This window comes from Drosophila subpulchrella, chromosome 2L (genome assembly GCF_014743375.2).
Source record: "Drosophila subpulchrella strain 33 F10 #4 breed RU33 chromosome 2L, RU_Dsub_v1.1 Primary Assembly, whole genome shotgun sequence".
NCBI classification, from domain to species: Eukaryota; Metazoa; Arthropoda; class Insecta; order Diptera; family Drosophilidae; genus Drosophila; species Drosophila subpulchrella.
Window position 1 is genome coordinate 11,035,167 of NC_050610.1, and position 137,590 is coordinate 11,172,756.

Here is a 137,590-nt window from a genome sequence, read left to right on the forward strand (position 1 = left end):
TAGGATTCCCATTCAACAAAGTAAACAAGAAAGGAAATGAATAACAATAAATATGTTTAAAAAAATTACAAAGAATTGAACATCATGACTTGTTTTCAGTTATATATTGTTTAGAATGTGCTGCTTACTTTTCACTTATTTTTATTATTTTATTTTATTTGCTCAATATGAATATGTATATATATATGAATATAAAAAAGTATCAATAAAAATTGGGAATGCGAAGCTAAATGCAAAAAGAATAGCTACCTAGGTATTATAAATTTAATATAAATACCAATTAAAATGTTTAAACAAGTGTTTGGTTTTCGTGCAAGATGATTAACTCAAATACAATATGCCGTTGAACTCTGTGAATACAGCCTATAATGAGTAGACTTATGATAGGAATGGACACAAAAGAATGCTTAAGGCGAAGACATTTTATAAACATTAAAGTCAAATCGTTCAGGTGTCTTCTCATTTAGTCATTCCAAGTCAGTCAAACGCAACAGGTTAAAATTTCCTATAATGCAACTTTTTTCCTTTATCTTCCAAACTGTTTGCCTATTTGGTTGCATTTTGGCTTTAAGTAACGGTGAGTATATATACTAAAACCCTTTTAGTATAACTTAATTATTGATTATTAAATATTTTAATAATTTAGCAAACTGTGGCGCTAAATACCGTGGCGTCGGTCTGTGCAAAATGTTAATTACAAAAGTTGTTTATATACCAAGTGAAAACATATGTAAAAGGGTACACATTACAGGATGTTCAGCCGATGGAACTTTCTTCAAGAGCATTAAAGCATGTGAAACCAAGTGCATGGGATAGTACTACAAATTATAAGGACGTCATTGAAATACTCTAAACAAGTCTTATAATTTTTCTAAAAAATATAAAAATAAATGTTTTGTATTAATTTTGTTTGACATGTATTTTATTTATAAGTCAAGGTATATTTTCTACCTTAAACTCTTTTGAATTTTAATTTTTAGTTAGGATCAATTTGTACTTTGTACTTTAATAACTCGAATTGGTTATGAACGTTGGGAGAACGAATACACACCGATAAACTTTATTGCATGCGAAGTCCTTGGAACTTCTTACGGTAGTATAATTTAGATATAAATAGCATTTAAAAACTGTCAAAATTTATTGGCCTTTATAAGGAAAAAGATTCTAAATATTAATCATAGAAATCCGAGGTATTCATGGTTAGAAAAATATTTTCCTATAATAATAATAATAATTATAATAATATAATAATAATAATAAGAGGAATGGGTAAATACCACTATACAACAAATGTGAAGCGAAGCAACTTTTTGGTTTTGTACGTTTCCTGTCTTGAAAATATCCTAAAATGTTTATTATTTCAAGCTACTTGTTTTTAGATTTAATTTAAAGTAATTTCTTTCAATTTATTTTCTAGTTTAGCAATAAGGGAAAAGCGATTTAAAGAGTTGGGCAGAACTTTTCCTATTTGCCAGAAAGTCGTTAAGACATCAACAGCTTCGCTCCTGTTGGCTTCTTCCCACCGCTCCATACACCCCTTAACCATTTTTGTATTCATATTTCGTTTTTTTAAAAAACTTACGCCCTGGGCAAAACTAAAGCCATGAAAGCATAATGACAACCCCGACGACAAGTGCGCGTAATGGCTGAATAACAACAAAGTTGAGGAGTGCAAGAAATGAAAGCAGGACGAAGCACGGAAAAACAAGGAACAAAACTTGGTAGACAATTAGCAATGGGACCCAAATGTGAATTTTTCGAATTTCAGTCGTGTTTTTTCTGGGAACAGAGAAAAAAAATTGTATACAAATACAAATTGTAATATTTTTAGATTTTAAACAAATCCGTTAAAAACTGCGTTTAAAAATTATACCTACATATACTTTATTATTACTATAACATATTATTATAATAATATACATATACTTATTTCGTACGAATAGATGGGTTAAATAATGTTCAAAATTGCAAATTATTTTAAACATACATTGAAACAAAAACATGAAAATGTTTAATGACCATTCAATTTTATAAATGTTTAATACATTTTTTATACCAATTTATATCACTGATGTTAACTAAAAAATTGAATATTAACCATAAAAAGTTTTCTAAAAATTCTATATAGATAAAAAATAATTCCTAAACAATTTAGCTCATATTGAATATTTCTACAGATTATTATTCTTCCAGTGCAGCTATTTTGAAGCCTCCATCGCGACAACATTAATTAGATTAAAATGCCTACAAATCATTTTGGAACGGCACCCGAGTGGCACTCTTTGGATTTCGCAGCGAGTGAGCTCGGTAAGCTCACACATTATTCACACGCTTCGGAGCGCGCAATTTCCCGCCATTTCACAAAATGCAAATTGCGCACAGCCAAAACAAGATGGAAAAATACGGAATAAAAATCGGTACTGGCCCCAAGCAATTTAAAGCAGTGCCGGCCAGAGATAACGCAATCGAAATCAGTCCGAAAATGGCAACAAAAAACACCAGTGGGGGTCCACCCCGAAACAATTACAAAACTATAAGCCTCCAAAGGGTTCGCGTAGCAAATAAACAAAAAATGCAAATCGCCCAGGAGGAAATCAGGATGATATTGTGGCAGGGGGAATCCCCCAGAGAAGGCCACACAAATTGTACGCTATCATCTAAGGGATCGACTTTGGTGCTGCCCTGCAATAAGCGGATCTTAATTGGTTTCTCACACCCTGGAAAGTAAAAGACCTTGTTACATGGAGTAATTTCGAAGCTGTGGGAGCCAAATCTCTGGCCAGCATAATTAAAGAGCGCCATGAGTAATGGCCCTTGGCGAAGATGTGAGCTCACAAAGCTCATGTTAATTACAAAATAAGTCCTTTTTAGTAGGGGAACAATGAGTGGATTTACTGGAATTTCAAGGCCCAGCTAAGTCGTGTGGCTAATCCTTAAGAATGAAAATACTCTGATTCGTAATTTACAGAGTTTTTAGTTGTTGTTTAGTTGTTTTGTTAATATTTTCCTAATTTTATAAGGGAAAATTGAGACCAAACCGTGAATTACTTGCTCAAGATGCCGAAAAGTATGCAACAATATATTTTTTCGCGGGTTTTGTTTCAAAAGTCGAGCAATGTTTGTTTATAGCATACTTTTGGGCCACTATAATTTTTTTTTTAAAACCCACTGAATTTTTTGCTTTATTTCCTTACTTCGTAAAAATAAAAAATAAGTATGTCATCTTTTTCAATAGGCGTATACTTAATTTCACACCCCATTTGACTTCTTATAATAGAAGGCTACATTGGTGTTTTCAACTGACTTAAAAACTTAATCGATCAAATATAATATAAATGTTAAAGAAGAAAAGAAAATAAAAATACTGAAATCTTTTATTTTCTTTACATTTACCAACCCTCAATTAAAACGAAACAATTACTCACAGCGAACTGGATGGCATAGCACTTCCCCCAACTGACAGCCTGAAAAGCATGGTTCCCTTGCCATATAAAGTCGCCAACTTCTTCCCCCATCGCTTAACACATTCAATAAATAAAAGGGGGAATTTCACTTTCAGCTCAACACTTTAGCCAGAGAAACACTTGCACTCCTTTCGCCAGGACGAAAGGCATGTTGAGGCATCCTTTTAGCCAAAGCCGTGCTTTCCGGCCTTTGTTTTTGCCGCTTTTGTTGTTAGGGTGCCGCAAAATGCCTTAATCATGGCTCGTAAATCTTTGATGTTTCATTTGTGCCAAAACGCTAAGCGATTTTTAAAATGGTTGTGGGCCGGTTAATCCGCAATGCCATAAATTATGGGATCAGAATGCGGCAAAATCTCCTCTTGCATTACATTAGCGATACAGCAACCGAGTTAAACTCGCTGAAAGTCTATCTAAAACTGGCTTTTGCAGTTCCCCAATCGAATTCGATTCAATTTGGCACAAAACAAAAAATCAAAATGCACAAGTTTTGCTTGATTTCATCTCCCCCTTTTTTTTGGCAAAGGCCAAAAAGCGCAAGCCAAGCCAAGGCAAAGCAAAGCAAATCGATGTGGAAAATGCTGCATAGAGCAGCAAATATCTAGAATAAATTGAATATAAATACGAAATCAAATGGAATTTGATTCGAGCGAGTTCCAGGACTCACTCTCTATGATTCACCATAGTTGATTGAAAGGGATTATGGCAAGTGGTTTTTCCCCCAGAACTTCATCTTTTACGTTGGCAACTTGGCCAACTGCTGGAATTGTGGTAATTCCGATCTTTAGTAATTGGCCCAGTGGGGAAAAAGAGGAAATAAAATCGGTAGCCAATTCGCTGGCGAGTGCTTCAAATTCCTGTGCATCGGTCTCTGTTTCAGCTGCTGGAGCTCTTCAAGTGCATTCCAATTAAGTGCGCTGGGTAACAGTAAAAGCTTTCTAGCCCCACTAATTTTCCCCGCTTTTCTCGCGCTTTTCTCCCGCTTTTCCCGGCTGCCTGCGCTTAATGGGCCACCCGCAAGTGTCGCCAGCGCTTTTGGGGTTTTCCCTTTTCGCGTATAGGCGTACCGATTGAAGTGCGGTCAGCTTTATTTCGAGTGCCTCAATCGGTTTACTAAGGGCGACCACTAGTTTTAATGGGACTTCAATTTCAGGAGATCGTTAAACTTACCAGTAAATAGATAGCTTACGAAAAAATTTAACTTAAAGTAAGTTTGCTAACAAACTTGTAAGAAGATCTTAAGGAAATTAAGTATACGACTCAATGGAAACATTTAACATTTTACTATGAGGAAAAATAAGAAAGTTATTCTTATTTCATCATTATGTCTAAGTTCCAATGTTATATACTACTGCATTAAAATATAATGTTGCATACTTCTAGACACCTTTGTAAATTATGCCTAAGTTCTTATGACATATTTTTTTTCGTCTTTTGGAATAAGCCCTCGGTCCGCTGAATTTAAAACATGGTGTTGCATACTTTTATACACCTTTATGAATGCTCCAAAACACCAGTGATTTCTAAGTCATCTTGACTTTGTTTTTATAACATATACATATATATAAATACGCGAACAAATACATGGTATACTTGTATAAAACCTTTTGTTACAAATGTCAAAATTAGGCTTTACATTAAATGGGAAAACTGAATATAATATTTTGAGTTAAGATTTTCTTTTTAGATCCTGGGCCTAGAAAAAATTCCTTTAAATAGCAGCTGTAACCAGCAGATGGGTAATTAAAACTAGGCCATGAACTTGGTGTGCATTTTTCGAAAAGTTTAAGACCATTCATGATTTTGAAGGCTCAGTTCCGCCCGCTGGAAAGTTGACCCTTCAAAGTCATATAGCTCCAATCACGATTTCCTCCCCAGCCAGTGGGAAAGCTCCTTTTTGCCTTTTTGACCAGGACAAATGTGAAAATTGTTTGCCGGCCTCGGCCTTTCAGCCTCGAACGACTGTCAAACGCACTTGCAAGTCGAGTTGGAAAGCCGCCAGTTGTATGGGTTTGCTTTTTTTAACAGCCTTGTAAAGTTACGCAATCGGAGAAAACTCCGGGCACAAAGTTACAATTGCAGGCGGCGACTGTGTGGGTGCAGTGGACCAAAGTTGGTCCAACTCTTTGACTGATTAGATGTCCAGCGAGGGAGCAGTTTAAACTTTAAAGTCGTCCCGATAGCAAAAACAATGAAAAATTCATTCCACTGCTCTTTGATTTGTTGCTGTTCGGAGCGAACCATTTTGTAAAAGTGGCCAATAAAGTTGAGCGGAAAAATGTGGTTACTAGTCCGAATCTCTTTTTACCTGTGAAACCAGCGAAATTAAAAGTGCACATGGTCGCAGCTATTTGAAATTTAGATGAACAGATGACAAGGACTTTTTTCGATTAAAGAATTCCAGTTCAGTTATCCATGTGTCGTCAAAAGTTTTGATTATTTTTTTCAAGCTCTAAAACGTTACCTTCACTGCACATAACTTAATTAAACTAGAAATCACTAGGGATTTTAAATCATTTATAAGAATGTCCGAAAGTATGCAACATTTTTTTAAATCCCAAAGACGACGTTGCTTAGTTTACTGCATACTTTTAGACACCTTAACAAATGATTTCAGAATCCTTTATATGCCTCCCTTCCTTTGTAAAAAGTCTAGACCTGAAAGTAATACCCTACCAACAGTGTTGCCTTCTGAAAGTAATGCCCAACATTATAGTAACCATCTAGTAAAAAATAAGAAGAACAACAATGCCAACAATTTATGCCCATACATAAAAATATCAGTAAAAACGTAAGTCCGAAACAACAAAAATGGCTGTAAAAGCCAGTCAGTAGTAAAAAGTAGTTTATTTAAGTAGCAAAGCGCGAAAAATGTATTTTTTTAAGAGGGAGGTCATAAAGGATCCCTCCTTCATGCGCGGTGTATTTGCATGTGTGGGAGTGTGTCAACTTCTGCGTGCATGTGTGTGTGAGCTTTTCGCTTCTGTTTGCTTATTTAAGTCGTTTGCAATTTCTGCACTTTTCTTTGCACAGCCAACGCATAAAAAATAACACACAAATGCAACTTCAGGCACTGGAAAATATTACTTTTTAAAAAAATATTTTTAAACAAGAAAAGAAAAGTAAATAAAATATGTTCTTAAATCGTAATGAAACTTAAAGTTTATAGAATGTACCTTGTATATATGTATAAAAATATATTTTATAGTTAATATTATTTTATAACCCACATTTGTAATACAATATTCATCATTAGAGGTTATTATTAACTAGCATAATTTAAAAGGTTTTATTTTCTTGTAGTGCCTATTTTTCCTCAGTGTATAATGCGTTTATGTTTGTTCCTACGAATTCCCTTTATAACTGACAAACTTCGCTGGCAACTTTTGCAATTACCAAACTCACACACACTCATCCACTCAGACTCATGGTAAATTGTACTATTTAATTTGGTTAGAGCAAGATGGCTGGCGAGCCTTTAACAACTGACAGCTGAGATCAAGATGGCTGCCGTTTTGGGAGAGAGTTCTCCTTTTTTTCTATCTCTGGCACCCTTTCTCCGCTTCCACTTCCACTTCCACTTCCGGTGTGTATGTGTACTGTCAATCTGCGAAAGGGACAAGAGAAGCGGAAGGAAGCTCGAGCAGGTTGGCCCCTGGCGAATTGTGCCCACTAAAATGCTATTTTTCACTCTATTCGAGCGGAAGTTGAGCGACAGCAGAACGCCCAAAAAGCGGCGACAGCAGGAGCATCAAGCAGCTCAAGAGGAGAAAGTAGTGAGCAGAAGGGAGAAAGTACACACTGCGGAATCAGAAGCAACCGGATGTTTAGCATGCACTCGGATAAAAAAACTGGGATCAATACATAAAAATCACGTATACGCAGTGTGGGGTTCACTGGTATTTTCTAAATGCACTATTAATATCTGCTTGTAACATAGAATAATATTCATTCTCAGTTGTAAGGTAAGGTAATTAAAATTCTAGCCTAAAAATAATTTATTGCTTGTTATAAAAACCAAAATCAATATACATTTTCAATCCAAACTTTTATAGTTAGGTCATCAAAATCGCAATATCATTTTAATTCATTTATCCATTGGAGTGTGGGCGTCGTTTTACCTATATGTATCTTAAGCTTTTGCTATATATCTCGAATCCCACTTGATTTTAGAACCAAAGACTGTATTCTTTCCGAGTATAGCCAACGCACACCCACAGTCATCGCCGAAAAACAAGCACAACAAAGTGCACACACAAGCTGTTGAGGCGGCAGGATCAGGAAAATGGAAAATGGAAAACGGCAGTCGGGAGCCAGGACGAAAAGGAAGTCCAAACGCCGTCGAGGCGACAACAATTGTGCATTTGAATGCCGTTTGGGGCCCTCGTGCAAGACAGCATATTTCGCTGGGGGCAAAAAACAAAACTATGCCAAAACAAAAAACAATCCAAGAAAACGGAGGCACACATAAAAATGTCAACACATTCAGATCCACCGAAGGGAAAGCTGTGGTTTCTCGAATTTTTAGAGTTCGCTGCTGCCAAAACTTGTGGAAAATGTGGTCTTAAATGGGATATATTTCACAAAATACAGATATAGGAAATAAACTCGAATTTTCTAAGGAGATTCGATAGATTTTTTTATTAGCTAAAACATACCTTCAAAAACTGGATATTATATGACAAATGTTTATTATAAAAAAAACTAAATATTTATTTTTAAGAATCTGCGCCTAAACTTATGGAGCCTTCCACAACTTAAAACAATAACATTGAAAAATTCTAAATTAACATATGTTAAAGTAGATCCTGCTTATCCAGGATAGGCCCAATTTCAGTCATTTCCTTTTTGTTTTTTTCTTGCTCACTCTAATTGCTCTTGCTTTCGAGTGCTGCCATTTCGGATCAACCTTAGCCAACATTGTTGGGCTCGTTTCGGGACACTTTGTGGCCTAATTAATAAGGCAGGCACCTGGCCAGGTCCTGAGGACGAGGCCCTAAGGGCACGCACGTAAAGCACATAAAGAAATTGCTAAAGTTATTAAAAACAAACACTCGGGAGGTAGAACAAAGGAAAAAAACTACGCACACGCGCACTTTTTATGGCCAGCCATTTGGAGGAGAATAAAACGAAGGACGCAGGACGCAGGACTTGGGAGCATTCTGCCCACATTTTGGCCAACGGCCAAACACACACATCAATGGGCCGTAATCTCTTAGAGCCACGGTAGGATCCAGCGGATTGACAAGGGTTAAGAGGGACTTTGGTGGTATCAAATGGCGTAAGCAGATTAAGGTTGGGAAGGGCGTTTAAGGTTTTGAAATTTTTTTTTATGTATTGTTTAATAAGTGAGAAAAGGGTTACCAATATAATAATTATTAATTATAAATGTTTTTATGGTGTGGTGTTATATGTATTTTAAAACACGGTTCCAATTACCTCATCCAGGTGGTGATTTATAATGTTTATCAGGGGTTAAACAGAAATCTATTTCAATAAAAAAATTAAGTCTTGCTTTATAACTATGCGGACATTTATGTGACACCCATGTATATTTTTTCCTTCAATGAATCTGGTGACTACCATTTCGTTAATAAAATAGGGACACCTGTTAAAACTACACATACCAAGAACTTTATTTAAATAAGTTAATAAAATAGCTGTTCTTTTTAAGACAATCAAGTTCTTTGTTTAACTTAATTAAGATAAGATAAAAATAAGCTAAATATTTTATATGCAGTATATTGGCTCAAAATCTTTCCCAAATATTCACTTAAATATTTTGGCAAGTGGGAAAGTGTGTCCACATAGGAAACCCCATAACTGGACAGATTTAAAAGGGGGAATTTAACCCGACTGTGGCCGGATTGCATAGCAGCTGTCTATTCCCAAAACAGGAAGCCTGCAACAGCAAGAAAAGCATCTGAAATAAAAAGCCCCAAGGTGGAAGAAGAAGCTGCAATTTCAGCGCACATTTCAGATGCGTTCGCATCCGCCGCTCTTGAATTTCCCACAGCGACCACCCACTCCCCCTAAACCCCCATCCGCCCAACCACCCCCTCTAATGCCCAAAAGCCTGCCAAGTCATGTTTGCATGACGAAGTTTTCCTCAAACCATTTGGGCTAATATTTTAAGTTGGGTGAAGCTGGCAGTGATTTGTAACCTTTGATGACTTGGCGGGTTAAGCGAATGGCGGGGGAAAAACAGGGGTTAAGGGAGCCCGAGAGCCGCAGTTGGTAGTCGGAAATTAGCGCTAATCTTTGTAATTCCGACAGTATTAGGGATGGCTCTCAAGTGGTTGGATAAAGGGGAAGAACCAGTGGAATAAGTGTTCAAGTGGCTGAGCTGCCAATTTCAGGCGCTTAAAGTTCACTCAATCGCTGCTTGACCCTCAGCGAATATACTTAAATTCACTAGATTTATTTTTGGTATTTTAACTTCTTACCCATTAGCTCTTAGCTGTTCTTTTAAAGAAATGTTTTCCCATATTTTTCCAATAGCAAGTTATCAATGTTTAAGCAACCTTTACCAATAGCCTTACTTAAGCATCAGCAGCCCAAACATAATTCACAGATCTGTTTTCCAATCGCCTTCTGTTGGTGTTTCTCGATGAAAAACTGGCATATGTCACACCACCACCCCCAATTTCCCATTTTCCTGGAGATTTTTCCCTGGCACATGGGACCACACAATAGGCTCCTAACTTGGAATCCCTATCCCATCTCCTCTGGTCACTTCTGCACCAACAATGCGTTCGGCTCAGGGACGTTTAACTCTTTTGTTATCCGTTTTAACACAAGGGGTATTTCTGGTCTGCAAGGGTATGTATGATGAGCTCTATAAGGATTAAAAATTGTAAAACATTATATATATTATATTATGTTATTATATATTATCTTAGAACAATCAACTGGCTTGTTGGTTTTCTGAAAATGTTTTTAAATTTATATTATCTCATCTTATGACCCTAAAGAGAAATTAATATCTTTTGATTTAACATTTTTTAATATATCTTTTATCCTTTAGAGGGTACCAACAACACCGAATATTTAAAGTTGTTTCGAAAACTTGTTGGTATTCATTATTTTGGGCTTGTACTCGTTTTGGGGATGGGTCCTTGTTCTTGCCAAGGAAAGCTGAAGTGGGAGTGAATGGGTGTTTTTTGGCGTCAGCTGGTTAAACACACAAATGGTGAATGGAGTCGCAAAACAGAAGGAAAACATTGTGCAACCCGAAGAACCAGAAACAGAGAACCCAATAGCCAGTCGCATATTTTGACTCAAGTTAATTTGGGAGTGGGTAAATCTTGGGACTGCAGGACGTGATGGAAAGCCGGGAAAGTCAGGGGTGGACTCTGGTCAATGTCGCACACAAAGTTGCCAAGTTGAACTTCGCCCGCTTATGGCCAAAAAAACACGAAAGTTGATCAAGAACTAAGTTTACCTCATCGATGAGGTGCAACAAAGAATTTTTGCCGCCCACTAATGGACACTGAGAAAAATACAATATACTAAAAATTATTTAAGCACATAAAATGGATGGATAAAAATTAATATGTAAATATTTGTTAATCAAAAAAATAAAAATAGCACATTTAAAAGCTTAAGATTTTTTAGGAAGTAATATATGTATGTGAATAAATGTATACTTTTTTTTTAGTGCTTAGGTCACTATTTTGCCAAAGACAATAACTAATTTCCACCCATCACACGTCAAAGTTGCGCCACCTCCGGTTTTAGTTTCCGTTGGAGTAACTCCAAGTTTTTGCGACAACTTTGTACCAGTTATGTGTATTGGCTCCGGTTTGAAAGACACTTCGCAGACTTCTTTTGATCCTTTGTGGCTCCCATTGCCACTTCTCGACTTCCTTGGAAAATCTTAAACTTTCGCAAATTCTTTGTAGGAAGTCAAGATGCCGACGGGTTTTATTCGTAATTAGTTGGGAGAAGTTGCGTAAATTGAACTGAGGGCAAGTCACGAGGTTATTTACGGGATATCGGATACTATTGATCGAAAAAGAATCTAAACACTAAGCAAATTTTGAAATTCTTATAAGTATTTAATATTGATGTTACTTATTTTATAAAAATAGTTTAAAAATATAAAATAACCATATTTTTAAAATAAAGCTCCCAATCATTTCGCTCACTGGTAAACATAAAGTTTCCCTACATACCTATATGACTATAGAAGTAATAAACCATCATTTAGTTCCAAATTTATCCCTGATTTCTCAAAATTCCCATGACAACTGTCTTGAGCCAAAGGTCAGAGACACCGAAATCTCGTTTTGAACCTTGTCAGTCCCCCTGCTAGCCACATTTCACAGAGGTCCAGAGGTCCATCATCCCACCCACTCCATCATAGCCATCATAAAACCACCCTTCAATCATGTTTTGGTCCATGTTCGAACGCCTGCTGACAGTTCGCCCGCAAATTTCATTCAATTTGCGAAAACACAAAACCGACACCGAAACAGAGACTGAAAATGAAACTGAACCCAAGAACGGTCTCAGTTTCGAAAATGGGGCGTATGGGCGGTGTCAAATTGATGAACATGACCGAAGTTGGCCGCTCTTTGCTACTTTTTGCACCGAAACAAAGGAGGAAAAGCAAACATTTTCATGTTTTTCAAAGTCTTCAATCAAAATGCGTCGGCAAAGTTTTAATGCATGCGCTGCCTACCCTCCATTTACTCTAAAATCAAGAAAAAACTATACCGGAGGAAGTTTTTAAGTGACGAAATGTGGAGGCGTGGCAAGCTGGCTCCCGCCGCACAGTTTGATAAATGATGTGTCGAAAATAAATGATTATGCTTTCAGGGGGGCTCTCCACAAAAGTTTTTTGTTTTACATTTTGCCACTTTCCTGCTTCCTTCACTTTTTGTTATAATTTCCTCTCATTTTAAGCTGTTCGCTCCGCAAAACTTGATGTACTATAAGTTCATCTATTTGCATGCCTCATTTGCCATATTGATTTTGTTTTGCTTTGCTTCCTCGATTTGTTTTTTCTGCCTAAAATGAAAAAAGGTGGTGGTACATTTGTTTCCATTAAATTCGGCTTAAGATTTACATTTTTGTTTTGGTAATATGGGGATGAAAAATTAGAATTAAATGGAGTGAATTAGATTTGCCAAGAGGGTTTCAAGAGGGTTTTTTTTAAGTTTTGACCACTAAGGATGTAAACTATACACTCCGGAACCCAGAATAAATTACATTTTTACTTGTGTAAACAGTTTTACTGGACCGAGGGTCAACGCTATTAATAAGAAATTTGTAACACAGGTTAGATCATCGCCATTCTCCTCTACTCTGCCGCCTGTTCCTTGGTGGCTTCTCCCTGGGCCGCTTGGACGTTGGGCTTATCCCCTGATCCCTCGGCGGCCGCCACCAGAGAAGCCGACGATGTCGATGGACGCAGTACCACGCTGCTGTCGCTGCTCTCGCTACTAGAATCGCCCACATTTAGATCGTTGCTCAGAGATTCGGCGGGAGGAGGAGGAGCAGGAGCCGCGGACACCGGAACTGGTGGCACCAAGTTCGGAGTCCCAATGCAGATGCGTTTGGACGGCGGCGGAGCCACATGACCCAGTCGGGCATTGGTGATGGTTGTGCCAGGTGACACTGGCTCAAAGGCCATCAGTTCTCCGAAGTAGACGTGCTGGATCACGGGAAACTTGGAGAGTATCTGTGGGATGTTCAGAAAGTAAGTTGGGGTTGTAAACTAAATATTTCAATACAGATTTTTCTCTTATATTCCATCCAATACAATATTTCATTGTATACCATAAAATAATCATTAATAAACCCTCTAATTTGTTTACTCTAGCAAGAACTGTCCCTTAAAGACCTTACCTCCTTTTGGTACATTTTCACCAGACCTGCGTTGATCTTGACCCACGAGGGCACATCCGTGATGCTCCACAGCTGGTTGGAGTGCTCGCCAAAGTGACCAGTCTTGACCTTGCAGATGTAGTCGATGCAGCTGATGAACATGAAGTGATCCTTGAAGTCACTGATGATCTGCTCGTCCACGAACTTAGAGGGATCGAAGGGGCTTTTGACTGAAAGTGACTTAATTAGAATTGAAATCTGTGGAGGATCTTATCCAAAGACCCACCTGCTAGCTGCGCACTGCCCCAGATGAAGGGCACGAACTGGAAGTCGTCCAGGGACCAGACCCCTTGACTTCCAGCTGGTTCCATGTTGTAGGTGCGCTGCAGCTGTCTAACGAACTCCAGATAGCGATTGAAGAGCCTCAGGGCGGCGCTGACAATGTCTTGTTCCTGCAGAATTTCGGCCTTGAAAAGGGAGCACAAGAAGAATAGGAAGGAGAGCTCATGCCCGGTTCCGTAGTCAATCCTGGTGGCATTGCCAAAAGACTCCATAAGGTACTGTTCCAGTTCGCTCTGGTATCTCTTCTTGGCGGCGGGGAGCAGCTGCTCCAGCAGTTCCGGCATCTGTTCCCGCATCTCTTGGGCCCAATCCCTGTAGGCCTTGTTGCCAAACCGCTGGGGCTGCTCCAAAGGAGGATGTTGCTCCACCAATTTCTCCAAGGAATCGAAGAGACGCAGTAGCTTCCTTAGCATTTCCGACTCGAGCACCTCGTCCGTGGTCTTGATCCCCTGAATGGCCGAACTGGTGCCATTGATATAGCCTATCAAATCGTGGTAGGCGCGGGATCTTTGCCAAATGGCAAGGTCTCCTAGATTTTGCACTCTCTTCGCAATTGCCGGCAGTTTACCTGGAATACAATTCGTTAACACGGTTTGATTTTATTGGGATTACAATCTGCGCACCTTCCCCTTGGATATTGGCATCCGCCATTCTCGAAAACTAGTTGTTTAACCTCGATTTAAAGTTATTTTGTTCGGGAGTTACGTTTTGTTTGTTATTTTAAGGGCATGGTCTTCTTCTTACTCTGTTGCAAGGAGTTGAGTGCAACGGTGTCATCTCTAAGTATGACCGTTTCCCTATGCAGTCAATGGATTAAGGGCGTTTACACTGTGAAAGCAGAATGTTGGAATGTAAAAAATATATATTATGGCGACCATAAAACATGTACAACAAAATCCAGTATCAATGGTTGTTGCTTAAACTCAGTTGGAACTGCAAAAAACGTAAATATAAATAATTATAAACGTTAATCTAGTAAATATATTTCTGAGAAATACATCTAAGATATATAAAGGTGCTGAAGATACAGCTGCAGATGCAACATAGTGTGAACCGCATTACAGGTGCATTGCGATAGTTTTCGTTTATCGTATATGGTATAATTGACCATCCCTATCCGATAGATAACAACAAACTCCGCCTACGCCGGCAGACCGCCACGAAATCTTAAAAAAAACGAAATATCTTTGATCTTAAAGCTATTAAAACCTATTTAAACCATGATCGAGACACTTTATAACCTGCCCTTCCACATCCTCGTGCCGCCCAACATCAAGGTCCGGAAATTCAGCATTCCAATGCCTTCGCCAATGGCTGTTTTCAGTGTGATACTGTTTTCCTATTTTCTGGTGACAGGCGGTGAGTTATTATACTATTACTATTAAGATCAATTATGTAGTTATTGTGGATATTATTCCACAGGCATTATCTACGACGTGATCGTGGAGCCGCCCAGTGTGGGAGCCACTGTGGATGAGCATGGGCACTCCCGTCCCGTGGCCTTTATGCCTTATCGGGTGAATGGGCAGTATATCATGGAGGGCCTGGCCAGCAGCTTCCTGTTCACCGTCGGCGGACTGGGATTCATCATCATGGACCAAACCCACTCCCCGGGAAAGACAAACCTCAATCGTCTGCTGCTGACCGCCATGGGATTCATCTTCATCCTGGTCTCTTTCTTCACCACCTGGCTTTTCATGCGCATGAAGCTGCCCAGCTACCTGCAGCCCTAGAATCTCAACTTGAAACGGAAGGATCAACGCTCTCTTAGTATTCTCTTACAGTCCAAAATCTCTAAGTCGGGGATGCCTCCGAAATCTCTTTCAACTTGATTTTAATCGAATTTCTATGTAATTTAGTATAGAATTTAACGAAAGAGATTAAAGGGACATCACCGTATAAGAAATTCCAGTTTAAAGGCTTTAAGCTTCTGAAAATACAATAAGGGGCATTTCTAAAACTGATTTTATTATTGGCTGTGTGGAACAATCAATGAAATGAATTGAAATCAGTTTCAGAATACCCTTTCATTTCTTTATTTTTCAAAGATGTCGAATAAATAATATAGTTATGCCACAAATTACTACTTTAATATTGAAAGCTCTTTACACTTAAACATTATTGCAATTGCATATAAAATTTTTACTTCCTTTATAAGTTCTTAAAATGTTCTGATTAAAGCACTTTAATTGCATATTTTATAGACCCTGAAACATGTCGCCTATGTGAGCATATAAAATCGGGTAAAAACAAACTGTTTGGCGTCCCATGACTCTCAGTTCAGTTCGCGCTGTTGGCTTGATTGGCTCGCTAGTTTGTCCGCAGCGTGCAAAAACGCTATCCATCGCCTATATAAATTTAGAATCTATTTTTGTTTATAAATATTCAGTACCTACATATATGTATGTGCAACCAAAGTGGAAATTAGCTAAATAGTTACCAGGAAAAGTGGAGAAAACTCGATTGTTAGCCAAAGGAACCAAAAACCAAACAATCTTTTTTCGTTCTCCAAGTGATGTAACCTCGGGGAATACGAATCCTCTCCTGCTCATCTCTCCCAGCGGTTTCTGCGTCGCATTTTGTTTACTTCTTGGGCGAAAACCAAAACAGAGACATGTCGAAAAAGTGCACTGTGCGCTCGCTGAGCGATAGTGCTTTGGCGGAACTGGCCAACTTGTTGGTGTCCACCATCAGCTATGTGCAATATGCTCCGGATGTCCATCTGGACATTAACATCGTGATGGTGGAGCTAAACGAATACCTTTCCCAGTTGGGAGCCACCCCGAATATATATCAGGATTTGCTCAGGGTCATCCTAAGCTCGGATTACCTGGACGCCAACATGAGGTTCACCTGCCTGCAGATGCTGCTCAACTGCGGGGTCACTTTTCTAATGACCGAGGTGTTTCCCTTCAGCTATTACGAGAAAATCTTACAGGTAATTGAAGTATATTAACATTTTATAAACCAATATTGATGGCCTTTCTTATTCCAGGTGATTGCAGCCCAAGGAGCCGGTTTACGGGTGTTAAATATCAAAGGAATCTGGGTTAAGGAGGAGCATATGCACTACATGTATGACATAGTCAGAAAATGCAACCAGTTGGTCAAGCTGTATGTGCCCTATATAGCCAACGATCGGTTGCTGGAGGAGATCGGAAAGTGCTGTACACGCCTGCAGATTTTGGACATTTCCGGCGAGACTGATATTACGGAAATCGGCATTGATTTTCTGGCCAAAGGAGTCTGCTCACAATCCCTGACTGTTGTGGATGTGGGAATGCCGGGAGAGGAGAATATCTGCTACTCGGATATTGCCCTGATCCTAGAACATTGCCCCCAAGTGGAGACACTCTCTACGTACTCCTTCGTGGGGGCATCCTTGAAATTTATTCACGATAATATCGACGATCGGTTCAAGTGCCGCTTGAAATACATCCATGACACGGGCACGGATGAAGCCACCTTGCAGGTGATCATGCAAACGTGTCCTAGGCTGGAGACCCTTTATCTCGACTCACCGAAGACCGGAAGCCTGAGAGCTTTACACACGCGAAATTTAAGGAAACTGAAGATCTATAAATTCGTTGTGGCTGAGTTACTTCCGCTATTGGAGCGACCAATTGGCAGGAACCTGCGTCATCTCACGATGATCAAGGGCTTGGGAAACCTTGATCTAGGGAAGTTGGCACGTCTCTGTCCTTCCCTGATCGATCTCGACTGCTACATGATTGATAGTCTATCCTACGCACAAGGACATGCCAAGTTCCAACAGCTTGAGGGTCTGGAGATCCTAAGTAGCGCTATTATGAACAGCTCTTTAAAAGCCTTCCTTTGTAACTCCACGGATCTGAAGAGATTGGCGGTGGACACTGTGGATTTTACGGATGAGGACATAGTGAGGTAGGAATATATATGATTTATTTTTTAAAATCCAACTTAATTAATAAATCTTAAATAAACAGCATGTTTATGCAGCATGACTTTAATGTTCTGGAGGATGTTTGGTTTACTTTGGCGCCAGATCTTACAGTGCAGTCTGTGGAGGTAAGCTTCTAGTTAATAAAACTATTTTCCTTATGAACAACTAATGTATTTCCAGTTACTAATGGACAGTTGTCCAGAACTGCAGTCCGTGGGTCAGCTAACCGGCTGGTCCCTAACACCCGATGATTTGGCGCTGATTAGAGGACTTTTAAAAAGCGGCAATTCGAGCATTGTACTGACACCAAACGGTTTTCTAGCTTGAGTATTATTTATAATTGCTCTTTTAGCCATTAACATTATTTTAATTTACCTAAACTATTTATTTATTTCTAAAATATAGTTATAATATTTTTTAAATCTTTCTAGCGCCTTCAGTAGCCCTGTTGCTGATGTCTCTTTCCCGCCCAGAGGAGCAATCTTTGTTGTGAACGAATCAAATGTTGTGTATTCTAATTTTCTTGTGATATTATAAAAATAAAAATGTTTAAATTTTAAAATTAACTGAAGTCAGTGTGACCAGACCTGTTGTTTCAGTGCAGCTTCTAGAGGTGGGAGTACATTGACTGTAACATCGATATACATAGATATAATATTTTTAAGCCTAGAAGAGATAGTCGAGATGAAAATTAACAAAGGAAATTTCGTAAAGGACTTCTTCTTTTTCGACTTCAGCTCCTAGCAGTATATATTGTTGGGTGATTTCTAGCATTTCCTTATCCATATTTATCGATGTTTAACCACCTCTAGCAGTTTCCACACAGCTGTTTTCTGATATGTTCGCATTTATCGTATATCGATGTTTTTCGGGTTACCATGGTGCCGAGCATTACGCATAATTTATGTACACATTTTATTCACTGAAAAAGACCAAGTGGAAGTGAATAAAGTTGGGAGTCTGCTAAACAAGATATTTTTCTGTAGTTAGATGGTACAGCGGAGTGAAATCACCTGGATTTATAGAGCGGCGTCTGGTCATTGGCACACCTAGCAACCCTTAGTCCGCGACGTATACCTTTTATGAGCAAAATTTCTCGGTGGGCAGACGAAACGGAACTCCTGAATTTAACCCTTTAATCTCATCTAAAATAAACTAAATCCCCATTTAACGGCGTGGTAACTGAACAATCGTTAATGTTCCAACGTGTCAGTGATTTTTCCAAATTATGCGACTCCGAAAACCCAAGTAAAAATCAACTTCCGCAGACGTCAGCAAGTGCGGCAGAGTGAGCCGTGGTGTCATGAATTTTGTCACACAGCAGCGGGCACAACAGCAGCACCACAAGTCCTCCGCCTCCTCGTCGAGTTCCTCGCTGGCCTCCAGTTCCTCGTGTTCCGGCTCGGGATCAGGATCGGGATCGGGATCTGGCCTGGGATTGGGATCCGGCTCCCGCTTCGTGGCCCTGCGCAAGTCCTCCAGCCAGGGGGCCCTGCCCAAGTCCTTGTCCACCGCGCACAGCTTCTTCCATCGTCCTTCGTCCTCGCACGGCAAGCACAAACGCACCGCCAGCCTAAATGCGCCGCCCATGTGAGTTGCCACGCCCCACTGTCCAATAAACTAATCAAAAATCTAAAGTTTATGCTTTTACACGGAAAGAAATTGGGCGAAAAGAAGGTCTATTTTATGTAGTAGAGCTATAAAAGTCTTTTACAGTAATTGCTCAAGAAGATTGAATTGATAAATGAAATGATAAATATAATTTTAAATGATCTAAAGTTTATAGATTAAAAGACTAAGTAAAGTTTACTGATAATAATAAGTTAAAATGTATTTCCAATTCCTTAAAACAAAAGTAGAGCACAAGTGGGACTTAGGATTGATTAAAACATTATAATAATTACATTTACTATATTCCAAGTTAACAAAATTTCATGATTGGTTATTTATTACCAATATACCAAATATCGTACCAAATAGGTTTAACATGATATTATGTATATGAACCAAACTCATATGTATTGAAGTTTAGAGTAAAGTTCAACCTTTATAAAAATGCCTTCTACAATATCTTAGCCATTCTTGGTCCAAATTCTTTCTGTGTAAACGAAACCTAAGAGTTAAGCGTGTTAATTTGTGGTGTAGGATTGCCCGCTGGTTTGCATGTTTAGCCCGTCGCTAGTCATATTGCATGTCGTTTATAAGCCCCTCTTTGTTCCTTTCAGTTTGGTTTATCTGCCACCCCGATAACCCCTTCCTAAATCAGTGATAATGCGCTTGCCCCATTCTAATTGCCCCACACCTCTTACACTCCTTGCATTTTGATAGCATTTGCGTTTATTGCGCAACAGTTGCCTCACAGGAAGGAGAGGTACATTGCGTCTCGTCGCTGTAAGGCGCTTTAAAATATCGATTTTGTGGCCACTGAGGGTTCGAGCAAAAAGAACAGAGCCACTAGACAAACAATAACTCTCTTGTCTTTAGTACGACGGCAAATGTGTTTGGGTTATCATCGCACTGTGTTGGCTATCAGTTAATTTAGTGAATGAACTCAAACTAGGCAGCATTTTTGTACTTAAATTAATAGATAGCAAAATAAACAAAAGCTTTATTTAAAAAGGAAATGAAAGGTTTGGCGTTTTAAAAATTGATCGACTTTAGGTTATAAGGAAGATAAAAGGGAAAGAAATAAATTTATTTTGAGACTAGCAAAATCCATTAAAGTTCATCCAAATGTTTATTGTCGATTTAAAAAGCGTTTTTATTTACAATCACTTGAGCAAAAGTTCACAGGTTCGTGGAAATTCCTAGTTTAACTACTGCACTAAAAATACGCTGTAGTAACCAGCTCTTTGAGCTAGTTTCTATTTAGTGTTACATTTTATCTTCATTTAAGAGTCTCATTAAACTAGTAATTGGCCAGTTCTCAAGGACTTCTACATTTTGCTAACATTTTATAGTCTTGCACACCCACTGTATTTACATATAGCCAACAAAATGTACAAATGGTGTTTTGTGCACTGAAGCGTTTTCCACGTAGGCCAAAAAATAAAAAGCATTTTCGATTAGCCTTGGCTGGTACATATACATACGTGGTGAAATATTCGTAGGAGGTTATCTATCTGCTGTAAATATGCATTTGCATAGCCACCCACCTAAAGGAAGTTGGTTTGTCTGCTAGGGAGTTATATGGACTATACGTACATATCCGTACAGAAACCTGAAAAATGATACAATTTAGATACCTTAAAAAAGTTTAAATATTTTATAAACAAACAATTACAAATTAAGACAATACGAGTATGCTTATAATATTTTAATATTACTTTTATCTTGAGTAATACGTCTATTGTATTCAAAGGTCTTCTATATGTGCGACTCCCTTCAAAAATATTTCAAAAATAAAAACAAGAGTGTTATATTCAATAATATTTTTTATCAGTATAGTAATACGTCTAGCGTATTCAATGGTCTCCTATATCACGGTCCGATTTTCCAACCCCGAGCAAAACAAAACCGGGGGATTGCCATTATTCTCTCGGCGGCTGCTCTCGAGTGCAAATCGGAACGTCGAGCTGGGATGACGTGCCCGGCACGAGCTCCCGCTTTTCGATACTCAGTGCTCTGTTCTCTATTCTACCTTCTAAAATTCCTATATCTCGCCGTCGCGTGCCTTAAACAACAACCAACAAACAAACAAACAAAAAACAAATGACAATCAACAACGAGGAATAACAAAACGACAAAGCGACACTGAACACGGAAAATTAATTAAATAATTAACAGCAAAACGGTGGACTGTCTGTGGGATAGTTCATAAATTAATGACATTTCGCCGAGCAGTGCTAAAAATACGAATAATTTTTGCTGTATTTACGTTTTTGCGTTTCGTCATCACTTTTTTTTTCCGCTGGCAAAGACCGGACTCGGCCACTTTTGGCCACTTTTTTCGGCTGTTCCTCAGCGATGACATAGATTCTCGGTTGGACAATACAGACCAAAGCAGCTAGCCAATGCCGGAGGAGGAAATAAAGAAGCCGCCGAGGAAAACACTGAATGTGGAACCAAAGAAAGCCAAGCGAAAGAAAATGTAATACTTTTTCGCTCTTCACTATTGATTTTTCTCCGGGCTTAAGTGGTTTAGAGGTCTCAATTCGATGTCGGTAATATAGCAATTACTGCCCGTAGTTGAAGTAGTTTTCTTGGGCCGGCTACTTAGTTTTATGGCCAGTGGCCTTTCATGTCGGAAATGCATTCGTAATCCGGCTTCCCTGACGAATGGAGCACTTTTCGAACCCGAAGGACAAAGTTCAAGGGGGAGAAATATCTATTATTCAGGTCTACAGCCGGTGCAATTTTATTCGTAATGATAACTTGCAGTCTGTTGAAATAATTGATATACAGTATATCAGTAATTGCCATGAATTCTGAATGATATTTCCCATTGATAAGTTTCTATTCAAATAAGCACGTAGAAAACATTCGCTAAAGTTTAGTCACACAATTTACCCCCAAAGATTTATTCGTATATAAAAAAACAACATCATATAGTCACCAAAAATTTCGCAAATTCATTTTAGTTAATTCAAAATATTATTGTTTTGTGCTTAGAACAAATAAAAACCATACGACTTACCCGCCCCCAAATATAATGCCTAGTAAATTATCTTCTAAATTATCTAAAATGACGTTTGTTTAGGCTATAAATAGCTTTGAATCACGAGAATTTTATCTCGAATGTATTCTACATTCGCAGAATTTTCTCCACAAACAAGTGCTACGTCAATTAAGGTTGTTTGTTGGTGCAAATTATTTTCTAGGGCATGTGTTTTCATCAGAATTTCTGAAAAGTATTTAAAGATTAATCAATGGAACCCAAGTATTTCGAGCCTTATCTCGAAAAGTCGTCACAACCCCCGAACTCCCCTAAGCACATGATATAATTTCTATATACACATTATAATCCATTACATTATCTCTGATCTTTCACACATTTGAGTTGACTTTTTGCAATTACAAGTACGTACTCATTTAATGATGTTCGTCATTAAATGGTTTTCACTCCTCTCAATTTTGTTTACTCGATTCGCAATGTGCTTCGAATGCCCTGTGTTCCAGTAAATATGTATATTGAACTTGAACTGTTCTAGTGATAAGAATAATTAAGTCGAGTCCCTTGGGGGTCGATCTCTATATGAACGTTGAGTGAGAAAAACGGAAACTCGTATTTGTATTTATAAAGACTTCTGTAAATAGGGGAAGTACTTATATTTACCAGACACAAAGACTTTTTGTCCCTGATGTAAAGTTCATTGATAAGGCCGATTATCTTTAGGGCGGTTATTAAGGTAGAGTTGTATATTACAGTACCTGACCGAGTGCTTGGGAACTGAAAAAGCTTAAAAAATCATTAAATTTGGTTGTGTCATGGCTTAATTCGCATATATAGCATTTTATGCGTTCTAAGTGCAGTCGCTCTTTAATAAACAGATGTTTCACAGAAAATGTTGCAAAAATTCATTGAATAAACGGTTTCCAGGCTCAACAAAGATTGGGGAACTGGGTTAAATCGTTTTAGCCTTTATTGTTTGAACAAATACAGACAAAAAGTGACTTACCCTGACCAATAAACGCTTTGCCAAAGCTCAATGCTGGGAGTATCTTATCGTTCTTATCAGTGCCAAACAGTGCGGCTGCTAGTATACGAATATAGGAGTATATATGTATATATATATATGGAAATATGTATTAAGAAAATAATAACAATTGTGGGGCACAACACATACACGCCCACACCGAGTAGAAGAGTAGTGCACAATAGAATTGATTACAATCGTTTAATGGCAATTGGTACACCATTCCGTCGCAGCCCACTGAGGCGAGAGCACGTCTAATTGAAAACAACATATATATAGTATAAAAACGCGTCGAAAATGTTGCGGCGAACGTTGCGAAAAAGTCGGAAACACCGGGTTCTTTGGTATGGAAAGATCTATGCCCTCTCCAGTTCCAGCGGAACTATCAATTCATTTATTGTGTGTGTGCTATCGACGGGGCAAACAATTATAGGAAATTAATTTAGAGCGAAACTGCTAAGACCACCGATCAGTTAGGCGGCGACAATGTATTCCTAACAAGCCAATTGACAGTTGCCGATAGGACCTCACATTAACCATCTGGGGCTTCCTTATCGAGGGCAGTGACTAATGGATAGATTGTGCTGCGGAAACATTAATGGTTCTTTGTTAATTGGTCGGATTAGCCGTTGAACTTTAGAAAATGGTTTATAATTGCAGCAATAACTTAAAACGATGACTTCCCATCGAGTTCCTAGGAAGTGCTCAGAAATTGTGATAATATACAATGTATTGATTAATAGATTTCTTGTAACTTTCCGTAAAAATAAATATATCTGTTCTTTTCTTCAGCTATGAAAAGCACCTAATAATTACTGGAACTTAGGAAAGTAATTGAATAATTATTCAAAATTGGTGTTTATCCTTTTGAAAGGTTTTCACTATTCCTTCTATATTTTTGCACCCTATTTTTGAATTGTTCCGACTTGGAAACAATATTTACCTTAATCGACTTAAAATAATTATGATTGATTATAAAATTGAAATGGATCCACCTGTTGTCGTTTCTTAACCAGACTTACTTGCAAATAATTTCTTCAATAAACTGCAATCTAGTGTCAATGATTTGTAGCATTTTAGCATTGGTATAGGTAAGGTCTTAAAGGAACTTTTATTGTATTAGAACTTATCTCTTTTTTAAAGTTAATCCAAAAACAAAAATCTTTCCAATAGAAATATTGGTCTTAATTGGTACTCTTGAATAGTTTCGAATTTCATTGTCCTCAATTGTTGTGTGAAGTGGAGGTCTACTTATGTTAACCAATTTAAAATGTAAACTTTGTAGCACTGTAGATTTTAATGTTATCAGATCTGTCCTTTTCCACTGCCTCTTCCTGTGGTTCTAATGCCCCCAAGTATTTTGCTAGATGTACCTGATTTAGTTGCTCCTGTTGTTCCATTGTCTTGGGCATGATTTTTAATTTGGCATTTGCTATTTTGATTTGTTTATATATGCATTTTATTGTAGGATTAAAGATAGTGATATAACCAACCCAACAACATCAAGTGTAACCATAACCGCTACGACTGCCGAAAGTTCGAGCAGTAGTAATGCCAACATGATACCCGAGACCACCCAGCCCGATCAGCTCCAGTCACAGTCACAGATACAGACACAATCCCAGCTCCAGCTCCAATCCCAGTCACAATCGCAATCGCAATCGCCGCAGGCACAGGATAATCCCGAGACCAATCCCCAGCAGCAATCGCAGCCGGAGGAGGAGGCGAAGCAGGCGGATGCGGCTGGTAGCAATGGTGGCGACAGGTAGGTGGGATCACTGCTCCGGAAACTCTCCAGCCAGGCTTGGGTCCAATTCCGTAAGAGAATTCATCATACCTTCCAAATTTGCATGCCTAGTTCAAGAGTTTTTCCATTTAATCGAAGTAGCTGTAGTTGGAGTGTCCAGTTGAGCCGCTAATAATATTTATTCCACTTGACAATTACAGGCGCGATTCGATCACCGAGGAGATCACCATACCGAGCACCACAAACAGCAGTTTGAGCAACAAACTCCTGACCATTCAGGAAGCTGCCGGCAGCCTCGAGCAGAGCAGCGTCTCCATATCGACGTCCTCCAACCAGAACGCTTCCACAACAGCCGGCGGATCGCCGCCGACAGCTGGTGCAGCTCCAGGTGCCAATGAGTCCAACGGCAGCAGCAACCTCAGCTTAAACCAGGCCGCCACTTCCACAAGTCCTGGCTCCAGTGCGAGTGCCGCCAACACCGCTGCGTCGGGTGCCACGCCCAGCATTACCATCGTGTCCAGCGATTTGAGTCGGGATCAGCAACCACAACAGTCGCAGAGCGTCGAATCCAACGGATTCACTGCTCCTGGGGACAGTCCCTCCAGCCGGAAGAGCTCCACCAGCTCCAAGGGCAAGGCCAGCCAGGCGAAGCTATCCACATCCAGCAGCGGTCGCGATGAGGTGAGTGGAGAACCGCCCGGGGGATGGGATCAAAATTACTTTTTCAACCATATACCTACACATGTATTGAGACCGTCAGTTTGGTAGTAACTAATAAGGTATATACGATTTTTAATTTGCAAACTATTTGTTTTTCCTAAATTATAAATATACCTACACATATATTTACATAAGTTGTATTATAAATCGTGTTAAAGTAAATATAGCTAGTAACCAATTCCTAGTAACTATTTACGATTTTATAAATGAATTTTGTGTTTCTCAAATTTTAAATGGATTCTAAATACGTTGAACAATTTCTAGAACATATTGAGGTTCAAAGGTGTGTAGAACACCTTATAATGGTGACGGCATTTTTGATTGTTACTTGTGAGCATGATAATTCAAAATATGTTCAACCAATGAAGTTCCATGCCAAATTAAATGAATCCATTCTTTAGCACTATTTTGTCATATCCAGCCTTATTGCGCTCTTCACTTAACGTAATATTTTATCAATTGTATAAATTTAAATATTCACGTCACTGGCACTTTATTTTTTAATTTGTTTTTTTGCATGAACCCTTTTTTTATGGTCTCATAAATGATTTGCCTGGGTTAGGCATCATAAAGAGGTTTGAACAAAATAGGGAGTGACCTTTGAATATATATTTTTAATTTTTACATTGATAAGACAATAACAATAACAATAACAAGTTGTGTTCTCAATACAATTTTAAGGGGCTCTAAAATTTAATTATAGTTTTTCAAACGCAATTGACATGAACTTTGTTAGTGTCTTTTAGTATTTTTGGTATTCCAAAGCTTAAGATTCCATGCTTCTGAATAGATAACCCTAGAATAACCCCTAGATTGTTTGTTTTTACGATGAACTAATTGTTAATCACCATAAATACATTTTTTTAAGAAGTTCCTAATGCTAAGTCTTGTTCTTTCCAAAATATTTTCAAGTTCAAACCCGTATCATATCTTTATGACTATGAAGGGATAGTCAAGAAAACCCCAACTATTTCCGATTTTTATTTGTGTTCTGAGGAAAAGCTTGACAAGCTTTCAAAACTATCAGTTGTTGATTTTAACTATTAGCCCAACACAACGCACACCCCAAAAAAGGTGTGAAATTGCCGCAGCTGAGTGTTCAAATCAAATTAAATACACTCGAACGTATAGACGATCAATAGATCAATCGATCAGGCGATTGACAGATAGAAAGCTGGATAGATAGCCAGTTGGGCCGACAGATAGACGTGGGGTATTGGGATTAATAGCTGCATATTGGCTATCTAACACCTAGCAGCTCAATCTAATCTAGCTGAGTGATAAGGAGCATATGTGGTAGATACCCTCTCACCCCAGCTGATAAGGTTCACCCTTCGGTGCGAAAGCTCGCCACATAAATTTTGTTTTAGGCCCCAAGCTTTTTTCCGGCCATCCAGTAATGATAACGCTTCGTGTCCCCGGAGCTCCTCCATTGACGTTGGCCCGGCTGGCAATGGCAAATTAGAATTCAATGAGCGACGAAGCGTCTCAGCGACCAAAAGCGAATAAAAAAAAAAAAACAAACTAGCATTGCAGCGAACTTTGTGTAAATAATTAGGGGTCGTAAACGAACGACAAGCGTGTGGTGTGATAAGAACTAGAACCAAACACCTGGCCCAAAGAGACTTTCCTACGATAGGGCGTGACTCACCGGCGAGAAAAAGAGTTAACAAACAGAGTGCTGGTAGGAACAGGTGGCCAAAAAGCCAAAGGCAACCGATATCGAACTGAATTTAGAGCCAAAATGTTTGCTCACGCCACTGCAGACGGAATTATATGGATATCCTCATGGTATTTAATCAGCTCTCCCTCTCGCTTGTCTCCCAGCAGGACATCTCGCACCACCGCCTGAGCGATCTCACCCAGCACGAGCTGAGCCTGCTGCGCGTCGACCGGGACCAGCAGTTGACCAGCAGCAGCTCCACCTCCAACGAGAAGCCGGCCAAGCCGTCGAGGCTCTCGGAACGGGCCAAGAAGAAGTCCTGGTACAACGTCATCTATCCCAACTACAAGTCGCGGGCCGAGGACTTCAAGAAGCTCTTCAAGGACGTGCCCAACGATGAGCGCCTGATAGTGGGTGAGTCTGGGGGGATTGGCCAGGAAACAGCCCATTGCCTTTGTTTATCGTTTAATCAATTGAGTCACATGCAAATTCTGTCTGATAAGGATGATTGTGCATATCAGTCTCCATTTAAATGTTAAATGAATTCAAAAAATATGATTCTTAATGAATAACCCATTAAAAATACCAAAGGGTTGTGAGTCACGAAACAATTCAGGAAATAATGAGCAATAAAATAAAATTAAAATAAAATGTTGGACTGCATTACTATATTTATTTGATATTTATAAGAAATTCAGTCATAACAATAGTAAATGTAATATGATTAATACAAAAAATTAAAATTGTTTTTAAAATTCCTAATGGTTATAATACAAGAAAAAGCGATCTACTAAACAATTTATGAAATAATGAGCCTTAAAATATGATAAAAAATTGTATATTTATTTAAAATTCAGTCATGAGATATCTGATTGAGGTTAATGATTGGGTAATTGTAATAAATTAATACATTTTTTAAAAATACCTAGAGTTGCGTTAGCTAAATTCATTAAGAAGTGTTATTAACGATGAGTTCCGGTTAATGTAATAAACCCTAATTGAAGCAATTAACTCAAACGACCATCTTCTTCCGCAGACTACTCGTGTGCCCTGCAACGCGACATTCTCGTCCAGGGGCGACTGTATGTGTCACAGAACTACGTCTGCTTCCATGCGAACATCTTCAGCTGGGAGACCTATGTGAGCATCAAGTGGAAGGATGTGACGGCCATCACCAAGGAGAAGACGGCCCTGGTGATACCCAATGCCATATCGATAACCAGCGGCAAGGACAAGTACTTCTTTGCCACGTTCACCTCGCGCGACAAGAGCTTTTTGATGCTCTTCCGCGTCTGGCAGAACACGCTGATGAACAAGCCGTTTTCGGCGCAGGAGATTTGGAAGCATGTGCACACCTGCTACGGCGAGGAGCTGGGCCTGACCACCGACGACGAGGACTACATCGATCCCACGCTGGACAACGACAACGAGACGGACTTCGACTTCCACACGGCCATCGATGAGGATTGCCAGTCGCAGCGCCAGTCACAGCAGTCGAATCAATCCAACCAGTCGAATACACAGCTTCCCCAGAGCGGCAACAGCAGCGCCAGCAGCGGCGGCGGTGTCCGGGCCTCTGCCCCCCGCAAGTCCAAGACGAAATACTTCTTCAACTCCTCCAAATCCTCGGCCAACGCCTCGGCCAGCGGTTCTGATAACAATAAGACCAGGGAGAGCTCTCGCAAACAGAACAAGAAAATGAAGCAAAATGCCAAGGAGCTGACCCTCAGCTCCGTGAAGCCAACGGAGCTCTCGGTGAGCGTCACCATGAACGCTCCCAGCGCCAGCAGCAGCAGCACTGCCGGCTCCACCACAGCCTCCTCCTCCACCATTGCCAACCACACGGGCTCTGGCTCCGGATCGGGATCTGTATCGGGCTCAAACACCGCTGCGGCCAGTGGCAGTGGCAGCGACAAGAAGGCGCTGGAGAAGAAGGTCAGCACGGTCTCGACTGCCGCCGCCATAGCAGCTGCTACATCCCTGGCCACTGCCGGGCCACCAGCCATGGAGTCCAAGCCGGAAATAAAGCGAAAGATGGGAAAGAACCATCGAAGCCAGCGGGAAGAGGTCAAAAATGCTGCCGAAAGTGTGCCCACAGATGTCTCTGATTCTTCTGACTCCGAGGAGAACAATTTGCCGTAGGTTTTACCAAATTAGCTAACCCTAAATATCTAATTTTATTATATTTATATTACCTACCTAGATTTGTGCCCACCACGGAGTGCACCTCGACGCACGAGGGCCGCCAGATCGTCCACACCATTCTGCCCATCAATGTGGACACCTTGTTCAATTTGCTGTTCAGTAAGTCGAAATTCATAACCGACTTCCATGCCATGCGAAAGTCAACGGACCTTTCAATGGGCGAGTGGACCAAGAACGAGGAGGGTCTCCAAGTGCGCACCGTGAACGTCACCGTTCAATTGGCCGCCTCTGTGGGACCCAAGACCTCAAAGGTGAGTGTGCATCGCCCCCTAAAAATGGAATAGAACAAGTGGACTGACTGTCAAATGCATATCTATTGATTCCCCTTAGGTAACCGAGTACCAGACGCAGCGGGAGTGCAGCAAACCGGGCGAACTGTATTCCATAGACGTAAACAGTGTTAATGCAGGCATTCCATACGCGGACAGTTTCAGTGTGCTCATACACTTCTGCCTGGCTAGGTGAGTCAGCCAACGCGCTTCTTGATTAGCAGTGCATAGGTGTCAGTTTGTCATCACTCTTGAACTTTTCTAATTGGCCACTTTATTCCCTTTCCTAGAACCATTGATGATCACACTATGCTGTCGATTCACACCCAGATCAAGTACAAAAAGTCGATTTGGGGCGTTGTCAAGGGCTTCATCGAGAAGAACACGTGGGCGGGAGTGGAGGACTTCTTTGGCGCCCAGTTGCATGCGCTCCAGAGCGAGACCTGCATTCCACCTGCCAAGGGAAAGGGACGCAGGCCCAGGAGAGGTAAGCATCGCGAGTTGAGTCACTGTAACCAATTAACTACAATGCAACAACCACAACAACAAGAACAACAGAAAATACAGCAACAAAGCAAAGCAATTTTCTCTCTAATATTGTAATGAAAATACTACTCAATCAGAACTAAAATTCGATAACTGCCAATGCCAATTGCCATTGCTTCTTCTAACCACACCAAAAACGCACGCATGTCCACAACTAAACATCCAAACAACATGTTAAGAACCAAAAGAACCAACAACCAGCTACAACCAACATACATCTCAGGCATGAATCAGCAATCCGCCACCTCGACCACATCGACCAACACCATTGCAACAGGTGCTATCCACACAGCGACCAGTACGGACAATGACAGCATCCAAAAGTCGCGTCATCGTCATCCCCATCAGCAGCAGCAGCAGAACGAGCATCACCAGCATCAGCACCTGCACATGCACCATCACCACCACCATCACCACGGTAGCCAGCATCATCACCACGATCCCAGGCACTCCCACCACCACCACCATCATCAGCCATCGCCTCCGCTTCCCCATCATCACCAGCATCCCCATTGGCATCAACGTAAGGCTATACTTCAGTCCAGCAGAGGTACAGCTTGAGTAATTGGATCCCTTAGACTAGCAATTGCCACAGGGAACTTATACTGATATATATAAAATTTAAGAAAATAATCTATTAGCTTTAGGATCTGTTAATCTTATCAGGGCTCTCACCTGTAGACTCCGAATGTTCTTTATGAATTAATCTAAATTTATTTTTGGCGTCATAAAGTTATAAAGGTTGTCAGCTTATCAGTTAAAGACATTAGGTAGCAGATTATTTGGTTTCTTATCTAACAAGCGAATGCAGACAAGAAAAAATGGCACCTGCAGGGAAACCTAAAGAGTTAGGAGATATCTCTTTTAAATGTATATTTTTGTGATAGAGAAAAATATAGGTGAAGTGATGTTTATATATTTATTTCAGGTACTTCCATTTGCAGAGCTAGTATTAGTATAGTATTAGTAGTGGTAGGAGTTTAGTACAGGCATTGTCGAAGATTTATGAGCTGTTAGTTGGTAATAACCAAGTCGCCCATCATAAAACATATTCACGAATTTCAACCTTCCTTGGGAATGCTTCCTTCTATTAATCAAATTATTTTTTCGACTTGTAATGATTATTTTTGATTGTTTTATCAAGCTTCGATAAGGATTCGTCGTGTTTTCTTAATTAAACTTTTGCTCTCTTTCATAAATGTTTGGTAATTCCTAGGGGAAGTTTAAGCTTATTCGAATAAAAATGCTTACATATTAATTTTTCAAAATGTTTAGAATTGTTTAGAATGTTTTTGTAAAAATTTGTTCCCTGGAAAGAAGTTTTCCTTTTTTAAAAGTTTATTTACTGGCAATGCTAAGTTTTTGACCTTGTGACAATTGCTAGCCCATCATGAACATAACCCATTTGCTTTTTTATTTCAGTTTATTTTGATTACTAGCTATATTTTGTTGTATTCTTAATGTTGTGTTTCTGTTGCCAGCACAAAATCTTGCTTATGTTTATTTCGATTTTTTCGTTCGAATGGTTTGATTTCTAACCGTGCCATTTGCCATTCCTCTCGACGCTCGTCCCCGTCTCTCCGCAGGTACCGCCACCCAGATTCGTCCACTGGAGGAGGCAGTCGGTGCGGCCCCAGCCGGTGACTCCCTAGAGGCGCAAATGCTTTCCCCTGGAGGCGTTCCAACGGCGGCAGTCGGCGCCGCCTCGGGGCATCCGCTGCTGCTCGAGGGCGGCAAGCAGCAGCAGCTCCACCACCAGCAGCAGATGCACCACCACCACCTGCAGCCGCACAAGCAGCAGCACCACCACCACCAACAGCAGCAGCAGTTGCACCTGGGCGGCGGCGACGGTCAGGCCTTGGCGACGGGTCACCTCGGGTCACAGGGTCACAGACTCAGACACAAGGGCTTGTGGTTGTTGGTTATACTGTTGCTCTGCTTGATGCTGGCATTAAATGTGATATTATTACTTAAGCTCTGGAAGCTGGAGGACCGCATCGACGTGGATCTCAGTCGGCGGGCTCGCCTGCCCAGTTTGGGGGCCCTGAGGTAAATAGCATATTGATGGAAAGCATGTTATAACGCCCAGTGTAAATATTACTTGTAAATGTATACCATTTTTATAAGTTTAGGGCGTTATGACACTTTCAAAAGTGCTTGGGGTGCATTTCATAATTCCCAGTACCAAAACGTCCGTGGGCTTTATAGCACTTTTGAAAGTGTCATACTGGGCGTTATGACATGCACTCCTTTTTGAAGTCAAATCTGATATAATAGTATGCAAATTGACCTTCCCATTTCAGTGAGCTACCGAGCACGAACCAGGAATGGCTGGAACTGCTGCGCGACCAGGAGATGGCGCACGAGGACGAGCTGCACAAGTGGCAGCAGGTGCTCCAGACCGCCATCGAGCTGCTGAAAAAGGTGAGCATTGTCTGCGAAAAGATCTACAACGATGGCCAGCTGCGTCAGAGCATTGAGGCGATGTCGATGGCGGTGCACACTGAATTCTAAGCATCTCATTACCACGGTGATTAACAGCAGCGAACAGTGACTTCGGCGAACAGCAAGAGCGACCACTAATTGTAATCCTAACACTCACAACCACACACATGTATACTGGCAGTGCGTTTCTTAACTGTAGGGAGGTTTTAGGGAAATATGGACAAGGTCAAAATTGTACCATTTGTTCTGATAACTGAATGATTTAGTAGATATTTTTATAGTAGAATTTGTATAATTGTTCCATTCATTATGATAACTGAATTGTTTGGAAGATTTTTTAGTTCTATATAATGTAAATTAAGAAGTTTTATTATTGTTCCATTCATTCTAATAACTGAATGATTTAGTAAACATTTTTGGTTTGTAAACTGTTTATGAGATAATGTTTATTTACCATTTGGTTGTGCTTTAGTTATTGTTTTAGTTGTTTGCTTAAAAACGAATTTGTTTCCTAAGACCTTTTTTATGAGAATCTTAAATGTTCTGAAAGTTTTGAAACGCACTGCGCTAGCGGGCATTTGTTACTGATCTCTTAGTTAGCAATACACAAAACTCCGAATTGTTGCATGTTCTTTTGCCTCGGTTGAGATTCGTTTTCTCTGGCACTGACTGAAGAGATAAATGTTGAAAATTCGTGTAGCCAAATGCAAGCTTTAACCTATGTTTTCCAACATCTATCTCAACCAGAGTTGACAATTGTTTAGAGATAAGTTTTGTATTCCGTAGAGCAAACTCCAGGCCAACACATTTTGTATTGAAAATCATTTCGGTCCATCCGCAAACCAAATTTAAATGTTTAGATACAGAAAAAGAGGAATATTGAAACGAATTCCGGAGGCACCATACAAAACTCACTGTTAAAACTTTGTATTTTTGTAAGTAATTTTTATTTTTTATTTACATTTGCAAAAAGTACTCACTCACTCTGAACTAACCCCTTTTATGTTCCACTAATTTGTATCTTAGTTGCTTCCTTGTAGAATGCTTTTCATATGGAGAACCTTTTGTTTGCATTTAACCCGTTTACTCAATTATTTCTTCGTTTTTCAGACTGAAAGAACTTTGGCTGAAATCATTGTACGCTAGCAGTAAAATAATTAAAACAAAATGTTGTGCAAGTTAAATTAATCCAATCCAATTGTCTTCGACAAGCTAGGAAATACCCAATGCAATGTTTTGGGGCAAGAGCAAAGCCACCAAAAAAATCTGAAATTGAATTTAAAATTCAACTAAAGTTTAGTCACAAACCCAACACACACATAAGAGAATCGGAGGACACAAGCCAATATGTCATTTATACACATTTATGATTATGTTTTAACCTTAAGAAAAGCGCAGTGTAATTTATGTCATAAGTAGCTGCATTTTAGTTAGTTTAGAGGCAATTGTTTTGTTTTTACCACGGCATTTACGTGTAGCACCTGTTTGCTTGGCTTTGCTTTAGACAAATGTATCTACAAATTCCTCAAGTATTTCATATCTCACAACATACCAAAAACCGATACAAATCACGAGAGAGCGCCCTGAATTTTTGTTTTAGAAAATTCATTTAAATGTCGAGCAAGCGCAAAACTGGCAAACTGGAGAGTATATTAATTATAACTAATAATAATAATATAATTGCCAGTATATGGCTAGAGAAAATTTGATAAAAACGATTATACAAAATGTTTATTGTGTACAATATTTTTGTAATACCAATCGAAACAATTGTGAGCAATGTTTTCGTTCTTTTGTATAACTCCTCCTAACTCTTTACCTTTACCCATTTTTGGCGCCCGTTTACAGACTATACCGATACCAATACAAATACAAGAATCAGATACCAGATACTTCAAACTATTCAATCTAAAACGCAAGGCAAGATTAAAACCCATTATGGCATACTCTATATTCACTATAAATATGTACCATGTATATGGGCCAAGTATTGTTAGTCCGTAGTAGTTGCATTTTAAATTAACAGAGCGAAAATAAACAAAACAAGAGCTAAGAGAAAAACAAGAACGAGAAGAAAGTGAGGAGAGGGAAAACAGAAAGTAAACAAGGATATTTAAGCAAATTACATTTAGGTCTAAGCTAAAGCAAATTTAAATGTTGGTTTATCCCACACTAAAAACTAATTCTTGTCAAATTAATTTGGCCCGTAGCAAAATTGGCTTAAAATTTGTGTCACAAGTTAGGCTTAGTAAACAGAACATACAAGAATAAGAAACCGAATGTTAAGCTGCAGTAATGAGAATTCTAATTTATTATAAAAACAAATAAATAAAAGTGAAAAACAAATGTTTGATTTAATGAATGGATACTAAAGTTACAAGGGTGTTTAAGAGAATCTTAAAATTATTTAGATCAAATCCGCACTGTTTGTGTGGCGGCAGAGACTACAGCTTAATGGAAAGCTGCCGATTTAGTCTTAAACCAAAGATACTATTTTACATTTTTTATAATTTTTATGCAGGTATATAAACTAGATAAAACCATATATTGAAGTACATTTCGAATTTTGATCGCCATCATGTGGGATTTAGGTACATCATCATCTGAGAGATCTGTGATAAATTCTTCTGCCTACTAAGCAACAATTTATATAACAAAGGAGCATTGACTATGTGTCATATGCTTAACGATCGATCTGTTTTTAAATACGCCAGCGTTTTCGGATATGAACCTCTGCATTACCAGTGGTAGTGTTCTCTAATAACTTGGGGTTGCGCTTTGGTGCAATCAACTTCTCGGCCGGAATCTTCGTGTTCTTCACTTTCACCGGCTTAGGCGGCGGTGCTGGTGCTTCTTTCTTCTGTCCAGGTTCTACCTTTCTTGGAGAAAGGGGCAAGCGCTTCATCTCAGTGGAATTGGATTTGCTAAGCTTTTGTTTGCCACGATACAATCCTGGGGCTCCGGTCATGTTCCTTTTGCGATGAGGAGTGAGCACCAGCTTGGGACTGGTCTTCTTGCCCGACTTGCAATCTTTTGGGGTCATGGGCCTTGACTTGCCACGACCCTTGACCATCTTCTCGACCAGCTTCTTGATCACCTCCTTCTCCGTTGGCGGTTGGACTTTCCAGAAGGTCTGCTTTTTGGTCAGGTGTGCAGCAGTTATCGCATTTGCCGGCGGCGGAGATGGTGACCCGAGTTCCGGAGTATGAGGGAAGTTCATCGGTAAGGGCTTAGATTTTATGATTGGTTTCTTTACATCGGCAACTCCATATTTTTCTTTAGCCGCACCTTTGACAGCATCCTTTAGATCTTGGCGCATCTTCAGGTGACGTTCCACCATCATGTCGTAGATGGATACTATCGGCGTATCCAGCATGGAGGTCGCCATGTTCGAGCAGAGTAAAAGATTGGAAATATACAATTCCTTGAAATATGTTTTGATAAAAGTGTGATGGAAATGTGTGTGCTGAAACGGGGAGCGTTTGAAATGCTACGAGCTAGCTGGGTAACTGGGAAATGATTTTCTATGACTATATGATCCAGTAAATATGTTGTAAATATATTACCTTGGAAAAATAAACCTAGGTACATTCAAAATTAATATTCAACTGAAAATTGATTTAATTTATTAATAAAAATAGATAAGCATACTTTTAGGCATATACTATTTATATCATAGCTGACCGCTTCATATTGTCTCCATGGTAAATAATAGGTAGTAATATAAAAATGTAAGGTAAAGTTTCAAAGAGGGTATAATTGGGATGTGCACTAATAATAGTATTCCTGTTTTAAGCAGATTTATCTATCTGTTTCTTAAGTCCAACAGCGACGCAGTATGTCAGGAAGTGAGTTATAAATGGCTTCGACCCACTTTCGATTGCCCTGTTTTATTTCCCAACCAAGTTCAAAAGCCTATAAGAAATTCACATGACGCCGAATGAGTAAGATCACCGACTTTTTTTGTGTCGCTTCTTTTGTTGCATTACAGCTCCCCCCATGAGCTATATCAAGAAATCCCAACCTGACTGACTGATAAGAGTTCAAGTTCATTAAACCTCATAAAAATCAGGAACAATTTGTGAAATACAGAATGCCATTCAACGGTTCTTCGATGTAGGTGGTGAGTCCTTTTGTTATAATCAGGCATTTTAATAATTAAATATATTTTTTTAATAAAACAAATTTTTACAATAATATATAATATTAAACCTTTAAATTTCCCTTAGAAATAATAACTATTTGCTATTATTTTGCCCCCCGCTGTTCACTAAATTTGTAGATATATATCAATATTTGACTGACAAACTAAATTAAAAGAATTTTAGCTAAAAACAAGAGAAACTAAATTGGAATACCAACAAATTATGCATATTCTCGGCAATTTGCTTAATAAAATTGGTCTAGAACCTCAATATTTGCTGTTCGCACACGCATACACTGAACGAAAAAGGCCAACAACACGCACTTACGCACTCCACAAAAAAAAAGAGCAAAATAAGGAGAAAAATAAGAATCTTATCAGCGGTGGGACAAAAACAAAGTTTAGTAAAAAATGGAAACAAGAACAAAAAGAAAGCTGTCAGAAATCAACGGGAGCAACAACAAATTGGCTGTGTTATTTTTCAAGGTTAAGAGCAAGTGCGTGTGCGTGAATTTGCTGCCAGTGTATGCGTGTCTCGCACATTTTGCACATATATAAAAAACAACAATAAAAAATCCACCATCACAGCAACAGGAAAAAATATTTTTTTTTATAGAGAGCCGAGAGCTACGCACCGAAAAAAAAAGAGCACAGACTGCAACAACAAACCGGCGCAACTTGGCGACTTTTTTCGCTTCAAGTTTATGGCAACACAATAAACTTAATAATTTCGCTACAAACTGAACAATCATCATTATTTAGGCCTAATATGCAATTGTGCGTTATTTTCCATGTGATTTGGTCAACGACCCAAAAGCTGACACATTTTAAAATTTTATTATTTTATTATCGTTTCAAGTGCCTAGTGTAATCTCCACCCTCTCTGTCACTCTCTCTCTTCCTCTCTCCATCTCTCTCTAGCTCTTTTCCCTTTTTTGCCCACCCACACAGTCGCACACATACATGTACACGCGAATTGCACGCACACACGGTTCGTATACGCATTCAAATTGCGTATACGCAGCGTTTACCCTCGCCGAGTTTAATGACTGATAAGATTGGAAAGCTGGCATTTGCCTAACAGAATTAAAAAGAAATTATAAAGTGAGTGGACTAAAGAGAATTTTCTAGAGATATATAAACTATGAGTACATACATATATGTAGGTTAAGAAATCCCCTTTAAGGTTTCTTAATAAGAAACTATACAGAAATGATTTTAAAAATGTAAAACTCCATTATAATTCTTAAGAACCTAAATAATTTTTGGTTGATGAAGGTTTCTGTGGCCTTCTCAACGGATTTTCCCAACTTAAAGAACTTAAGTGGTTTTTAAAACAATCTTTTTAAATAAATAACCACTAAGAAAACGGAACAAAAATCTAGAATTACCCACTCACAAGTGAGTCAAAGGCGAGACATTAAATCGACGAAAAGCTGTTCGCTACTCTAAAAACGTCTTGAAACTTGTTGAATGACTTCTGGGTTGCCAATCAAGACCTTAAATTTCTATCGTCAAGTCGAAATTCGAGATCAGCCGAACCAACACACCAACTTTTTTATTAACTTGTATTATTTATCAACGAGAATTATCAGTGTTCTACAGGAAATGTAAGACGATAACATGGAACTAACAGGGCATGTTAGGGAAAAGCAGGTGAAATTGTATCGCTGTAAGCCCATAACATTTGTAATAATGTTAACCAAGGCAACTTAACATTCATGTAATGAATGAAGAGCGAGAGAGAGAAGATGCAGTGGGAATACACTGAAAGAAAAAACATAGTGAGCACGGAAAGTTAAATAACAATACCTTATTTCCATGACGTTAAAAAAAATATATTTAACTAGGATCGTGGCTTTCATATTTTTTATTATTATTTCTTCTTTCTTCTTCTTCTTCTTCTTCTTTTTAAGTTATTTTCGATATTAAAAAAAAGTTGTTTGCATTTTTTTTAGTTTCTAATATATCTATGCTTAATAGGTTTCGGGAGTATTATCACGAATTCTTTATTTTAAAAATTTATTTTACTAAATATATTTTGGAAGGCTCTCACTTTTTTTTATAAGTTCCATACGTATTCTTTCTTTACTTCGGGAGTATTGCCAAAGCGTGGATTATTAAAAAGAACGAATTCTTTATTTTGAATATTTATCTTACTAAATATATTTTTGAAGGTTCTCAATGTTTTTTTATAAGCTTCATACGCATTCTTTCTTTATTTCGGGAGTATTGCCAAAACGTGGATAATTAAAAAAAAACGAATTCTATATTTTGAATATTTATCTTACCAAATATATTTTTGAAGGTTCTCAACTTTTTTCATAAGCTCCATTCGCACGTGCGGATGGATCGTAGGTGGCGAGTACGGGAGAGATAGAGAGTTCGACGAGCGCCGGAGAGAACGAGAATGAATGTCATTCATGAGATGGGCAGCGACGTCGACGGCGGCAGCGGTCTTTGGAGCGGGAGCGCGAGCGTTTAGCTTTAACGGTCCCCACGATCGGTTCAGTACGAGATCGAAATCGGGCAGCGTTGGATGTTTTCTTCAATGCTCAAGCGCGCCGAACTCGCGTTGTGTGGAAAAGCGGTATAGCTCTCTGGTTTTCGTCGTGTTGTTCCAACGTCTTACGTTTCTACGTTCCCCCATTATTCGCTCGATCTGTCCGTCTTTTTCGGTTCGGCATTACAAGTCCCCCCCCCCCAAAAAAAAAAACCACCTCCCTAAAACAAAAAATTAACACGCGTGTTATCAAAAATGTTTACAAGAAACCTACATATGTTTAATGAATAAAACAAAACAGCAAAATCGTTTAAATTGCTCGAAAAAAAAGTGCTGACGATTTTTAATATCACATTCGGAAAAAGAGAAAAGAAGAATTTTTATTACGTTCCTTCGCTTTTTGGGTGCGTTGTTTTTGTTACTTTACCTTGTATTTTATTCAAACACACATCGAAATTGCACAAAATGAAAACTGACGTTTTGCTCTGGCGCTTTGTTTCGCGCGGGCTAATTGGCAAATATAACAAAATTCGCAAAGCGTCTCCACTTCTCCCTGATTCTCCTCGGTTCTGTTTCATTATCTTTTGCTTTTTCGTTGGCATTGCATATAGGAAATTGTCGGAAAAGTTGTCCAGCCAAAAAGCTAAGGGGAAAGCAAATTTTCTAGGAACATTTGAACATTTTTGAAGTTTAATTACATTTGAGCTTTTGAATTGGAGAATATTTTTGAGATTTAAATGAAACCAAAATTGAAGTGAAAAGTTTGAAGCGGAACAAATAACATCTGATTCCAGTTATTTTATACATTTTCGCTTGGTAAACATTGCAAGTAACAGGGGATTTTACATATGTGAATATCAAATACACCTTTTCTGGGAACAATTTAATTCCGACTTAATGTTTAATGAAAGTATACAAACTAAAAACCCATTCCATGAGGTCCACAGGAGCTTAAACCCGATTAAAAACATTGAAATATGTCTGTTCTAGGTAAATTTGTGAATATCTAAGCCAGCATTAAATCTGAGTTTTCCATGAACTTGTTCGTTTGTGTTAAATAGAATTTGATAGCAAAAATAATAATAATCTAGTGAAATTCTAAATTTTTAAAAAAGGTCATCAATAGTAAGGATTTATTTCATGGTTTTATAGTTATGTGCAATTTCTCATTGTGTCTTTTAAATTATATCACAACTTATTCAACTCGTAAGTTATGAGAAACAGGCCATCATATTAATTATCCCTCTACTTTTACTGTATTACAGTCTGCCATAAATTCGAGAAAATAAAAGAAAAAGGAGCCAGACAAAGCCAGGGAATTATGAAATTTTAAAGAAATCCCCAAAAACCCAAGACCCAAAGGCAACGAAATATGTTTAATGCATTAAAGTAAAGGAAACGTGTTTAAGGCGAGTGCAGGCAGCAGGCGAACAAAAAGTCGTACCAATATATATATATACACCTATATATATATTTAAACAAGATTTACATTTAAAATCAAGCAATACAAACGTACGTATATTTAAACTGTGGCGGCAAAACCAGCAACAACAGCGAGCTAAAGCGTTCACAAAAAGGTGATAATGATTATTTCCAAGGATCTTTTCATATTTGGCGAACAAATTTTTGCAACAATCATACCAGAAGGTGGAGCCGCAGCTTTAGCAACACAGCAGCAACATCAGCAGCAGCAGCAGCAACAGCAGCAGCAACATCAGCAGCAGCAACAACAGCCGGCAATTATAAATTCAACAGCAACAACGACGACGGCAACTTCGTTGGTAATAAACTCGACAGCAGGAGCAGCTGAACAAGTTGTAGAGGAGTCATTAAAAGTAGCAACAGCAACAGCAACAGCAGCAACACCAGCAGCAGCAGCAACACTACCAGCTAAACAGGAAACAGTTGAAGTTGCTCCTCGCAAGTTGGCAAAAATTCAAAAAATTCCAAAGGAACCCGAGGAACTGAAAGCCAAGAAAAAGGCAAAGTGTGAAGTAGCAGCAGTAAAAGCAGCAGCAGCACCGGCAACTCATTACGAAAAAATGCCAATGAATTTGATGATCGTGGAAAGTGTTGAGACAGTCGATATGGGATCATCGGACAATGACAACGAGGCAACGGAGCAGGTACCGTTGGTGAGTGCCAGCCATCGCAATCTGGCCAAAATAGTGGCCGATTGTCGCCTCCAAATCGAAGTGGAGCCCCCACCAGCAGCAGCAGCAGCAGCAGCAACAGTTGTCGCCGCCCCGCCAGCAACATCGGATGCTACGGCAGCAACATCGGTGGCAGCCAGCGACTCTTCTGCATCATCATCATCATCTTCGTCGTCGTCGTCATCTTCCAGCTCCACATCCTCAGAATTTACGCACACATCACAGACCACGATACCAAGTACGGATAATCTAACGTCATCCAATGGCCTGGCCAATATGGGCAAAAGCATTTTAGTTGATGCCAAAAGGTGAGTGTTCAATCAGCGTTGACCCAATTTCAGAGCAAAACTCGTACCTACATAAATCCATGGTTCTTTTTTTTTGTCTTTTTTTCTCGATGATTGCATGCAGAGTTAGTTCCTCTCTATAAGGCGGGGAAAGTGGTGGCCAACCAAGGGTAGATCTGGCCTCATCTAAGCCCACTGTTCTCGCAACTGGCAACTTTGTAGAGTTTTTACTCAACCGGTTGCATTCGGTTGACAGTGAGTTGGGGCCCGATTTATACAGTTTGAGCGGGAACAAATTACTCCTACTCTTTAAGGCTCAATTAAGAATTCATTTTCTATCGCACAGTAGTTGCGGGCAATTCTCCATCATTGAATTGAACTGTTGCTCCATTGAATTTAGGTTAGATATTTGCTATTAAAGCTGATTGATAATAGATTATACTACTATACCATTTATTTAAATTATTTATATTTGTTTGAGTGCAGTGTAATCATCTTTTTTTTATCTTAATCTCTTTAAAACTTGTTCTTAAGCTCCAACTTCTTGGGCTTAACTAGATAACCATTCGACTTGTTAGGGGATATCCCCTTCATTGACTTTGACAGCCTGCAGTATCTGGTTAATTGGATCTCCCCCCTGTGGAAAGGATACCCAACCCCTTCTCCCTTAGGCCGGTAAACGAAAAAAAACAGGTCAAAACTGCAGTTTCGCCTCAAAAATTGGGTTACATTTTGCACGGATGACCAAAAAAAAAATGTTCGAATAACAGAAAAATGCCTGCAGTTCGGCAGTGAAAAAAAAAATATATCTTACAAAGAGAACCGAGTGAGAACTCCGCCAGGATCAGGTTTTTGTCAAGAGCTGCTCGTTATTGCAGTTTTGTAGCTACTTCCCTCAAGATTGTTGCGTTTAAAGGGGGATTATATGTGTGTGCTCACTTACAAAACTCGGTGTATGGGTGCATCCTGCATTTTTTATTGTGACTTACAAGTTTCCCAGCAACGCCAGCAGCTGTTGTATTTAGTTTATTTATATTTCACTTTGGGAATTTGGCCTTTCGACTTTTGCATGACTTTTGCATTATTAAGGGACTCAAAGGTCGGATTTATCTTGCGCATGTTAAAGCAAAAGTTGGTTTAAGCTAGGCTTAAGGCCCACGTTTAGCAAAAAGTTGTCTTAAAACTAAACCTTCTTTTAAATAAACATGCGACCCCTAATAAATTTACTTTACCGATAAAGCTATTTAGTTATTTAGCCAAAAGGAACAATATACCTTGTTAAGGTAATCCGTAGAGAATTTAATTTCTATAGAAAGTTTACTATGTATGTTAGAAAAGTTGGATTTTTCGTAAGCCAAAATACCTTTTTCGTTTTAATTACATTTTTAGAAATAGCAAAATATACTGTTTGCTTTACCAAAATAACTAGTTTCCCCTTTGTTTTGTTTTGTAAAGTGCAATTAACAAAAAAGTCCGTGGGCCAATTGTTTTTCGCCTGCCCTTTGAAAGTGGCCAAATTAAAGTTTGGCTTTAAAGCAAATACGCCGTGAAAATGAACGTAATTATTGCCATTTGCCAGAGTTTTTCAAGCTGTTGCAATTCTCAAAAAAAAAAAAAAAAGAAATAATACCAAGAGGGTGGTGTTTTATTTCTGGGCTCTGACTAAAGCTAAATTAGCCAGCGGATTCAATTATTTATTTTAATTCGTTTGTCACTCCGAATGGCTGACTTGGTTTAATGCCGAGATCGGATCGGATCGAGTTCGCACAGGGCTCAATTATGTGTTGGCAAATTAAGTAAATTAAATTACAATGAGAACATTGTTGGGTCGAGTGCAGGCTTCATTATGTGCATTTAACATGAATTTTTCAATTATTATGCGATTCAGAGTGCACTCCAAGTAGTATTCTGGTCTTTTATTTGTGTTTCTTACCCTCACTGTTTGGGAATGCAAATGCAAGTTCGCCGTTCGCTTCTTTTGGCCAAAGAGCAATTTAAATGCATTTTATTTTCTGCATCTTTTTTCGCCGTTTGCCTTTTTCTGGTGGCACGTTTTATTTTCGCCATGGCTCTTGTGATTATTACTGTGTGTCGGCTGTGCTGTTGTCGCAATTTTGCCTGAAATTGGTTCACAGTTGACCCAGTTTTTGTTGCGGCTGCAGCGGCAGCATCAGCATCGATGCTCGATTTGGCAGCAAAAGAAACAACACACTGAAATAAGAGCATCCACGGCAGCAGCAACATGTGGCATATTGAATTATTTAAGCCTTACATTGAGCCAGTCATTCAAATTAGTTCTCTGTAAGCCTAATGGTGCTTTTATCACTGAAACCAGCGGGCAGAATAATGAAATTTACAAACTTTTCCGGGGAATGGAACTCATAAAGCAGCTTAAATATTTTACATTTAAATAATATAACATTTTTCTTTATTTTTGATACGTGATATTCTGGTATTTTAGTTGTTTGCTATAGTAATTGATTTTGCTGCATATCAAATAATTCGAATTTTGCGCTGGAAAAACCATAATTTATTTTTTGTTACTCTCCTTGTTTATTATCTGCACTGAATTTGCTGCATCAAAAAATTCGAATTCCTTGTTGGCAAACAATATTATTATTTTCCGTTTCACTATCTAATTTCTATTTTTGTTTTACATTAGGTTTACAGATTTATTTTACTGCATGAAATAATTAGAATTTCCTGCTTGCCAAATTATGAGCTTTTTATTTCACTATCTAATTTGTATTCTTGTTGATTTTGCTGCTCCAAATAATGCACTTTTTTGCTGACATCGTTAATAAACCATCTGTGGGTGAAACGAAAAATTTCTTTAGCTTTGTTTAGAACATTTAACCATTTTGTTGTGGCTTCTTGGATTCTCAAAATTCAAAACCCATTGATGTGGTTCAGACTTTAAGAGCTTAATGTTCCATTGCAGTTTGTTGAACTTTGTTGTACACAAACAATAGAACTCGATCCGAAATCTGTTTTCAAACCATGTATTTATTTTGCTTATAATGCTTGCGGCGAGTTTTATTGGAAATGCATTTGGATGTGGAGTAGAACAAAACATAAGGAGGCCGATCATTATAATACAAACAAATTCGAGATGAAGAGTTTTTGAACATTTGATAAAGGCATAGCAGAGCCATAATAATATGAAGTGAAAGGAGTGTGGAATCAAGTTTACATCAGAAAACAAATATTCAAAATTTGTTTAAAACCGTTTTGAAAGAAAATACGAATCTTAAAAAATTATAATGGGAAGTATATAGTTCATACTCCGAACACCAAGGTTCTAAACTTCCCTTTTAAACTGGTATATACATACCTTTCAGGATCAAATTTATTGCATAGTTGGCTAACTTTTGGCAATCCCACGAACATTTTTATTAGTTGGCTAAACCGGTTATTGAACTCGTAAGTAGGTCAAGTTTTAATATGATAACACACACATAAATAGCGAGAGAAATCTTAAGGCGCGTCAGATGCAGGCAAACTCCAAATGGCGCAGTTGCTAAATTTGGGTTGGGTTTCATTTCTTTTGGAAGAACGTTAGATGCGAACCCGAATCTCAGCTCGGTAGGTAGCTAAAAAGGATTGAGGGCTAGATCATAATAGTTTTTTTTTGGGGGGGCAGGTAAAAAGGGTGCAGCTGCCCGTCAAAATGGGCTTCACAAAAGCTTTTCCTCGAAATTTTGGCGTCCCCTTTGCTTCCTGCTCCTTCAGCTATTTTGAATCTATTGTGCCAAATTTTTCTATTCTACTCATTTGCATGTGAAAGGCTTTTGTGTCCATGGTTTTTGTTATACGGATCAAAACTTGGGTAGTGAGTTTAAATTTTGGATTAGAAACTACAAAATTTCGCAGGGTTGCTAAATAGAAGGGTACAATAGAAAAGTTTTATTTTTTTTTGAGAGCATAGCTGGGAAATAAGGGAATATTTAAGATATATACAATACATGCAATCGTGGGTATACAATTTTTTTATTTATTTATAATTACTTCATTAGTTCCTGCAAATTTCCTTGGTGCATAGATTCATTTTCCTCGCGTGGGCGCCCAGATGCATCTGGTTCCGAGCTGTGATCTAGAAAATCTCCCATCTAGACATCACAAAACAAATTGCCAGACGACCGAAACAGGAAAGCGCATTGCGCAATGCAGGGCAAAAAAATCAGACGTGAAAAAGCAAAAAAATAAAAGATCAAATAAGGCTGAAAAAGTGCAATTTATTATAATTTAATCTAGAATAGAAAATTAAATAGAGTCGCAGCTGGGTGCCTCCGTTTTTCCCCGTCTAAGTTCAGTTCTGTTCGGTATGGTTGCATACATTGTGGGCTGTTCGCCCTGTTTGGGTTTTATCTACCGTTAGGCTTGCAGTGTCAATAACACGGTGCGTGAAAGAGACGGAGCAACCCGGCCAGAAAGAGACGGGGCGACGTGGGGGCGTTGATGACTGACAGGGAAATGGAGAAAGGGGAAAGGGGAAAGGAGAGGGGCTTTATGGGATCAAGAATGGCAATGGGAATCGGAATCGGCAGTGGGTGGGAGAAAGAGCGAGAGGATCGGGCCTGGGGGGTGAGCAGAAAGAGAGCGGAGATAGGTGGGCAGAAAGAGAGGGGTGCAGCCGCTGCAATGGAGGCCAACGTCGCTCTTTGACAACTGTCACTGTCACAGTCACAGTCACTGAAACCGAAGACCAACGGCGGCGACAGTTCTGCACAGTGGGCTAGGCAATGCTAGGAAGTTCTTAAAAAATCCTAGCATAATGTTAACCGATTTAGGGAACTATCTTAGAGAACCCTCTCAATGGTTCATCTTAAATAATATTCAATGAAAAAATATAATATTTTTATGAAAAATGTCGAGTATAAAGAAGATAAAACATTATAAGTCATTGGGATACGAACCCAGATCATAGTGGTTACAAGAGTAAATATGACATATTTTTAAAGTTCTCAAAATAGTTTTATTTATTCAAATTCCATAGTGTTATGTATATAATTATTATTTGTTTTGAAGAAACTATATTTTTTCAGTTTCAAAAACTATTTTAGAACTTTTTTATAGTACTTTTGAGTAGGTTACCTGCCTATTTTTAATAGCACTTCAAGCCACTGTTCCGCTGACAATGTCTGCGGTTGGAAGTTGCATATGTTGTGGCTTTTATTGTTGTTGTCGCCGCTGCTGTTCCTTAGCAAACGAATAAAAATTAATTCAAAAATAAATTATTGTCATTGCCATTGTGCCCGATGTTGTTGTTATTGTTGTTGTTGTAAATTAGTTTAAATTGCGGTTGCAGCGGTCTTTTTATCTGACGTTATTTTATTATTGCCGGCTTTCAAGAGCTCAAATTATAGTTGCTGTCGAGTGCATTCACTTCTATGGCAAAGATTTGATGACCTTTACAAGTTCATGTCGTATGAACGTTCTTGAACCCACAGTCCCATGAATACTGCATATTTCGTTAGTTTATTTATTTGTTTGTCTGTTTCTGTGGCTGCCCCACCTGGCGTATGAGTATTTGGTTGATGTAATTTTCCGTGGCTCGTGTGAAAAACTTTATTAGTTATGCATTTGAAATGAGACCGGAAAAATTTCCGTATTAAATTATTTACTGGAATTGGTTTTCCTATGAAAAAAGTCAATTTATTTAAATAAATCATACCTGTGTATTGCGTATGGAATAATATTTATTTTACTTTCTCACTTCATTTTTTGAATAAATATCAACGGTTTTTTAATTATATTTTTCTTTTTAATACAAATAATTTATTTATTTTCATAAATTATTTACATAAGCTGTAGAGTAGCGCATTGATTAATTTTTGAATTTTATTAAATTTTACAAACCGAAATAAATTGTACAACCCGCTCATAAAATTTGGCGCTTCAGACATTTGATAATTGCCGCACCAAACTGCAAACTGTTGCATAACACGCACATAAAACATTTCGTCTAACTATCCTTTTGGCCCGGCTGACCAGACATAGCAATAAAATGCCAAATGCATTTAGCCAGACGCCAAGCCATAAAACAAATTGCTATGGTTCACTTTTTCGCTGGCTCGCTTTGAATTCGTTTTGTGTAATGACATTAGGCCAGAATAAATAACTAAAAATAAGCAAAACAAAACGAAACTCTGGCAAAATAAAGAAACTTTTAAGGCGCTTCAACATCAAATCTCCAAGTTTATGAGTTGCATTTTTGCTTTTGCTTAGTTGTCCAATTCGACGTCGTTTGTTTTCGCACCAATACAAAAGTAGGCAAACTTTGGTAAAAAATAACACAATTCCTTAAATGTTTTTATTTGTTTGCTTATCGTTGCTTTGCTCACTACAGAATTCGAGAAACATGTTCCAAAATTTGTGACTTAAGTTTAAGTATTCCAAAGTCTTTCGATACTTTTTAGGCAAAGAAAATATATTAACATGCATTCATTCAAGAGGAAAACAAATTAGAGAATAATTTTAAGGATTGAAACAAAAATGATTATGTTTAAGAATGATTTTTAAACAAGTTCACCTTTTCTTTTATTAAATATTTGAATGTTTAAAACAATATAATATTGAAAAAGAATAATTTCTAATAAAATTCGTTTGGTCTTACCAATTTTTCTGAGTACTATTGCGTGCTGGAACCAGCACCCAACTTTTGGCCAAATAATGGAAGAAAAGCCAATAACCACTCCAACCCTCTCTTTTCTTATTCTTTTTCTCGTTCTGGGCTGCCATCTGTGATCTGTTGCCAAGGGGCCCCGGTGCCCCATAGAGGATTTCGTGAAACCCATAGACCTACATTTTAAACAAATTGCCCCCCGATTGCCCGTCTCTTTCGCTCGCACGTTGCGTGTGCGCGATGCGATCAAGAATTTCAGAATTTCTCGGGTTCTTTCGCTTTTCAGCCGTTTCGAGTCGAGTCTTTCTTTTATTTTCGGTGGTCGTGTTGACTTCCAAGAAGCGCCTGCATTAAAGCCGACCCAATGATAATCAACTTAATGATGATGAAGCAGAAGATGCCCAGATCTCCGGATTCAGTCAGTCAGTCAGCCACTCAGTTAGTCAGTCAGTGTGTCTCTTTCGCACCTCTGCCCCTTCTTCTCCCTCTCGAATTCTTCTGAAGCCTCTTCTTGCGGCATCAGCAGGCTTCCATTGCCAGCCGCTTCTTCTAATCGCGTCTTCTTGTTTCTGCAGCATCATCAGATATTGTTTGAATACTCTTGCTGGGGGTATTGTAAGTTATTTATTCGGAACTCTTTATTTTTATGGTGGTTTTACTTACTTTTATTTTATAATTAAAGTATTACTTAAAAGTAGCTTTCTTAAATCTTATATTACCTTTCTTCTTTCAAGAAAGAAAGCATTGCACTGTTACATATCTTCCGGTTCAAAATTATTATGATGTTAAGGTTCAAAGATAACTTAGTGTTACCAACCTTTTTTCAACAATTATTTGAAGTATTTAAAATTTTATAGTACCTAATGTTCAAGTCTATAGGGTACTTAAGCCTTCATTATTATATGTATGTATATTAAACCTCGTTTCTTTCATTGTTATTTTTGTTGCTATCTGACGACTGCGTCATCGCAGCAGCAGTGAAGATCGTGAATCGTCCATCTCGCTCTCTCTCTCTCTCTTCTGCATCTGTCTCGCTTCCGCTTGCGGCAGTGGGTCTTCACTTTCGCCAATTCTGAGCTCCATTTGCAGGTTCAATGGCCTCTGCCTTTGCTTCTGCTTGCGCCGACGTTGGGCGCCATTCGCACGTTTTATTCGTGCTGCTTCTTCCTTTACGATGTTGTTGTTGTCTTACGCTTCTCTCTCGCCGCTTCTCTCTATTTTCCCTTCTTTCTTCTGCCCCTTGCCCCATCATTCGTATGTTTGCTTGTTTGTTTGTTTGTCTTTCGCCTTCGCTTTGCCCTGCAATTTGTGGTTTTGTGTTTACGTTGTTGCATTTCATTTCGCATCGTTTCATTCTATTTCACTTATCCTCTTCCCCGCTCCTTCTCATCTTCCTCCTCCTCCTTTACCATTTTTTCGCTTACTCATCGCTCTTGCCATTTTGTTATTGTTCTTCTTATAGCCAGGCTATTTGCAATTATTCAGGGATTTTTATTGACATCAGACAAAGATCGGAGATATTGTATATAATGGATCCAGGATCTCTGATAATATTATTCCCCTATTGATTAGTCACTGTTTATCTGAAGAAAATAAAAACTATATTGATATGGTATTATATTACCTAAATATATTTGTTTAATGTATGAAATGATCTCTAAATTAAAAAATCTAAGGACCCAAATAACTAAATCTATCATATTTTCAAAAATATGTATTCATCGCTCTTGCCATTTCATTATTATTCTTCTTATAACCAGGCTATTTGCAATTATTCAGGGATTTTTATTGACATCAGACAACGATCGGAGATATTGTATATAATGGATCCAGGATCTCTGATAATATTATTCCCCTATTGATTGGTCAATGTTTATCTGAAGAAGAAAAAACTACATTAATATGGTATTATCATATTACATAAATATTTTTGTATAATATATGAAATTGTATTTAAATTAAAAAAAATCTAAAGATCCAAATAACTAAATCTAAAAATCATCCAAATATGGTACTATAATATTTTCAAAAATATTTATTCATCGCTCTTACCATTTTGTTATTATTCTTCTTATAGCCAGGCTATTTGCAATTATTCAGGGATTTTCATTGACATCAGACAACGATAGGAGATATTGTATATAATGGATCCAGGATCCCTGATAATATTATTCCCCTATTAATTAGTCACGGTTTATCTGAAGAAAATAATAATTATATTAATATGATATTACCACATGAATGAAAATATATTTAAATTAAAAAATCTAAAGATCCAAATAACTAAATCTAAAAATCATCCAAATATGGTACTATAATATTTTCAAAAATATTTATTCATCGCTCTTACCATTTTGTTATTGTTCTTCCTATAGCCAGGCTATTTGCAATTATTCAGGGATTTTTATCAACATCAGACAACGATCGGAGAGTTTGTATATAATGGATTCAGGATCTCTGATAATATTATTCCCGTATTGATTAGTCACTGTTTATCTGAAGAAAATAAAAACTATATTAATATGGTATTATCACATGTAAGAAATTATCTTTAAATTAAAAAAAATCTAAAGACCCAAATAACTAAATCTAAAAATCATCCTAATATGGTACCATCATATTATTAAAAAATTATTTTTAATGTATAAGTCTAAAAATAAATACCAAGAGACCCAAATAACTAATGATGTACATTTTTAAAATTATTTACATTTACATTTAATATTTACAAAATCAACTTGCATTTACCTTCATGCGGTTTCCTATCATCACACAAATTTCGCAAACTATTAACACTGATCCAGGATCTCTGATAATATTATTCTCCTATTGATTAGTCACTGTTTATCTGAAGAAGAAAAAACTATATTAATATGGTATTATCACATGTATGAAATTATCCTTAAGTTAAAAAAAAATCTAAAGACCCAAATAACTAAATCTAAAAATCATCCTAATGTGGTACTATCAATTTTATTAAAAATTCTTTTTAAATGTATAAATGTACAAGTCTAAAAATAAATACTAAAAAACCCAAATAAGTAATGATGTACATTTTTTGAATTATTTAAAATTTAATATTTACAAAATCAACTTGCATTTACCCTCACGCGGTTTCCTATCATCACACAAATTTCGCAAACTATTAAAACTGAGTTAACCAATTTCCCCGTGCACCAGCGAGGCCAATTTAATCACACACTTCCGCCAAGGTTTAAAGGCATATGCTCACATATTGCACTGAACTTTCCCACAATTGGGTGAAGTCATTAAGTCTGCCTGTACTGTGTAATTTTAACAACTACGCCCAAAAATTACGAAAACTGGATGGCGAGGGCGGGGCCTTAACTAGATGGCACTGTAATTAGGCTATTTACAGTAAATGGGCGAGCGAAACCAGCTCAACGAGTGTAATAACAGGCATTAAAATCATATTTGGAACGTAATAAAACACATCACTCCTACAGTGCCAGTTCAAGCCCATATTTGGGGGCTATAGGTTACACAAAAAAGAAAATTATATTTTTAAAGAGCTTTTAAAATTAATTTCCAAGTGAAGTGCGTACAAAATCTTTGGCTTTTAAAAACATTTTGAGGGTAAGCAATTTACTGCAAAAACTTTTATTCAGGCACATAAATATTTCCTTATAGAAAGCTATCTGCCGAATATGGGTTAACGAATCTAAACAAGATGAAATGGAATGTTATGCACTTGTCATAAATGATTGAATGAAAGTTAGACATGCCAATTTCAGCCCAACAAAGTTCAATGCTCACTTAATTGTCTTGTCTGGCTGCCGAAAATTGGCTCAAATTGGATTGCGATGCTCAGCTGTCAGATGCAGATACTTTATATATGTAGTATGTGTCTGTGGGATACGTTTTTGACAGCTGCAAGGCCACCGAAAATGTATAATATTTATCGGGGTACCAGCTGAATTTACACATGGTGTGTACAAACTTGCAGATACTTTAGACTTTTCTCCGCCTTTCGCCGAGTGCATTGTTTACGACATTTCGCTGCCTCATTTTCCGCAGTCACAAACATTTTTGTGTCGACTTTTCCCCCAGTTTCACTCGGTTTTCTTTTCTCAAATTATCTCTAGTGTGGGTTGTGTCGTCAGGTGACGGCATTGTAAGACCTCTCTCTGCGAATTTCCGTAGTTAAATTGTATGGAAAAAGCTTATTGAAAAACCTTCAATCAATATTTAATTCCATTACTGGTAGCCTATTAATAAGTGCTTATTTATTGCATGTCCTACACTTTTTAAAATCACATTGAATCCTTTTTTTTAATTGCAGTTTTTTAATAAAGCCGTTTCACATGAAACCAATGAGCCTATAAATATTTAATAAATTTAATATTGCAATTCCTTATCAAGTTTTTTCTCCCCAACTGTCAGACGGGCTCTATTTTTTTTAAATGTAATGAAAAAATGTAACAAAAAAAGGAAATAAGATAATTAAATTGATGGTGTGCCTTTAAGTACTATTACGCTTTTTAATAGATTGTTCAATAAGCGGATTAAAATGTATTTAACACTGATTTAACAGTTAGTGTTTGGCTTTTTATGCTCTTTTATTGCACAAAGTGTTTATGTGGAAAATCTGTCATCATTTAAAATGTAAAACCTTTAAATCGCTTAGGCTTTTCCGCTGTTTATTTCCGTTTTAGCAAAGGCAACAAAAATCGCACTCAACTGCAGGTCCAATATTTGGCCAACTAATTCACAACACCATATGTTTTTGTGCCTTGTTTTATCTACGTCTATATAGTGGGGTTTTAACTGTTAAATGGGGTGATGCAATTGCCACTTTGAGTCCGCTGAAAAGACAGGTGTGGATTGGAATTCTCAGGTGATTGCGATGACCCAATTGCAGTCACACTTTCAGCTAATAAATTGCATCTAGTATTTTCTTTCACTTTGCGGCTGCTTTCTTGTGACATTTTTTTTTTTGTTTTTTTCGCCATGCAATTTCAACAGCATTTTTATAATTTTTACATAGTTCATAAAGTTTCCTGAAGCATCGAGAGAAAGTGCGTGAGACAGAGCTGCAGAAAAACAAAAAAAAAACAAGGCAAAGAAAGAAACACTAGAAACTGTGTCAATTAATATGCTAAATTATACACATACCCAGATCTCTCGATGGGTGGGAGGGGGTGTTGCTGAGATGGCGGAGAGACGCCCCAGATGGATGCCAATCAATTGCCAACTAGGAAGCATAATTCCCAGCTCAGCTAATTACCACACAATGACGTGAAAGTTCGTGAAACCGCAGTGGATGTGGATGTGGATGAGGCCATGGAGAGGCAGTGGCAGTGGCGGCCCAAGCCCAATCCCAATCCCAAGCCGAAGCCAAAGCCGAAGCCGAAAGAAGAAAGCGCTTTCTTGTTTCATTTGCCATATATCTCTCGCTTGAAGAGTCACGACACACAGCCAGCATTTCATCTGCGTTTTGAATCTTTATTGCAACTTGAACCAACGACTGGCTGCGATGCTCGAAAACACTCATACATTCATACACTCATTCCCTGGCTGGCCGATGAATGCCTCTGTGGCTCTTGTGGCAAACAAAAAGCGAACACATGTCGTATGCGCGATATTTGCTTCCTGCCCCCCAAGTGGCATCAGATAAACCACCCCCACCCCCTCTCCCTTCCGAACTGCCGAGTGGCATGCAACAAGTGCCACTTGACTCGACTTGGCTTCGTCTTCCATACAAAAAAAAAAACCCCTTTGACACAAGCCCCTTTCTTTGGGACCGTTTTGACCCCCCACATTTCAATTACGGCGCCCGCAAAGTTACGTAACTTGGGTGGGGTCACAAAAGGTTGAGTTAGCGGGTGGGTTGTCTTTTTTATGTAAGTCAACTAGGTTTTTCACGGTATTTGGTTATAACATATTTTGAGCCCCTTAGGCGGTTATGGCTTAATACACTTTTTATAATCCTTTATTGGCAGCGGAAAAGGAATTACTTTGAAACTCATTTACTCTATTTTCGAATTTTTAGAAGCAGAAAATTGGGATTAACTAAGATTTGAACCTGTATTACTTTAAAATGCACTTACTCTATTTTCAAATGTTTAGAAATAAAGGGCTAACAAACATTTAACAATTATTTTAAAATTGATCAATAATAAATGGTAGCATACTTTCGGGAGTGTTTGCCATCCAGGTCCTTTTGAATTATAGGATATGGTTTTAGTCCAAATGTCAAAATTCAGGTTGGCCCCCCTGGCAAAAGTTGGTCAACTCTGAAAGTAGTTTGGTTTAGTTGGGGTTCTGCTTTCTATCCCAATCACCGTACGTATCTCCTCCCCCTCCAGCCACCTTTCCAATTCAATTAAACGAGAAGAAAAATAAATAAATAACCAAGAAGTCAAAACACCCACACGGAAAGGCTGACGACAACAAAAAAAAAAAGAGAGAACTTTGCGCAAAAACTGGTATTCGCGCGGATACTTGATATCAATATGCATGATATGCATGCATAAATTACGTAGCCGACATGTTGTTCTGCCGGCAGTCGCCGATCTTGCCACTCTCTTTCTGGCCTGACCTGCATTTCCCCGACTCGCGACTCCAGGCCCGACTTAAAAAACATAGATCCAAAAAGCCTTGGCACATTTGTCAAAAGTGCAAAACAAACCAATGGCTAACCAATTTGAATAGTTCCTCGTTCAAAGTAGAAGGCCACAAATTAAGCCAGCAATAAATAACAAATCAAATAGAAATGACCAAGGCAAAAATCAAATGAAATTCAGTCAAAGAAGACCCACGGCCAGAAGTAAGAAAAAAAATACTGCCAAAAGAATTGGGTCAGTAACACGCAAAACAAAAAAAAAGAAAATAAAAAACAAGTCAAAGAAGAGGAAGGAGCAGGCACGCGAAGAATGAAGCAGATCCCAAAAAGCACAGCACGCAAATAAAAATTCAATTGAGCGTGGTCATAGCTACAGCGCAAAACCCATATAAAACGGGCAAAAAATGAAAATAAAAATGAAATAAAAACATTGACAATGACGCGACAATCAGGAATTTCTGTCAAATGTTTTAGGAAGTTCAATGAAAGCAGAGCGACGCAAAAAAAGCACGACAGATATTCATTAAAAGCAGAACATCAAATAAATTGCACAAATTCTGTGACCCAATTTTTTTAAATCACTTTGTTTTCTATTCATCTATTTATGTTTAAATTACCAAGGCACAAAGGCACAAAAACTAAAAAAACAAAGGAAAAGTCAATGAACTCTTCAAGCCCTTGTACAGTTGCGTTCGAAATATTAGGACTGAAAAGAGAATTTGTAATTTTATTTTATTGATATTATAAAAGTATTTTAATTATGAAAAATCTTTTTATATCTAAACATTTTAAACAATTTAAAGAAATTGAAAGTATTTCAAATCGTGTTTTTTAACTCAGGGAAATTTCTTTTAAAATCCTGCATTTCGAGTCAAGAACTTGTAAAACAACCAAGCCATCTATTGTATGTTTTGTTAGGCACAGAGTTACTATTTTTATTTGGTCATAAGATCTTTAAGATACCAACAATATTAGCTTATACTAAAATTACTTTATATGGCACTATGTATCTAGTATTGTTTTTATATCGTTGAATATTGTTTTTTTCTCGATATACAATAAATATACCAACGAACGATACCAGCGATCATATGTTTTATTTGCCAACTTGTTTAATATCGGTCAATGAATTCAAAAACACAATAGGCAACAAAACCCATATTAAATGCGGCAAAAAACGAGATAAGAATTTCAAAAATATTTTCTTTTGATTGCGTGCTACACACACACACTCACACAGATACACACACCTACAAAGTGAGATCTGTATGCAATGCCAAACTTTCACGTAATTTTTGCGCTATCTCCATCCTGCTCTCTCTCTCCACCTTTCTCTCTCTTTCTTTGCGTGTGTGTGAATTATATTATTTTGTTTTGTTGCTGCTGTTGTTGCTTTATTTTGGCGTCTGTTTTGCTTGTTGTAAAAGTCAATAACCTTTTCGCGTATTCAAGAAGCCAGTTCCAGTTCCTCGAGGAGAGTTCCCCAAGAAAGCGACGCCAAAAAAAGCCAAGATTTAGTTTTTTTGGTCCGTTGTGTTGGTGGCCTTAATCAAGAGCCAAAAAAAAGAAAAGAAACATGAAATGGCATCATAGCCGAGGGTTAGGTAAATTGTTAGACGGTTACTTGGTCAGTAAGTTAGCTTTCTTGACCGCAAAGAGGAGGTCACAGCGGGCTAATTACGTAAATTATGAGGTCTGGGGAAACTTTTTGAGGAAGTTGCCGCCGGGCTAATGGCTTCGCCATATTTTGAGGGATTTTGGGAAGAGGGCGTTTGCAAGTTTCCTAAACAAATAGTTTTCTATGAGCTTAAGATACTTTATCTAACTTCCCTTAAAACGAGCTATGTATGCAATAAGAAGTAAATAAGTATAAAAGTTAGGGAACGTGACTTTGCTTGGAGTATTTCCTAAGTATTAAAAAAATATATAATAAAAACATATATTATATATAAATAAAACTTTTTAGTCGTAACTTTTTGTTCCCAAAATATTATACATATATAAAAAAATGTGTATTGAATACTTTCTAAGTATTACAATAATATATAATACACACATATATTTGTTTAATACTTAGGAAATTTTCAATGGCATTTTGTCACACATGTATATTATTTTAATTTGTATAGATTTACTTTTGCTTCATAGAGCAAATTATCACTTTATTGTCATGCAAATTTAGGTGGGAATTAAAAAGAAATTAATTAGTAATTTCGGTTTTTATTTACTTGACATTTCCATTTAAAAAGTTTCCCTAAGAACTAAATAAATTTCCCAGGCACTTTATAACTTTGAGGATTACTTTTAGCCGTGGTCTACGTGATCTTAGGCACACGGCTGAACTTCCCAACTCAAACGCCGCTTATAAAGAAAGTTTACTAGAGGTAGGGGGATACAAGAAGGCAGCAAACTTAATATACTTTTCCCATACGCATCAAAAGTTTCTCCCCCGCAAAGCCAACAATTAAAATAAAGAAAAAACCATTTGGCTCGTGTGAAATGACACCGATGTTAAGGTCACGTGTGAGGCCAGCTGAGCCACAAAATCGTTGTTCTGTGCATAATTTGCATTTCGGTGAAAATTGTGCCATGCGAAAACTGCATCCACAAAGAGGTTAGTAGTTCGAGGAAGCTAATAATTAGCTAGTCTTCGGGTAAATTTTCAGTTTGGAAAGTTTCGTTCACGGAGCGAAAGTAATTGCTTGTCCAGAAAAGAAAACCACCACCACCACCACCACTATACAACCTAGGGATCGATTATTAAGCTTTTAATATAATATTGAGATTGGGGATTAGGTATGTGGGGATTATGGACAAAATCACAATTGCTGATATGCTTATCCCCTGAAATACTCCTTCTTAGTAACAAATCGATTTTTAACCGCTCAATAGAAATCGAGATTGAGGATTATTGCGGCTGGGCTTGACTATCCGACCCGGACATTGGCTATTGTTGAGAATAAAGAGCCAGGGAACTTGGGACTACTGATGGGCAGGCAGAGAAGGCACATAAAAATAAAATGTATTCATCAGATACTTTGCATGCAGCCTGTGCGAGTGCGTGTGGCCGCCATTGGTGTGTGTGCGTATCTGTGTGCGCTGGGCTTTGTTTGTCGTTGTTGTCTGCTGACTGCATTGACCCCCACTCGGGCCCCCCCATTCGCCGTCCCTTTCCCCCGCACCGCCCTACCGTCACCCATCCCGCTCGCACTCACGCACCGAGTGCGGTTCAATGCACTCGACCGGACTCTCTATTTACTTTCGGCGCCTACCGGAGTCGATCGGCGGAAATTTACATTTCTGTATAATTTGTAAATGAGTTTTTCTGCTCTTGGTCGAATAACTTGATGGGATGGTTTCGGATGATATAGATCCCGAAATAGATGTTATAACCATAACGGCGTTATCTACGCTCTATTCATAAGGTTGAGGGGCCCATCTGGCTGGTGAAATATTTAAATAAATTTGATAGGTACACAAGAACAGAGTAGACTCCACACAATTCTACATGCAAGAGGCTATTGACTCCGTCTCTCCCTTCGCAGTATCTGTGTGTGTTCTTCTTGTCGTTGTGTGCGTGTATCTGTGTGCGTAGTGGGAGTAAAGTCGAAGCATTGACCGAGAGTCGGGAGACAGAAGAAAGCAAGTGAGAAGGCCGCCAGCGGCTTTTCCGACTCCCAGATACCCGGCGTTACAGGGAAACCACTTAGAGACCATTAAAATTAAAAACTGAGAAATGCACTGAGAAATATCAATCAGAATATAAATTGTATAAAGAATCTATAAGATTTTTAAACTAGTCAAAGCAAGAAATATTACCATATCGCTGACTCTATATAATAATCTAATTAAAAACATTGAGTGGTATCAAACGTTTTTCCTATATTTTTAAATACACATTTTTATTTATTTTTACACTCTTCCAAATATAAGTATTGGAAATATAGCACTTTTTCCATCAAAAATTAAATAAGTTTTAATGGGAGATCTAAACTTCATAGCTATATCATTTCTATAAGATAAAGATGGATATGTAAGGATGATAAGGAAGTTGCATTTTTAAGCAAATAAATTTAGAACCATTTATGTAAAAGATCCCAAACCATATATGCCTGCGGAACTCTCCGAATACTGGGTATCTGCAGAGAATTACGAGCACGCACAGCTCCAGAATTCTCAGTTCCATATTTCCATGCCGAACATATCGCTCTCTTAAAGCCCGTGTGCGTGTGCTTTAGCCTTTTCAATGTTTGGGTGAGTGATAATGCGACCGCCACACATGATATCGGCGATAACAGAGTGACAGTGGGAACAGACCCGGGCCTGAGTAACTGTATTGCTGCATTGTATTGTATTGCCGTATCCCCCGACTTTTGTCGAACTGATTTTACTTTTGCCTGCCCCTTGGGGACATTGACTTTTGTTTTGTTTTGTTTTGCACGAACATCAACAAAAGATTTGTGGCGTTCCGTTGTATGAGAATACAAACAAAATCATATAAAAATTGTAGTAATAAGTTGGGGATATATTGATGCCTGCAAGGAGCATTTTAAATAAAAGCTTTAAGGGAAAACGATTTTTATTTGTGCGCAAACTTTTTATTGATTATATCTCCATTCAAACTAGAAGTACTGAGATAGATTAAAATGGTTAATACTAAATTAAATCAGCTTAATACATAAATATTCATATAATACTAAATACTATGTTGTATCCAACTGAACTTTTAGAACTAAAATGGTTTTAAAGGGATATTCTTTGGTTGTATTATGATCTATTCTAGCATTGTAAAACACACTTGCGGACCCTTTTAATTGACACTAATACGATTTTCGAACTGTCTTCTTATATACTTTGCAGTAACTCACCGGCATCTTTAGCTTACCACTATGACAAGTCTCCGGTCATCCCGCAAAAGCAACATCACAACATAAACATCTGCAACAGCCACCACCCACATCACCACCCCCAGAATCACACACAGCACAGTCTGCAGTTGACCTTTCAGAACCTCAATGTCTTGCACAACGAGCGCCAAATACTTTCCGATGTGAGTGGATTTGTCAGGTAACAAAAGCACTAAGAACCCTCAAGAATTAAACGAAGCTGTGCTGTCAACTTAACTTGTTCACTTGAAAATTGATAATGCAATTTCACAAGAAACAAAGTCTTCATGCCCTTTGATTGAATTGAATAAGTTTATTATTTTAAATCATTTTAGTGCTTTAAATTTGAAAATACAATTTCACAAGCAACAAAATCTTCTTACTCTTTAATTGGATTAAATAAGTTTACTATTGTAAGTCATTAAAATGCATTGAAAGTTTTTCCTCAGAGCATAGGGACCAAAGTATTTCATTTTAATTGCTAAAGTGCAAATAACTTAAGTCCTTTAACACGTACAAATAAAACCGATTTAAATTGCATTTTGCATCTGAGCTATTTTTAAAACAAGCACAAGAGTTTACAGCATTGGCAGTAACCACACAAGCCTACAACGAATAATCTAGCAAAATCCTGTGACCTTTCTCGCCCACTTCCATGCAGTCCCTGCGAGGTCCTGGCCATCATGGGTCCTTCGGGCAGTGGGAAGACCACTCTGCTGGACTGCCTCAGTGGCCAGAGGCATATAGATGGCGGCAGTGTCTTCCTCAACCGTGAGCCCCTGTCCAAAAAGTGGCGCCGAAGGATCGGCTATGTCCTGCAGGAGGAGATCTTCTTTCCCCAACTGACACTCCGCGAAACGGTGGTCTATACGGCACTACTGCGTCTGCCGGAATCGATGCCGCGGGCGGAGAAGATGCGCCAGGTGGACCATATTCTGGAGGCCCTGGAACTGGGGTGCTGTCAGCAGACCAAGTTCGGGGACTACCTCAACCGGGGACTTTCTGGTGGCGAGAAGAAAAGGGCGAATATTGCCTGCGAACTGCTTACCAATCCTCTGCTCATGCTCCTCGATGTAAGTGGTTGATAATTTTATAGTTATAATAATTTAATGATATCAATTTTGGATTTAGGAACCCACCTCCGGACTGGACAGTCACTCGGCCATCTCCCTGATGAAGGTCCTGAAGAGATATGCCCAGCTGGAGCAGAAGACCATCGTGATTAGTGTGCACCAGCCCTCGTCGCAGATGTTCCACATGTTCGACAAGCTGCTCCTGCTCCACCAGGGACGCACCGCCTACTTTGGGGACGTGCAGAATATCTACCGCCATTTCGAGGACATCGGGGTCACCATCAAGCCGCACTACAATCCCGCCGATTTTGTGCGTAAGTCGAGATTTTAACAGAATGCGTTTCGGTGTAGTGGTTTGGGTACAACATTTTCATACAGTACACTGATAAAAGAAAACGTAGTAAATCCAAAGATTTCATATTCAATTAAAATATTTTTCGCTATATTTTTCATCCTTTGCGGTTTTTATTAATTTTAGACATGGAAATAATACATTTAAAAAGGGTTGTTAATTTAAAGATTTTTAAATTTGATATAAAAAAAAAATTTTTTTTATGACAAAAATTAAAATTGTTCACCTTTACAAAGAAATTTTTAAAAATAAATTATGCTATTTCAAATATTTTTAATTAAATATTAGGTTTTATCAACTACGAAACCAACATGCCAATATTTTGTATGACTTAAACATTTTTTCAGTGTAGGAACTTAAAAATACTTTTTTAAATGCACATAAAAGTATGTTATACAATTCTATATTAATTCCAAATACGTAGGCCCTTAGTAATAAGTTTTCTGCGTTATCTAGTATTGTATTCATGGAAATAATTTTGTAAAATACAGTACCTATGCTTAAAATCCTTTCCTTCATTTTTTTCCAGTGGAACAACTGAAATCACATCCGGATATCCGCGAGAAGCTCTTCATAGCCGCGAAGGAGTCGCACGGAAACTACCTGAACCGTAACTGCATCACGAATAGCCACAATAACCAGGTCAGCGATTCGGAAGCGAAAGGCAAGAAGCAGCCAGACAGCATCCTCATAGACGATATTATAAACAACTACTATAACCACCGATCCAAACGGCACCACCATCAGTACGAGAACCTGCACCACACGGGTAATGGTTGCCAGGTGGAGGAGGATGAGGAGGCGGCCCAGCACTTGGTCTGGTGTGCGGCTGACTCGCAGTCCAACTTCAGTTCCTGTGCCTCCAGCGATTGCCATTCCTATAGTGCTGGCAGTGGGCCAGGTCATTCGGGAGATGACGACTGGCTGTCGTATCCCACCAGCTTCCACACCCAGTTCTGCGTTCTCTCCAGCCGCAATTTCAAGGAGGCCAAGCCGCGAATGCTGTCCAAACTCAACTGGTTCCAGACCATCGGACTGGCCCTGATGGCCGGCGCCATTTGGTTCCAGCTGCCGCGAACCGAGGAGTTTCTCCACGACCTTCAGGGATGGATGTTCTTTTCGCAGACCTACTGGATGCTCTTCGCCCTCTTTGGGGCCCTCAATTCATGTAGGTTTTTTTTAGCTTAGATTAGAAAGGAATCGTTATCCTAAACTGATCCTGGTTTATTTTACAGTCCCCTCGGAGCGAGAGGTGGTGAGCAAGGAACGCCGCTCCGGGGCCTATAGACTATCCGCCTATTATCTGGCCAAAATGTGTGCCGAGCTGCCCTTGGTCATCACTCTGCCCACGGTCTACCTCATGATAAGCTATCCCATGCTGGGCTGCACTAGGTGAGTATGATAAAATCGTTAGTAGGGGACCTTATAACTTATATCTAATATATTTCCCAGCTTAAAGCTCTTCTTCCTAATGCTCATCTTCCTGCTGATCAACACGATTGTGGCCCAGAGCGTGGGCTTCTTCATCGGAGCCTGCTGCATGGACATGAATGTGAGCATCACCCTGAGCGCCCTGTACACGCTGGCCACCCAGCTATTCGGGGGATATCTGTCCTCCCGCATTCCGGAGGGCCTCAGCTGGATCCGCTACACCTCCATGATCCACTATGCCTACCAGAACATGCAGATTCTCGAGTTCCGAGAGGGTGCGGCTATAGGGTGAGCTATATCTTAACCTTTAAAAGACAAAACATTTTGAACTGTTTTACATCTATTAGACCGTCTTTATGTAATGTTTCAAAATTTTAAAACTCATTTTTAAAATTTTACTATTTACAACTGTATTTATATCAGATGGATAGTACAATCAGCGAAAAATAATTTTTCCAAAAATATGTATTCCTCTTAGGATTTCTTTTCCAAAGTAATTCTTACATATCTTAACGATTGAGATGTTAGTAACCGATCAAATATTATCCAAGAAAAATGTTAGACTTATGTTTTTTTATCAAAGCAAATAGGGGATAGATTTAGCTACGCAAGAAAAACGTTACAACTATTTCTTTATAATCTTTCAATTATCATGTTACTTTATTATAATCTCTGTTATAATCCTTCATTATACACTATATTTTATTATTATCTTTATTATAATCCTTCTATAATAATTGTACTTAATTTTTCAATTATTTATTTTTTAGCTGTGGATCGCCCAGCAGCTACGAGATCTGCAAACAGCAGTCAACCGAATTCATTCCATACGAGGAAATACTAAAAGCCCAAAACTCGACATCACCGCTCTGGCTGAATACGCTGATCCTGATGATGTTCTTCCTGGTATTCAGGTGCCTGGGATACGCGGTGTTGCGCTTCCTGCGATGCCCAAAAAAGACGTGATATCTATCTATCCATCTATATCTATGTATATCTATCTGAGCAGACATCGAACCAGTGATACGTAATTAGTTAATGCTTACCATTGCTATACCTACATATACCGCTAAAAAACAGAACAAACTTGCTAAATTGCGCCAATTTTGTGATTCAATTTACTTTCAAGCCACACCATTTATGTTTAGCAATTACTACGAGTATAACTACAATTATCCTTACACCTACTATTATAGTTTAGATGTGGTTTGCGGTAGGGCAGTGCGAAGGAACTGTTTAGTAAACGTTTATCATTGTTTTGTTTTATGCATTTTAATTGTTAGCCGTTTATGTTATTATTCGCTATTTTGCCGCTGAAACACGAGAGAGAGAATGAGTTAGAGGAATGCCCCCAACTATTTGTTTTAATGTACGTTTTAAAATACCCAAAAAATAATTACTGCTGTCTGCCCTATTCCCGTACCAACCCGCACACACACATATGTTTAAATTGAAAAACGCTAGTAATTTTGTAGAATATTGCAAATTTTTTTCGCTTGGGAAAAAACACTGTGATTTAGTATGCTAGTTTTTTAATTAGTTTTAAATGGACAGCATCAGTGAATTGTGCTTGTCCGAAAAATTGTAAAGCCAATTAGCAAATTAAACATGAAAAAGGATCACCATCAAAATGTATGAGCTTATGGCATTATTTGTATTTTGTTTATATTATCTAATTATATGTAATTAATCTTATTTAAATATACATGAAAATGTAAACTGAAAATCCGCTTTTTATTATCTAGGTAAACCGAAAATTAATTCCCTAAACAATCTTCTGGGTAAGACAATAAAACCAATTAAAATGGTTTTATTGATTGAAGTCAGACGATGGTAGATGACTTCCAATTATAATTTACAAGGCATTTGTTGATTTGATGTTATCGCTTTATTGAAATCCCAATTTCACACTCTTCGTCAGTCATCCAACATAGATTTTCCCTTGGTTTCCTTCATGAAATATGTAAAGTAAACGAAACTCAATGCTGTGACACCTGCACACGACCACATAGTGGCAGAAATACCCCACTGTTTCATGCAAATGGGGAAAATGTTTAGCATGACGAAGACAAAGCTGCTGCAGACCACAATTGCCATTGAGGCGGCCTTGGCACGAATCTGTAAAATGTCATTTATTTACTAATGAAAATCAATTACTAACATTAAAATCCAGTTGAGCACATACCTTCACAGGAAACATTTCCACGAGGGTGACAAAGAAGCAGCCCACAAGTCCAATGTTGCCCAGGAAAATGTCCATTGACATGAAGAGCAGGGGTATCCAACTATATTCGCTAACGTCATGAGTTTCGGCATATTTGGTGAAAAAACCAAAGGCTGTTAGGCTAATAGCCACGCCCCCCGTGGATACCAACATAAGGAGCTTGCGCCCACAAATGTCACAAAGCAAAGTGGTCACATAAGTGCCCAGAATTTGGACAGCTCCTATGATGATGGTGCAGGTATTGGGATCCATTGTGCTGCCCGACCTGGCGAATATATCCGACATGTAGTTGACCATGGTAAAGAGTCCGCTGAACTGATTGGCAATCAGCAGAACCAAGGCGGGACCATAGGCTCTGAGAGCGGGTCTTGAGCCTACCAATATTATAACCATTATAATGTAATGTAACTAGGTTTTCACAGTAGATACTAGTAAACTCACAAAAGTCCTTAAAAGTGATGGCATCCTGCAAAGGATCTCCTTTCGTCAAAGCAATTTTCATGATCTCAAACTCCTCCATAGCTTTGTTCTGGTCGTGAATATTATCAGAGTCCTTGATGTTCTTATAGTACCTAAATGATCTTTCAGCTGCTGAGTACTTGCCAATTCTTATCAGATGCATGGGTGACTCCTTAATGAACAGCAATACGGAAATGAGGTAGCACAGCGGCAATATCAGCACTATCCAGGGTATAGAGTAGTACGACATGTGGGTGCCCATTATATAGCCCACTAGTATGCCCACATTGACCGATAACATCACCATGGCGGAGAATGTTCCTCGGATGCTGTTGGTGAAATACAAACATATGAGTAAGAGTTAATGGTTTGTTTTTGAGACGTTAGAGTTCAGTCTTATCTTTTGATAATCATCTTGCGACAAGCCATAAATTATCCACTTACTTGGCATCTGATATTTCACTGAGGAAAATGGGATGAACAATGTACATGCCTCCGCCACAGATGCCAGCTAGAAGTCTTCCCACATACAGGTACTCAACACTCTGGGCAAAGTAGACCAGGATCCACAGGCACTAAAAGCATAAATGGTATTTGAACTCGATTCACATTGTTTGCTATTGATGACAAATTACCGAGTGAGGAATGGCAATGAACAGCAGACACCTTTTGCTTCCCAGGCGCTCGAGCAGGGACCCTATCAGAATATTGCCCGTCACCGAACCCATTCCCAACATGGAGCCCACCCATGAGATCTCGAACTCGGACCTGACCTCAAAACCCACTGGGGAGTCGGATTGCAGATTCCTCAATGTGGGCGACAGCCATCCAATGCCAATGCCATGGGATATGGATATGACATTAACTGCACAAAATCATTAGAAATATTCATATAGATAGATATAATCACTCACTCAACAGCGTAGTCAGCAGCTGGTATCGATTCCTGCGATTAAGCAGGCAATTGGGCCTTTTAAATAACTGCATCAACATTTTGTCCCCTATAAATGAAACTTATACTCTTTTCATGTACAGAAAACAACACACCGATCTTTATTCAGTCTTGCATTGGCCAGATATCTCAGATCACTGAAAGGGCTTTCCACTGAGGAGTCGCTTTAATTTTCAGACTTGTAACCTCTGGCCGTAAAGATAGCTACCGGGCTTAGGCTAATCACCCAGGTGCGACATAATTTGATAAACCATTATCTCCCTCAGTAAACAAACTAAGCCTCCAGTAGCGATTTGCCGTTGGTCTCCTCCAGAAAGAAGAAAAAGTAGAGGAATCCGGCAAAAGTAATGCCACTACAGCACCACATGGTTATCGAGATGCCCCAAACCGCCATGCAAATGGGGAAGATTTTCAGGGTGAGGAAGACGGTGCTGCTCAGGATGACCACAAAGGTGGAGACGCATACAGATCGTATCTACAAAGAGATATAATAGAGATAGAGAAGATTTTTTGGGGGAAATAATAAAAACCCACCTTGGCCGGAAAGAGCTCCACTAGGACTACAAAGAGACATCCCACCATGCCGACATTGCAGAATAATACGAAAAGGGATAGGATCACGAGGGGTAACCATCCCACCATGGTGAGATCAGTCAGAGCGGCAAAGTAGGTGAAGGTTCCAAAGGCCAGCAGGCAAGCAGAAGCCCCAGAAGTGGAGATCAGCATGAGGATCCTCCTTCCGTATTTATCGCACAGCAGGGTGGTCACATAGTTCCCCACGATCTGGAGAGCTCCAATGATGATGGTGCACATGCTCAGGTTCAGAGTGGTGTGGGATGCCGCAAAGACGTCGGATAGATAGGTGGTCACACAGAAACTGGCGCTGAATTGATTGGACATCAGCAGAACACCCGCAGAAGCATAGGCCTTAAAAGCTGGTTTCGTAACTGAAAAGGGATAGGGTTATATTTTAAATTTACCCTGAGACTACTGTCCCTATCTACTCACTGAAATCCTTGTAGTTAAATGACTTTGCCTTCTCGTTCTGTTCTTTGGTTAGCAGATACTTTAGTTCCTCGAACTCACTCTCAGCCTTGATGTCATCCTTTGTGATGTTCTTGTAGAACATAAACGACTTTTTGGCCGCCTCAACTTTGCCCTTGCGAATAAGATGGTGTGGGGTCTCAGGAAATAGGAAGATACAGATGAAATAACAAACTGGAAGGGCGATTATAAACGGGGGAGATGTAAAGTAATCAAAACTTGTGGACACAATATAACCCGCCAAAACACCCGTGTTCACCGATAGTAAGATTATGGACCCGAGCCGACCGCGTACGCTGCGAAGATATATAATAAGATAGTTAATCAGAGCCTAATCCAGCACGCTCCATTAGACAGACTTACTTGGAATCGGCTATCTCGCTAATGAAGGTCGGAAGGACAACGTAACAGGTGCCACCAGTAATGCCAGCCATCAGACGACCGATGTAAAGGAACTCCACGCTCTGAACGAAATAGACCAGGAACCAGAAGACCTAGATGATAATACCACAGTGGTGAAATAGTTTCGCACAAAGTTGCCGACTCATCTCACCGTGTAGGGAAGTGCAATAAAGAGCAAGACCAGCTTGCGACCAATGCGATCTTGCAGAAATCCCGCCAGCAGATTGCCCATTACACTGCCAATACCGACGACGGATCCTATCCAGGAAACCTGGTCCACAAGAACGGGGAAACCCAGGGGTGAGTCTTCGGTCTGGAGATCCCTCATCACCGGCGACATCCAACCCACTCCCAGTCCATGCGAGAATGTGGCTATGTTCACTGGGGAAATAAGTAATCTATAAGGGAGGTTTCTTCCACTATATAATATGGTAATCCTTACCCAGCAGGGTTACCAGGAACTGATTTCGATTCCTCCGGCCCAGCAGGCAGTTGGGATTGTCGAAGACCGAGGCTAGGTGCAACTTCACCGTCATGATGCTTTCTCCAGACTGAATCAGTTTCATCTATGCTCTGAACTTCCCCTTAAATATTTCGCAACCGGTTTATCTAAGACCGATAAGCCAAAGTCTTTTATGGCGCCTATCATCTGGGAATACACTTGAAAAGACTTTCTATAGGAAACCGCAAGCGATGTTGTTTATATTTTTTTATTTGTGACTTATTCTTATTTCGTTACACAATTGATTGGTTTTCAAAATTCTCAAATTTTGTAGTGACGTCACGACGGAGAAACTCAAAATTGTTGTTTTCTATTCGCGGTGACTTGCCAGGCCACCGGGTTGATATTGACCTCTGCAACTTGGCAGATGGCTGTGTAGCTCCTTTTGTTATCTCACTCCCTCTATTGAGTAATCAAATTAACCCTCCAATAGTGACTTCCCTTTGGTCTCTTCCAGGAAGAAATAAAAGTAGAAAAAACAGAGAATTGTACTGAAACTGCAGCAACTCATGGTCGCCGAGATACCCCATTCAGCCACGGAAATGGGAAAGATTTTCAGAGCCAGAAAGACCATGCCACTTAGGATCACTGTGAATGTGGAAACACAAATGGTTCGTATCTGTAAATATAAAGGGTAATTTAAATATTTATAATATAGAATTTATTTTCAGTAACCCACCTTAGCTGGGAATAGTTCCAGGAGGAGCACGAAGACACAACCCACCAGGCCAATGTTGACCAGGCATATGTAGCAGGACAGGATCACCAGGGGCAGCCAACCCACAGCAGATAGATCGTAATTCTGGGCGAAATACGTGAAGCAACCAAAGGCAGCCAGGCAAACGGATGATCCCAAGGACGACACCAACATGAGAAGCCTGCGTCCGTACTTGTCGCACAACAAGGTGGTCACATAGGTGCCTACTATCTGAACAGATCCTATGATAATGGTACACATGGTAAGATTCAGGGTGGTGTGAGACGCAGCGAAGATGGTCGACAAATAGGATGAAACACTGAAACTGGCACTAAACTGATTGGCGATCAGCAGGACTATCGCCGAGGTATAGGCCCTAAAAGCGGGCTTGGTAACTAAAAAAAAATACACTATATAATTAGAACTCTTTGATCATATTTTCTACTCACTAAAATCCCTGTAGTCAAAGGAACTTTCCTTCTCTTTCTCTGCTTTGATCAAACGGATCTTTAAGTCCTCGAACTCGCTTTCCGCCTTGATATCATCCCTTTTGATGTTTTTGTAAAACCTAAAAGATTTTTCGGCTTCCGAGAACTTTCCCTTACGTATAAGATGATGAGGCGTCTCCGGAAACAGAAAATTACCCATAATGTAGCACAAAGGGAGGATGATAATAAACGGGGGTGTTGAAAAGTAGTTAAAATTGGAGGAGACTATGTATCCTGTGAGTACTCCAGTGTTAACCGTGAGCAGAATCATGGAGCCAAGACGACCTCGAATGCTGGATAGGATTTAAAGCAATAAGTTTAAGTTTTCATATTTCCCTAAACTGACTTACTTGTCGTCAGCAATCTCGCTGAGAAATGTGGGAAGGACGACATATGATGCACCACCAGTCATTCCGGCCAACAGACGACCCACATAAAGGAACTCCACTCTCTGAACAAAGTATATCATGCACCAAAACATCTGAAAATTTTATTTATTATAACGAAACAGTATATATTGACTTATCTCACCATATAGGGAAATGCCACACCAAACATGACCAGCTTGCGTCCTATGCGATTCATCAAAGTGCCGGCCAGAATATTCCCCAGCATACTTCCAATGCCCACTAAGGATCCTATCCAGGAGACGTCCTCTACCAGGACGGAAAAATCGAGGGGCGATTGATCGGTAGGGAGATCCCTCATCACCGGTGACATCCAACCCACGCCCAGGCCATGGCAAAAGGTTACGATGTTCACTGGTTATAGGAAAGTTCTTGAGAGGATTGGTTCATGAGATTGAAGTGTATTCCTTACCTAGCAGGGTCACCAAGAACTGATGGCGATTCCTGCGGTTCAGCAGACAGTTGGGACTGTCGAAAAGTGAGGACAGGTGCATTTTCAATGTCATATCTATTCAACGATGTCTGGAAGAAACAAGTAACGTCTGCCGCTTTCACTTCCGCTTATATACTTTTCAACGGGTTATCTAAGTCAGATAACCCCAAAGCCCCCTGGAGGGTTTACATATTTAATTAAGAATTCAGGCTTTTGCAAAATAGTTTTTATGTTAATGAAAAGAATTCTTATTATTATTTAAGAATTTTCATTTCTATAAATCTTTAACAATATTTAATTCATAAAAAACCTATATAAATGTAGCGGTAAGTTGCCCCATTGCCCTCATTATTTCGTCAGACGAACTAAACATCCGGACCGAAATAAAAAATACAATTAGTACGACAATCAACATCTGCATTGTTTACTCAGCCTTTAAATGGATTACATTTGCCAATCGTTACAACAACAACAAACGCAAATAAAGGTTTGTTTAACAAAGATTTAAATAAACAGTTTTTTTTATTCAACAAAGCCATTAACATAAGTTAATCACTAAATTTAGTAAATATTACCAAGTTGTAATAAAAGATTGACCTAGGACTGTCTTCTGGTAGCCCAAGGTCACATCTAATAACTTTACTTCTTACAAATAAAATAAAGGCAGCTAGTTGATCTTTTGCCAGTACCAAGTTTACTTTAATGACCCAGAAATAAACAATAAAATTCCTAGATTTTGTCATTCTACTTATTTATTTCTATATTTGATTTTATTTTAATAATAATCAAGTAATAATAAATAATAATAATAATCCAAACAATCATTTCTTAAGGGCAGCTCGTTAATAGTTCCCATTCTCCAAAACCATGAAAATAGCATATATTTTTACTTAAACATTTTTTTAATTGTCTTGAGTTATCTTTATTTCATAAAAAATATATAACACATAATTTCAGTTTGTTTTAACTTTCCTATTATTTCTTCCTAGCAACAAAAAAGCGAGCTATTTAATTCTTCAGTAATGCAAGGCCGTTAATCTTCAATCATGGACTTTCCCTTGGTTTCCTGCAAGAACAGCCAGAAGTAAAGGAAGGTGAGTAGTGCCGAGGCGGCGGAGAACCACATGGTTATCGATATGCCCCAATAGTGCAGCATCAGGGGAAATAACTTCAAGGTGCCAAAGACGAGGACACTCAAGAAAATCACAGAAAGCGAAGTGGCCAGGGAGCGAATCTGCAGGAAGTCAATATTTTTTATCTTTACAAATTTTTTGAAGATCCAAAAATATATACCTTAACAGGAAAAAGTTCCACCAGCACAAGGAAAAAGATTCCGATCAGTCCAATATTGGCCACATAACAGATGATGATCATCAGCACCAAAGGAAGCCAATTGAAATCGGTGAGATCGTAGTTTTCGGCAAAGTACGTAAAGCATCCAAAGGCAATACATCCGATTCCCACGCCCATTGTGGAGATCAACATCAGAACCCGTCTGCCCACAATATCCACTAGTACGGTGGATGTGTAGACCCCAACGATCTGAACCACTCCTATGATAATGGTGGCCGTGTTAACATCCACAATCGAACCCGAGGCCTTGAAAATATCGGACATATAGTTGATGAAGCTGAAAACGCCGCTGAACTGGTAGCCCAAACTGAGGACAATGGAAGCCGCAAATCCCTTAAGAGCGGGTTTGGTCACTGCAATAGAAAAATATATTATAGGTATATGTATTTAAGGCTATAATCCCCACTTACTGAGATCCTTGTAGCTCAGAGGTGTGGCATTCCTGTTCTGCTGGGCAAGTACGGCTGTGCGAAGTTCCTCAAAATGGACCTTTGATGTTTGTTCGCAGATTGCAGCCCTCTGATTTCTATAGTATCTAAACGAGCATTCGGCTTTAGAAAGTTGGCTCTTCCTAAGTAGATACGGTGCCGTTTCGGGTAACATTATATTGGCCATAAAGTAGGCAACGGGCAATATAATGGCCAGGAAGGGTACGACATGATAGGCCAGATAAGTGCTAAGTATATAGCCAGCCAGTATACCCAAATCGACGGATAGCATCACCATGGAAGTCAGGGCCCCCCGAATGCTGTAAGTTTGGGAATATTTTTGTGAATTATTTTTTAAAAGGGAAGAAAAACTCACTTGCTGTCGGCAACTTCGCTGATGAAAATGGGAACCACCACATAGCCTGCTCCACCGGTAAAACCGCACAGAAATCGCGCTGCATATAGAAAGTACACATTGGAGGCACAGTATATCAAAATCCAAATGCACTGAAAGAGGAAACTTTATCTGGTGTCTAATTTTTGACAAATTGAAAGGGCCACCAACCGCATACGGTCCCGCCAGCAAGTAGATGCAGAATTTCCTGCCAGCTCTTTCAATTAGCAGAGCTATGGTTAAATTTCCGCACAGGCTTCCCAGTCCCAACATGGAACCCAGCCAGGATATCTCAGCCAGATTGACTTCAAAATCCAGGGGAGAGTCTGGCGTTTGGATTTTGGTTAGGGTCGGTGAGAGCCAACCCACTCCCACGCCATGGCCAAAGGTAATGATGTTCACTGCATAGATGTATCTTTAGGAGTGGAAAATTCGATGGAAAATTTCGCTGGCTTCTCACCAATAACCGTGGCCAAAAGCTGATAACGTGTTTTGTGCTTCAGCAAGGAATTTTCGAAAATCCTAACCATTTTGGCCTTCTGAATGTCAGTCGCACTCCAGAGTTTTCCCACAAATGCGATAGCTTGTAGTTTAAAAATCCCAGCAAAGGCAAAAGCTCGCCCCGCTAAATCGCTTTATAAACTTTATATCCGCAATTCAGGAGATCATTGGGTATAGTATATCTTTGTGTTTTCTCTTTGGCAAATTGGCGTACCTAAGGTAACGTCACAAATTACTTTGTAAAGATAAGTGGCAAAGCTTTACAAACAGATTAAGTTAGACTAGATTGTTTTTTGGCCAGCACAAATTTCACAAGGCAAACACATAATTGCTACCACAACACGATGAGACCACAAAAAAGGGGCCTGTCCGTCTCGCCGGTTCGTAAGCTGTAACGTTTACGATATTGGTCCAGACTCAACCGGCAATTTAGTAGATAAGGCCCGGGACACGAAACTTCTGGTAAAAAAAGTTGCGAAAGTTGCGAAGCACCTGGATGGCAAAAGAATGAAATTCTATGAAGTTTGGAAAAGGAAATGTGGGCCAAGGATATGCGGACATGGCAGTTTTACGGCTCCCACAACTTTCTCTTGCAGAAGTGAAAACAAGTTTTGCATAAAAGTATACCCGGAATTACAATTTGTAGTTCAGCTGAAAGGGAACGTTTCTTACGAAGTAAAATTCATGTTTAATCGCAACAGTGGATCGAAAAAAGATGTGTGTTATTTCAAAAAGTACATTTTAAATCCTTAAAATTGCTGGTAAATGTTGAGTACTCTTCTGAAGAATTCGCGGAACCATTTTATGCATGGATCAATTTGTAGCTCTATATAATGATGTCTGAAAAAATCGGGCTCTCATTTTGTTGAAAAATATGTGTCTTAAAGGGCTTAAAGTGTCAAGTAGGTTTCGAATATATTTGTATTTCCTCGCTCAAGACTCTGTATGTAGCATACTTTTTAACACAACATTTGTATAAGATTTCTTATCCAAGGGTGAAAAAATATTCTGTTTTTTCAGCTTTTGTCAGAAACTTCTAGTAATATATTTATGTTATTCATTTAGTTAAAAAACTTAAGATTTTATATTTTCCAAATGGAAAACTCGTTTATTTTTATTTAATTCAGTTTAACTTGTCTGATTGAAATGAAATGCAAATAAAGAAAGTTTTTATACTTCAACCAACGATGTTCTGGCAAGATAAAGGTAAAGAGAAGCAAACAGTACTCGGAACTATGTTTATTTTATTTTTCTAAACGAATTGCAAGGTAATACACATGCAGAAATTGTTTAATCATCGAACATCGATTTTCCCTTACTTTCGGGCAAGGAAAAGAGAAAGTAGATGAAGGTAAGCAAACTTAATGTTGCTGGAAACGACATCGTCAAGGATATGCCCCAAAAGTGCAGCATCAGAGGAAATAACTTCAGTTTGCAGAGCACCAGGATGCTCATCCAAATGGTGGATACCGAAGTGCCAAGAAAAGGTATCTGCAAAATGCCAGGATAAGTGAACTATTTTTTTAATTTTAAAGCATTTATCTCACCTTAGCTGGATAGACATCCACAATATCCAGAAAGACGAGGCCAACCATTCCCATATTGGCCAGGTATAATGTGAAAACCATCAGCACCAATGGAAGCCAACTATAAATAGAAAGCATAAGATTGTGCAAAGTTACCCAAGAGATCTTTCAGAGAAGTTCCAGGATATTAGATAATATAAATAGTCTTACCCATGACTGCTGATGCAAAACACTAGTTCGAAGATCTTCAAAGTCCACTTGTGTATTGTTGCATCGTCCCTTCTCATTTTTGTATTTTCTAAAGTACTTCTCAGCCGATCCGAGTTGGTTTCCTTTCATTTCGGGCAATATTAAGCTGACAACAAAGTAGGCCACGGGCACTATGAGGCCCAAGAAAGGCACCACAAAGTCAACAGGTACATAATACAAAGCCAGCCAGAACTCCAAAGTCCACAGACAACATCAGAGCAATGCTGGGGATTCAATGACAACAGACTTTAATTACATTTTAAACTGCTGACATAAAAAAACCACCTGGCGGCTGCCACTTCACTGATAAAAACGGGTACAACCACACAGGCTGAAACCACACAAAAATCATGCTGCATATAGAAATTAAATATTGGAGGCACAGTAAATCAAAATCCAGAGGCACTGAGAGAAAAGGTGTCGATACTATAACGCATTACCCGTCTATCAGACATCCCACTCACTGCATAAGGTACTGTCAGCAGATAAATGCAGAATTTCCTGTCAGCTCTCTCCAACAAAAAGGCTATGAATGATTTCCGCACAGGCTGCCCAGTCCCAACATGGAACCCATCCAGGATGTTTCATCGATGTTAACTTTAAAGGCCAGGGGCGATTTTGGTCAGTGTGGGTGACAGCCAGCCCACTCCCACGCCATGGCCAAAGGTTATGAAGTTTACTGCACAAAGAAACCGAGTTTGAATAGCAATTTTAATTGGCTCTACATCCGACTCACCTATTTGGTGTGGAGTGGCCAAATGTTGATATCGTGTGTGGGCCTGCAGCAGTGAGTTGTTAATGATTTTAACCATTACTCTACAGATATCATCCACTTCACATTGTCGCCCAGCAAATGCAAAGCTCTCTTACTTTGGGAATCAGGAAAATTATTGTAGCGAAATCTCATTAGGAAACTGTAAGCTTTATCACCGCGCTATCGGCATTTGTTTGCCATCTGTTTGCCCATAAAGATTAATCTCGAGCTGACAAACACTTTAAACTAAGATGAGGAGGATTGTCTAGTTAACTACACAAAAGGTGTTTGATGAAGATAATATGGAGGAGACACAATCAACTTTTTAGTGAGATATTACGGAGATAAAGAGATAATGATATTGAGATTGATAGTCCTGAAAATATTTTAGAATGATATTACGCTTATCCTAGAAGTAGGCAACATCTTTTCATTTTTTAGTCTGAACACCCACCTTCAAGCTTTTGCTGTTTCGAGATGTTTTAAAGTACGTTGGAAGATTACTAATAAGTTTAGCTGAATCAGGAACACTTAATAGTTTCCACAGTTAAGTACTTCAAACACTCAGAAAAAATTAACTTTACTTTTGTCTATTGACCTTAATTAAAGGAATCATAAAATTGAAATAGCTAAACTTGGTCTTAAAAATGTGCCTTCCGTCTATATTTAAGGACTAAATTGACTATAAAGTGAAAGAATTTTTTTTGGGTTGACAATATATTATATTTTTAATAATATAATACATTTAAAAACCACTTAAAACCAATTCACTAGGATTTTCAAAGATTTTAGGAAACTTAACAAGGGTTCAAACCACATATCAAAATTCTTGAACAAACCTCTCCTAGGTAGATGATCATTATCTAATCAAAGATTTTGGCTTGTAAAGACAATCTTTTGTAAAGCGACAGCTGAGAAAGTTCAAGGTGGACGGATAGACAACAGATTGTTGTATATTCCATACAACAATCATGCCAACTGTGCTTACTTTTTAAACCTAAGGTTCAAATACTTTTAACACATCAGACAGAGAGTGTATTTCTTTTTGAGATTTTATTCAAAACAATAACAATTCATTTATAATAAATTTATTAATATTAAAGGCTGGCCAGGATGGCTTCGACTGTCTTGCCCTTGGTTTCGGGCAGGAAAATGGCAATGAAAATAGCCGCTGAGAAAGATAAGATGGCAAACATGAAGACGGTTCCGTGCATTCCCAGTGTTTCAGTGAAAACGGGCATCAACTATTAAGAGGCAATAAATTTAGTTAATTTTCGAAATCTACCAGATATCCTAAAAGTCCCACCTTGATGGTGCAGGTGGAAATCAACCAGAGCACCGACATGAGAATCATTATCGCAGTGCTCCTAATTTTCTGCGGCATTATCTCCGATACGACCAGGAAAGGCAGGGATAGCAACCCGACAGCTGCCAGGAGCATCATGAATGAGAACCCGCTAATGGGAACCCAACTGAAGGCGGATACCTCATATCCGGACACCTGCAAGTAGCTATATGTGCCCATGGCAATTTGGCCGAATCCAATTCCAACTGCCGATACCAGTAGCAGTATCTTCCTGCCCAATCGGTCCACCAGAACGGTGGATGCATAGGTGCCCACTAGTTGGATGAGACCCACCACAATGGCTGCCATCGTGGGTGGCAAACTGGATCCCGACTGCTCAAATATCACTGCCGTATAGTTCAGCATGGCAAAGCAGCCGCACAGTTGATTGAAGCTTATGAGTCCCAATCCAATTAGGAAGGCCTTGCGTGTCTTGCCCTCAGCTGGTTAAGAAATATAAACATAATAAGGATGTAAATAGATAAAACATAAGCTTCTATAGAGGTTAGTTGGGATGTTTTCAATAACACTTTAAGAATATTACCCATACGCACCGTTACTATCATCTTAACAGCTTAATCCTTAGCCCATAATAAATATCTTAGCTTTGCCAAACTATTTGTGTTCATTCCATTTCATGGTCCCAAGGTATTGTATACTTCTTTTCATAGATTATTAATTAATATCCTTAGCATCATTTACTAATTAAGTATACGCAACGTGGTGTTTTTTGGTTTCTTTAAATTTAAATGAGTCCGAGTTCGCTTGTAAAAATCTTCATTCATAGATAAAGAACTTTGCTTCTATTTTATATTTCTGCGTAATTTATAAGACCCCCTTTACTAATACTCTTGATTTTTATGATATTTTATGCGTTTCCTTAGCATCATTGTAAATTAAGTAAGCTTAATGTGAAACCAAGGCCTGCAATTATTTGGATTATTTAAATTTAAATCAGTCAAAATAGTTTAAGTTAAAATTACCGGCTAAAGCCCTTTAGATATTTTTCCTTCCTATCTTCTATTTCTGCGTAATTTATAAGACCCCTTTACTAATACTCAAAACAGCATTTACGGCACCCCTTACACCCTCTACATGTTTACCAAAGTCAGCCCAGGTGACACCGCTGGCTTCATTAACCTCGGCATCGGCATCCCCCGAAGGTTTCTCCGTGGTTTTCAGTTTCTGCAGCTCCAGCTGCAGCTCCTCACTCAGCTCCTTGGCCGGATTCGCCTTTATATTGCGATAATACCGCAGCGAGTGCTCTGCCTCATCAATCTTGTTTACCCTGGCCAGATGCTGCGGTGTCTCAGGCATAAACCAAAAGCAGCCCACAAACACGAAGGATAATGAGGATACTATCCAGGACACCTGGGCATAGTTGAAGTAATATCCCAGAACGAAGGCCAGTACGATCCCAAAATTGCAGGTCAGCACCAAAAACACACCCAAAATGCCGCGAATGCTACAACAAGGATATATATTCAATAATATTTTCATTAATTATCTTTTAGGCGTTACATACTTGTCTGATGCGAGTTCAGAAATATATATAGGGATAACCGTAAAACATCCGCCTCCCGCCGCGCCCCCAATAAATCGGGCGATTATTAGGTGCATTGGATTGCGGGCAAAGGGTATAATAACCCAACCGAGCTGTAATTAAAATATTGTTTAATTCCATGCATTCTTTGAATATTTCAATTAATAAATACCAAATTCGGCAATGCCATCCACATGAGGCTCCATTTCCGGCCAATTTTGTCCGCCAGCCAGGTAAACAAAAAGGTTCCGAATAGGCCACCCAAACAAATATTCGAGGCTACCCATCCCTGATCTTTGGGGCTCAAAGGACCCGTTTCCAAGGGACTATCCTCTGATGACAATTCCAGAAAACTGGATGATGGCCAACCACAAAATGCGCCATACGATATAGAAATTATATTTACTGAGAGGGAAAGTGGGAAAATAATTTTAATCAGATAAAGGCATAGTTGCATTTACTTTTGGAGGCAACTACACAACAGTAAACTCTTTTAAAAATAAATATTTGTAAATTTCAAGTTGCCGTAATACTAATAACTTAAAAATTTTTTTAAAGGCTTTTAGTAAATTGATTTTATTTATGTTTATATTTATATTAAAGTCACTTTATTTCGGTGCAACATTTAGAATATGGATTCAACGTTCCGGAAAATTTCGTAATTTCATAAACATTTTGTATAGTTTTTCAGAATTTTTAACTAACCACTTATAGCAGCTAAGTACTGGTATTTATCACTACCGGCGGAACTCATATTGGCGAAACTTTTTAATTAAAAGACTATTTCTCCGAAATTCATAGCCCGACGAGTCCTCCGTTTTGGATAGGTATTCCTCCGAATCCCGTAAGTGTTCGCGTTTAACTAAGCGAATCCAGTGGCTGGATGATAATATTTATATATTGCATTAGATCGTAAACGAGCTTAGTTGAACTGGGGAGCACAACGCGAGTGGCGTAGATTATAGACCGTTATCACTGCTTCATTATGCTCTGGCGAAATGAGAGCAGAAGCGAATCCACTGTCACAGAAAAATAGTTAATTATGGCCCGCGGTGTTAAAGCAAATTTGTTGTTGCTCACCCTCAGCCGATTATAATAGTACACAATTATTTTTACGACTTTCTGTTTGTTTTTTCCTGATTTGATATGCGTTCGATGAGAGGAGAACCCTCTCTTTACAACAGCTGTATATACTACTACCACTTTCCTACCGAGAAGAGAAGTATATTGTAAATTAAACGTGCGCCTTAATCGCGGCAAATATTTGCCCAGTCGAGATACTCAGCACAAACATTAGACGCGCATTTAACATTTTTGGCAATCCCTTTGGGCCATCTCATCAGTATACACGTAAATTAGGATTAGACGGTAGCACGACTTAATTAAATCGGATTTTATACCATGCGAAAATTATGCGTGTTCCAGTCATTTAAAGCACATGAAAAAGGTGTATTTCGTGCTTCAGGTTTAGTAAATAACGCGTGAAAATAATTAAATATATATAATGAAAGCATAGCCCAAAAAATGGATCCAATCTAAAATTATAATAATAATAATAACAGCTATCGTTCATCTTTTAAAAAACAAAAACAGGAGTGACTTTTAGCTGACTTACCTTGGTCAATACTTGTATTTGACTTAAAAATAACGCGTGAAAATAATTAAATATATATAATGAAAGCATAGCCCAAAAAATGGATCCAATCTAAAATTATAAGAATAATAATAACAGCTATCGTTCATCTTTTAAAAAACAAAAACAGGAGTGACTTTTAGCTGACTTACCTTGGTCAATACTTGTATTTGACTTAAAAATACTGCCTACTCATCTATGTTTATTATGATAGAATCCCCAGTTTCTTAACCGAATTAAAATTCATCTGATTAGATTGCATAAAAAATAAAAAATCTAAAGTGGTAATGTCAGATAGGCATTCATTCCGAATAACTAGATAGACATTTCCTGTCTGCAAGTTTAAGATGAATGTTGAGAAATTAACACATGTACCAAGTGGCTGGTACAATATCATTCCAGACTTCTGTACATTACCGCAAGTAAAAACCCACTAACCGTAAGTTTTATCACAAATTATTATATAGTTTTACGACGAAAGGTTCTTTGCAGACCGTAAACCAGATAAGAACCGTAACCAAATAACAAGATTCGGGGTAAAAGATAAAGCTGGGACTCCAGAACTCAAGGTGACGAGCGGGACATGTTGCTCTATTGGATTCCATTCCGATTCTTGCGGTTGCCATCCGTATGAGTAATCGGTAGTCAAGTACCAAGTTACCTGTCCGTATTTTATTGCATACTTTTGTGAGTTTATTGGGGTGAACTATAAGTAGACTCCTCAACAATATCGAGTAATATCCTTTAATTTCATTTTACATTATAATAATATTTTACCACGTATTATTCTTTTTTTTTAAATTTATTAAAATTGATTTTAAAATCTCTATTTAATTTCATACTTTTCTTAGCTCTCTAGGGCATATTTAAACAACATTTGTTATCGTAGGAAAAGCTAAACCGAAAACATCCTTGAAATATAGTTCATTTCACATTATAATAATATTTAACAGTGTATTATTATTTTTTAAGGTTTTTTCATAATTCTTTTCTAAGCGCTCCATTGCAAATTAAAACTAAATTCGTTATAATAGCGTAGGTAAAGCTAAAGGGAGTTGTTACTAGCATCTAGCATCGTTAAAACACCGTTCATTTCACATAATAATAATGTTTTCCCATGCCTTATTATTTTCTGTATCTTTTGTTTTTAGTTGTTGTATCATCTGTATTTTATTTCATACTTTTCTAAGCGCTCTGGGGCAAGTTAAAACTAAATTCGTTATAATATCGTAGGTAAAGCTAAAGGGAGTTGGAACTCGAGCATCTCAGATGTGGGTGGAAATGTGTCCGTTGGTCGCCGCGGATCCCTTGGCCACTCCGCCATCGTCCACGTAGCCCAGCTCACGTTGAACCGCCGAGGGGCGACGATTGCGGGTTTCCGGCAAGATTGGCAGCGAAATCAGACCCACAAATATGGAGGCTCCGGCAAATACCCACAAGTATAGGACCAGACCCGGGGCAACTGTGGCCTTGACTGCATTAAATGCCTGCAAGGAATCCCTTTGATTAATTCATTGTGCACGTGTTTTTTCTTAATTACACCCACCTCAATCATTCCGAAGAGCAGCAGCCAGGAAACAGCAGACGCCAGTGAGTACAGCAAATCATGGAGCTGGAAAGGATTACAGCTCAATGAATGTAAAGGTTAATTAATTATCTACCGATGAAACATTCGAGGTAAGTCCATTAATTGCATGTTCAATTTAAATGTTTCCATTGTGGTTCTTATTTATTTTAAATATGGCTATCCTTAATTTAACAATTTTAGGATTTTAAACTTTGACTTGGTATGCTATATATTAAAATCAATTAATTTTAATATAATCAATTAATTTTAATATAAAACACAAAATTCTGAATTCAAAATGTTTGTCTGTTTTATTTATTTTCCAGTATATGCAAGTGTTTAATTCATTTTAACACCCAGCTTTTGGCTTTCTCCAATGTCATTAAGTTCACTGCACATTCGTGCAGTTGGAAATACCTCTGCATAAATCTGGTTTATGTATCTGAGAAAAGTACTTTGATTTTAAATCATTCCACTGAACTGATGAATCAAAGTAAGCCAAGTGCTTTTTAATAAAAATCCCAATTTCAATCATACCCCGAAAAGTAAATATCGTAATGGGTTTTTCTGAAAAAATCCACTCACCTTAGTGGGCAGGACCTCGCTGCTCACGACCGCAGCCAGGGGATAAAGACCGAAGCTGACAAAGGCGAGCTGGATGGCCAGCAGGATGATGGGCAAGTACCGATTCGCCCAGTTCCCCAGAAGCCAAAGATCTCCGTAACCCTTGAACAATGCCAGCGCAATGACTGCAGCCGCAGCAAAAAGCGACGATAAGCAGAGAAGGAGCTGCAGGACGAGAGTAAATTATTAAAAATTACACTTCATTATTTATAGAAACATTTTATAAGATTTACTTATTCTTTAATTGAAGATGTGTAGGAGGATTAAATGCAGTTAGTCAGCGAAAATTTAACTGATAAACGGGGGCTGTCATGTTTTTTGTTTTATACATAAACATTTTGGGATACGTGTTCTTATTGTGTTAAGGATAACTAAGCAGACCTTAAGACTATCCGACCATTGTTCAATGAACATATATATATCATATATTAAAAGTATTTTTAAATAAAAAGTATATCTTAATGTATTTAGATGTTATGGGTATAATGAATTGTATAACCTTTCAGTCTGTACCTAATATTTTAGAAAAACATGGTTTTATAATTGGAATGGCATGTTAAACAGCATCTTAAGAAATTTTTTTTAATGGATGGTCACAATAATAATAGAAAATTTCTTTCAAAATAATATAACTGCTTGAATTCTCCGAAAAATGTGTACTTTTTAAAAAATCATATGTTACTTGGGTGTTATAAATATAACACATCAGTCTTCCACTATTTTGCATTAGCAAAACCTCCCTCTTTAATGTTTTAAGGAATTACACTATTATTGTTTGGGAATAGTACTTTAAATTGCACTTTAAGTTATTTATCAATTGAAGCTAAAAATTATGACCTTAAATTTTTTTAAATACTAAAACTGCTTTTATTTTACAAATGTTAAAAATATAATATTACTGCATCACTTTTTCTACGAATAAGTATGATCTAAAATCTAAGACATGTTTTTTTTAGCGCATTTAATGGTTAAAACACTTACCTTTCTTGGCAGGTGCGGCCCAACGAGGCGGGCGAGGAGCGCTCCGAAGCACTGGGCGCTGGCCAGGATCACGTAGTTGATTTCCGTGGAGTAGCCAGTGCGTCCGAGGAAGTCGGCGGCGTAGTTCAGCTCCACAAAAACTCCACTCAACTTGGCGCAGACGGTGAGCAAAAAGCTGACGAACGTCAGCCGGATTATGTATCCATGGGACATGGGCGTGGTGCCCACATTCTTTTCTTTGCTCCTCAGCTCGGCCTGGAACTCGGCCAACTCACTCAGATATTCCGGCTTCTCACGGTCGTCGATGTCCCGGATGCCACGATACCAACGCAGGGATTTTTCCAGGCAGGCAACATTATTCTTTCGCAGATAATAGTGCGGACTTTCCTGGACGAAGGGGAACGTCATGGTGAACACAAAGGACACCGCACAGCCGACGATGTTGACCAGATCGTATGGCAAGTAGAAGCCCAGGATAAGACCCATCAGAATGCCCAGCGTTCGCCACAATTCAATGGTGAACGTTAGCCGAGCGGCTTTTTCCCGGGTCTCGGCAATCTCATTAATAAAAATCGGCAGGACCACAAAGGCGGCCCCGGATGCCACGCCCGCAAAAAGGCGGGAGGCGTAAATGTGAACTATATCGTAGCCAAAATGGATGCAGGCCCAGGCACTCTGGAATTCAATAAAAATATTTATCACACTTTTTCCATGTTATTTTCTACCTTCAATACCTATAATAAACACCCGGAAGATACAATTGAAATTATTTCTAAGGACCTAATTTTTTCTCTCTTTTCACTTTTAAAAGGTTTTTCCAACAGGACTGCAACTTGATAGCTCGAAGGAAAAACTTCCAAAGAAAAACGTTCTTTGTCTGCTACTTTTCTGCGAACTCTCTATTGATATTGACATACTGTTGACTATATTTCGCATTTTTTGCCAATACAAGCATGAATTTTCTTGCGAATATTAAACAGCAAAAGAAGAACTTACAATTTGCAGCAGTCCAGAGCAGAGCAGCACGGACTTGGGGCCAATTTTCAGGGCCAGGACTCCGGAGACCAAGGCTCCCACGGCTGCACTGAGGAAGAGATATCCGGTCAGCCAGGCAGTTCCCGCCGGATCGGTTGCCTCGTTTAATGGAGTCCTCTCCTCCGACTCATAAAGGCTCATGTGCGCCGGAGTGATGCCAAACATAAGACCGAAGTTGAAACAGAGAATATTACCTGCGAAGGAATAAATTGGTGAAATATATATCTTTACGATTTAAATATTATTTCATATTTTAAATTTTTCATATCACTGTGGACGGCAGTCCACGTAGTGACGAAGCGCACCAGGAGGGTGTGCGAAGGCGACTACTATATATACACGAAGAAATGAAAATCTACTGTAATCGTCCGATTGTTTAGAGTGATACATCAATCGAAAGGTATTGCACTACTAAAAGAATTGCATACCAAGAACAAAAATGTATTATACGATCTATTAAATAAATTTCTTAATTTTTTTACATTCTGCACGCTGCTATTCAATATGCTTGGGATTAGCTGAACTATTTTAATAAAGCGTGCCGAAGGTAAAAGAATTAAGAAATTGTATTTATTTCGTAGATCATATAATACATTTTCGTCACAAAAGTTTATCGTCACTAGACTTTTACCTCGTTTAGAGGTATTTTTGCTTGATTTTAAATAAAATATAATATAATATTACAAATAGCTTAATATATACATACATGTGTTAAATGTTTTACTAAGAAATACAAAAATAAAAATTTCATTTCAAACATACATGCTTTTTTCCAAAATTTATAAAACAGACACTTTTACTCGAATATTATTTAACTTTTTCAAACTGATTGAAGGCAGTTTTTGCAATTATTATTTTAAGCGAAGCGAATATTTCAAAAGAGTTGAATTCGTCTAAAATTTATTTCACAGATATTTTATTGATTTGAATATAATTTCACAATTTATAATTGTTGAAAAGTTTACTTCCGAAACATATTGTAAGTAATTTATAAGTCGAAAATTTATTTTAAAATTAGTTTTGATTGATTTGAATATTGTTTCTCCTTTTTAAGTGATTGATCATAATTTTAATAATTATATTTTTAGTGACTTTGTAAGTAAGCTTTACCACTTAGTTGATGATTTCATAGTAGGTTTATTAGTAAATTAGCTTTACCACTTAAATGATGATTTCTTAGTAGGATTATTAGCTGTAACATTTAAATCCGTTTAATGTTGTAACCATTAAGTTGATTATTATTTCATAGCAGGTTTATTAGCCACATTAAACATCCAATTAATGTTGTAACAATTTGTGTTAAACTCCGATTATAATGCACAGAAATGCTTACCTAATGCAGTGGCAATACTCTGGATGGCCGGGCCACCCACTCGTTGCGGCAGGCACATCCTGATGGGATTCAACGAAAATTGCACCTTAATCCAAAATCCCTGGGTGCGTGCTGACCCAAAACGAAGAGCCAGGGGAAAGCACCTGCAATTCACTGAACTGAATGCTGAACTGAGAATCATTAAGTGGATGCTGCGGGGTATTTATGGCCATGGGAACGGCGGCGATATCTTACCCCGTCCCGAGATAAGAACCCCAGTATGCGCCACCACTTGAACTCCAATCCGCGGGGCCACAAACGACCGGAGACTGTGTCCGGACGTGTTTTCGTATAGTTGGCAGTTGAGATGGCGCGATGAGCAATATGCAGGTATATATTTGCCCAACGTGAGCATACAGACCGATTTGGCGATAAGATCTGGGGACGTCTGCCTTGGCTACTAGTTGTGTTTATGGTGGAATCTAAGGGTGCCTCACAGTCCGAGCGAATGAAACGCTTTTTAATTAAATCGAAACGAACCAATTAAGAGCAATTGGCCATTAATTGAGTGAAAATAGTGCATAAAAAAACTCAAGAGCTAAAGAGCCATTAAGGCAAATTAAAAATAAAATTTAAGGACAATATAAATGCACTTTCTTAAATATATTTAATTGGTACAATACAAAAAACTAGTTGGGTATAATACATTTAAACTCGATAACAGGCGGCCTATCGATAGCAATAGCAGAGATCTTCTGCAACTAAGGTGTCTGCTATAAAACCCCAGAGATGACACTCTCTGATGAATATCTCCTATCGTATATGCTTAAATAACTTTTAAACCACTCATGGTTAAAATCGTTTCCCAACATAAGTTTAAAACTATTTTTAAAAAATAACTGATATACATTTAACCTGGTTTTTTCTACCTTGTAGCTTACAAAATACCAATAAAGCTGTAAGCATGCCATTAACACACATAATTATAAGGAATAAATCGAAAACACCATGCTAATTACAAAGTACCAAACTTAATCAACTTAAAGCTGTCATTAACACACGTTATAGACCAAGTGCATAAATGGTATGAATCAAATTATCAAGCATGCAAACACCAAACTAATTACACATATTGGCTTAATCATTGCCAAGGGTCTCGCAAACGAGATGGTACTTAACTTGATTACGCCGGGAATGCATTGACAACTGATAAAGTTAAGAGTTAATCCTTTGGCGGTGTTGGTTTGGCCCATAACTGGCACAAAATATATAGTATACAGTTGTTTTTCTTAAAACATAGACTTTCTCCATTTTCGGAGGAATTACTTCGGCATGGACAGTTCTCAAAATAAATATATGTCTATAGAATCCTTTTTAAAATACCTAGCTAGCACCATAGTGTAAACGAGGCCTAGGAGCCTAGCGATAAGAATCGATAAGAAACGATCTCAAATACATACAAGAACTGACTGCTGGAAAACTTTGCCGTACAACAGCTGAGTTTTTGCCGCCTGTTTTTGTTTTCATTTAATTAATTTTTATAGGAATTAATAGTATTTTAACTTGTTATATTTAAACCAAAATGACCGACCATCCGTGGATTAAACAATTTGCTGCCTGTGAGGCCACATTCCAATCCACAGAAGCCTCGAATGCCCAAAAACAGAATGCCTGGCGAAGGCAACTACTTTTGCTATGCCAACAAACCAGGTAATTACAATTATTAAAAATAGTACACATATACTTAAATATATTAACGAAAATCCTGACTGCAGAGACTCCATCCGCTTTGATGTAACAAAAGAACATCAGGAAAAGCTGGAAAAACTCGAAAGTACCGAGCAGACAATGGTGGAGCGCTTAAATCAATGCCAGGAAACAATAAAGAAAAGCCGCAGGACGAAATCAGAGATAAAAAAACGAGCAGATTATGTGTTCGAAATGCCCCGGGATGTGGATTTTGATCCGGAATGCAGGACCTCGTACGAGAGTTGTGGAAAATCGGAGATGACTTTGAGGGCTTTACAAGCCGCTTCCTCGAAAACCACAACCCATGTTAAACCCAATCAAACAATGCATTTTCCCACTGCCTCTGGGAAAGATTCGGATAAGGGTATCAAAAAGGGACACCAGATTCCACCGCAGGATGCATCCCAAAATGGCTTTGGCTTTCGCACTGCCCGGGAGCAACTAGTACTGGACGAACTGAAGGTGGGTTCTATCCAAAGGAAATACCAATCTGTGTAATTTTCCAGGCAAACAGAGATTTCTAAGGAGCTAAGGAACTTGAAACAGTTTGCCCTAAGCTCTAGGAATTTTCTGGGATGCCTGAGTTTGACTTGCACTTAGAGTCGATTTTCTGAGAATCCAAATTTGAGTTGCATTTTGGAATTGATTTTCTGAGAAATGTCTAAATAATTGGCTTTCGTATGTTTCCAAGTGAAACTCTGTATTATTGAGCTAATTAATTCTATGAGCACCACATCTCTTCACTGTGCATATGTATGTACAAATGTTACCGTCTTTATTCTAAATTCTTAGAAAAACAAGCAACATGCTGCTAGTGAATCGACTGCATCCCCAACCGACATGATGAACTTTAGGAAGAAAACGCTGGGTGGAAAACGCACTGTTAGCTCGAAGTTTGTATCGCCCATGGGAAGCAATGAGAACTCCACAAGCTCGTGAGTATAAGTCTTATATTTCCTAAATTTGCAATTCATTTTTAATTTATATCGAATCCCCACGAGTGCAGCAACGGCTGCAGCAACCTACCCCCCAACCTGGCCCATTTGGATCCCAAGATGGTGGAGCAAATTCTCGGAGAAAGCATGCACGATTTCAAACACGTCGGTGAGTTATTTCATACATGCATTCGAAACCGTCAAGGACATAATATGTATGTTGCGCTTTCAGCATGGGAAGATATTGCGGGTCTGGAATCCGCCAAGTCCACATTCCTAGAAGCCATTATAATGCCGCTCCGTCGGCCAGATTTGTTCACTGGTGTGCGGTCTCCGCCTAGGGGGGTTCTCCTATTCGGCCCACCTGGCACTGGGAAAACACTCATCGCCAGAAGCATTGCATCCCAGGCCAAGGCCAAGTTCTTCAGCATCAATCCATCCTCCCTAACCTCCAAGTGGGTCGGCGAAGCCGAGAAGCTGGTTAAAACTTTGTTCGCCGTGGCCGCTGCACATCAGCCAGCTGTACGTGAATCAGGCCAAGACATTTTTAGACTGCAGCTACTTAAATAACAACCTTCAATACAATCTATTATTACCTGCTAGTTAATGCACTGCCCATTCATTTCAGATCATCTTTATAGACGAAGTCGATTCCCTGCTGTCAAAGCGTTCGGGGAACGAGAACGAGAGTACCCTGCGGCTGAAGAACGAGTTTCTCATCCACCTGGATGGCGCAGCCAGTAATGAGGAGGTTAGGCTGCTGGTAATTGGAGCCACCAACCGGCCGCAGGAGTTAGACGAGGCGGTGCGTCGGCGATTTGTGCGCCGCTTGTATGTGCCGCTGCCCACGAAGGAGGCGCGCCAGAAAATCATAGAAAAGATTCTGCGGCAGGTGAAGCACAGCCTGGATGGTACGGAAATTAATGAGCTGGCCGAGCTCACCGATGGCTATTCTGGAGCGGATGTGGACTCGCTGTGCCGCTACGCTTCTATGGCTCCTCTTCGCCTGCTGACACCCGACCAAATGGAGGTCATCGAAACGCATCAGGTATGGTTATTTATCCTCAGAGGACTAACCATTACTGAGTTCTAGGGTTGCAAGGGAAAGTTCTTTAATTACTCTGAAAAATGATTTATTTCAGACAGCGAATTCTCATAAAATATCCTCATGTTTCCTTTCAGTTGCCCGCCGTTACCATAATTGATTTTAAGCAGGCTTTAAGGGATATTTCGAAAAGCGTTTCTGCCGATGACTGCAAGCAATTTGAGGCCTGGAATGACGTTTATGGCGTCCGACATTAAAAGCATACAGGAATTTTATAACTTCATTTTTATTAATACTTTGAAGTAACGCATGAACGCTAAATGAAGTCTAACAATTAGATATGAAATAAAATTAATTTTTATATATACATATGTCGAAAACTCACAGCACATCAAAACTACGTTCGTATACAACAGACTGCGAAGTCCATTTTAATAACCTTAATTACCTTACAACAAACTATATATCAAGCGAAAAACTAATGGATGTAGATATCCTAAAGTTTAGATCTTACTCACTACTAACTAAAGTTGTACTTAATTGAAAACTTTGTTCCGGCACATTTTGAACTCTGCATTGTGCACACACAGACGGCGATATTTGTACAGCATGAATAGTTGAATACCATAGTAGTCTTGTAACAATTATCGAATTTAAACCTTAATTAAAGACAGTATTACACTTTTAACCATTAACGATTGAGGACGTTTAGAACTACAGTACACCTATAACGATATATACAATAGTTTATTCCCGATTCTCACTAATCGGCGGAAATACGTAGTCATCACTCAGGCTGTTGATGTCCACGTAGGTGGTCTTTGGACTGAGGACCCTGTACAGGGCGTCGAAGGTGGGTCGCTCCTCGGGATCCTCCAGCCAGCACTGCAGCATGATGGTGTACACCTGCGGGGTGCAGATTTCGGGTCGCTGCAGCCGGTTTCCCGCCATCAGGAATGGGATCAGCTCGCTGTTGCTGATCGTGGGATATGGCGAGGCCCCCAGTGTCCCGATCTCCCAGAGCACTACGCCATAGGCCCATATATCGCTCTTGCTGGAGTAGACATTGTCGCGAATGGCTTCGATGGACAGCCAGCGAAGAGGGAGCTACAATGGAGGGTATGAAAAAATAAATATTATATTACTAAAACTACCTACAAGTCAAGGAATAACATTAGTTCTACTCCATATTCAAAATAATAGCTATAATAACATCTTTAATGTTTCAATCACCTTTCGCGTCCTTGTGTTCGTATATATTCCATGCCTGGAAAGACCAAAATCTGATATTTTCAGGGTCTTATTGCTGTCAATCAATACATTTCGCGCAGCCAGGTCACTTAAATAGAAAGAACAAAGTAAAACCCCTTTCACAGAGTGTCTATTAATATACCCTACCGATGCGTTATTTCCTGCTCTTCCAAAAACCGCATTCCGTTGGCAATTTGCAGGGCGAAATTGTGCAGTTCCTTGTTGTCCAGTATATACTCGAAAGCATCCTCATCCTCGACAATTGTGTAAGTGGCTGCAAATTAGTAATCGCTCGTCAGTTCCCCCCTAATTGGACTTTCGAAATGGCTTACTTTCGGCAAAGGAGGGCGGTGGCTGCCGAGGACCGTTCATGCTGGCACTGGAATCGTCCTGGACCTGGACCAATTCAATGGTCTGGCTGGATGCCTTCAATTCGATGTAGTTCACGCTCTGCGACTTGGGCGAAGAGGTGCCATTAGTCCTGCTCGAAATGGGTCTGCAGGTGGTGTAGTTGGCATTCCGATTCTTCAGCTTGCCCGCCTCCTGGCGCACCGTTCGCAAATAGCTCAGCTGTAGAAGAATGTTAATTTAGTTTTGGAACACTTTATGATTTAATTAAGTACCTATAAAAAAAATATTTATTACTTTAAAGACACTTTATTAATTACCAAATTCCCTTTTCCCACGTACTCCATGATCATCAGGTAGGGCGGCTTGATGGTGCAGCATCCCAGGAAGCAGACGACATTGTGGTGCGTGCCCACGCCCTTGAGCATCTCGATCTCGGCCAGGAACTCGGCCACCTCATCCGCCTTGGGATTGGCTAAAAAGGAAAAATCCAGCTGGCTTTTGGATTCTTCTAACCTACGAGCATTAACTCACGTTTCAGCTGCTTCACGGCCACAATGGTGGTGCCCCTCATCCGGCGCAAGTTAATCGCAGTGGCCTCGTGCACTTCACCAAAGGCTCCCTCGCCCAATATCCGACCAATTTGGATGGCCGAGTGGGGAACCTCAAAGATGTCTGCCAGTCCCAGGACTTGTGATTTCTGCAAAGATAGGGATAATTTTGGGATTTTAGGATTCAGAGCTTATTTTCCGACATGATGTTTTAATTTAAATGTGCAATCAATTCCTTTGCAGAACAATGTGCTACATGGCTTTAATTGGAAAACAAAAATGACAATCAGCAATCGGCTATAATTATTTTCCTTTGTTAAGTTTATATTTAAATGTATAATCAATTCCTTTGTAAAACTATGTGCTTCAAAGCTTGTTAAATAGGAAAACCAAAAAACAAATGACAAATAGCAATCAATCTGCTATAATATGCTATTTGATATTCCTGGATTCAAAGCTTATTGTCCTGTATCAAATTAAAATTTAAATGAGTAGTTCTTTGAAAAACATTGTCCTACGTAGGTTGTAAGATGGAAAAAAAACCTGACAAACAGCAATCAATCTGCTATAATTAAGTTACTATGTATCATTTCACAATTCTGTAAACTGATTGGATGCACGTTTCTGAATTGATGGATTGTATTGTTTTTCCCTTTAATCTTGTTAAGAGAACAATGAGGATGTAATAACCTACCTCCACGTACTTGTCCACATAGTTGACATTGTCCTCCATCCTGAAAGAAAGAAGGTTATCCAGGATTAGTACCTTTCGGGAGATTACCTTTCCATAAACTCACTCAATGGCGGAGGTGGCAAAGGTCTGGATGTAGATCTGCTCCTGCTTTCGCAGCTTGGCAGTTTTCCTGGCCCGTCGTCGTCGCAGGAGCAGCATAATCAGACCAGCCAGGATGATGGCAATCAGCATGCCGCTCATCACAATGATGTAGTTGCTCTGCGGGGGAAACAATTGGTAATATGTTTTTAAATTAAACATTTATTCATTCAGACTTACCACACTGTCTCCTTCAGTTAGCAGAACGGAATTGGCGGGCACTTTTCGAATACAAAATGTAAATGCAAATGGTATTAAATCACGGAGTGCGATTCACTTACCCGGCACCTTGGTAACGCTGCGGGGCCCCTCGCATCCGGAAGGATCGACGATGACGGCCTGCACACTGAGCGAGGCCTTCTCCTTGAGCTGCGTTCCCAGTCCCAGCTTCATGATGCCCTCGAACCCCTTGGGCGTCGGCCTGAAGTTCAGTTCGCTGAGTTTGTAAACGCGGGTCATCAGGTGCTTCAGTACCCCGCCCCAGGGAAGCGAGGGGTTTGTCTCCTCGTTTATTCTGCAATTTAATTTTCGTAAATGTGTTATTTGTTCGCAATTCATCTCTTTTGTTTATTACAATTGTAATATTTTCTTGTTATTTCTTTATGGAAACATCTGGAGTTTTCAATTCTAATCGAACGAGTATGGTAAATGTACAAACATATGTTGTATTAAGTTGACATGTACCAAAGGACCCATGACCAAATGCAGGCAAATGCATGCCATTTAAGTTTAAATATCTAACACAAGTATGCAATTACAACATGAGACTGGATACATGTAATTTGATTGCTATATTCAGTTGAACCATTACAATGCATTGCAATGTAGATGCTACCCGCTGAGAGTACTCACTTCAATTGCATTTTGTAGGTCCTCAATGTCTCGTGCAGATGAGAGTCCTGCTCCTTGCGCAACAGCTCGCTGGCCAGGATCGAGACATTGATGCTGATGGTCTCGTTATTTAGCATTTTGCCCAAGGCCAGGACCTTCGGCGGCGTGGGCGCCAATTGGCAGGAGCACTTGCCCTCCAGACACTCTATTGGGAATAGACATTTATTAATTATCGCAAAACAAAATTAAACTGACGGGTGCGTGTCATACGCCATACAGAAATAGCTTAAAAGCATTTACAAATGTATCAATAATGTATCAGCTCATCATAATCACTTAATAATTATTATCTGGGGGCGTTATGACACTTTCGAAAGTGTTACAGAGCCCTTTGGCGTTATGACATGCACCCAATATGATAGGTGAGAAATGAAAAGGAGGAATTTAAGAATATATTTAAAATACGATGGTATTTTTTAGAATCTCAAATCCCTCAAAGGAACTTACGAGGAATATAGACGCGGGCAGACCGCCTGACCATCGCATTGGAGGTCTCCACAATGACCTGGTACTGGCAGCCGAACATGTAGTTGCAGTCCACAGACTCCACGTTCAGATTGGGATTCACTGGCAGGTATACGAAGTGCGATTCGGAATTCGTCTTTTTCTGCTTGATTCCGTACTCACTGCACGGCGCATCGGGACAACGGCTGTTGTTTACTGCACTTACAAGGACATTGTATGAAGTGCCTGCAATAAAGTGAAAGCAAGAACAATGCCTTGCAATTAGAGATATTGCCTTCAAGGTCCTATTTCCAATTTAATTCGGATTGTCAAAGCGACCAATTCCAATGTATCGGAACAAAAAGATAAAACTCCTACCTTCCGGCAAATTGTCCTGCCATCGCACCTGTAGGCGTGGGATTTTCTCCATGTAGAGCGTTACGTTTGTGCTCAGCTCTGTGATTTCCCCATCAGGTGTCGGCTGGAAAATTCAGATTCAAAATTGAATTAACCCCACAACAGCGATACACAAAAACAAATTTCACCTACTTTAACCTTTAACCTTAAAATTTATAATGTGAACTTTAATATTATTTACTTGGAATACCTCAGAATAGACTCAAAATATTTTACTGATATACCAAAAGTAAATAAACCATTTTAACTAGATTTAACTTAGTTAAATGTAACAAACTCGTATTTGTTTTAAAAACGTATTCTAATGCCATTTTACAAACATGTTTATATTCACTTAACATTTTTTAGATAACACCACATATAAAATTGAATTTTTTGAATGTACTCACATTTAGACGCGTTCGGGTTAGGGGGTCCTGGGCCTTTGGTGCGGGCAAACCCGTGACATACCGATGGGATTCCATCAGGGCTGTTTCTGGGTCCACATCCCCACTCTGGACCAGTGATATCATTGTCGGATTGCCGGGTGCGGTTGTGGTGTTGTGTTGCCCAAGACTTTGGCCCAAGGCTTCATATGCAAGCATAAGCCACAAAATCAACACTATCCTATTTCGAATGTTGTTCGAATGATGCATTCTGATGAGCTGGCCTCCACATTATTTACTGTGTTTACTTAAAAAAGAAAACATCGAAATATTAATAATAATAATATATTAAGCTTTACAATTACAAAAATCTAAAAATCAAAACTGAAATTCTAAGGAAAGTAATTAGAAAATCAAAAAGAATCTGACAGAAATAAAATAGGTTATCATCAAAAATCAATAAAAGGGTTTGATTTAATATATAAACGCGCCTGAATGTATGCACCAAAAAGGAAACGTAATGTATTGTTGCATACTTAAAGGCGCCTTTCAAAGCGAGTTCAAGCCCCCCGACCTTTGGGTCACCCTCAAAGCGTTTCATCAATTCCGAAATGCGCACACAAATTATGTCACTTAATACCAGTGTAAACACCGATGGAAAGTGCGGAGGTGGGGCAAAGGTGGAAATTCAAATTAGGGAATTCAGGACAGCAAAACTACATGCTCATATTTCGAATTCCTTTTCCATTTGACCCCACACAATGCGAAGCCAAACTAATTATTCGCGGTTTCTCTCCCAGGTGGGGAAAATAAATCAACAAATATTTGTGTAGGCGACTGCCTTTTGTTGCTCTTCAAAGTTGCGACCTTGGGAAAATAACAGAAGCCCCGAGAGTAAGAAAAGTAATTAAAGTAGTTGACTGCACTTAAAATCGGCTATTTACCGACCAGCGAAAACAAAGATACACCTTGCAGGTGATAGCAACTGGGCACGTGCCTCCATCTTCTTATCAATTATCAGAAACATGGGTACTTAAAAGGGTTTTTAGCGGAGCGACCGGTCAAGTGGAACTCTAAAAGCTTTAAAGTCAGCGGTCGGAAGCTTGGGTTCTGCTCGTTCTCTGCCGACACGCAAACAGTGTACAAGAACAATCCCGAAATATAATCAGTTTTTACCAGACTTTAAAATCATTCAGACCAAAGGCAAAGATTTTATTAAACAATTTTAAAAAAATAGTTCTTTAAACAAATCTTAAATAAAATTCATTAACAAAATGATTTATCGATAAGAAAGCAAATGTAGCTGATAAAGGATAATCGATGAGTAAAAATAGATTGTTTTATCGATTGTATTTATTAATTTTAGCACAATATAAAAACAAATTATTGATACATAATAGAGTAAAAAGCCAAAGACGATTGCTACTATTCTTAGAAATTGCTTTGACATCTATCCGTTTTTAAGAATCATAAATAACGTATAAAGCCTATCACTGATCGCATTGGTATCGCTATCGCAATCGTAATCGAGGTGAATCAGCAAGTTGCCTTTTATGGTATAACCAATGACCTATTCCAAGAACACTTACATTTTTAAAGGTAGTTTAGAGTTTAGAGTGACTTAATCAACGTAGTTTAACATTGCGGTGTTATTAACTTAAATTGGAAAAATATAAGTATTAATAGTAAAACAATTTGTAACGCATTTTCGTGAACAAAATTCAGGACTCATAGGAGACACATAATATATTTAAGTACAACTTATAGGGATTTCAGTGAACTTTCTTAAAGCGCTAAAAGTTATTTTCCCACGCAAAAGGTATTAGTGACTCCCTTTAATTAGAATTATATCTTAAGCCTTTAAGAAATATTCGGTTCAGCTAATTAATTATTCGGTTGCACACCTTTACGTGATTTAATTGGGATAAGTTTTTCAAAGCTAAGCTTTCGAACCCACAAAATGTATTTGAACTCTCAGTTAAGCTCTCAAACAGAGAAGCATAGTTGTACTTGTGCAAAGGATTACGTCTACTTTAAATACAAAAAAAAACTTAAAACCTCAAACAGCTTTACAGACTGCTGGAAAATGGATGCAGAAGCAATTAAATTTTCAATTCCGGTTTACCGTGAAACAAGGATTTCCTTTGTTTAGAAAATGTGAAGTTGGTGGGGATCAGGGCGAGTGCTTATGAACAAAAAGGCCAACAAAGCTAATTGTTTGCACGACATTAGCTGATGACTGGTGGGTCATAAATCAACCGTGTCTGCTCTGTTTTTATTTTTTATTGGGGCTTCTGTTTCCAGGGGTTACTTTGTTTTGGTTTAACGCCCTCACCACCCACCAAAGAAAACAACACAGGCCACATGGAAACTGGTAACAATAAGCTTTATTCTACAGGAGATTAGTCATACATGGAGCGACCCTTGGTCTCCTCCAGACAGACCACCACGTAGAAGAGGCAGATGGCGCTGACGGCGCCACAGAACCACATGGTGGCCGCCAGACCCAAATGGAACATCATCAGCGGGAAGGTCTTCAGGGAGGTGAAGGCGAAGAAACTGAGACAGCCCAGGCAGAAGCTGGTGGCCACCGCCCGGATCTTCTGCGGCAGGATCTCCACCAGCACCACCATGGTCACCGAAATGACGCCCACATTGGCGATGAAGATGATGAATGCCATCAGGGTGACGGGCAGCCAGGCAGAGTAGGCCGACAAGTCCACCTCCTGCTCCTCCGCATAGAAGGCGTAGAGTCCAAAGGCGGAGGTTCCAATGCCACTGCCGGCACAGGATAGTATCAGCAGGATTCTGCGTCCATAGCGATCCACTAGATATATACTGGCCAGAGTGCCCAGAATCTGCACGGCTCCAATGATAATGGTGTTCGTATTGGGATCCAGCTGGGTGTGCACCGCATCAAAGATGTTGGACATGTAGTTGTTGAAGGCGAAGGTGCCCGTGAAGATGTTGGCTATCATCAGAACCAAACCAGTGGACAAGGCCTTCAAAGAGCGCTTGGTGACTGCAATTAAGATGGGGATTTAGTATGGATCACATACCTAGGGATTATACCCCTTACGGAAATCGGAGAAGGAGAGACCATTGTCGTCGGACTCCTTGTTCTGCTGCTGGATGGCCAGTCGCATCTCGTCGAACTCCTTTTGGTAGGCCCGCTCCGCCTCCTTGGACACAGTGGGTCCATCGCACCGGCGATAGAACCTCAGGGATTGCTCCGCCTTCTCCACCCGCTGCCACCGGATGAGCTGCTGCGGTGGCTCCGGATACCGGGTGGCCAGGAACACATACAGCAGGGGCAGACCCACCACCGCACAGGGGATCACATGGTAGGCGATGTGCGAGGACACCACAAAGCCCACCATTATGCCCGTGTTCATGGTGAGCGTGAAAAAGGAGCACAGGCGACCGCGAATGCTGCGAAAATGAGGGGGAAAATTCAATCATCAAGCCAAATTAAATTTGAAAATTTATCTATCCATTGGCCTGTAAATGGAAACCACGGGAGTTCGGCCAAAAATAACATTTTAACAAATGTAAGTGTGCGTCAACATGGTAAACCCATCAGACCAGGGTCACAATCAAAACCAAAATTTGGCATAACATTTTTCCTTTGAATAAATGTACAGCAAATATTACAAGCTGCTATTGAAGAGCGGTTTAGATTGACATGCCAAATCAAATTAAAAAATTAGTGCTTGCTTTTAACTGGAAATTGCAGAGTCAAAAAAAAAATGTCTGCATGAAAATTGCATTAACAATGTGCACTTTCCCTGCAGAAATATCCAGTTTCAGGAATATCCTTTTAGAAAAGTTATATCGAAAAGCGTTCAAGTTATTAGAAAAAGAAAACTAGGTGTCGCATAGTTTTTAAGAACTACACTTAGGAAAAAAGTCCTTTCCTCAGGCACACTAATCTTATTTTAAGGCAAAATTGGTTTAAATTTGGTAATTGCGGCTTACATGGCCGTGAAAATGTGCCATCCATATATATTTAAGGACTAAATTAACTTAATATGCGTTTGTCCCCACATGTACTGCTAAGAAATATATATTTTATTAGTCCTTAAATAATAAAATATGGGAGGCACATTTTTAATGCTATATAAAGACATGTTAACCTATTTTTATTCCATTGTTCCTAAAATTCAAGACAGTTGATTAAAGTCAATAAAACATTATATTAAAAATTCCATTTGGTGGGCCATAAAGCTCTTTCCATTTTTTGTTTAAAACCGTGTGTTAAATAAATGTTGCAAAAAAATTTTTTTTTAAACATTAAAAATTCCTGTTGTTCTTTTCCCGTTTGCTTGTAAGCCGATTGCTAGTGTAATCCTGCTAGTGTAATCCCAAATGGGAACTGATTGCTCGGTTTTTTTGCACTCACCTGTTGTCAGCGATTTCCCCGATGAAAATGGGCAGCACCACGAACATGCCACCGCCAGTCAGACCGGCACACACCCGCGCCACATACAACATCTCGATGTTCTGGGCGAAGTAAAAAAGGAACCATATGCACTACGGATCAAAGGGGGAAAAAATAACGTGACACCGTTTAAACCCATCAATTAAGCATCATCAATGAAAAACCGCGATGAAAACTCACCGTGTGCGGTACGGCGAGGGCGTAAATGGAGACTTTCCTGCCAAATCGGTTCATCAGGTAGGAAAAAGAAAAGTTCCCGGTTATGCCACCGATGCTGATGACAGCCCCCAGCCAAGAGGCCTCCGCCACGTCTATGGAGAAGGACAGGGGCGTCTCGTGGGGGGACAGCAGCTTGGGCAGCATGGGCGACAGCCAACCGAGGGCGATGCCATGGCAGAAGGTTATCAGCGTGGCTGCAAGAACACTTAGATCAGCACTCTGGCACATATGACATCATCATCTCTCGAGGGCGAGTCAACGACGAATCAACAGCTCAAGTGTCTCATTTGCATAGGCACACACGCGGGAAATTGAAAATTGAATTTTCACCCGTCGTCGTCTTTGTGTCAAATTATTTTTTGGGTCACCTCTACGGGAAAGCCTGTCCCAATCTCATTTAAGCTGGCCAAGTTCTTTGTCCGCAACATGACATGGATTCGCCAGAGACCCAAAAATTTCCACTCCCCCAGTTGAGCTGTAAATCCGTCTTATCTTCATAAACATACCACTCAAAGAGACCAGCAGTTGGCGACGATATTCCGGCTGGAAGATGCCCGATTGGAATATGTTGAGCAGCAGCATCCTGGCGAGATTACTTGTAACTTATAACTTATATCCTTTAGGATTCGCTGTAGATCCTTGAATCTCGTATATCACAGTTGGAGAGCCTCGATAAAGAGAAGGTCCTAGGTTGCCTTAAAGCACTTGCGTGAAAACTTTAAGATCCGGTATCCTTTTTCCATGCTCTGTGCTGTGCCCTTGAGAATGCCGCGCTAACCTGAACGTGGTAACTCCGGTCCAAAAATGCCTTGTGAAATGGGGTTGGGGGCCCCATTTATACCGTATTCATATCTAAATCTTTGGGTAAACATCTACTATTTCATCTAAGAAACAGCCAACGATTACGCAGTTTGTGAAATGGGAGGCAGCTGCAGATTACGGCTGGGATCCATATCCATCACACCGCTTGTCTGGGTGGGCGGTACTCGTGTCCGTTAACCGGTGCCCGAAGCTGTTGCCCCGTAATACTCGGCACACATTAGTAAATCTTCCGGATAGGCCTCGTGTTATGTTTTCAGCTCCTCTGTTTGTATGCCAAGTTCACAGCTTGTTGGCAAACGGAAATAAGTAGGAAAAAGTTTCGTTCCAGCTGTGACGTTCTCTGAAGTTATGTTCCATAGATTCTGCAATGGATTCCCCGACCTACGCGAATCTATTTGCACTCCAAACACCATTTGCGTAGTTTAAATAACAAAGCACGCGCGCTTTTAATGCGTCACTAAATGTATATTAGGGAGACACTATTACGTTGAGCAAACACTCTTTAGGGTGACACTGTTATGAGACGCAAACACACACATGGTGACACTTTTATTGAGCTCAAACAAACTGTAGTTGTGGTATTTCACAAAAATTTCGGAGAGTTAGCATTAGATTTACAAATTCACAGCTAATAAACGTTAGAAAGAAGCTCACAAGATATTTTCCCACAAAATTTTCATTTAAAGGAACTTCAACTTTCGTAAATTCTTCCCAACTTGTAACCAAATCTACGCACGTTTGAATAACAGAATGCACTTAATTAACATGGGTAGCACAAATGGTTCACCATAATATCAACTACTATTGTACCTTGCAAACAAGCTATTTTTCCTTACATTTCTTTTTAAATTACTCCTAGTTTCCTTACCTGGGGGAATTAATGGCACTCGTAACCAATTTTAGCTTATTGCTTCTTGGGTGTTGGGTAATACTACCACAACAACTTATATTCTTGGGAAAATGCACACTGCACTCTACGAAATCCAAATGAGTATTTTAAGGGTTTTCCTTGCGTATTTTGCCCTTAGGCGTTGTATGTGAGTAGTAATTTTTATAGAGGGATACCGAGATAAACATGCTTATATTTTTGAAGTTAAAGTCCATAGTCATACACATATACATTCCATTTGGGTAGATAAGAATCAATTGACTGGCTTCATTTTTATTGCCCTGATATAATGATGATGATTTAGTATAGTCTTTGATTTGTCAACAACACCCGATTATGGCTGATTCCGACTAATAGTGTTCCAGACTAATAACGAAATTTCTTATGTAAAATATTCAATCTGATGGAGAAATGCGAACCATTTTATATAAATATATTTTAAAAATATAATTAAAATGATTCGCCTTATGTTCTGGCTCAAACGATTATTTAATATAACGTTCACTTTGGCAGAATGACCCGCACATTTTATTCATATGCAGTATTAGGGGATCCATTTTCTCCCACATATCTAACATGACGCATTTTAACCATTTCGAGGTGGCAAACACAACGCAGATAAGAGGTTGTAGGAGAAATGGAAGCCTGTCAAAAGTTTTGGTTTGAAATCGTGTGATAACATTGCAATCAATAAAAGAATCGTAGCTAGGCAGAGAGCATAGAATTTCCAGATATTATGTGCTCTGCACAAAGCTTTTTTTGAGGTAGTTGCCCCGATTTCGATTCTGTCTAACCACCTGACATTCTAAGCTCTAAGCAAAGTTAGTAAAGGCCAGGCAAAGACGAGGAATACTCATAAATTAAATGCCCTGTGTTTTAATCAATTGATAAGTTTCTATAAGTGTCAGGCGGTACCAAGTTAAGGCCGGCAAACAAACTTTAAATCTCTTAAATACTGAAAAAATACTGAAGTTAGACATGAAATAATGGGAAAATAGTAGTAGTAGTAGTAGCTTTTTGAGTTTACATTCAGTAACTAAGTCTTAAAATGTCTTGATAGGATGGGGAATTCACCCAACTCTTCTCCCATATGCTTTATAGTTATAAAATGGAAAATATAAACCTGTCAAGAGCAACGACTTTAAGCCCTTATCTCTACCGTTGTTCTTACCTGAAACTGGGGGCCCACATTTGATACGAATGTGTGTAGAAATTTGCTGCTCTTAGGTTTTTGGGTTCGGTTTGGTTCGAATTTTGGTCGCGTCATTGTACGGACGTTTTTTTTTCTAATCGTTATCGCCCACTCGATTTATTGATAAGTTCAATTTGTTTTCCATTTCACGGCAACTTGAACAATTTGTTTTGGTTTGCCGATTTCGATGGGAAAAAGTACACACAGCTTTTAACAGCAGCAAGCCACAAACTAAATACCTACATACATTGCCTGTTGCTGAGGCCCAAAAATGCGAGTTGCTCATGTGAAACTGATAAAACTAACATTTATGGCAATTTTAAATAAAATATACTGTCATTGCTATCGGGTTCATACAAGTAATGTAAGAGTAATTATGGGTTTTCTTTGGTTATTTTTGGTATGACTTAAGCGTGATAAGCTGTCAGCCAAACAACCTTAAGTGCCCCAATTGGACTTTAAACTAGGTATGAATGTGCGCAAGCTATTAAACTGGTAATGTCCAGATATATAGGTGTCCATAAAAAATAATTTGGAAATTCCCTCCAATTGCCGAGGTATATTAGCAATCTACCTGAATCGACTAAATTTGGCTTCACAAATTTTCAGTGGTCAATGGTCAGTGATGAAATCTATGGTAAATAACTAATATGTTTTTAAAAATAAGCCGATTTGTCACAGTTCAATTGGATTATCCTTGTAATGTAGTTATTCTAGGTATTTATATGTGTTTTCATTTAACCAGCACGTGTAGTCAATTATAAGTCAGCTTAATCGAGTCGCAGTCAGAGTCCTTTTAAAAGCTGCACTTTACAACTAAATTATTCAGTAGCGGAAAAAATAAACGTAAGACATTTAGATCTTGTGTGTGTTTCATCGTCCCTGGGATTGTTTACCATATGCGGCAGCCTTTTAAAGCTTTCAATGTCTGGGTCCAATGGCAACTACTCGTAAAATAATTGATGAGATACTACGACGACCGCCATTATATACAGCCATTTAAGTGTATTCGTGAGATAGTACAGAAAATGTGCCAAAGAGAAAACAATTTGACAAAAACAAAAAAATCAGAGAGCAAATTATGGTATGACGTCTAGGAAACATCTGTGCGAATTTGTGATTTATCAGGACTGAGTTATTTCGGAAAAAGGCTTAAATCTTATTCCACATGTGTGTTTTTGTTCTACCAACCGGAAATCTTTAGATATAGCACTTATTTAAATTAAAATTAAATTAAATAAATTAAATTAAATTCGAATGAAAATGAATTCACAACTCCTCGAAAAGAAAAATACAAATGGATATTAAGTAATAATAGTTTTAAAGTTCTCCCAACTTAAATCTGCTTCTGCAGAATCATAACAAAAAAGGTTTTGCAAGAATATCTCTTTAATGTGGAGAGCTTTTATAAATTATTATTTCCACATCCACAGAATATCTTTCGTGTTTACTTTACCTTGCTTTCTATGAAAACAAACTGTTTTATATAAAAGCATACTTTAGTAAAAATTTTCGCTTGGACGCCTTAGGCTTTTGAAGTTCTTTTGCGGTTTCTTAAAAATTGTTTAAAAGTCAAAATGATATTTTTTTAGATCCCCCGCTTTAAAATTCTTTGAAAGCCCGAAGGTAACCATCTTAATATTGACAAAATGCAAGAAAGTCATGGAATTTTAATAATTAAATCAAGGTAATTACATTGTTGAGTTTGGCTCTGCGGTTTGAGTCTTTGGCTGCCATTATTTATCAATTTCGGCGCGTGTTTAAGTAGATTAAATGAGGCTACTTAATCATGTGCAGGGTGTATATATATTGATACCGCATTGGTGTTGCTGCCTCCCCCTTTGTTGACCATGCTCTCAATAATAAATAACATGCTTTTAAGCTGTAATAAAATGGCAGTGGTGAGGGAACCCCAGGCCAGGTGTGAGCATGCTAAAACAGTGTGATATTTTTTAGTTCAATAATTAGTGGAGTAACTAAACTGACAGACAGTGTGTATATATATAGAGACCATATTCATACGACTCACAATCACAAATGCTGGGTAAAAATGGCGGCACTTTGCTTATCACTTAAAGTGGCCGCTACCGCGCAGAAAAAAGAAAAATTGAAAGCCGAAAATCGAAAAAAAAACGGTAGAGCAATTTAATAAAAACTGAAATTCCCCTGCGCCCACTTGGATCGAGGGGGTATATTTTTGGGGTCCCCAAAAGGGGGTGTGAGCGCTGGCAATTACCTGGGTGAGAAATCATCGGCACCCTTTCTACAGATAGATTGATCGAAGTCAACTGGAATATCAATTGCGCAGTGCGTGCCGCAATTGAAGCGATCATCAATAACGAACGATAAAAATAATGCACCGAACAAGAGAAATTACTAGGGAGTTCCAAGAAATTCCTCGAGCTGGTACCCCTTCTCAGCGGGAAAAAATTTTTCGTTTCGCGCACTATCTAATCAAGAACTCTGAAGGCTCAAGCCCAGAAACTCTATCAATTTGGATACTTTTTATTGGGACTCACCATTTGCGTTTCACTCCTCGCTCGAGTCTCGTTTTTGGGATGTTGACTTTTCAGCTGATGACTTCGGACGCAATCATTTCAAGTTTTTGTTTACGTTCAACACTTATTTTGGCTATTTGTTCGCCCCGCCAGTAAACATTCACTCGTCGAATTTGTATTATTTTGTGGGGGGGGCATAGAAAAACAAATACAGGGCTATTATGTGGGGGCCGGGGAGGGAAATGGATATCCCAACACACACAGCACTTATTCGGGATATTTGCAAAATAATTAAATTTCCGTTGGTCCGTTTACACATTCATTCATATAAACTTCACATAAAATTTCCATTTTTTGTTTACTTGTGGCTATTTATTTTTAGACTTTTTTAATTTTCATTAATTATGATTTCCTTGAATCTCACATATTTCACGGGGCATTTATGCTTGTTTTCTGCAGGTGCTACATTTCCTTTTCCGTTTACATTCACTTAATAAGATTGCACATCACTGGCACTGTGATATTTTATACACATTTCGAAACTATATTTTTATTATATTCTTCCTTTAATTTATTGATGCATATATCAATCACATTATAAGGTTAACTTGTCACTTAACACTTCTGATTTGAATTACGCGCCAAAAATTGTTAGAAAGATGAGCGAATCAACCGGTATTTCGGAAATATCACGTAGCCGACGCGGAGTCCGTCACACACTGAAGCAACAAGCGTTGGCGGCAGAATGATAACAATTCCCGGGTATCAAGTGTTGCTTTTGCATTTACTGAGAGCTTTTACGCAAAAGCTTCGCTCCACGCATTTTTCTTCACTTACAGTCGGTGCCAGATAAATGGGAAATGAGTGTGACTAAGAAATTAAATACTTCACTTACATTTTTTTTATTATTTATTAAAAACCAATACTTTGAATAGGAGAAGTCCCTTTCATATAAGGCCACTTTGATTTTTAAAGATAGTTCAAAAAACAAAATGACTTATCAATTTGTATTATGCTTTTATCAAAATACACTGAACTCTTATTATTGATTATTTTTAAGCTGTTTATTATTATATTCTTTTTTAGTATTTAACTTTGATATCCAAAAGTTTTTATACCCGTTACTCGTAGAGTAAAAGGGTATACTAGATTCGTCGGAAAATATGTAACAGGCAGAAGGAAGCGTTTCCGACCCCATAAAGTATATATGTATATTCTTGATCAGGATCACTAGCCGAGTCGATCTAGCCATGTCCGTCTGTCCGTCTGTCCGGATGAACGCTGAGATCTTGGAACCTATGAGAGCTACGCTATTGAGATTTGGCGTGCAGATCCCTTCTTACGCAGCGCAAGTTTGTTTCAGTAGAGTGCCACGCCCACTTTTACGCCCACAAACCGCCCAAAACTGTGGCTCCTACAGTTTTGATACTAGAATAAAAATTTTAACTGAAATGTATTGTTCTCATCAATACCTATCGATTGACCCAAAATGCCACGCCCACTTTTACGCCCACAAGCCGCCCCCAAACTTCAAAAAATCGTAAGTATGAACGTGGATATCTCGGAAACTATAAAAGATAGAGAATCGGGATCTCAGACTTAGATTCCGTAGCTTTGTACGCAGCGCAATTTTGTCACGCGAATATGCCACGCCCACTATAACGCCTGCAAACCGCCCAAGCCTGTGGCGCCCACAATTTTCATGCTAGATAAAAATGTTTAACTGAAATGTATTGGTCTCGTCAATACCTATCGATTGATACAAAAAAAAAATTTGCCACGCCTACCCTAACGCCCACAACGCTTAAATCTGTCTTCCGCCGGTAGGTGGCGCATTTAAATCTCGCTTTGCTGCTTGCATATCTCCATTTCCCTTTGGTCCCTTAAGCTGAGTAACGGGTATCTGATAGTCGAGGTACTCGACTATAGCGTTCTCCCTTGTTTTTTAATATTAATGTTTGTCTTAATAAAGTATTTGCAAAATAGAAAGTCCAATAGAACGCGGCGGGTTATAAATGGTATCCACTTGGGTGAACGTAGTATTCTAAAAGCATGCAACGAACATGCGCGGATCCACGGGGGACTTGAGTAATACGTGTTTTAAAGAGAAAAACTAATAAAAATTTATAGGGTATTACAGTTCAAATGTTTATTTTATTCCGAATTGTTGATTTCCACTCAACACATTTTTTTAATACCCCCCGCAACTGAATCCTGGATTCGCCACTGGCAACAAGATATCTGTTCTGAAACTGTCCAGCCTTGACTGCGTAAATAAGGTCTTTGAACATTTTCCCCAATGTTGTCAAATCAGTTAAACGAGTTCAAGGATATGTCAAACATTACTCACTTGATTGGTTTTCTGGATTTTATTCTGGATCTTATGATTTTAAGGTGTTTGTGAAACAGTTTTTAAATTGGTTAACTTGTTATATCAGTATTATTAATACTACTTATTATGGCAGATACATATTTTCCGTACTTTTCGTTAATCGTTATATCGTACAAACCGAATTTGAATATACCCGCCAACGAACACACCAAAAAATTCAAGTATGGCAATGCTGAAAGGTGGTGGTGAGTTCAATCAGCTGTTTTGGTGGAATGCTTAATGCCCTAACGCTTTTTCAAATATTCTAGCCTGGTTGCCAGATTACAGACCAAAAAAACGTTTTAATTTAAATTTAAAAATTTTATTTGAATAAACATTAAATTAATCAAATAACCAGGGTTTTGGTGGATAATATTCATAGCTATGTGCATAATTTATTTGATATATTTGGGCAGGCAGTTACAAGGTGCGCAGTGCAACAGTCATCAAACAAACTGGTTTGACTTGTTTTCTCTCCCGTTCTTTGTTTGACTGCGATTTGAAACTGCAACTGGGAAGCAGGAAAACAAAGGAGTTGGGATGGTAAAACCTCCCCCTTTTGGGAGTCGCCCGAAAAGAGCAGCAATAATACAAATAGAAATGAGTATAAAAACACCCCCGCCAGAGAGAGAGAAGTCGTAAACAAAAACCTTAGAGCAGGGGCGTAGTTTCGGTGGGGGTCTTTTGAAAAGACAGCTGATTGTACGCTCTCTCTTCATTTCTCAGCGCTTCTCTCTATGAGAGAACTAATCAGCTCGGTTAATATTTTTCAACTCAACTTTCCTGAATTCAATTCATTTCGTGCCATTCCAACGGCCGCTAAAGATCGCGCTGCTCTTCGGTTCCTCAAAAGATATAGCCATCTATATAATTACGCGCGGTAATACTCGATCCAGTATTTGTGTGTGCGGGTGTGTGGGTGCTCGTGTGTGTGTGCTGCACTTGGCTTATCAGTTGCATTGACACAGTGATAATCGGTCTGAATACTCCAATCGAACAGAATATTTTTGTGGTTTAGTGGGTTCAGCCTTTGGTACCCCCCTCCCTGAACCCATACCCCTGGCCGTTGATAAGCCGCAAAAAAAGCCTCAGAACCTGATATACTTTTTAGTGAGAGCTACATACTAGATACTTAGTTAGCACGCCCAGAGCAAAAACAACGCGGTACTACCAATCGCGAAAGACGTGGGAATGACAGAGGGCCAACAAGTCTATGGCTAGGCCAACACATATACACCTAAAGATATATCAGCTGCTTCAGAGAGAATATCACTGAAGAAATATGGTACTCATATAATGTCGAAAATTTTAGAACGATTAAAAGTGCGTCTCAATTGCTCAAAACAAAGGCTATAGAACGCGACGTGCTAAATATACGTAAATATACACGATTTGCATCATAAAGAAGAAGCTCGAGTGCATTTTGCGAGCGCTACACAACAAAATCAAAACATAGGGCATATTAGTTTAAAGAAAAAAATGTTAAAAAATAAAAAAAAAATTTGAAAAAATAATGTTTTTATGGTTTAAGGAAAGAATTGTGGTAGCTATCTAGTAAGAAAAAATGTGATATTATATTTAAAGAATATTTCCAACATGGTTATATTACAAAGCAAGATTGGAACTGTTCTTGTAGTAAGGAATACTGATATGAATGATAACACCTGATATGAGTAACTACAATCCAAAGTCAGTGTAACTAGGTTCCCCATTGTAATGGAAATATCTTGTAATCTTATATTAGTACAGCCTTCGGGGATACTTTAAGGCTGGTCGGGATTTACTGTAGCGCAATAATCTGGTGTCCTCTTTCCTCCCCCGCAGCGCTTGTCTTTGTGAACAGAGAGCACATTTGCCTCATTCTTGCTCTGCGTGTGGCAATAACAACAAACATTGTTTATGCCAGTGGCGGCAAAAGGGGGTTTCGGAACCTTAAAGATAATATTAGATTGTAAAAATGTTTATATGTTCTGTTATACTGAATATTTTTTTAACATTAGAATAGAAATCCCCCTTGAATATTTTTAATACCACGCCCCTGGTTTAAACTCTCTCGTTTTACATGTGCTGCCTTGTGTTTGTGAGCTATTCTTGTTTTTGGGGGCATGGTCTGATTAGCAACAGGCTACAGCTACTGTTCCCACCCGTTCGACTTTTTATTAAATGGGTTGTCTGCCGGTCTCAATGGGCACCCCTCCCTCCCCCCATCGAAACCCCCCCCGCCCAACGCCCTTGGGAACAGCTAGAAAGCGAATGAACTCACACAGACAAGACACTGAGCGGAATTAAAATTCAAATGAGCAAATGTCACACTCACACACTCGAATACCCGTGATATACGAAATATTATTTATTCTAATTGTTTGACGCGCCTCGAAATTAACGCCAAAAACAGGCCTACGACAAACGAACGGAAAGAGCAAATTAAATGGAGAACGCGAGCTAAAGACACAGATAGATAAAAGTGAAACCGAAAGAAGGTTAAGGTTATACGAAAGCCGAAAGATCAAAAGTTCTGGGGAGTATATAGAAGCCACGACATGTCCAGTTGGAGTTTGGCCAGTGCGGTTTCGCCAAATGTCACCGGTGGCGATGTCATCCGATTGAATAACCTGAAGTCCAGCTCGGAAAACAATCTGCCATTGCGGGGATCTGGGGGATATGCAGGATCTGGAGGATCTGGAGGACTACCTCGACCCACAACACCCGTGCCCGCCAAGAAATTGGCCTCCAAGCGACCACCCCACCTGACCCTAAATATAAAATCCAAATCCCATGATGCTCCGCTGGCCGAAACGGAAAACACGGTGCTCTCGGCGACTGAATCCATCTATGGAACTCCATTGGGCGCCACGCCCATTTCGTCACCAGCCAACCAAAGTCAACGGAGTCAGAAGAGCCAGAATAGTGACGAAAGTCGCCACAGCAGCAGTACTGCCACCAGCGGAGGTTCCATTTTCCCCCACGAACAGTACAAGACCATCAAAAAGATCAACATCGGATTCGAAAACATACGCTACACCACCAAATTCGGAGTCTTCCAGAGGGGTGAGTTGTCAATCCCGATATTTAGGGGGATCACATTTAACTAGAACTATGTAATACTGTAATCCAAGCGGGACTATTTAAAATTAAGGTCTCATAGAAGATCTAGTTTGATATTATGATCTCCCTATTCTGTATGATTAACCTTAATTCATTATAACTACTATTTCAATGATGTTTTCATTTATGTAGTCCTTCATTAACATTACTATATTATTGTCAGTGACAATACTATTTTGTAACATCATTTGATATGTAAAGATCGTCTTCAAAACAGTCTTGACATTGGAAAATAAATCCCCACACGTTTCACGTAAAAACTAAGTTTGTCTTTGATCCAGTGTTTATACCTATAGCAAACTACTTTTTGTTTTGATTTCAATTTGAAATTAGATACACGTCATAGTAAGCGGTGAAGTAGTAGAATAAAATCTATAAAAATGGCAAAAATGATAGAGTGATATTGTAGAAAGTTGTACCTTTAAAGTTTTTGATGTTTCTCAGAAAACATGTAAAGATAACTTCAAATTGAAGTTGAAGAATTTTTTTAGAGATAATAAACAAAAAGTTATTGTTTTCCGAATTCCCATGCAAACAAGAAACAAAATTAAGATACTCAAATAGTCTGTCTTTGTTTTGGCACTTTGTGAAGTCTGCATTTTTTCTTATATACAGAACATTCTGAGTACTAAACTTGCAATCCTACTTGAACAAAAGACTTCTGAAGAGCATTCCCCCCAAGGTCATAAAATTGCCTGCCTGCTCCCAGTCACGCATTGCTGGCAATTATAATTAAGGGTTGGCTTTATAATATACATACTATATATGTGGTGGCGTGGTAATGTCCAGTAAACCTAATTAAAATTAGTCAGTTCACTGCCTCTTCAATGGCTTTTTTTAATAAGTTGTCAAAAATTAGTTCTTAATGCCAGGACAATCAAAACACAAATAATGCAGCAATTATTTGAACCATCAGCACTAAAAGTCGTGATATCTGATACAGTCTTGGTTCATCAATTTCCAGATAAAGCCATTAAAAATAACATATTTCATCAAAGTTTCCTGCATGCGACATTTAGATTAGGGCACTTGGCATTATCAGCTTATTGGCACTCTTCATTTCTAAGATTTAAATATGGGGCAAAGTCCGCTTTGCAGGAAAGAAAATGGCAATAATCATCTGTCGTTATTGGATATATGAACACATGTAACGAGCAGAGACACTTTCAATTCACTATATTGACAAGCCGCTGATTGAGCGAATCACTGGGTTCAAAGAGCCTTTTAAATTAAATTAAATAGATATTGGACACACGCAGAAATAAAAGATGGGTACTTGCATGGTCAGGGCTAAATATGAAGGTCATTGGTTTTTATATCTATATATAGCGGATGGATCTATTTGCATATCGTCGAGTGTGGCAGTGTTACTATATTGTTTGTTTACAATTTGCCGATCCCTCACTTACAATGCCGATAAGAATATGTTGAAGAAATACACAATCGCAGTTACTTGATACTTCTCTTTAACCATATCACTTATCGTGGATATATATAGGGGGACTTATAGTATGTGACTCACGCAAGTGCACCGCTGATAGATAGCCATTCCCCAAAAGATATTTCGGTGAGCAGGTGCCCAATAGAAGTATCCCTGGTGACTCATGGCCTATGACTCATTTAAGTATCTGATTATGATCCTGATGGATATTGTAGCACGCGCCACTCGCTGATTACATGCACGATAAATCATAGACAAACATTATGGTGGGTGATTACCGGGAATTCGTGTGTGGTTAACCATTCATAAATGCTAGGTACAAGACTAATTGAGGTGGTATTCGCTAAATATAAAATTCTACCCCTCTGAAATTATAGATCCTTGAGCTGTTATGCAAGGCCACCTGTACTTCTTTAAAAGCAAAGCATACCATAACCAAATAGACTACATGTTACTCGTGTTCCATATCTATTAAATGCCTTTATCGCGCTACCAGCCATTGATAATGAAAAGAATGTATAATGCATACATAAAATGTTCACCATCAAAAAGTTTTAGATTATTGAAAATCGGCAGCCAGTGAAAGCAAATAGATATTTTTATATCGCAGGTACATGTGTATATAACTAAGGTAATGACTCGATTACGACACATGTCGGGCATGTGATAAAAATTTCATTGTTACTATGGCAATGTGGACTACGAATAAAATAATTCACGATAGATGCCCCACTTAGATAGGCATATTAGAATAGAAAACATAGGGGATATGAAAGCATGTTAAAGCAGTTTCTGCTTTTTATGAGAAAGGCGCAAGCCTTTTAATTGATGTCACTTAAATTCCATTAAATGAAACATCTCCTCTTCTTTGTTTCCTTAGATTTATCGCTGTTCTTTGCGTGTCATCATAGTCGTAGCTTTTAAATGAATTTTCTCATTTTCCCTTTCTAAAACTTTGCAGACTTCACAAAGAGACCGACTTTAAGACCAACTTTCGAGATGAGTAAGGTGACTTAAGAGCGCGAGCTTCCAATTTTCTATTGAGAGACTAGCACGCTTTAGACGTAATTGTTGGAGACAGTTTCCGGTACGAGTTAGTACGGACTTTTTAAAATTACCGGACATTTCCGTCTGGCTTGTGCGTGCTTAAAAAATAGATGAGGAGGTTTTAATTGATAGACAACTTCGGTTTTCCTTGGAACTGCTTTTAAAGACTTCGTTTTTCTAATTTTCTTTTAAAGACTTCGTTTTTCTAATATTCCAAAAGTCAATTATTTTATTTCCCATAAATTTCACCACAGTAAATATCAACTGAAACATGAAGATAAGGCTTGTTGCATTTCCAAAATGGTATTTAATAACGAGAGCAATTAGCAATCGGTTTGATAAGGAAATTGTTTCAATAACTTTGGCTTTAAGTGGCCTTCTTCAGTTACAAGTAATTAATAGTTAATTCGGAGGTGTAACTTTGGGAGGTGGTCAGATGCAGGTGTTCAATGGTTGTAACTCATAATCCCCCTTCTGGAAAATGCATTTCCAGGGACAAGGCCATGGGAACACATTGATAAGGTGGCCAACTCCAGCGCAGCCATGGGAATGCAATAAAAATCGCTCTTTGTACACCTGCTTGCCCGGCGATGACTCTAGTTCAACATCTGGCCCAGGGACATTAAAAAAAACGTAAAGCCACTTTAACAACGATTTTGGTCATAGAACCCGGAGGCGATAAGATTTTACGGCGGAGTGATTGATAAGAGGGCGAGCAGACCCCTCAAATCTAAATTGGCCAGTAGCCATGGCTAATCGACAGATTAACTGGGCACATTCGACATTCAGAAGGGGCGACAACAATGTATTTGGCTTAGGAACCCCACACAAAACCCGATCGAGTGGTATATTGAACTTAAGGTTTCTTATGGCACTATCATCCAACAACTGGGGAGACCAGTGCCAAATGAGATTATACAGCATTGAACGACTGTAATCGCGGGAAATGGGATTTGCTTATCACTGGGAATGTGCGAGTTTACTATATTTAATGTGAAAATGTGGGACACCCTGCATTTGAAACTTGTGGAAAGAGCAAATAAATATAAACAAGAAATCGGACTTCAATTCATTAAACAAATACCAGATATTGTAAAAGTTTATACTATAAACTCATTCATTCTCGTATGTTTCACAATTTGCACAGATGTGATGGTGCTCTTTTTTGATAAAATCAAAAAAATCATAAACTAATCTTGAACTATAATACCGTCATCTTTGGCTTGATTTAACGCACTTAGTGAGTAATCAAATTAAGTTTAAGTTCTTGAAATTCGAAGTCTGTTGCTGATTGGGTAACTTTATGGATCTGGATCGCTAACCAGTTATAAATCCTACCAATAAAAGTTGTGTGACTACTTGAGATTACATAGTTAGTTGGCTGTTAGTGGTTATGTGGATTAAGCAAATTTAATTTCGAATTAGTTTTTAATTTGTAAAATATTTAATTGTTCTTTACAGATACTAAAGATGTGCTAATGGGACTAACGGGTTACTTCAAGTCTGGAGAGCTAAGTGCAATAGTGGGACCTTCAGGAGCTGGAAAGAGTACTCTGCTCAATATCCTTTCAGGATACACGTAATAAAACCCAAATTTTGACCTTCTATGCATCCAAGCTTACAAGATAACATTTTGTTATTCCAGAACCCATGGCTATACGGGTGATTTCCATGTAAATGGCAATCGGCGGGACTTGAAGGCCTTCAAGCCGAATGTGGCCTTCATCCGCCAGGATACGAGTCTGCAGGCCTTCCTCTCCGTCAAAGAGGCGATGCATTTTGCGGCCAATTTGAAGATCGGCACCCATATGACGCTGAGCGAGAAGAGAGAGCGGGTCAAGAGCATCCTGGAGGCCATTGGGATGTACGAAAATCGGCACACGAGGACGGGCAAGCTGAGTGGAGGTCAGAAGAAGCGTCTGGCCATTGCCCTGGAGCTGGTGAACAACCCACCCGTACTGATCCTGGATGAGCCAACCACGTGAGTTGTATAAGAATGAAAGATATCTGCAAAACTAATTGCAAACTTTATTTTTTTCAGAGGCTTGGATAGTTCCACCTCCGGCCAGTTGATAAATCTGCTCAAGAAGCTCGCGATCGAGGGACGCACAGTCATCTGCACCATCCACCAGCCCAGTGCCCTCACCTATGCCATGTTCGATCACCTGTATGCCATTGGTGAGGGTCGGTGCATCTATGCTGGTGGGGCCCAGAACCTACTGCCCTTCCTGGGAGCCCTCAATCTGCACTGCCCGGAGTCCTACAATCCAGCGGATTACTGTAGGTTCAGGATGAAGAACTCTCTATAAGGAATTGATCAATAAATACTTAACCCACAGTAATGGAAATAGCCACCCATGACTACGACACGGTGGATGACAACCAGCTGGAGAAGCTGGTGGCCCTGATGGACAATGGTCGCAATGAGGATTACAGACAAAGCAAGACTGCTCGAGTAGCTCAACTGGCGGCCATGAAGAAAGTTGGTAAGGGGACTTAATCTAAACTAATAGATTAAAAAATAACCAGACTTATCCTACCTTTCAGACCAACTAATGGCCGCGGGATTGATCACACCCGTGACTGCTCCCGTGATGTCCACACCTGGGCCGACGAATTTTCTGCAGACCAGTACCTTCAAGCCACTCACACCCATCAACGAGTTATCCTCTAGGGTTTGGGATAGTCAAACAGGGGGAATCGGAAGTGGTGAGGTTGGGGGAAAGTCCGCCGGAAGTTGCTGTAAGCCAAAGAGCAAGAAGAAACCCAAGCGAGCCTTGGATTTGGATCCTTCGCATCTGTGCAAGAGGCAGAACATCTACGCCACTCCTTTCTACCGCCAACTGGGCATCCTGCTGGTGAGAACCTTCCTGCTGATTTGGCGGGACAGCTCGCTGACCACGATGCGGTTCGCCATTCACCTGATCACAGGGCTGCTCATAGGATGCCTATTCTATGGGATTGGCAATGATGCCTCCCAGGCGCGTAACACCTTCGGATACCTCTTCTACACCATCATGTTCATCATGTACTGTGCGTTCTCGGGAATCCTGGTTAAGTGTGAGTATAACCGTTCACTTAATATAGCTATTACTAATATGATATACCCTACAGTTCCCCTGGAGTTCCCCATTGTTTCCCGGGAGCACTTTAATCGCTGGTACTCCCTGCGAGCGTATTATGTGGCCATCACCCTGGCCGACCTGCCCATCCAGGTCATCTGCAGTGCCTTGTTCATAGTGCCCACCTATCTGCTGACCCAACAACCCCTGGAGTGGTGGCGGTTCGGCATGTTCTTCCTGATTGTCTTCGTTACGGCTCTGGTCTCGCAGAGCATTGGATTGGCGGTGGGAGCGGCCCTTAGCCTCAAGCTGGGCTCCATTCTGGGACCCTTCTTCATCTGCCCGTTCCTTCAGTTCAGCGGGTTCTTCCTGATGGAGAAGGACGCTCCGGTCTTGCTGCGCTGGATGTTCGACATATCGTTCCTCAAGTACAGTCTGGAGGGAGCCATGGTGGCCATTTTTGGATATGATCGCGAGAAATTGGTCTGCGAGGAGATGTACTGCCATTATAGGGTGCCCCGCTTTATACTTAAGGATTTCGACTTTGCCAATGCCAACTATATGCACGCTCTAATCTTCCTGCTCGGCCTTTTGCTCTTCCTGCGCATCCTGGCCTTCTACATCATGTCCTTCCGCCTCAGATTGTTCAGATGAGGCACTCGAACCTCGAGCCTCGAGGAGCCTGAGGAAACCTGCCACATTCCGCCGACAGTTAAATGTTTTTATTTTATATTTGTGGTTTCGTTTTAAGCATTTATTCGAGAGAAACTTATGTGCCAAAGATTTGAAAAGCCTGTAGAGCGTAAGGAAATCGTGATATATATCTGAAACAAAGGATCGTAGAGCCCTTACACAAACAAACAACACCCTGACAAACATATACACACGGCGGTTACCGAGATCAATAATTGTAAATAGGACATTTTTATAGCATAGCATATAAGCAACTGTATTTTTGTATGGTATTAACGAACCATTTATTGACTAGTTGTAACACTAGCCTGATTTTCAGGCTTCGGCTGCGAGTATGACTTTGAAAACATTATTAAAAATATTTGAAACTGAGAATGAACTTTTGTTTTTATTGCCTGAAACTGAATATTAATTTTGCTCTGTGTAATCTGTTATTACTGTCTGGTTTTGAATTCAATGAGGTTTGAATAATTTCCCATAAAGCTGTCAGACATTTAATTGCCTTTGCTGATGGAGTTTAAGGTCTGAGCGAGCACTGACATTGAAATTGTTAATGAAATATTGTATCTTATTGTTTTAGGATTAATATATATATATTTAGTTTTTCTATGACTAGCTCGGAAGTAGGCTACACATGTGGATCCAACTTGAATGCAACTTAAATGCACTTCAAACTTGTTGCCAGATGAATTACGATTAATAGCAGTTGCCGGCTTTCGACTTTCGAGCAATTGAAATCAGTCGCGCTTTGAATATCAACAGAAAGTGGTCGCCAACTGGGGATCGCAATATCTCCTCTCTCTGTCAGTCGGTTAATGTGATCACGACTCGAAATCTTAATTGACGAGAGCCAAACGGAATATAAAATAAACACAAAGTGTCGGTCAAATGTGATAAATAATCAATTCAATTCATGATAATAAAAAAGTCATTACAAAGGGCAAACTTGGAGTTATTGAATGGCTGGCAAACCCGATTTGCAACCATCAGTTGAGGCCTTTTGGAACCAGTTTTCCCTGAAAATTACTCATGTAAATTAGAAAATTATATTTATGGGCATTCTCTGACTGCTGCAAATGCAATAATTCCGGGTAAACAGAATTTAGTGATAAGCGGCAGCTGTTCTACAACTTAAATTAACAAAGGCAATTATAGAATCTAACTTCTATTATATTACGCAGTTTGGGCTCTATATAGAAAGCAATGTAAATGGGTGTGTATTATTATCAGCGGTCATTGTTTCGTACTGAATACTCGGTATCAATTACCCAGTGCCGTCGCCTCGGCCAATTGTTAATTTCACTCTCTAAAGAAGGTCACACGCAGATTCAGAAATCGGTGCTGACTTTTAGGCGGAGGTTAAAAAAAGTTATTACTAATATTGAAATTGTAAAGGTTGCTAAGTCTTTGATTGCTGATCAATAGAATAAACTCATTTATAGAAAAGTATTTTTTATTATTATCATCTATCTAAAAATAAACGTTTTTACAGTTCCTATCGCAGAACCATTTTCAGCCTACTAGTAATCTATTCGCCTGACCTCAGACAAGATCCCATCAATACGAAGTGGGTGGATCTGCGGGGATCTCGAGAGCACACGCAAGTTGTTCCGAACACGTTCGGTTGGGTTGGACGACCTTGATCCAATCCATACAAACACATGCGATAAGATTATCCGCGATCCTCCCGAACGGTCGTTCGATAAAGATAAGTTAAAGCTCCGAAGTCAATTCTGCATTTATTAAGAATCGGGCAGTCGGCAGTTCAGTTCGTTGGTTTGTTGACCGGCTTAATGTTCGGATCCCCGCATAAACAAAAATCGAATAAAATCAACTAACGCACGGGTATCTGGTTCATAAACAACAATCAGCCGCCGTTCGATGGCCGATAACGCAGTACAAATTCAGGCAAATGGCCTGGTCCAAAAGCAAAAAGCCCTAGAACTGCATTTTAGCCAAGTTAGCTATAGTTTGAGGGGAGCCACGAAGGGTTCCAGTCCCATTCTTAACGAGGCATGCGGAGTCTTCAAATCGGGACGACTTACGGCTATTCTGGGTCCTTCGGGAGCCGGAAAGTCCACATTGCTCAATGCTCTGGCTGGTTTCAAGTGAGTATACATTTGGGATATACCGGTGTCTACATAGAGTAATCAACAAATTGTGACCCTCTTATAAAATAAAAGATTAGGTGTAAAATATAAGGGAATTTCATCACAAATTAAAAGAGGTAGCCCGCGTCGAGATCGGAATCCAATAACTCAAGTTATGGAGTTAGAAGTTCAGACTAGGGCTGCCATTCTGAATGCGATTGAAATTACGGAAAAATCTAACATGAAAATGTGTTAAAATTTGAACCCTCTGCTAAAATCAATTTTTTAATCTAGAATATTAGGGAATTTAACCACGAGCTCATAGAGGTATCCCTCGTCTTAATCGGATTTCAATAAGTCAAGTTATGGAATCTAGAAGTTTAGTTTTGGGTTCCCATAGAAAATACTAAAAAATCGAACATGATTAAATTTTTGACCCTCGTTTAAAAGATAAATTTTAATGTAGAGTATTAGAGAATTAAACCACAAATTCAAAAAGGTATCCCACATCTAAATGGGTATGCAATGACTCAAGTTATGAAATCTAGAAGTGCAGTTTTGGGTTCTTATTCTGAATGCCATTCGAATCTTTGACCCTCGTTAAAAATATTAATTTTAATGTAATGTATAAGAGAATTAAATCACAAACTCATAGAGGTATCCCACTTCAAGATCGGCATTCTTAAACTCAAGTTGTGAAATCTAGAAGTGTGGTTTTGGGTTCCCATTTTGGGCGTCATGGGAAATACGGAAAAATTTCACATGAAAATGGGCCAAAATATTGACCGTCTCTTAAAAAAGAAGTTTGAATGTAGAAAATAAGGGAATTTAGCCACAAACTCATAGAGGTATACCCCTTCAAAATCGGGATCCAACAACCCAAGTTATAGAGTCTATAAATGTATTTTTGGGTTACCAATCTGAGTCATTGGAAATATGGAAAAATCGAACATGACAATGTTCAAACCTTTTGAGAGAGATCTTTTTGCTTAAGATCTACTTATATTTTACCTTCCTAAAGAATTGATATTAAATTTTGTTCCCCCAATTTACAGACTCCAAGGAGTTACAGGGCAGTTCCTAATAAATGGTCGACCCAGGGATATGATATCCTTTCGGAAAATGTCCGCCTATATTGCTCAGGACTTTGTGATGTTAAATCTCCTAAGTGTCGAGGAGACATTACGGGTCTCTGCTGACCTGAAGATGCCCAGTTCCACAGCACCGCAAGAAAAACAGAAAATTGTAGGTGTTTAGATTCCATTTAAGAATGTAAAAACTAACGTCAAAATTCCCAGATAGATGACATTATCGAGATACTGCAGCTGCAGTCCTGTCGCAGGACCCTGGTGAAGAATCTATCCGGAGGCGAGCACAAGCGTCTGTCCATTGGCATTGAGCTGGTCACAAATCCGCCCATTATGTTCTTCGATGAACCCACCAGCGGATTGGATTGTGTGGCCAGTTACCAGGTGATCTGCCATCTGCAGCGACTGGCCCACGATGGCAGGATAGTGGTTTGTGTGGTCCATCAGCCGGGATCGCGACTCTTTCAACTCTTCGACGATGTGCTGGTTTTGGCCCATGGGGAGGTTCTCTACTCGGGCGAACAGCGGGAAATGCTGGGTTCCTTTGCAGAATCGGGTCATATCTGTCCACAGTACTACAATCCTGCCGATTTTGGTAAGTTTACATAAGAAGTTCCTTAAAATAAGTTATAATAGTACTTTATTTTTTAGCTCTGGAAGTTTGCAGTCAATCTTCTACCACAGAGCGCTGTGAGTCCCTCATTACCCAAAACAAGAAGATGCGTTGCAGTTCCACCAATGTGGTGAAGCTCCAAGTGGATGAGGAGAGTAAGTGATGATGCTCGGGTTGATTCTCAGGATGGTTTATCTCATACCTACTTTCTATGCTCCTGCACTTAATTCTTCACTGCACTTTCGCCTGCTCTATCTGTCGCTTTTCTCTCTGCTTTCTCTAATTTTATTCCAGCAGCACTGATCGATGTCCACAAGGATACCTTGGATTTGTCACATTTGCGTGGCAAGGAGCAGGTGGGCTTCTGGTTCCAGCTGAGCGTACTGCTTCGTCGGCATTTACGATCTATGTCAAGGGATATGGTGGGTTTTGACTTAAGATATTGTTGTGGTAGGTGCCATATTTATTATTTCTCTATTCAAGGTCGCTGTCCAAATGCGTGTGGTGATGCACGTGGTGGTGGGCCTGCTTCTGGGCGTGGTCTACTGGCAGATAGGAAGCGATGCCGGAAAAATAGTATCCAATGTTTCCTGCCTGTTCTTCATCATCCTGTTCGTCTTCGCCGGCAATGCGATGCCCTCGATCCTGCTGTGCATGCAGGATTCAGCGGTATTCATCAGGGAGTACTACAATGGTTGGTACTCTCTGGGAGCCTACTATCTGTCCAAGGTCCTGGCCGACCTGCCCCTGCAGTTGACCTGCCCCACCTTGTTCATTAGCATTGGGTACTATATGACGGGTCAGCCGCCGGAATGGCCGCGATTCGCCATGTGCTGGGCCCTTTGTGTGATGACCGCTTTTATTGGCCACTTTATAGGGGTTATAGCGGGATCCCTGTTTCCCATGCAGTTGGCCATATTCCTGGTGCCAAGTGCCACGATACCCTTCCTCCTCTTCTCCGGCTTCTTCATCCGGCTGAACGAGCTTTCCTGGTTTCTGCGACCCATCTGCGATGTGTCCTTCTTCAGGTACATCTTCGAGGGCCTGATGAGAGCCATCTATGGATACGATCGTGGGGAACTGGAGTGCCATGCCGCAATGAACTTCTGCTACTACAGGACGGCTGATCATTTCCTCAAGGACTTTCAGATGCAGGGCGATGAGTTCGGCTGGGATATGGCTGCCCTGGGGATGTTCGTCGTCCTCCTGCTTTTGGCATTCTTCGTGACCCTCAGCACGGTCATCCGAAGGGCTCTTCGGTGATATGATTGGGTAGTTCCTGGGTCTTAAATGTATTTAAGTTCAAGTAATAGAAGCATTTTGTAGGCGGGGTAAACATAAATGAAAATAAAGTCTTATTTTTGTGAAATATATATATTTTTTTAATTTGTTGTACAATTCATAACATTTTTCTTATTTTCTACCATTATATTAATTTTTTCTACACAGGTCTTACAAAATATCTACATCGGTTATCTACACTTAGTCAGGACACAAACCTAAAAACATGAACTTTAAAGCAGTTTTGAAATAAAATGAATTGTCTTTAGCTTTAATTAAACTTTCTCGTTTATGAGCCCGGCTTTATTTCAAATACAAATTTATAGTTTTATTATGAAATACATATTAAGACTAGTTTTTCGCTGAAAAAGGTTTGACTTCCCTTTTAAAATAGGATTTTAATTGATGTTTCTTATTAAGTTCCAAATAAGATGGACATATAAGCGTAGTATCTTTTACTAATAAAATAGTTTTAGCTAAACTAGAAAAGCTACAGATATGTAAATTTTACTGATCTAAGACTTTACATTATACATAACCTTACTGATAACTAGGATAATGTTATACAGACGTTAATTGTTATATCCCAGGCTGTATTTAGAAAGCCAAGATAGTTGACTTTAATGTTTATAATAATGTCGTAATTATTAAGTACTGATTGAAATCCATATAATTTTTCTCAAATATTAAATATTATGCAAATTAATGCAATATTCCATAAGAGCGCATTAAAGATAATAATTTAAAGCATATTAAAATTGTTTCCCCTTAGAACCGCAATCTTTAATTCCTTTGAACTTGTTACCGACTGCCGACAGACATACTTTCTGGCACAGACATAATTCAAGCCCTGAAAGCGCCGTTACTTGCAGCCAAAAAACACACACTCTCACCCACACAAACATGAGCCAAATAGACAGCAAGGACATCTTGGAATTTTGGCTGACTTACTGCCGCTACAGTCTGAAGTCCCGTGGCCTTTCTGCATCTTCGACACTTTTGGGCTTTGCTCCGAAATGCATTTTGCCAAGCTTTTTGTGCCGTCTACGAAACTTCCGGCGGGGGGCGAAAGCGGAAATTCCATTATTTTACCCGCAGTCATGTTGCAAATAGATAGCAAATTCGTTTAGGAGCGTTTCCCTCTGAGCCTTGTGAAATATATGTGTGTTTGGATGTGAGCAAAGTCAATTAGCGTCCTTTGGCTTGGCAAAGGCCCTCGATTTAATTATATGTAATGAGTAGCCACCTGTAAGGCAGATCTTGAGTCCCCAGGCAGATGAACTATATATACAAATATGTAAATTAATTTTCAATCGACATAAAATACAAACAATCTGAGCAGACAATTTCAAAGTGGATCGGAAATATGTGTAAAATTTAAGCTGCCAATTGAAAAGTTTGTTCGCTTTTGGGATGGGCAAAAGCATATGAAAAGTTTTTGGGCCCAGTAAATCCCCAATGACCCAAATAGAAATGCTGGCGAACAAAAACTTTTTGGGTGTGAATGGGAAAAATGCAGACACGAATTCAGATTCACAACATAGGTGGAAGTGTGTTAGGTACTTTCGACCGGAGGCAAAAGTTTCAATAACGAAACAAAAATATTTAATTTATTTCAAAATGTACTCGATTGATAGGTAACACAAAAAATAAATAAATTATGAAACATCAGTACAGATTCAAGTAAAAGAATGCCAGAGAAATATGATATTATGTATATTTATTTCTACCAATTTTAAATCAATTTTCCTTGTTCCCAACCCTTCCAAAATGACATAACACCTGCTCATCTGTAAATAAATGGTTTACCACAGACAAACAAATTGCTTTATGCAACTTTATAAATGGTATTGCAAACTTGCCATGTTTTCGTATAAATCAAATCCAGCATATCTGCGAAAAGGGCACCAAACTTTGCTGGCAAAACACTTTTGCTTTTGCTTTTCCAACCATTTTATTTATTTTGTGGCTGCCCCAAGACATTGCATGCCACGCCCCCATCGGCGGGTGCAACCTTGGATATTTATGTGCAACACTTGTTACACATACGACAAGTGGGACGTGGGCAGTGGCCAAGACAAATCGATTGCCGTTGCAGTGGCAACAGCCACTTCTTTTGTGGCACAAACAATGGCAAGGGCATAATTTATTGAACACTTTGTTGCACTTGCCACCGGCGAGCGATTCTCGGACTTAACCTCGAAAAAGGGTCAGACAAACCCTATTTTCAATCACTTAGGATTCCTGATATCAAGAACAAATTGTTCCTCTTATGAATTTTCTTTGAGCAATTAAACGATTGTATAAAATTCCGAGCTATTCTCAGACTTTACCTCGAAAATGGGTCAGACAAACCATGTTTTAATCATTTAGGATTCTTGAAATTAAGGAAAAATGGCTCCTTTTATTATGTTTCTTTGAACATTTGTATAAAATTCCGAGCGAAAAAGGGTCAGGCAAGTCCTGCTTTCAACCATTTAGGATTCTTGAAGTCAAGTACAAATTGCTCCCCTAATTAATTATCTTTGAGAAATTTAACGAAAACATTTGTGAAAAATTCTCTGTCAACAACTATTTTATTTACTTTTAACAAAATGAATGCAAAAAAGTTTTCTTTGCTCGTACAAATTCAATTATGTTAAAGAGTTGACTTTCAGAATTTTTTGCTTGGACAGCTATAAAATTAACTTGTATAGCAGAGCTTGAAGATCATAGCTCAGCAAGAATTAAACAGCTCAATTTCCTTTTTATACGCAAGGATTTTCGATGAATTACCAACCATTTTGCTTTATCAATATCCCCGCTATTTGGCATGCAAACATTATTTCCCGCCATCGGATTATTAATGGACTATGCGCATTTTGTGCACTTCATAATTTATTCTCGCCATTAATGAAATTTTAATTGTTGCAGCCAACGCAAACAAAATGTCGTAAATTTTATTGACACTATATGGGAAAAATGAAATTATAATGAAGTTTTCGCGCGTAATTACCAAAACATTTATTAAGTTTATGGACTTTGCCATGGCTGTGCTGGCAGCTTAAAATCCTTTGACACCGGGTTTAATTGGACCATTTGAAAATGTGGGAAATTTAAGCAGAACAAACAAAGCCGGAAACAAAGGAAAACCAAGGAAAGTAAGACAATAAAATTGAAATTGTTCTTCAATTGCATTCTAGTTGCCAGGCTTGTTGTTCCATTTGCTTTGCTTCTCTTTGTCTTCAATGGCATTTATCCCCAATGAAATGTAAACTATTTTCCTACAAATGATACAAATGTTACATTTATCTGGGGTTTATAAAGCTTAACCATTTGTAATCAGTACCGATTAAGGGCTCAATATTATGGATAATGGGATAAAAGATATTTTCCGGGCTTTGTTGAATTCCAATGCTGACTTCACAGCTTCTAATCGATATATCTGAATGGCATTATTGACTTCAATGAGTGCTCCGCATTCCGGAAGTGAACTATCCTTTGATTCACATCCGGTGCCGTTGGACTACCGCACACAAACAACGCGTTTCCGGTTATGAATGGCAGTTCTGCTTTTCAATACGATTGTCTGCGGCTTTCGTGAAATGTTCACTGTTGTTCGATTGAAATTGCATCCTGTTTGCTGGGTCTGCCAAAAGCTGACATAATTTTGGTTCAGAATATGCAACAGATTTTTATTTTCACAAGTATGCGTGGCTGAAATTTTAGCTGGACAGCAAAAACATTCCACAGGCTTCTAATTCTATTTTTCCCCTCGCTATTGTGGGTTTATTTTTAGCTCTTTACCGGCTTCCCACCGAAAATGTGTCCTGAGTAAATATGGAAATCCTCAATCACAACAGCACAGCCATATTTCGCCCGTCTCCACTTGTTTACTCTGGGGCATTGTGGTTGCCAAAAAATTCTATTTCGGTTAGTCTTGCGGTTTGCCCACTTGGCACATAAATATGCATGAAGGAGGTCTGCGGCAAATGTATTTGCATAATGGATGTTTAATTGATTTGGGTCTGCCTCAATGAGTTGACACGGAGCAATTGTCGAACCAAAATATTATAAAAGATTAATGCTCCTTGACAGGCAAATAATCATGGCGTTGTCCGATGTTCTGAAATCAATTATGTTCACAATACGAATTCTGAGAAGAAAAATCAATGCCTAGCTATAATTAAAAGTCAAATTTTTAAATTAAATTATCAAATTAAATAGATAATTAAATAAATATTCTTTTGATGTACCATGTATACATTACATTGTACTACATATTTTTTTTACAATTGAAATCCAATATAAAGTTTGGAAATTTATTGTACTTACATAAAATGTTAATGATGCAAGGATTTTAGAATATTTTTCCAAGTTTGGAAAAGAAATTAAGAGGTTAATTATACTTAATCAGCTTATAAAAATAATATTTTGGTACATATATCTAATATCATTTATTTTTTCTTTAACAAGAATTATATAAAAAAGTAAATAGGGCATAAACTACTGATGACGACTCGTCACCATGGGGAATACTTTATATCTGCTCCTTAGCTGAGCCCCAAAAATAACTCTACTTTGCCATAACTTCGTCTCAGTACTCAGTACTTAGTTCGGATTACATTCTCTAAAAAGGGCAAAAGTGTAATAAAATCTGTTTATGCTCCTTTTATGCCGGCCCAAGCTGCGAAATATCACACAGCTGGAACCATGGGACTGTGCTCTCCGGTATTTTGGCATTTTTGGCATTCACTTTTATTGTGCGAGTGGTTCAAGGTCCTTCTGGGTTTATATAGTGGGTGGTGGTGCAGAGCAGTTTTGCCTAAATGGTTGCAGTCAAAGGGAAATGTTTTGTGGAACTTTCGGGCCAAAACTAAAGATGCATAAGAGAGTGGTAATCCCGGCAAATGGCGTCTAAATGCCCAAGCTCTCCCAGAGGCACTCGAAGTGCCACTTATAAATGGCCGGGTATTTATATTTTTCATTTCGTTCGTTGTTTCTATCGCAACTTTTTGCAGACTTTCCCTGGCAATTTTCCATGCCAGAGAGTTCAGCTGCTCCCAGTTCACTTGCTCGACCGCAGAACCCATCATTTAAATTACAAAATTTCAACTACTCCGCCATCAATCAACAGTGGCCAGTTGGATAGTATTACTTTTGGCCAAAGAAACTTTTATAATTAGCTAGTCTAAAGGGAATGCCTAGTGCAAGGTAATCCAATTAAAGACCAAGAAGAGCAACCTCTAATCAGGCAAATAAATTGCGGATTAAATCGAGCTTTGTATCACTTTCAATAAACTTACGAGACGCGCCCAGAACTTTTCCAGTGGAAATACCCAGAAGAGGCTAACAATTAGCTTTCCCAGACTAATCAGGCCTTTGAAGTGGCTTCCTAAATGCATGTAGTCATTAGACCTGCCCCCACAAATGCCTCATGCATATTGAAATTGCCTCAAAATGTGTCCTGGCACATGTGATTAGTAATTCAGTTCGATTCGTTCATCGAACATCCACATTTCCTTTCAAACGACCGGAAACCGGAAGCTGCTCCAGAGAACAGGCACAGAGCCAACTCTCCTCGCAATTAATTTAGCATTTTTGCAATGCAATTTTGTAAACCAGTCAGGAAATTGATAGCTGTTAGTCACAGTCCCTCGGGGTGAATCTATATTTCTCCATTAGGTTCCCTTAAGAAAGTCTTAAGAATTAATTGTTTTCCATTTGGAACTGTAATTGAAAATGCTATTTATATTCAAAGGCGGATATTAATTTTTGTTCCATGCTCATAATAAGTTTTGGCCATTACTCCCATTTTTGTCACAACATATTTGCTGTGAGGAAAATGAAAATGTAAATGCCACAGTGGGAAATTTTCATTACACTTAGAAAAGCATGCTGAAAAGCAAACAAGTGCAGTCATTGTAAATATGAAAATCAGTATGTGGGCCAAAATGGCTGTTGAACAATTTTATTATATAATTTGCGGATTAGAGGCAAGCGTCTAAAAGCAGACCCTTCAATAACAAAACCCGGAAATACTTTAATGCACTTTTTTTTGTTGACCAATCCAAAGGACTTTCGTTACGTATGTGTCACTCTTTTAATGGCTTAATTATACCCGTTACTCGTAGAGTAAAAGGGTATACTAGATTCGTCGAAAAGTATGTAACAGGCAAAAGGAAGCGTTTCCGACCCCATAAAGTATATATATTCTTGATCAGGATCACTAGCCGAGTCGATCTAGCCATGTCCGTCTGTCCGTCTGTCCGTCTGTCCGTCTGTCCGTCTGTCCGTCTGTCCGTCTGTCTGTCCGTCCGGATGAACGCTGAGATCTTGGAAACTATGAGAGCTAGGCTATTGAGATTTGGCGTGCAGATTCCTGAGCTTCTTACGCAGCGCAAGTTTGTTTCAGTAGAGTGCCACGCCCACTCTAACGCCCACAAACCGCCCAAAACTGTGGCACTTACAGTTTTGATGCTAGAATAAAAATTTTAACTGAAATGTATTGTTCTCATCAATACCTATCGATTGACTCAAAAAAAAGTTTGCCACGCCCACTTTAACGCCCACAAACCGCCCACAAACTTCAAAAAATCGTAAGTATGAACGTGGATATCTCGGAAACTATCAAAGATAGAGAATCGGGATCTCAGATTTAGATTCTGTAGCTTTGTACGCAGCGCAATTTTGTCACGCGAATATGCCACGCCCACTATAACGCCCACAAACCGCCCAAACCTGTGGCGACCACAATTGTTATGCTAGATGAAAAATTTTAACTGAAATGTATTGATCTCGTCAATACCTATCGATTGATCCAAAAACAAATTTGCCACGCCCACTCTAACGCCCAGAACGCTTAAATCTGTCTACCGCCGGTAGGTGGCGTATTTAAATCTCGCTTTGCTGCTTGCATATTTCCATTTCCCTTTGGTCCCTTAAGCTGAGTAACGGGTATCTGATAGTCTAGGTACTCGACTATAGCGTTCTTCCTTGTTTTATTTTTTGTTGGTTCAGAAAAGTTGACAAAGATTTATGGCATGCTTGAAGGCGTCGTCTAGCAAACACAGAAGAGCATCATCAATTTTAATAAAACCCTCTTTGTTTTCACACATGCATGTGTGCATTTCAGTTTGTCCCAAAGCGAGAAAGTTTTTTTTCACATACAATTTTGAAGCGGAAACATTTGTCAGACCAAGATAGTGGTTAAGTTGCAACAAAATTCTACAAATTTATTTAAAGTAGGTACATAAAAATGATATATTAGGAATTAAAATACTGCTTCATTCAGTCAGCACAATGAGCAATTAAATAAATATTTCCTTAGCTTCTAGTAATGCTGAAAAATCTAAGCCACTATTATAAAATGCATTCTCATATGCAGTATTTGCCAACAGCTATTGTCTGCATTTCTGTAATAATAACATTTATTTAAATGATATATTAAGGATTAAAATACTGCACCATTCAGTCAGCACAATGAGCCATAAATATCCATTTCCTGAGCTTCTACTAAAGCTGAAAAATCTAAACCACTTATATAGAAATGCAGTCTTCTCTGCTGGATTTGCCAACAGCTTTCGTCAACATTTTTTTAATTTCGACCAACAATGGTCGCCAATAATAACTCAACGGCTTTTGTATTTAACGGCCATTAAATACAACGACATGGTGGAAAATGAAACAAAGGCAATGACAGCTGCGAAACAATTGCACAACTAATCAATGATGGTCATCAATGGAGTGCAGTGGAAAATGGGGGCGAGAGTAGCGAAAAAACATTAGGAAAACAATTAAACTAATTGACGGCAATTTATACGCAACAAGGAGACAGAAACAAAGCGCCAAAGCAGAAGGCCAAAAGAGGGAAACTTTCACAAAAAACCAAAAGTTTTCTACGAGAAAATTGAAGCCGGAAAGTTTTTTTCGCACAGCGTCGAAAAGTAAACCGCTAAAAATGAGGGCAGCGCGAAAGAAGAAGCGACTGCGATAAAAAAGGCAGTGGGGATCCATTAACTTGGCCACTAATGAAACCGCATTGAAAGAGCACCCTGCTCTGCCGACGGGGGCAACTATCTAATTGACACTGTCGGGTGGGAAATGCGAATTAATTCACTGGCAAATTCCTGATTGCATCGCTCATACGCCCCGTGCGACGAAGATAACTCGTTGGATACGAAATAATTGTCGAAAACGTCATAAAGTCGAGGTCCGCTTTCAATTAAATTCAACTGAATGTTGGAGCATCGTCTGAAAGTGCATCAGCTTCCTTTTACCTATAGTTACTAACACACAAAGCAGATGCTTTATTTCTAATCCCATTTCCGCTATGAAAAGCGCTCTCAAAACCAAAGGCAAGTCAAAGCCAGTTGAATTTCTTCATTCATTTCCTGGGATACTTGTGGTCCTGCCAGATGCTGAAAAATGTTTTTTACTTAACCTGTTTAGGTGTATATGCTGGGTGAAGGGTTGCTTAACCCAATTTTTTATTATTATTCTTATCTTCTGGTTAAAGGGTCTACAAAATGGTTTATTTATTTCTTATTTTTTAGCTTGGATAACATTTAAGAGTTTTATAGCCTAGGATTTTATGTTATTTACAATTTAAGAACAATTAAAAAAAATTCTTTAGGGAGAAAGGGTTGAGCATGGTGATAATGTTAATCCAATTTAATTGCAACTTGTAGACACTAACGTTGAGAATATTTTGAAAAGTTCTGTAAAATGTATATGCTAGTTTTCTTGAAAAGTCTAAGGAATTTATCTTACTAAAACATTCAAAAGGATTTTTTAAAGAATTAAATCGTTGAAAATAATTTGAATTTTATTGTAATTAAATATTTACTGTTGACTTTTTTGTATCTTTTCCAATTATAGCCTTTTTGGTTTCACCTTCAGAAAGTCTCGGAAAAGAGTTGTTAATCATTTTTCATGCCGACGATTTAAGTCCAGCTCGAAACGCGATGATTTCGCTTTAATTAATGGGAGGCAGCAGTCTGTGCAAATAATATCTTTTATTTCTGACTCATTGCGAGCCTCGATTGTCACTTGTTAATGCGTTTCCTCGTTTTTCACATTTATTGCAAATATTGCCCGATTGAACATTAATATTTGATGACACTTTTATGTTGTGCCATGTCAACTGAGATTATTCCAGAAATGCATATGCCGTGGGAAATTGCCAATTACCGATGCATTTAATGAAGTCCGAGATCGTTAATATCGTACTATCATGAAATGGTGCACATTTAAAGTTATTTCACTTGATAAGAAAAATAATCAAGAAGGCAGCCCTGGCACATATTTCGAGTACTTGGGATCCTCGTCCTTCAAAGGATAACTTACATAACAGACCATTACTCTGGCAAAGCTGTTTGCCGTCCGCATTGCGGTGTCCTGAGTTGTTTGTGCAATTGCATTAGGGAATTTCCCATTTGCCATCCCACACAGAAAGTATAACTACATATATAAAATATTTATTGCATTTTTGTTTACCATGTGTGCGAAGAGTGTGAAGTTTAATAAATTTTAAAGCTTGCTTTGTGGGATTTGCCAGGTTTTTAGAATTTAGTGTTACTAAAGTAAAGCAAAGTATATATATATATATAGGTTAAAACATTATCACGGTGGCAACATCAAAGCCAAGAGCATTATCCTGCTTATCCTGCTTATCCTTTCGAGAATCCCTGATCCTCTTGGAGTCCTTCGAATGTGACGTCCTGCTGCTTGCTTTATAGCCTTTCCGCCGACTGTCACACACGTCCATACATTTATTAGCATATTGCCAAGCCACTCCCCATCACCTAATGATGCAGAAATGTAAAACAACTGGGACTCTGGGCTCTTTCCAACCCATTTCTCCGCTGCTCCATGGCATCATGGCTCCATTTCCCCATTTCTCCAGGGCACAGAGGGATTTTCATTGGCAATTGTGATGTGGAATACTGATTTTGTTATTCCGCGAGCTGACTCCGCGTGACGTACGCGCTTTTTTTATTTCGCAAACGTGCTGCGAAATCGAAACTGCGAAATAGCCGGGGTGAGGAACTATCACTGGAAATGCGAGAATCATTGCCATCAAGTTAAGTCCACTTTGCCGGATATTTGTTTGAGAAATTCCCCACACAAGAACCTGGGAGTCATTGGAATATTTTTAAAAACCCCTATATGATTAACATATTCGAGTAATAAAACCCACTGATTCAACGTCTCTTCTGTTAAAGAATCTATTAATTACTGTGTTAAAGGCATGTATTTTGTAACATTCCCGATTTATTGTTCAGATTTTTGCACCTTTTTGGGCGGAATGCACAAGTTTCTAGTAGTCGAAATTTGAGGAGTCATGCAAAAGGATTCTGTTGAAAGGAGATGCGCTTAACTCAAGTTGCAGCTGAGTGTCTAAAGTTTTTCTCGAACTTTTCTTTGGACAGCAAAGTGCCGAGCTGCTATGCTGAGATGGAAAACTTCTGACGTTAAATTGTTTGGCATGGCGTTGCGAAAATATTTTAGCAAGCCAATAAATATTGGGAGAAAGGGATGGTGAGCTTCAGGTCAAATACCTCAGTTTCATCAGTGGAAAAGGTGGCCTCTTTCTAACAATGTACTTCATATATTGCCCTTTCAAATCCTCTCTTCATTATTTTCCATAATTCAATCGTAAATACATTTTAACAGTTCATCTGATGATTGACTTTTATGTCTGCCTCTTGATGAATGCCCAAATAAATGCCAATTTATACACCTGCTTGGCCAAATTGAATTACACGAAATCAGCTTATGTCTGCAAATAAAGAAAGGCAACAGTAGTAGGGAAACGCGGGTTCTGGGACAATTAGCATATTAATGGCCCCAAGCCCCCCCTCCTCATTAACCTATGCGGGTTCTGGGACAATTAGCATAATCCAATAAATTAAGTGATTTTAATGGATTTTGAACTCATAAAAATGTCACGATCATGTCTATAAAGAGTATACTTAATTGCCCCCATCGCCCCCAAATCCCCAATGTGACAATATTGATCATGTATCCTTCCCCTCATTATGTGCAATTAATAGTCAGGTGAGAAAGGTGCACGTGAGAAAGGTCGCACAACCATAGTATCCAAAGGTTGTTATCTTACAGGAACATATCCGATCATGTTGGGGAAAGGTGTGATCACGTACCCTTTTGCCTCATTATCACAGGTGTTGCTGTGCACGTGTGAAAGGTCGCACACCCAAAGTATTCAAAGATGGTTATCTTAGAGGAACATGTCCGATCATGTTGAGGAATAATATTTTCTATGATTGTAAAATTAATTTAGAAATCAAAAGAACCCCAATAAAATAAATCTCACAAGTTAATGATTCTCAGATGTGAAAAATTTTCAAACACACATTTTTGTTTCCGCCCCAGAACGTTTAACTGGTAAATTCTCTAAGATTCTCTCCTTTCCACAAATGGGTCATAAACATGTCATAAAAGGGATTCAAGCAAGAGCTACCCGAACATGCGCACCTGTCCATTACCTGACCGCAATAAAAGGGGCACATGCCCAAGCCTGAAGGCGCACGCTCATTGACAGGCGCAATAAAAGGGACACATGCACAAGCCTGAAGGCGCACGCTCATTGACAAGATCATGGGCCTCACGCCAACGACCTCATGGCTGACTTCTAGCTCTAATACGTTCCCATAATAGGGGTTGAAATCACGACCGCGCAACAACTCACAAGTAGCCGACATATCTCAGTCAATGAAATATTTTCCATTCTCCGTACCTGTAATTTTAACTCGAAATAAAAAGTCAGAAGTTTATTTTGTAGCATAATAATACATTTATTCATTTATTTTGGTATTGTGAACATTTTTTATTATGTTATTTAATCATTTTCATTCTTTTTTCAAGATTATAGTATATATTCATAATGTTGAGTGCTTCCTTTTTGTAATCCGAAATTCGATGGCATACACAAGTATCAACTCCCTCGGTGGCTGCATTATTGCTCCACACGCAGGTGTTCATATGATTTCCATGAATAGATATTTTCATATTACCTCCATCACATTCAAAGAGTTTTGATTGTATGAACTGGAGCCGTACATAGTGTGCATTGAACAGAACTCCGTCAAATGCGTTCAGAAAATTATTTATTTTAACTGAATGCATGTTGTCTATCTAAGTCATCAATCTCGTCTTACACTTTTAAATATGGTTACAGAGATTATAAGGAAATTTTATATAGGTTTTCATCTTCATCTTTTTACCCAAAGATATGCATTCTCGAAATTCAACACATGAAAATCTTTGATTTTTCCCAAACTCGAAATGTTTTTTACCAAACTGTCCCCTATTGGCTACCTGAGTATGATTGTGTGTATAAATTGACAAGATCTTTCATTTCCCACCTGCAGCAAAGTATTTGCGACCTCCTGACCGCAATAAAAGGGACACATGCACAACTCAGAAGGCGCACGCTTATTGACAAGATCATAGGTCTCACGCCAACGACCTCATGGCTGACTTCTAGCTCTAATACGTTCCCATAATAGGGGTTGAAACCACGACCGCACAACAACTAGCCGACAAATCTCAGTCAAGGAAATATTTTCCATTCTCCATACCTGTAAATTTAACTCGAAGTAAAAAGTCAGAAGTTTATTTTGTAGCATAATAATATATTTATTCATTTATTTTCGTATTGTGAACATTTTTATTATATATAGAAATTAATTTTCTGCTTTGATTCAAGCGATTTGCATAGAAGAAGCAGGCGCACGTTTCCGACGTCATTTCCGGATTACAAAATGTAAAGTGTTCACCATAATTCGTAGTTTTGAGATCATGTCCACCTCGATTCATGAACATAGTTTTTGTGTTTAGAAGGTATTGAAAATGCTGACCAATTATCTGTCCTTTAAATTGTTCAATAAATTGGTCAATTTCCTCATGAAATTTCATTTTGTTAATTTTATTTTTTTGTAGGTCTTTACACATCTAGTCTCAACTTTAAAATGATGTATAAAAATTATTTTATTGTTTTGGAGCTACTTTTAAAAAATGTCAAAATAATGTATGCATTGTTAAGAGCACAAACCCCGCCCTTAAGGTGTGTTTCACAATAGGGAAACCGGTTTCCTTTAAACCTGTTTAATGACGGACAGACCATTTCCTCGATATTAATGAGCTGACGACTCCCAAAAAACTTCTGTAGAAATCGTTTCTTTTCCACACCTTTACAAATAATTTGTTTTCCGCTAGTAATTGTCCTTAGATACTTTCGACTTTGTGGAAAACTATTTTCTCCATCGTTCCAAAAAATTTTGTGATGTGTATTGGTTAACCAAATTGCAGTCTTTCGAGATTTTGTATTTAGCAAAGTAAAATCATATGGTCATTCTATTAAAAAACTATTATTCAAGTTTGGTTCTTTTTCGAATACGATTCCGATTTCCTTTAGAATAAAATTATTATTATTATCAAAGAAACCTTGAACATCAATCGAAACAGTATCTTTCAACATTTTTCTAATGTTAAACAACTCATTGTACTAGTCCGTTTAATGGGTTATATTCAACTAAGCGGTCATGTATAAGGAGACAGTAAGCTTGGGTATTTTCATGACTTGGTGTCTTCAGTTCTATTGAAATTCTCACATCAATAGGACCAGTTTTCACTGATTCGTTTAGATATGAAAGATCAACCACAACAATAGGGACCTTCAATTAAAATTCATTTGGGGTCAAAAATGGTTTTGATTCACGATTATAGTAACTAGATTGAAATCTTGTATACATTTCATATAGGTGAGCATACTAATTCTTACTAAAATCGACATTCAGATTATTATGGAAATGACTCAGAATAAGTTGATAAGTTGTTTGTGATAAGTTCTCCATTTAGTGTAAATCCAATTATGGCAAATCTTGGTTTTTTTCAAGGTTAACCGACAATTTCACATTTCAGCTCTATTGATTCCCATACCCCAATTTGGGGTTAACATATAAATCCCAACTCTGGAATGCGATTGGTAGGTTTACACAACTTTTATTAACATCGTACATCTAAATTTTTGCAAAATAGCTCAGAGTTACATGGGGAACTTTCCAGGTTTTTTTCGTAATTTTCAGTTTAAAAGTTTTTTCATTTCTGGTTTGTTCATTCATGTTCATTCATTCACCACAATTCTTAGTTAGCATCAACACTAGTTCGTGTTTACAATTTAACAAAACTTTTTTATAAACCTCAGCCAATCCCAACAAAATTTGATTGGTACAGAAAAGATGAAGTTGGGTCCTGTAGAAATTTCATCTCCACTGCTCCATCCAGAATTTAATAGGTATTGACTTTGAAGATTATCCAGAGATATATAATTTTTTAGGGTAGTACTCATATTGACATGGACTTGACACGTTGAACACGTTGTATTTAGTTGTTACCTAGCAGTATTTTGATGGTTACTTTCTGTTTAGTCTTGTTTTTGGATGGTTACTTTTTGTATAGTACCTGTACAGTACTTGGTTTTGGATGGTTACTATCTGTATAGTATCTGTAAAGTACTTGGTTTTAGATGGTTACTAAATGTTAACAAGTATTATGAGATGCTATAGTCTCTTATTAAGAATTATCAAAGAACACAAGTTAAAGTTTCTAAGATGTGTTAGCCAAACACACTTTCAGTGAACTATCATTACCTGACCGTCATCAAAGTCACATGCCCAAGACCCAAGGACATTGAATAAAATACTTCCCCTTCATTTGTACCTGTCGTTTTAATTACAGTCAGAAGCAAAATTTGTAGGATAATTCAATATTTTGTTATATATTTAATTATTGTAAACATATTTCATTAAATTCATAATTAATTATATTTGATGTATATTTGTATATAATTAATTTTCTTACTCAATCCCTCTGTAAGAAACATGCCGGTTATTCCAAACGCAGATTTTCGCTTGGTTCCCATAGATAGATGTAAAATAGGTCTCACAATGTAATCTTTCTCAGATGTTGGATTATTTTTAAAGCATTCATTTGTTCTAACCCATAATAAAATTATATCATATTTCGAAAGCATCATTAGCTAGCATAGGAGCGTCTTTCAATTTAATTTCTGATTCAAGTTTATGATAGAGGTGTTGGGACCTGGTAATATCGGTTTTTGTTGTCAACTATTTTTCTAGTTCTAGTTTTCTAGTTCTATTCTAATTGTATACTATTTGTATGAGTAAGGCATCATTGTGTACGATTCTGAATAAGTTTAATAAACTCTTTTATTACAATACTCATCTCGTTTTCGTGATTCATGATGGCGGTTGAGCTGCTTGGACTTTGATTACTAGCTATTATTAGATGGTTACTATCTGCTTGGTAGATGTCTATTAGTTGCTTACTAGTTTTTATTAGCTGGTTATTATATGTTTAGTAGATGTATACAAGTTGTTTAGTAGATGTATACAAGTTGTTTACTAGATGTATACAAGTTGTTTACTAGATGTATACAAGTTGTTTTTAGCTGTTTAGTATCTGGTTTTATATGTTTAGTAGATGTATACAAGTTGTTTAGTAGATGTATACAAGTTGTTTAGTATCGGGTTTCTATATGTTTAGTATCTGTTTACTTGATATTTACTAATTATTATTAGCTGGTTACTAGTTGTTATTAACGTCTACGAGCTTTTATAGTCTTTTGTTAAGAATGATCAAAAATTCTTGATCACTAGACGACTTTCGATGTGAAGTAAAAACTTACACTCTGATTTTCAATGTGTTTGCTATGTACATGAGAAAGATCGCAAAGCCAAAATATCTCAGGACTGATATATAAATCTTAGAGGAACATATCCGATTATGTTGGGGGAAGATGTATCCTGTGATTGTAAAACTAATTAAGAAATAAATTGTTCACAAGCTGTCTAAAAACTGTTTAGAAGCTCTTTTGATAAACAATTTTGATTCATAATGACAGATACTAAGAATATATAATAATATCATCCACTTTAACTAGTATATTGTTAAAATAAAACATTTTCATTTTTCATGTTCTTTCATCTTATGTAGGTTTAATAAATGTAATCTTAACTAGCTAGCCTTACATCCCATAACTATAGTTATAAGCTACAATAAAATGTCTAGAAAGAACAAAATATATGAATGTCAAAAACGATTTAAAACTAACTATAATTGGGAAAGTAATTGAAATCACTCCGGCGTAATACAGTAAAAAGAAAAAACACTGTGATTATCCCATTTTCTATCACCATAACA

The 137,590-nt window shown here is 38.8% G+C and overlaps 18 protein-coding genes across 40 annotated transcripts; 7 read left to right on the forward strand and 11 right to left on the reverse strand.

The window, feature by feature from the left end:
• Window positions 1-510: 510 nt before the first annotated feature.
• On the forward strand, window positions 511-816 carry LOC119546239. The gene is made up of 2 exons (XM_037852385.1): window positions 511-577; window positions 647-816. Exons 1-2 carry the CDS (start codon window positions 511-513, stop codon window positions 814-816), a joined length of 237 nt encoding a protein of 78 aa, XP_037708313.1.
• Window positions 817-12,678: 11,862 nt separating this feature from the next.
• On the reverse strand, window positions 12,679-14,418 carry LOC119547203 (serine/threonine-protein phosphatase 2A activator). The gene is made up of 4 exons (XM_037853949.1): window positions 14,261-14,418; window positions 13,582-14,205; window positions 13,317-13,525; window positions 12,679-13,149 (listed from the first exon to the last, which is right to left on the reverse strand). Exons 1-4 carry the CDS (start codon window positions 14,286-14,288, stop codon window positions 12,769-12,771), a joined length of 1,242 nt encoding a protein of 413 aa, XP_037709877.1. The 5' UTR covers window positions 14,289-14,418; the 3' UTR covers window positions 12,679-12,768.
• A 336-nt stretch (window positions 14,419-14,754) lies between these two features.
• Window positions 14,755-15,720, forward strand: LOC119547204 (putative oligosaccharyltransferase complex subunit CG9662). The gene is made up of 2 exons (XM_037853951.1): window positions 14,755-14,996; window positions 15,060-15,720. The coding sequence occupies exons 1-2, from the start codon at window positions 14,858-14,860 to the stop codon at window positions 15,368-15,370; spliced, it is 450 nt and encodes a 149-aa protein (XP_037709879.1). The 5' UTR covers window positions 14,755-14,857; the 3' UTR covers window positions 15,371-15,720.
• Window positions 15,721-15,916: 196 nt separating this feature from the next.
• On the forward strand, window positions 15,917-18,125 carry LOC119547202. Of its 3 annotated transcripts, none has more exons than XM_037853947.1 (5): window positions 15,917-16,575; window positions 16,633-17,540; window positions 17,603-17,684; window positions 17,740-17,886; window positions 17,965-18,125. In XM_037853947.1, exons 1-4 carry the CDS (start codon window positions 16,252-16,254, stop codon window positions 17,884-17,886), a joined length of 1,461 nt encoding a protein of 486 aa, XP_037709875.1. In that variant the 5' UTR covers window positions 15,917-16,251; the 3' UTR covers window positions 17,965-18,125. The 3 variants fall into 3 exon arrangements, with proteins under 3 accessions (XP_037709875.1, XP_037709874.1, XP_037709876.1); XM_037853946.1 differs by having other exon boundaries at window positions 17,991-18,125; XM_037853948.1 differs by having other exon boundaries at window positions 17,740-17,856; window positions 17,991-18,125.
• Window positions 18,126-18,437: 312 nt separating this feature from the next.
• On the forward strand, window positions 18,438-35,132 carry LOC119545931 (protein Aster-B). 15 transcript variants are annotated; one of them, XR_005219154.1, is made up of 12 exons: window positions 18,441-19,149; window positions 24,664-24,960; window positions 25,143-25,623; window positions 27,490-27,739; window positions 28,362-29,463; window positions 29,529-29,781; window positions 29,861-29,991; window positions 30,090-30,286; window positions 31,932-32,394; window positions 32,649-32,769; window positions 33,577-33,725; window positions 33,901-35,132. XR_005219154.1 is itself a non-coding variant. In XM_037851852.1 (11 exons), exons 1-11 carry the CDS (start codon window positions 18,863-18,865, stop codon window positions 33,640-33,642), a joined length of 3,648 nt encoding a protein of 1,215 aa, XP_037707780.1. In that variant the 5' UTR covers window positions 18,441-18,862; the 3' UTR covers window positions 33,643-35,132. The 15 variants fall into 15 exon arrangements, 14 of the variants coding, with proteins under 14 accessions (XP_037707786.1, XP_037707792.1, XP_037707788.1 ...); XM_037851852.1 differs by having other exon boundaries at window positions 33,577-35,132; XM_037851854.1 differs by lacking the exon at window positions 33,577-33,725.
• A 146-nt stretch (window positions 35,133-35,278) lies between these two features.
• LOC119545932 lies at window positions 35,279-36,290 on the reverse strand. The gene has a single exon (XM_037851865.1). It carries the CDS (start codon window positions 36,176-36,178, stop codon window positions 35,492-35,494), a length of 687 nt encoding a protein of 228 aa, XP_037707793.1. The 5' UTR covers window positions 36,179-36,290; the 3' UTR covers window positions 35,279-35,491.
• Window positions 36,291-39,459: 3,169 nt separating this feature from the next.
• LOC119546544 (ABC transporter G family member 21) lies at window positions 39,460-64,498 on the forward strand. 4 transcript variants are annotated; one of them, XM_037852893.1, is made up of 9 exons: window positions 39,460-39,841; window positions 40,703-41,898; window positions 59,949-60,155; window positions 60,636-61,047; window positions 61,106-61,361; window positions 61,929-62,567; window positions 62,635-62,791; window positions 62,852-63,118; window positions 63,601-64,498. In XM_037852893.1, the coding sequence occupies exons 2-9, from the start codon at window positions 41,021-41,023 to the stop codon at window positions 63,794-63,796; spliced, it is 3,012 nt and encodes a 1,003-aa protein (XP_037708821.1). In that variant the 5' UTR covers window positions 39,460-39,841; window positions 40,703-41,020; the 3' UTR covers window positions 63,797-64,498. The 4 variants fall into 4 exon arrangements, with proteins under 4 accessions (XP_037708821.1, XP_037708822.1, XP_037708823.1 ...); XM_037852894.1 differs by lacking the exon at window positions 39,460-39,841 and adding an exon at window positions 40,071-40,253; XM_037852895.1 differs by lacking the exon at window positions 39,460-39,841 and having other exon boundaries at window positions 40,827-40,949; window positions 41,036-41,898; window positions 63,601-64,497.
• Window positions 64,499-64,699: 201 nt separating this feature from the next.
• On the reverse strand, window positions 64,700-66,506 carry LOC119546546 (facilitated trehalose transporter Tret1). The gene is made up of 6 exons (XM_037852898.1): window positions 66,428-66,506; window positions 66,149-66,378; window positions 65,958-66,088; window positions 65,496-65,842; window positions 65,016-65,428; window positions 64,700-64,948 (listed from the first exon to the last, which is right to left on the reverse strand). Exons 1-6 carry the CDS (start codon window positions 66,504-66,506, stop codon window positions 64,748-64,750), a joined length of 1,401 nt encoding a protein of 466 aa, XP_037708826.1. The 3' UTR covers window positions 64,700-64,747.
• Window positions 66,507-66,543: 37 nt separating this feature from the next.
• On the reverse strand, window positions 66,544-68,457 carry LOC119546545 (facilitated trehalose transporter Tret1). The gene is made up of 6 exons (XM_037852897.1): window positions 68,354-68,457; window positions 68,063-68,292; window positions 67,873-68,003; window positions 67,474-67,805; window positions 67,000-67,412; window positions 66,544-66,940 (listed from the first exon to the last, which is right to left on the reverse strand). Exons 1-6 carry the CDS (start codon window positions 68,445-68,447, stop codon window positions 66,740-66,742), a joined length of 1,401 nt encoding a protein of 466 aa, XP_037708825.1. The 5' UTR covers window positions 68,448-68,457; the 3' UTR covers window positions 66,544-66,739.
• Window positions 68,458-68,689: 232 nt separating this feature from the next.
• Window positions 68,690-70,530, reverse strand: LOC119547488 (facilitated trehalose transporter Tret1-like). Its single transcript, XM_037854377.1, has 6 exons — window positions 70,418-70,530; window positions 70,130-70,359; window positions 69,949-70,079; window positions 69,560-69,891; window positions 69,093-69,505; window positions 68,690-69,032 (listed from the first exon to the last, which is right to left on the reverse strand). Exons 1-6 carry the CDS (start codon window positions 70,509-70,511, stop codon window positions 68,832-68,834), a joined length of 1,401 nt encoding a protein of 466 aa, XP_037710305.1. The 5' UTR covers window positions 70,512-70,530; the 3' UTR covers window positions 68,690-68,831.
• An 828-nt stretch (window positions 70,531-71,358) lies between these two features.
• Window positions 71,359-73,177, reverse strand: LOC119548149 (facilitated trehalose transporter Tret1-like). Its single transcript, XM_037855249.1, has 6 exons — window positions 73,074-73,177; window positions 72,785-73,014; window positions 72,596-72,726; window positions 72,202-72,539; window positions 71,732-72,144; window positions 71,359-71,672 (listed from the first exon to the last, which is right to left on the reverse strand). Exons 1-6 carry the CDS (start codon window positions 73,141-73,143, stop codon window positions 71,472-71,474), a joined length of 1,383 nt encoding a protein of 460 aa, XP_037711177.1. The 5' UTR covers window positions 73,144-73,177; the 3' UTR covers window positions 71,359-71,471.
• A 1,171-nt stretch (window positions 73,178-74,348) lies between these two features.
• On the reverse strand, window positions 74,349-75,725 carry LOC119548150 (probable metabolite transport protein CsbC). 2 transcript variants are annotated; one of them, XM_037855251.1, is made up of 5 exons: window positions 75,626-75,725; window positions 75,354-75,568; window positions 74,851-75,294; window positions 74,662-74,761; window positions 74,349-74,605 (listed from the first exon to the last, which is right to left on the reverse strand). In XM_037855251.1, the coding sequence occupies exons 3-5, from the start codon at window positions 74,925-74,927 to the stop codon at window positions 74,405-74,407; spliced, it is 378 nt and encodes a 125-aa protein (XP_037711179.1). In that variant the 5' UTR covers window positions 74,928-75,294; window positions 75,354-75,568; window positions 75,626-75,725; the 3' UTR covers window positions 74,349-74,404. The 2 variants fall into 2 exon arrangements, with proteins under 2 accessions (XP_037711179.1, XP_037711178.1); XM_037855250.1 differs by having other exon boundaries at window positions 74,851-75,568.
• Window positions 75,726-76,672: 947 nt separating this feature from the next.
• Window positions 76,673-79,405, reverse strand: LOC119548148 (facilitated trehalose transporter Tret1). Its single transcript, XM_037855248.1, has 6 exons — window positions 79,237-79,405; window positions 78,704-78,936; window positions 78,514-78,644; window positions 78,092-78,453; window positions 76,950-77,431; window positions 76,673-76,887 (listed from the first exon to the last, which is right to left on the reverse strand). Exons 1-6 carry the CDS (start codon window positions 79,283-79,285, stop codon window positions 76,741-76,743), a joined length of 1,404 nt encoding a protein of 467 aa, XP_037711176.1. The 5' UTR covers window positions 79,286-79,405; the 3' UTR covers window positions 76,673-76,740.
• Window positions 79,406-81,314: 1,909 nt separating this feature from the next.
• Window positions 81,315-86,253, reverse strand: LOC119548414 (facilitated trehalose transporter Tret1). Of its 3 annotated transcripts, none has more exons than XM_037855653.1 (7): window positions 85,939-86,253; window positions 85,705-85,869; window positions 84,333-84,565; window positions 83,337-84,011; window positions 82,317-82,520; window positions 81,711-81,776; window positions 81,315-81,651 (listed from the first exon to the last, which is right to left on the reverse strand). In XM_037855653.1, exons 1-7 carry the CDS (start codon window positions 86,096-86,098, stop codon window positions 81,430-81,432), a joined length of 1,725 nt encoding a protein of 574 aa, XP_037711581.1. In that variant the 5' UTR covers window positions 86,099-86,253; the 3' UTR covers window positions 81,315-81,429. The 3 variants fall into 3 exon arrangements, with proteins under 3 accessions (XP_037711581.1, XP_037711584.1, XP_037711583.1); XM_037855656.1 differs by having other exon boundaries at window positions 85,705-85,847; window positions 85,939-86,071; XM_037855655.1 differs by having other exon boundaries at window positions 85,705-85,862; window positions 85,939-86,069.
• A 916-nt stretch (window positions 86,254-87,169) lies between these two features.
• Window positions 87,170-90,107, forward strand: LOC119547431 (fidgetin-like protein 1). The gene is made up of 7 exons (XM_037854291.1): window positions 87,170-87,393; window positions 87,459-87,894; window positions 88,225-88,367; window positions 88,439-88,536; window positions 88,600-88,889; window positions 88,996-89,415; window positions 89,550-90,107. Exons 1-7 carry the CDS (start codon window positions 87,266-87,268, stop codon window positions 89,667-89,669), a joined length of 1,635 nt encoding a protein of 544 aa, XP_037710219.1. The 5' UTR covers window positions 87,170-87,265; the 3' UTR covers window positions 89,670-90,107.
• A 25-nt stretch (window positions 90,108-90,132) lies between these two features.
• LOC119547430 (macrophage colony-stimulating factor 1 receptor 1) lies at window positions 90,133-105,296 on the reverse strand. The gene is made up of 15 exons (XM_037854289.1): window positions 104,594-105,296; window positions 94,536-94,818; window positions 94,108-94,210; window positions 93,733-93,975; window positions 93,247-93,430; window positions 92,676-92,908; window positions 92,575-92,615; window positions 92,360-92,514; window positions 92,257-92,296; window positions 91,546-91,711; window positions 91,332-91,486; window positions 90,996-91,233; window positions 90,811-90,937; window positions 90,646-90,751; window positions 90,133-90,519 (listed from the first exon to the last, which is right to left on the reverse strand). The coding sequence occupies exons 2-15, from the start codon at window positions 94,779-94,781 to the stop codon at window positions 90,160-90,162; spliced, it is 2,397 nt and encodes a 798-aa protein (XP_037710217.1). The 5' UTR covers window positions 94,782-94,818; window positions 104,594-105,296; the 3' UTR covers window positions 90,133-90,159.
• LOC119547432 (facilitated trehalose transporter Tret1) lies at window positions 96,877-99,970 on the reverse strand. Its single transcript, XM_037854292.1, has 5 exons — window positions 99,678-99,970; window positions 99,133-99,365; window positions 98,914-99,044; window positions 97,591-97,943; window positions 96,877-97,533 (listed from the first exon to the last, which is right to left on the reverse strand). The coding sequence occupies exons 1-5, from the start codon at window positions 99,751-99,753 to the stop codon at window positions 96,914-96,916; spliced, it is 1,413 nt and encodes a 470-aa protein (XP_037710220.1). The 5' UTR covers window positions 99,754-99,970; the 3' UTR covers window positions 96,877-96,913.
• A 2,448-nt stretch (window positions 105,297-107,744) lies between the features above and the next one.
• On the forward strand, window positions 107,745-121,455 carry LOC119546240 (ABC transporter G family member 39). Its single transcript, XM_037852386.1, has 14 exons — window positions 107,745-107,823; window positions 109,339-109,991; window positions 113,998-114,115; window positions 114,182-114,517; window positions 114,578-114,816; window positions 114,876-115,022; window positions 115,084-115,596; window positions 115,651-116,250; window positions 118,153-118,399; window positions 119,437-119,626; window positions 119,680-120,064; window positions 120,121-120,237; window positions 120,377-120,504; window positions 120,566-121,455. Exons 2-14 carry the CDS (start codon window positions 109,484-109,486, stop codon window positions 121,343-121,345), a joined length of 4,308 nt encoding a protein of 1,435 aa, XP_037708314.1. The 5' UTR covers window positions 107,745-107,823; window positions 109,339-109,483; the 3' UTR covers window positions 121,346-121,455.
• Window positions 121,456-137,590: the final 16,135 nt, after the last annotated feature.

What these genes read in the sequence shown, in the direction of transcription:
- LOC119548149 (XM_037855249.1), bottom strand. Translation starts at nt 73,143, where the DNA reads ATGGTTAGGATTTTCGAAAATTCCTTGCTGAAGCACAAAACACGTTAT. An exon ending in GCTTTTGGCCACGGTTATTG is followed by an intron (nt 73,015 to 73,073) that starts GTGAGAAGCCAG and finishes ACATCTATGCAG; the next exon opens with TGAACATCATTACCTTTGGC. An exon ending in TGGAACTTTTTCCTGTTAAG is followed by an intron (nt 71,673 to 71,731) that starts GTATATATTTTT and finishes GACTTCCTGCAG; the next exon opens with ATTCGCTCCCTGGCCACTTC.
- LOC119545932 (XM_037851865.1), bottom strand. Translation starts at nt 36,178, where the DNA reads ATGGCGACCTCCATGCTGGATACGCCGATAGTATCCATCTACGACATG.
- LOC119548150 (XM_037855251.1), bottom strand. Translation starts at nt 74,927, where the DNA reads ATGAGAAGGGACGATGCAACAATACACAAGTGGACTTTGAAGATCTTC. An exon ending in TTTTGCATCAGCAGTCATGG is followed by an intron (nt 74,762 to 74,850) that starts GTAAGACTATTT and finishes TTCTATTTATAG; the next exon opens with TTGGCTTCCATTGGTGCTGA. An exon ending in TGGATGTCTATCCAGCTAAG is followed by an intron (nt 74,606 to 74,661) that starts GTGAGATAAATG and finishes GGCATTTTGCAG; the next exon opens with ATACCTTTTCTTGGCACTTC.
- LOC119547202 (XM_037853947.1), top strand. Translation starts at nt 16,252, where the DNA reads ATGTCGAAAAAGTGCACTGTGCGCTCGCTGAGCGATAGTGCTTTGGCG. An exon ending in ATTACGAGAAAATCTTACAG is followed by an intron (nt 16,576 to 16,632) that starts GTAATTGAAGTA and finishes TTCTTATTCCAG; the next exon opens with GTGATTGCAGCCCAAGGAGC. An exon ending in TTACAGTGCAGTCTGTGGAG is followed by an intron (nt 17,685 to 17,739) that starts GTAAGCTTCTAG and finishes ATGTATTTCCAG; the next exon opens with TTACTAATGGACAGTTGTCC.
- LOC119548414 (XM_037855653.1), bottom strand. Translation starts at nt 86,098, where the DNA reads ATGCTCACGTTGGGCAAATATATACCTGCATATTGCTCATCGCGCCAT. An exon ending in GGTTCTTATCTCGGGACGGG is followed by an intron (nt 85,870 to 85,938) that starts GTAAGATATCGC and finishes TTCTCAGTTCAG; the next exon opens with CATTCAGTTCAGTGAATTGC. An exon ending in GGCCGCACCTGCCAAGAAAG is followed by an intron (nt 82,521 to 83,336) that starts GTAAGTGTTTTA and finishes CTCGTCCTGCAG; the next exon opens with CTCCTTCTCTGCTTATCGTC.
- LOC119547203 (XM_037853949.1), bottom strand. Translation starts at nt 14,288, where the DNA reads ATGGCGGATGCCAATATCCAAGGGGAAG. An exon ending in TGCCAATATCCAAGGGGAAG is followed by an intron (nt 14,206 to 14,260) that starts GTGCGCAGATTG and finishes ATTGTATTCCAG; the next exon opens with GTAAACTGCCGGCAATTGCG. An exon ending in GGGCAGTGCGCAGCTAGCAG is followed by an intron (nt 13,526 to 13,581) that starts GTGGGTCTTTGG and finishes AGTCACTTTCAG; the next exon opens with TCAAAAGCCCCTTCGATCCC.
- LOC119545931 (XM_037851861.1), top strand. Translation starts at nt 21,573, where the DNA reads ATGCCGGAGGAGGAAATAAAGAAGCCGCCGAGGAAAACACTGAATGTG. An exon ending in TATACTTCAGTCCAGCAGAG is followed by an intron (nt 30,896 to 31,931) that starts GTACAGCTTGAG and finishes GTCTCTCCGCAG; the next exon opens with GTACCGCCACCCAGATTCGT. An exon ending in CCCAGTTTGGGGGCCCTGAG is followed by an intron (nt 32,395 to 32,648) that starts GTAAATAGCATA and finishes TTCCCATTTCAG; the next exon opens with TGAGCTACCGAGCACGAACC.
- LOC119546239 (XM_037852385.1), top strand. Translation starts at nt 511, where the DNA reads ATGCAACTTTTTTCCTTTATCTTCCAAACTGTTTGCCTATTTGGTTGC. An exon ending in CATTTTGGCTTTAAGTAACG is followed by an intron (nt 578 to 646) that starts GTGAGTATATAT and finishes TTAATAATTTAG; the next exon opens with CAAACTGTGGCGCTAAATAC.
- LOC119547430 (XM_037854289.1), bottom strand. Translation starts at nt 94,781, where the DNA reads ATGCATCATTCGAACAACATTCGAAATAGGATAGTGTTGATTTTGTGG. An exon ending in CAGCGTTACCAAGGTGCCGG is followed by an intron (nt 92,616 to 92,675) that starts GTAAGTGAATCG and finishes GTATTCGAAAAG; the next exon opens with TGCCCGCCAATTCCGTTCTG. An exon ending in ATGTGGACAAGTACGTGGAG is followed by an intron (nt 91,712 to 92,256) that starts GTAGGTTATTAC and finishes CTATCTTTGCAG; the next exon opens with AAATCACAAGTCCTGGGACT.
- LOC119546545 (XM_037852897.1), bottom strand. Translation starts at nt 68,447, where the DNA reads ATGACGGTGAAGTTGCACCTAGCCTCGGTCTTCGACAATCCCAACTGC. An exon ending in TTATTGCACTTCCCTACACG is followed by an intron (nt 68,004 to 68,062) that starts GTGAGATGAGTC and finishes ATTATCATCTAG; the next exon opens with GTCTTCTGGTTCCTGGTCTA. An exon ending in AGCGAGATAGCCGATTCCAA is followed by an intron (nt 67,806 to 67,872) that starts GTAAGTCTGTCT and finishes ATATCTTCGCAG; the next exon opens with CGTACGCGGTCGGCTCGGGT.
- LOC119546240 (XM_037852386.1), top strand. Translation starts at nt 109,484, where the DNA reads ATGTCCAGTTGGAGTTTGGCCAGTGCGGTTTCGCCAAATGTCACCGGT. An exon ending in AATATCCTTTCAGGATACAC is followed by an intron (nt 114,116 to 114,181) that starts GTAATAAAACCC and finishes TTGTTATTCCAG; the next exon opens with AACCCATGGCTATACGGGTG. An exon ending in CCGCCTCAGATTGTTCAGAT is followed by an intron (nt 116,251 to 118,152) that starts GAGGCACTCGAA and finishes CTGGTTCATAAA; the next exon opens with CAACAATCAGCCGCCGTTCG.
- LOC119546544 (XM_037852893.1), top strand. Translation starts at nt 41,021, where the DNA reads ATGATTATTTCCAAGGATCTTTTCATATTTGGCGAACAAATTTTTGCA. An exon ending in CAATCCCGCCGATTTTGTGC is followed by an intron (nt 61,362 to 61,928) that starts GTAAGTCGAGAT and finishes ATTTTTTTCCAG; the next exon opens with TGGAACAACTGAAATCACAT. An exon ending in CTTTGGGGCCCTCAATTCAT is followed by an intron (nt 62,568 to 62,634) that starts GTAGGTTTTTTT and finishes TTTATTTTACAG; the next exon opens with TCCCCTCGGAGCGAGAGGTG.
- LOC119547204 (XM_037853951.1), top strand. Translation starts at nt 14,858, where the DNA reads ATGATCGAGACACTTTATAACCTGCCCTTCCACATCCTCGTGCCGCCC. An exon ending in CTATTTTCTGGTGACAGGCG is followed by an intron (nt 14,997 to 15,059) that starts GTGAGTTATTAT and finishes ATTATTCCACAG; the next exon opens with GCATTATCTACGACGTGATC.
- LOC119547431 (XM_037854291.1), top strand. Translation starts at nt 87,266, where the DNA reads ATGACCGACCATCCGTGGATTAAACAATTTGCTGCCTGTGAGGCCACA. An exon ending in AATGAGAACTCCACAAGCTC is followed by an intron (nt 88,368 to 88,438) that starts GTGAGTATAAGT and finishes CCACGAGTGCAG; the next exon opens with CAACGGCTGCAGCAACCTAC. An exon ending in CCGCTGCACATCAGCCAGCT is followed by an intron (nt 88,890 to 88,995) that starts GTACGTGAATCA and finishes CATTCATTTCAG; the next exon opens with ATCATCTTTATAGACGAAGT.
- LOC119547488 (XM_037854377.1), bottom strand. Translation starts at nt 70,511, where the DNA reads ATGACATTGAAAATGCACCTGTCCTCACTTTTCGACAGTCCCAACTGT. An exon ending in AGCGAGATTGCTGACGACAA is followed by an intron (nt 69,892 to 69,948) that starts GTAAGTCAGTTT and finishes AATCCTATCCAG; the next exon opens with CATTCGAGGTCGTCTTGGCT. An exon ending in TGGAACTATTCCCAGCTAAG is followed by an intron (nt 69,033 to 69,092) that starts GTGGGTTACTGA and finishes TTATATTTACAG; the next exon opens with ATACGAACCATTTGTGTTTC.
- LOC119547432 (XM_037854292.1), bottom strand. Translation starts at nt 99,753, where the DNA reads ATGCTGCTGCTCAACATATTCCAATCGGGCATCTTCCAGCCGGAATAT. An exon ending in GGGGAAATCGCTGACAACAG is followed by an intron (nt 97,944 to 98,913) that starts GTGAGTGCAAAA and finishes TCATTTTCGCAG; the next exon opens with CATTCGCGGTCGCCTGTGCT. An exon ending in TCTCTCCTTCTCCGATTTCC is followed by an intron (nt 97,534 to 97,590) that starts GTAAGGGGTATA and finishes TCTTAATTGCAG; the next exon opens with TCACCAAGCGCTCTTTGAAG.
- LOC119546546 (XM_037852898.1), bottom strand. Translation starts at nt 66,506, where the DNA reads ATGTTGATGCAGTTATTTAAAAGGCCCAATTGCCTGCTTAATCGCAGG. An exon ending in GCTGCTGACTACGCTGTTGA is followed by an intron (nt 66,379 to 66,427) that starts GTGAGTGATTAT and finishes GATTTTGTGCAG; the next exon opens with TTAATGTCATATCCATATCC. An exon ending in TGGAAATGTTTCCTGTGAAG is followed by an intron (nt 64,949 to 65,015) that starts GTATGTGCTCAA and finishes GACATTTTACAG; the next exon opens with ATTCGTGCCAAGGCCGCCTC.
- LOC119548148 (XM_037855248.1), bottom strand. Translation starts at nt 79,285, where the DNA reads ATGAGTTCCGCCGGTAGTGATAAATACCAGTACTTAGCTGCTATAAGT. An exon ending in GTACTTAGCTGCTATAAGTG is followed by an intron (nt 78,937 to 79,236) that starts GTTAGTTAAAAA and finishes TTTCCCTCTCAG; the next exon opens with TAAATATAATTTCTATATCG. An exon ending in TCTGAACTCGCATCAGACAA is followed by an intron (nt 78,454 to 78,513) that starts GTATGTAACGCC and finishes TCCTTGTTGTAG; the next exon opens with CATTCGCGGCATTTTGGGTG.